The sequence below is a fragment of the Larimichthys crocea genome, chromosome XVIII, assembly GCF_000972845.2.
Source record: "Larimichthys crocea isolate SSNF chromosome XVIII, L_crocea_2.0, whole genome shotgun sequence".
NCBI lineage: Eukaryota > Metazoa > Chordata > Actinopteri > Sciaenidae > Larimichthys > Larimichthys crocea.
This window is the reverse complement of record NC_040028.1, coordinates 2,111,034-2,255,212: the sequence shown is the minus strand read 5'-3', so window position 1 is coordinate 2,255,212 and position 144,179 is coordinate 2,111,034. Positions and strand designations below refer to the sequence as shown.

At 40.7% G+C, this 144,179-nt stretch overlaps 1 protein-coding gene across 1 annotated transcript; it reads right to left on the bottom strand.

Annotated features, from left to right (window-relative positions):
- Nucleotides 1-75,665: 75,665 nt before the first annotated feature.
- Nucleotides 75,666-127,720, bottom strand: gfra3 (GDNF family receptor alpha 3). Its single transcript, XM_027291057.1, has 8 exons — nt 127,492-127,720; nt 108,704-109,000; nt 96,831-96,902; nt 95,287-95,641; nt 93,584-93,693; nt 90,118-90,252; nt 87,891-88,024; nt 75,666-77,025 (listed from the first exon to the last, which is right to left on the bottom strand). The coding sequence occupies exons 1-8, from the start codon at nt 127,529-127,531 to the stop codon at nt 76,810-76,812; spliced, it is 1,359 nt and encodes a 452-aa protein (XP_027146858.1). The 5' UTR covers nt 127,532-127,720; the 3' UTR covers nt 75,666-76,809.
- Between the last annotated feature and the right edge of the window lie 16,459 nt (nt 127,721-144,179).

The window sequence follows — 144,179 nt, the reverse complement described above, 5'->3', positions numbered from 1 at the left end:
TGGATGGAATACGGCGCGAGTGCGGCTGATGTGTGGGACCTGTCAGGGACGGACTGGCAATCTGGCATACCGTGCGTTTGCCCAGTGGGCCGACGTGCTATTTGGGCCGACAAGTCCCGATATATATATATTTAACGAGTAGATCACACACCCCGAACACACTCTGGGGCTTAGCGATGGGCAATGTGGGGGGCTGGTTAGGCAAAGGCGCACGGCGGGGGGGGGGTTGTTGTGGGCTGCTCTGGTCCAAAATGCCAGGGCCGATTTTTGGTCCCAGACCGCCCATGGGACCTGTTATGTCGGTCTGTCCGACGCCCCCGTCTGCCTTGTCAACACCCCGCTCCCGGGGCGCCCGCTCCCCTAACTTAATGAGCGGTATCGCCCCCCACGGACAATGCGCCCTGGGCGGCCGCCCACATTGCCCATAGCTAGGACCGGCCCTGCTGACCTACTCGGCCATCAGGTGGAGATGCAGTGTTTTCTGGGGTGGAGTGAGAGTCGGTAAGTGGGACTGGCTAGGTTACGCTGAGCTCATATGAGTTACCACAGACACTACCTATGACAGAGTATTTTTTTTCCTTGAACACGTTACATAATTAGCCTCAGTAAACAGCAGGATCTACTCAGCTCCTCCTGCCAGAACTAGATGCTGTTTTCCCGGGGAAGTGCACTGAAAAGTCAGCAGGGAGCACTGACCAGGTCATTGTGACTTTTCCACATCATCTGTAAATTAGCCAATTTTTTTTCAGAAGTTGCCAAAAGTGCTGTGTTGTCAGAATATTGACTCAGACAGAAATATTGTGGATGACATATTTATTATTTAAAAAATGACCTAAAGTTATTTTCTCTTCTTGTTTGCAGACTGAAATATTTTTCAGCAGAAATATTTACAACAGTTTTAGTGCTTTTTTTTTGGCGCGGCGCAACACCCAGCTGTTGTCCGTGCCGCGTTACCAAGCTCAGCAGAGCTTCGGGACATGGACAACCAGGACAACCGGGCCAACAGCTGGGTGTTGCGCCGCGCCATTGCGGCCGCGAGACGGGAAAAGCGCCGTAAGCCGGCTCTCCACGGTGTCGGCACTCAAGGGGGCGTGGCACTGTTGCCTGCTCGCTGTTGCATTAGATAATGTTCGAATTGTCTCCGCTGATGACAAAATGTTGTTGAGTAGCACGGCAGCTTCTGTAAGTCCACTGGAAAGCTCCTCCTGGCGCGACATCTGCAACCCAACGATGCTGCGCTCCCTCTTACAATCCGCCTTCCGGTTTAAGTGAAATGCCTTCCGGTTTAAGTGAAATGCCTTCCGGTTATACTGAAATCTCAGTAGTGTGTGTGAGAGCATTTCAGTAGTGTGTGTGAGAGCGTTTCAGTAGTGTGTGTGAGAGCGTTTCAGTAGTGTGTGTGAGAGCATTTCAGTAGTGTGTGTGAGAGCATTTCACTAGTGTGTGTAAGAGCGTAATATTTCAGTAGTGTGTGTGAGAGCATTTCACTAGTGTGTGTAAGAGCGTTTCACTAGTGTGTGTAAGAGCGTAATATTTCAGTAGTGTGTGTGAGAGCATTTCACTAGTGTGTGTAAGAGCGTTTCACTAGTGTGTGTAAGAGCGTAATATTTCAGTAGTGTGTGTGAGAGCATTTCACTAGTGTGTGTAAGAGCGTTTCACTAGTGTGTGTAAGAGCGTAATATTTCAGTAGTGTGTGTGAGAGGTATTTCTGAATAATGTCCCTGACGGCCCCTCATACTGTTCTGTCCATACCAGATACACAGTGTTGAAAGCAACAAATAATTTACAGATGATGTTGCTTTTCTCAAAGCCAAAAAAAGCAAAAGCAAAAAAAGTCAAGTTTGTTCCATTCAAGTTCACTTTTATTTATACTGCACCAAATCATAACAGAAGTTATCTCATGACACTTTTCATAAGCAGTCTTGACTGTATTCTTTATTATATTATTTACAGAGACTCAACAAGTTCATCAGGAGTAAGCACTTGCTGACAATAGAAGGAAAAAACTTGTGCATGGTTGTTTGTCTCTTTGTGCCCTGTGATGAACTGGTGACTTGACCAGGGTGTACCCCGCCTCTCACCCAAAGTCAGCTGGGATAGACTCCAGCCCTACCATGGCCCTGATGAGGATAAGCGGTTACAGATGATGGATGGATGGATGGATGGATGGACCACAGCTGCAGGTGCAAACACCATCGCTGAATCTAGGTGTAGCCATGCTCCATGAGAACCTGCAAGAGGAAGAGGGAGAGAAGAAGAGAATAGTGCATCATGGGACTCCCCCGGCAGTCTAATCCTATGGCAGCATAACTAAGGGATGACCTGAGCCAGCCCTAACTATAAGCTTTATCAAAAAGGAAAGTCTTAAGTCTACTCTTAAAGGTGTTGACCGTGTCTGCCTCCCGAACCCAGAATGGTAGTTTGTTCCACACAGGAGGAGCCTGATAGCTGAATGTTCCCTTTTTGCTTTTGCAGACTTTCTGCCACTGGGAGGTAGAGCTAGAGGTCTTCATGAGTTCACTCCATTATGAGGTGCTGTGACGGACCTGAGAAGCAGAGTGTACCCAGTATCAGATCTGATCACTTCTTCCGTCATCATCACCATGGTAGAAAATAATATAAATAAAAGAGTCAATGATTTGATAAGAAATGACAATTATTTTTCTGAATTTGATTCACAGACATTAAATTGGTTTGGGAATGATTATTTTCTGTCTGTCAGCCAGTCAGTTACAGAATGTTTTATAGGAAGTGAAAATAAGAATTTATTTATTTTTTCTATAATTGATTCTGACATTTAGAACATCTAGTGGAAGATACTTTCTGTGTCTCCAAAACACACCGTGTGCTCTGTGCTGCAGGGCAAAGAGAGTTTCAAGGTCAGGAAAACACCAAGAGCTGCTAGTTGCTGTCCATCATCATATGTCTGATTCAACTGAATAGAATCATAAAAGTCCAAAGATTTTGGATTGGTTTATTTGGGTCTTTATTATATATATTAATGAATGCATTCAAAACCAAATCAAGACAGATCAGACCTTGGACTGACTGTCTGTTTGCACTGTATTGGGACTAATTATCACAGAATGACATGAGTTCTACGCAGGTTCATTAACATCTTTAGTCACTTTTAACAAATAAAATTCTGCTTTATCTAAATATTTGATCCTTTCATACCTTTTATCATTCATCAGACAAATGTGCTGTTGAAAGTTAAAGTCCTTGTAAAGTAAGAATAAATATGTGTTCTGAGTTTGTCAGACCAAAGAAGAAAGTGTTATTAACCACCCAGCCAAATTTGAATGATTAAGAATATCAACACATTTATGAAATTAGGTGTTAAAAATCAGGTAAAAATGAATTCTCAGCTCCAGGACTGTGGGGGCGTGTCCTCTGAATGCGTTGAAGGGGTTAAAGTGGTATGCTCAGGGTGGCCTCAGCGTGTCATCGAGCCACCCTTTAAGGACCGCCCACAAAATCCTGGACTGAAAACTGGTGAAAAACTGTTTGAACCTCTAACTCCACATTTCAGTAATATATCGTTCAAAGTCTTTTCACGTGTTTTCAGCAACTATTTTCAACATACTTAATGTGTTTTCAAGGAAATCTCAGTATTGCATACATGGATCTGTTCCTGCTTTAAACATGTCAACGATTAGACGAATAGTCTTTAATATATTTTTGACTTGTAGTTGAGTAATATCTCAGTACTGTAACGACTTTTCCACCACAGCTAACATGTACAGTAACAGAGAATGCTCATCTCTCTTGTGTCTGTCTCTCTTTCAGGTCTTTATCCTCCTTCACCCTCAGCCCTTCACTTTGATGTGGCCCTCCGCTGCAGCCTGCACAGCATCTCTCCCCTCACCTTTACCTGTCTCTTCTCCTTTCAAACATTCCTCCTCTCCTCTCCACTCCTCAGCTCTGAGCCCTATTTTCCCTCGCCTCTCTGCTTCTCATTCCTCTTTTGACTGCCAACTTGCCTCACTCTCTGCTGCTTCTTTCTTCGACCCTCCACTCCTCTCCCAGTCACTCAATACTTTCAATTTACTCTCCTCCTCTCTAATCTGCCACTCCATTCATCCCATGCTCCCCTTCATTATCTCCCCCTATCGTCCTCCGCCTTCTGTTCTCCTCTTGCTGTCGGCTTGTCTGAAGGATGGATTCAAGGATCCTCTTTCTCCTCTTTCTCCATCCACTCAATAGCTCATATACTCATATACCCTGTGCTCCCACTGTTGAATGTGTGTGTGTGTGTGTGGGTTGTTTGTGCTCATCTTGACCCATGGGTGTTTTTCTGTATTTCAGTGCCTTTGCATGATTCAAACACACTGGTATAAATGCACATGGAAAGGTTAAGACATTTGAGATAATAGCGTCTAAAATGATTTTTTTTTTGTAAAAAACAGCCTTTATGTTACAGAGAACAGACAAACTTCACTTTACTGAACTTGTGTTGTAATGTGAAGGTGAACTTACAATTCCACCTTTGGAAATGTTTTGATAAGCATCCGCTCACATTTGCAGAAACAAGTGACAAGGCAAGTGGTTCTTTTTTTTTATATGAGATAGATAATCAGCTTCAAAGTTCAGCTTCTTGTAAATTAGCAGGAAAACATGATAATTTCTCTTATATTGCATAAAACATAATTTCCACAAATCTGTGAGCATAGCTGATGTAAAGTGTGTACCATAATGTCACCTGTTGGTTAACCACTGTGAATATTTGAGTTTGGCTTTATGGACGTCGCCTTCTTAGTTTTGTCGTTGGAGCCAGAATTGACCATATTTGGACCTCCTGTGAGGTGGGCACCCTTTGTTTTTGACTTTTAAGCAGGAAAAAATGGCGGCCTGTCTGGTTGCAAATGTTCTTGTATTCCAGCAGTAACTGAAAATGTTTGAGAGCTTGTCAAGGAAGCGACTGGAAGAATCTGGATTCATATTTGATCAGCACTGTCTAGTTTAACAGATCTGAGTTTCGTGTGTCGAGCTGGACAGACTGAGAACGACTTGTCAATCACAAGGTAGCCACATCATGAATCATGAACCACATCATGCTTTATCATCTATTTTACTCTAAACTGAGTCTATAATTATCTATGTGGAAGAAGATCGAGACCATGAAGTCATGAGGTCATAAATTATGTGAGAATTTGGCTCATTTTTCCATCACAGTCAATACAAAGGCTTTTTTTTTTTGCAGCCAGTGGAGTTGCCCCCTCTGGACCTGAGAAAGAATGCAGGTTTTTACATACTAAATTGCACTGCCACGAAAATCCCTAAATTGTAATGTTCCTGATTTGATTCCATCTGGGCACTTTTTCACCCTGAAAGGAAAGATATTTTTTAACATGGAACTTCAAAGTGGCTAATGGGTACTGCAACTTTTGAATTTGATCAAGTATTAAACGAGAGTGCTGCAGCCTGTAGCCACAAAATGTAAGACTTTTGGGTAATTGCTCAGATTACGTCCATTAAAAGTACTTATTTTTGCCCCTGACTGATTATAGAAAGACCCTACAGAGAATTAAACTATCATGTACCCTTTACAGTGTGTGCAGTTCTGGTCTTTCTGGCCTGAGAAATCAGAAAAGAGACCTTTCCCATCAGGACTGAAACACAAGACTCTCATCATCAACCTTTACTGAATGCCAGCTGTCTTTGGGTTTTTGTGCAGGCACAGTTGGCATCATCCACTGTCAGCCAATCACATCCTTCTGTTACTCAACCGACCCTGCGACATCTTGTTGATCTACTTAATTATTTGTCTTCAGCGAATTAAACACCTTCCCGTGGCAAGTGTCCATTGTAAAGCTGTGATAACAGCCCTGCGGTGTCCTGATACAGAAGAATAATGGACTTGGTTGCGGCAAGATCTGATCTTCAAATTGGCTTTTTAATTTCTTGGTGTTTAACAAGTGCAATTGTTATAATTACTAAAGCCATTCAGTATTTAAATCCCTTCCAATCAAGATTTCCAGTGTTAGTGATTTTCACTGCTGGAGTCTGAGATGAACTGTGTGATTTCTACATCATCTTCACAGTCACAGGATACAGGAACAAATACCATACAAAATGAGCTGTATTTTGATTTCTGTTGGTTCGAGGTGGATATCTTCACACACTTTGAAATCTGACACATCCGCTCCTACACATTGGCAGGTTACACATAAAATAACAGAGGGAGACATGATGAAATATTTTAGAAGGAAGCAGCCCTCGTACAGCTGTTGAATGTAGCAGATACAGTGATCAGAATTTGCTTTGATTTTTACAGCCCTAAACTAAACTGAACCTGGTATGTCTAGTACAGTTACTGTGTTTTGACTGGTTCTCCATTCATTGACATGTAAACATCCAGTCCAGGCTGAGCGACATGGTAGGACATAAGACAGTGTTGTAACAGATGCACAAATGGAAATGTAGTCTCATAACATTTAACAATTTAAGCACTTTGAATTCAACCAAATCAGAGAGATGCCAGAGTGGAGGAAGTTTTTTGGGTACATTTAAAATTGAGTTTGTTTTGTGAAAATCTGAATTGATCCACAGAGATCCAGCAGATGAAAGTCCAGCATGCTACCACTAATTTGTAAGAAACCAGTGAGGGATTCCATGTGGTAAAATTGAGGGAATTTTGGGAAGAAAAGCATTTTATTTCATGATAAAAACCAGGATTTTACACATGAAGTTCAATTTAGTGATCAGGAGGAATAGTTTATAAAGTCCCCTATGAATCGGGAGGAGCTGCCTCAAATTGAAACACCCTGTGCACACTTCTGATTGTAGTCTACTTACTCATGGTAGAGGCCCAAATATGACATAATCTCAGCAAGTTAACAAAATCTCCACTTCAGACAGCTTCTTGTGGGGTCTGAAGCTGTATGGCCAATAGCACTGCTGCCCTGTCGTCAGAGAGCTGTACCTGGTGGAGTTTAGCAAGTTACCAAGTTACAAACTGGAACTGGGGAGTTGGGAAAGACGTGTGAAATCTATCACGGAGGGGCAGTGTAATTATTGCCTTATTGGAAATATAGAATCCATTATTTTTGGAACTTAAGTCATACTATGGACAAATACTGGTGTATCTCCTGACCCAAAAAGACAGGAAATCAGGGAACATGCACCCTAATTTAGCTCATGTAAAAGACCCATGACACCTTTACATGACATCTTGCCTGGTCAGCATGGTGTGCTGATTAAAGTCGAGTGTTGCAATTAAAAATCATTACAGAGGCTTAACATTTGGCAGAACTCTTGGGGACTCACTTCACACTTCCTTTAAGGTTGTCTAGTCTTTTGGGGCTGGCAATGAAACATACTGGCCCTGCACTCGGCCTGTCACAGTGTCTAATGTCTCCAGCAGTCTCTGCCAGTTACACATTGCTGTATTCTGTAAGTCATAATTATGTATTGATTGACAACATGTAGAAAATCAAATTCATAATCTCATGTCATATACTGTTATTCCCTGTACTGTTTTGTGCAAATTAGGTGACAGTCCTATTTTACAAATTACAAATAGATCATATTGATAAATGCCAACTTCCATATCATATAATGTAATAAGGCTCTAAATAAAAAATCCCCCAAGACTATTTGACACTGCCACCTCAGGTAAGCTCAGCAGCTTATATTCTCAAAGCACTTTCATTTTTTAATAACCAGTTTCTGTGTGGAGAGCAGAACATGTATTGTTTTTGTGTGTACGCATCATTCATACCTCTGGGCCTCCGGTGCTCTCAGCTGAAGCTTTTTTCATAAACACTCTTGTAAATGCTGCTTTTGTTTATATGAAGATGAAAATTTTAAATGAATAAAGACCAGCTCACATGCACGGGAGGATCAAATATAAAACAAAATGCTAATGGTAACCCAGTATGTATGACACTATTAAAAGTCACGATTCATACACACAAACATCTGTCACACTGTCTCAGCATCGTCTCAGTCTCATGATCGTACCTGCAGACGAGCCTTTCATAATTAACACAGCAGAACCACATCATGTATTACTACATATGAAATAGATAGTACATTATATAACCTACTAAACAAATCCATTGCCATGGATACACATCATATGTATACACACAGTATTTATAGTCAGTTTCATTTTTATAACATCACAAATCACAAATTTGCCTCGAGGGACTTCACAGTGTGTACAGCATCAACTCCTTCTGTCATCAGAGCCTGTGTTCACGCACACACACACACACACACACACACACACACAACTCACAAACAAACATTTTAACATGGAGAAAATAGAAGAAACATCATGAAGAGCAGCAGAGGAGTGATCCAAAATGTGAGAAAAAATGACAAAGACATGGCTCATCAGTGGCCTGAGGCGGGCCAAATGATGTCTGTAACAACACTTACCTGTCAATCAAAGTGGCCACGCTGTTAATCCTGCATAACTTTAAGCCTTAATATAATGTGAACAGGTGAGTTGTATATAAATTCACCCTCAGTACAGTTGTCATGAACGGGGAAATTAGCTACAGAGACCAAAACTGTTTTTTGTACCAGGCTGTAAACATGTTTATTTCTGCTGTGAAGTTGGATATTTGAACATGGAGACTTATAGAGACTGACTCGTTTAGGAGCCTGCATAGTCACAGAGAGTCAGTCACAGCTCACTTCATCATGGAGCATCATTTTTTTATTTTTTTATTTTTTCATTTATTAATTAATTTATTTATTTTTGCAGAGATTGAGGTGAGATGATCAATGTCACACTCATAATTTCTGACCATCTCCTTCCTAGTGTGACAGAGAAACTATGGCTGTGAAAAACATGACAAATGTGAAATAACCTGTCTAGAGTTAGTGTTTAGTTGTTCTGAAACATGTTGGTTCAACATGGCGGACCACATGGAAGAGGACCCACAGCGTCTGTAGATATAAGTTCCAAGGTCACAAAAACATGACGTAAACATAGCGTATTTAAAAAAAACAGTTAAGAATATTATGTTCCATTTCTGCCTTATTTTGTCAATAAATATGATCAGTATGAAAATTTGGAGCTTTACACACATATTGGTTCAAAATGTTCAATAAATCAATAAAAAAATATTAAGACTACAAGTATTTCAAATCTGTGTTTGCTGTTACGAGTATATAAGATAATTACAGCATATAAAGGGACATTTTAGGAGAAAGTGTTGCATGTTGCATGTTTAATTATAACTGAAAAATCTCAACTATCATAATTTCTATACATTCTAGAACACAGCACTGACTGATATATGAAAAGTGTCTCAGTATTGGCCAGCTTGATATCGGTGGAACCCTGCAATGGGGGCTCAGAGAGCGGGCTGGGAGTGTACTTGTGTGTCCATGCATGCGTGAGTGGACTGTCAGTAGTCACAGCAGTGCCAGTACTTCATATTCATGTCTCTCTCTCCCTCTGTCTCTTCGTCTCTCTTTCTTTCTTTCTCCCTGCGTCTCTCTCACCTGTTCATTTGTCGCTGCTTGACAGTTCTCATTATTGCCTTGGCACTAGCTCAGCATGTCCTGCCAAAGCAAGACACTGAAATGGAATTTGAGAAAGAGGGAGTGTGTGGGAGATTGTAAATGAAGAAAGGGAGGAAGATGCTGACAGAGAGAGAGAGAGGAAAGGGGGGGGGGGGCAGAGAGAGAGAGAGAGAGAGAGAGACAGAGAGGGAGGGAGGGAGGGAGAAATGGGAATCAGGAAAAAAAGGGGAATCAAATGAGAGAAAAGGGGGAAAAAACAAGGAGCTGTGTTAGAAAGCGAAGGTTGCTGCAGCATAATTAAAAGTACTTAACTCTCACCAGAATGACAATGAAGAAGCACAAACAACACTGACAAAGGTATTAACATGGACATGTATACCTCTACACAGACAAACACCCACCCTGACAGCACAGACACCAAACCAACACGTCCAAGTATCAAGAGGGCCGCAATGTACACACCTCAGTCCCATCCGAACATGAACACAACAGCAGGCTTCATGCTAACTGAAGGTGACAACTCTGAAGAGGCACGACACCCATTTACTTATTTATCATGACGTACTTTTCCTGAGTTTTTTTTGTTCTTTTGGTGGCACTCACTTCTCTGTCTGCTCTGCCACGGTGGAGACTTTTTCTTTGTCTCTTTCATTTAGAGATGAAACTAAAAGTCAGAGAATTGTTCTAATTTGGATTTTCACCCCAAAATACCCCCAAAAGTTCTTTCTGTGAGGAGCTTCATGATAAGATCAGGTAAGATCACTACAATTATTACTGTTATTATTATTTTTATTAGCATTATTACTACTATTCAAATCTCAACTGTTCAATATCACAACAGTTTACCTATAAAATCCTTATGGGAATTAATTTTTAGGTGACTAACCCACAAATTCCACCACCATTATGCATGGCCATTCTAGTCAATATTTCAAACTCCACCGGCTCTGCCGTGATCCGGTTCAGAAGAGGGCCTCTGCTCGGCCCCGCACTGAACACACGGCTGTTCTATTTTTGACACTTGACACAAACAGCCCGTGTCAATTTACACAGAGCACCTCGAGCTGCCAGGAAGCCAGACACAGAAACAGCATGGAGAAGCCAGTGGATTTTCAAAATAAAATACCCAGCGCAAACTGCCGGTCCTAGAAACAGACAAAAGTGAAACTAATTAACTACATAGCATATTTATACATGTAGAAGCATATTTAGAAGCACAGCCAGGAAAATGACCAAATCTGAGCACCCGTGACGTGACAGAGACGTGCCCGGTGGGGTTTTGAGGTAAAGGCTTGTTCAGATTGAATGTTGTAACCTTTTGTACAGTCCATGTTTATTGGTCACACATGCCCAATCTAACAACATCTACAGACATTAAACGTATCTAGCAAACAACATACAAAACAACCATGTTAATGAAGAGTACCTTCAGGTTACCATCTGACTTAAAACTCAACTCCTTAATAAAAACAATTATCATTTTATTTGTGTAGCACCTTTCAATCTTAAAGCGACATTGCTTGGAAATTGGTACTTTTGTCATTTAGCTCCCCCAGAGTGTAATCCCAAATATGTTCGGCTGTACTCGAGTATTTATTCTGATTACTAGTCCAACAGCAAGAAGTCTTTTGATTTTCAAGTTACACAGTTTAAAGATGTACCATGTAAACCCGCTCCCTCTTGTATGACGTACAGAGATGTCTTTATTCAAACATATGAAACACTCTGTATTCCAACATGAACAGCAGCACTAACAGCAGGGCCGGCTCAGATGCAGTGACAGCACAATGAGTTATGAAACCAAAGAAACTGACTCAAACAAAAGATTTCTATAGTAGCATCAAGCCCATACAGCTGGGACCAGAACCAGTATTCACTTTGACGGCGCTGTGTGTGTGTGTGTGTGTGTGTGTGTGTGTGTGTGTGTGTGTATTTGCTGAGTAAAGCAGAGGCTAGCTGTCAAAGTCTGAAAGCTGTCAGTTATTTCCTGTGTGAGAACACACCGTACACTCACTGTGCACACACACACACACACACACATACATGCATACACATACACATATGCATGAGGAGTATGCATTTACAGGGAGCTTAACTGTATTCTCAGCTCCCGCTCTACACACACACAAACACACACACTTGAAGGGGCTGTATTGATTATGATGAGTCCTTCATCCTTTCAGGTTATTAAATTATTGATCAGAGACAAAGACTTTTAATGGAATCCAAATGTCATGGTGTGTGTATGTGTGTGTTAATGTGAAGCTCTGTCAGTGCGCATGTGTGCACGTATGGAGTGTTTTTGGTGTAGGTACGTGTCTGTGTATGTGTGTGTGTATGTGTGTGTGTGTGTGTGTTTGTAAGTCAATAGAGCTGAGAACACAGTTAAGCTCCCTCCTCCATCTCTGTGTTTACACTGTCTTTACTCCATCATCTCTGTCTTGACTGATGATGTACACACACACAATAACACGAGTACACACAGGTGTGTGGAAATATAACAGGATTGTGCAGCAGAGGAGCTGATCATTAACCCTTTTCTCTTGGTTCTTTCATTCTTTGGCAGTGTTCCTCTTGTTCTTGTGCTCTCTCTCTCTCTCTCTCTCCCACGCACGCACACACACACGCCTATTGTCCCGTCGTCTTATCTCTCGCTGAGCTTCTCTCTTGTCTTGTCTGTTGTCCTGCTGGTTTCCCTATTGGCCAGGCCTTTTCACTATCACATCAAAACAACCCTGAGACGGCGATGCCAGTTCACAGTCCAGGTAAAAAATGTAAAAAACAGCAAAGATCAGGCCGGCTGAACAGAATGTAAGAATATAAAAGAACTTTCATTTCACAGGAGACAAAGGAATAACTGGAGGCTGTAGGATTTCCCAATTTTTATTTGCTCATTTTTTTTAAAGAAAGAAAGCCTACATGGAAAGAGGATGATCATTTATTCACAGCAGACTTTCATAATATTTACCATAATTTTCTTCCATCCAAGTTTGTTCAGGTGTGGAGGAGGAAGGGCCCTCAGGCTATTCTTAGATCAGGCAAGAGGCAAAGATGGCTGCACGCTGCTTAATTTGCTAGCTGGGTGGACTCACTTTTCTCTGAGGGGCTGAAAACTAAATGAAATGTGCAATGAAAAAGTCCAAACAGTGCATTTCACTGCATTGATAATTCTTAAAGCTGCAATATGTTTAATTACGTTCTATTTTTGGACTCTGACGTATTTGTCAAGCCGGGACTCAAATGAGGACTCAGATGCAGAGTTAGGCAGTAGGCTGTTTTATTCAGGACGGGGAAAATCCTCGACCGAGTGAGGCTATGAAAAGGCCCTAAAATAAAGGAAACAAAAATCACTCCAAGGAGGAAAAACTCTGAACTACTCTAAATAACAAAATCAAAATCACTCTCAAGGAGGAACAATAAAGCTAGGACTAAATGTATTAAAGATTAACGAAATCAAAATCACTCATAAAGAGGAAAAACGAAAAGGCTATGAAACATCAACTTAAGGCACTCAAAAACGAGGCTGAAATCACACTAGACTAGATACAAAGTAACAAAAGGCTAGACTAGGAATTACAACAGAAAATCACTCATTCGAGGAAGAAAACAAAAAGATACTTGAGCTAAGGAGCTGTGGCTATGGACTGTGGAAAAAAGGCTTTGGTGCACGCTACGAAGGACGAAACACTTTGGCACAAGACAAAGGGAGACGCAGACAATATATACACAAGGTAATGGGGAACAGGTGGAGACAATCAGGGCGGGGAAGACAATCAGACCGGTGACACATGAGGAAGGGCAAGTGACCTGAAACGAGAGGAGAGTTAACTTTCAAAATAAAACAGGAAATGACAAGACATAACAAAAACCCAGCTTGACCTCACCGCGGTGTGACAGTATTTCAGTTTGAGCCTGCAGGTCAGTTAGAAAAAGTTGCGCAGGCTCAACCATGTTGTGATTTACTGTTTTCTTTTCAAATATTGTAGAGTTATATCAATAAATTGACTTGTTTTAGTTAGACAACTGTTACTTCTGAATAAACTGCTAGCCTAGCTCCATCGAAACAGAAACAAATATTCCTGCAGATAAACTAAAGCTGGCGTATTTTTGAGGGATGTGCTGAAGGTTTTTTTGGGAATCCTTTATTTTGATTGTAAAGCACTGTATAATGTGTGTGTGTGTGTGTGTGTGTGTGTGTGTGTGTGTGTGTTGTGAGTACTTCTTCTTACATAAAAGTTGATTATGTATGTGACACAGTGAAATAACAGCTGTAGCTTCTCAGTCTGACGCAGCTTGTTTTTCATGAGCTGCTTGATGCAATTACTGAAAGTCCTGATTACAAAATTATATTACATTCAATTTTTGACATGATATGAATGATATTGACGTGATGCCGTCCTCTTGAGAGCAGACATGACACTCTGTCGGAGTTGTTGAGACTACAGAACAGTCTGCTCTGCTTGTGCAGCAGTGTTACAGAGTGGAGCAGACAGAGAAAGCAGACCTTGGCCTGTTTTGAAGCTGTGGTAGCAAGCAGAGAGTGATGTCCAATGAATGGATCATATTTTCATCTGCTTTATTTATTTGATATTATTCATAAAAATATGCCTGGACTAACCCAGCCACTAATATATCACTAATATTTACCTGTTGCTCTGTATCTTGCTAACAAAACATAGCAATAAATCAGTGATAGGCCTGTGGATGTTGTGACAGTGTTACCTCTCAGAATGAAATAGTTTCATGATGATCAATGATGATGATTAATCATCCAAAACTTCTTCTGCATTTTCATGTTTTGCTTTTTTCTATTTCTTAAGGTGTGTTTCTCACTGTGTTACGGCTGCCACTGTCTCACCGGTGGTGTAACCTTCTTTGTGGTGTTTAGGGTTATGTAAATCCAGGCGTGCGGCCACCGCCCCCTGATTGGCCCCCCAGCTGAGGAGGCGTGGCCATACATCACCGTTTCCTGGAGGCCACTTGTCCCGACCGGGACTGATCTGGACCTTTAAACTTGAGCTGCCCAACTTCCAGGGCGGCGTGTGTGTTGTGTTTAGAGCTCGCCTCATTGTGTGACTGGTCGTAAGGGTTAAGTATTGTTAACTGGTGCCGTTTGTGGAGGCTTGTTTCGTTTGCTACAGGAACTGAGCAGGTTTAGTTTATGGATTTTGATGTGTTTTTTGTTATTAGAAATGAGATTATATAGTGAGGTTTTTCATTCTCGTTTCGTATGGATAGAATGTGCTCTGGTTAGTAGAGAGTTCTCTTTGCATTATATTTATTTGCTTATTTGCTATTTACAGCATCCACTCTTTCTTCCCTCATAGTTAACCTCACCTCCTTTTGTTAAATCAATGTGAAATTTCATTGAATAAATATCTTTGTTTACACCTTGAACATCTGGGGCCTCATATACGAATACTTGCGCGGATTTCCTACTAAAACTTGCCGTACGCCAGAACCCGGAAACTGTCGTACGCACAAAAAAATTCAGATGTATCAAAGTGTGCGTACGCATGGATCCAAGCACGTTTCTTTTGTACATCCCAATCAACGTGGAATTGAGCGCATGTGCAACTCCTCCCTGTCCACGCCCCTATTTACATATGCAAATCTATTTAAATAGGCCCTGGACCTGAGATTCACCTCTTTGTACGATCAGATAACGCGATGAACAAAGGAAAGAAAATGAATTTTACAGAGTGTAAGCTAAAGATTCTAGTGAATGAAGTGGAGATTCTGTTTGGTACCTTGTCAACAGGGATAAATATGACCAAAAAAAGATGTGAGTGGGAGCGTGTGTGTGAGGCTGTAAATGCTGTGGGATCTGAGCAGCGCACACACAGGTGTGGACAGGTGTGGCGCCGCGGCTGACATTTTACGCCCGCTTTAACTGACAAGAATACTGAACACAGGGAGACAATCAGGGGCTTGTTAGAAAGCTCTGCAGCTCTAATTTCACCAGCAGAAAATGAAGAAAACCAAAAACATGATATTTGAATGCCACATGCCCAAATATGCATTGGCACACTGGCACACTGGCACGGCTTCTGGGTAAGTAAAGAGTTTTTTCGTTTAATTGTCCCGTATGTAAAGCAGCGTTACATACGGGACAATTAAACGAATAGAAGCCACCCATCGCGCACCGTGCCAGCCTCCAGCCTGTTTCCAACCATGCTGTTAGTCATAATGAATGAGTCGTGCGTTGAACCAGGCCACCTTGCCGCGATGTTAGTGAGCTGCATTTGCGCATCACGATGATTTGAACTTTGATGGAATTAAAATGTTTCCTACTTAGATAAACAGCTCCCGCTGGAATTCCCCTGTTGCCAGGAACCCCAGCGTAGTCAGCACAACCCCGAGCTACTCGCCGGCTCCCGTTGCGCTCTGCGTACGACAGCTATGAAGTTGGCGTGGGACACGCACATTTCTACGATCATTTCACGTTTGATACATTTGAACGTGAGCGTGGGAAAGGACGTACGCCACTTTTTTTGTGCGTACGCAAGCTTTGTACATGAGGCCCCTGGTTTTATGTTACTGCCTTTTACCCCTCAAGTCGGGTCACACGCCGTCTTTTATTTGTAGTGTTTGTCGGCTACTAACCAAAGTTTAAGTACTCGACCTGTCTGTATCTGTCTGTATGTATTTATCCATTTAACAGAGAGGTAAATAGCAAATGGGCAAAGTTGATGAATAAAAAAATAATACTTAGTCATTAGTCAAGTCAATAGTTTATAGATGCTTATTTTAGTTCCATTTCACCTCTTTTCATCCTCTGGAGATCATGACTATTCATCACAGATATGTCAGAGATACTTTTTGGGACATGTTCCATCTGGTAAAAGCAAGTTGAATTTTGAGCAGACACTGTGACGCTGTGACAACATCACTGATGACCAAGCCTTGCCCATCACCCTGTAGTGTGTGTGTGTGTGGGCAACAGACCAAGTGGCAGATAGCAGAGCAGAGGAAAGTTTAGCACTAACTTTTGTGTCTGGCAGTAAATGTACAGTGTCAGTTAATAAATGCTGCAGCTTCTCAGGACCGAGAAAGTTTTGTAAAATGACGGGGTCGAAGGGTTCATTGTCAGCTCCGTGCAATCGTGTCCCCTTCAGAAGTTTCATAATCCAGCCTTTGAACTGCAGCGTCTTTGTAAAATAAATCCACAGTGATGAACCCAACACTGTCTTCTCTGATCATTTCTCCATTTTCCTCCAGTTATTGTTGTTCTTAGCATGTTGTTAGCCATTCACTGTCAATCCCATAAGGCCTTGGGTTGAGTCTACTGACCAGTCAGAAACAGAGTAGGGTGGGTTTTCACAGGATGTTGACTGGGACAGAAATCTCACATAAACACATTGCGGTGGGATAACATGAGACTCACCCACATTAAAAAAAAAAAAAGAAATTGCAGTGATGTTACAGATCTCCATCATACCAGTCACTGGTGTTAAAGCTGCACCAATCAACATGTTTTCATGAACAACAGATTAAGATATGATGAGATAAGCTCGGGGCGTCATTTAGCTCAGTTGGTAGAGCAGCCGTCCCATGTACAAAGGCTCAGTCCTTGCTGTGGAAGCCCAGGGTTTGAATCTGACCTGTGGCTCTTTCCTGCATGTCATTCCCCATCTCTCTCCCCACATTCCTGTCACTCTTCAGCTGTCTGTATCAAAAATAAAGCTTGAAAAGGCCAAAACAATATCTTTAAAAAAATAAATAAATAGGATGAGATGTGTGTCAAAAACACTTTTACCAACCACTTGGACTTGAGGCGCCGTTTTAATGTCTTTCAGCTCGTTGTTTTGGTGTCATGGCTCACAGCTTTAATGTTGTGCTTCATTCTCACTGGAATGACTGGAGCTGCAGATGTTGCTAGGAGGGTTTCTGTAATTCTTCAGATTCATCACGACTATGTCAAACTGTAATCAATGTGCTGGGGGAGAAACAGTCCAAAGTTACATAAATCATTTTTAAAGACAAAGAAGTCTAAGCTCTCAAAAGCTCTACATTATTTTTTATTAAATTGATGAAATATGAAATTCTAATGTGGCTGCTTTACAACAGGACATGGTTTCACTCTGTCCTGAACAAAGTCTGTGTTTTCCTGTGAATACAGCCTTGTGGAACTGCAGGGTAAGCTGTGCTGTAGAGGTTTCGGTGTGGATATAAGCCCAGCGAGATAAACTAAACTATTGTCATCGTCTGTTGTTGGAGCTACCTCCATGGACACTGCTGTCTGTCTTTCTGTCATCCTTTAGCCAATCATCTTCTCTGCTGCTCTTTTTTCATCTCTGCCCCTTCTGTTTGTTTGGTGCTTCCTCTGTGATGTCAGAGCTCGCCATGCCTCCTAGTGTGCAGTTTGATTCTCAGACGGAAAATGATGCAAGTGAAAGCAAGTAAATAAAACGGTTATATACACATTATTTGCTCTCTATTTCACTTCCCTCTCCGTCCTCCTCTGTTCTGATTGCATACACACTGGGACAGAGCACGCTGAGACATAAACCGTGCACCTCAGCTTTCCACGTAGCAAAGTAAAATGGAACACAAAAAGGGGGGGCAGGTAGGAGAGGGTGAAAGATAGAGAGGCTCTTAGGTGAATTGTTTTGTTGGATTAATGTTGAGGATAAATAAAGAGAAATCCGAGGTGTCGGTGAGCTGTGATGAGCTCCATCACTCCACCGGCTTAATGAAATCACCCAGCTCTTCATATTTCACTCAGCTACACAATCTGATTAAGACCTCTTCCAAATATGGACATACACACACTCATATGTGTGAGCGAGCACAACTGTGTTTATGCATACACGCACATTCACACATCAAATATAGAGACATATGGCTGGAAAGAGGAATGAAGGGGAGGGAGGAGGAGGAGGAGGAGGAGGAGGAGGGAGGACGCTCGGAGGGAGAGGAGCTGAGTGATGGGTTTAGTCTCCCAGGAAAACACATATGGCACTATCATGCAAACACAACCTTTATACCAGCCCCCTTGTGATCTGTGTGTACCGTGACTGCGTGATGTTACGACCGTGCTGAGAGCGATCACATTACAGCGTTTTGATTTTTTCTGAGCCAAAAGTGCTGATGAGCAGTACAAATTTCAGTTTGAGTGCCGTTATTAGCTGCCAGTCAAGCAGAAAATCAGTCATTACTTTTGTTTTTACTATGGCACATCCGTCTGTCAGATTTATTTGCATCACTCTATCTCAAAGTAGTAAATGTGATTTTGAGACAGGTGGCCCCTGGACACAGACATGTAACCTGAACCACCATGAAAACAAGAGAGTGTGCAGCCAGGGTAACAGCTCTTTGAGGCTGTCCTCATCCAAGTGTGTGTGTTTTGAGCTAAATATTAACGTCAGCATGCTAGCATCCTTACAATTAAATAATAACATGCTAATGTTTAAGTGGCAATGCAAATGTTGCATTTGTCGAATAGCAGTATAGGGCTGATGGAAAGTTTTGCAGGTATTTGGCATGTGACAACATCTCATGTGAAATGAGGCTAACAAGGAAGTGCCAAAAACTGCACTTCCTCAAACGTCCACTTGAGGCTGGCTACAGAATGAGTCAGTGTCCATAAGTCCCCATGTTAAAATGTCCAACTTCACAGCAGACTTAAAGTGTGGCTGCTCTGATTGACAGTTGGGTGCCGTCACAGCTGGCTTGTTTAAACAACCAGGCATCCTTCAGCCACACCCATTCTCCACCTCTATTCTGGTTCTTGGATTAGTAGGGAAGAAGCAGAGGCAGGACTGCCAAGATGGCACCAACCAGAACCACCACACTGAGCTTCACAATAACTCTTTAGAAACCTGTGAGTGATGTCAGGAGACTACATCCATGTTTTATACAGTCTGTGGTATTTGGTCATAAATACTACAGACACTAGATAAAATGTCAGAGGATCATGTATATGGGTATATGGGTATATGGGTACCAAAATGTAATGACAATCCATCCACATTTCACGCTGAACCAAAAATCAGAATCAGAATCAGAAATACTTTTATTAATCCCAGCAGGGAAATTGTTTTCGTTACAGCAGCTCCCAAACGGTAGGTTAGATAGTGAGTGATAGCAAGAAAACAAAACTTTAACACTATACACCTATACGATATCCTATTTTAACACTATATACACACGTATAAATAACAGTTAAATAAAACCAGTAACAGTTAAATAAAAACCAAGTAACAATGAACTACGCAATATGTAAATCTAAAACCTTATAAAGAATTTAGTCTTTGAGAGACTGTACAGAGAATAGACACTGATTGTGTAAAGTGCAGTATGCATGCATGAGAAAATTGCACTTAGAGGCTGATGCTCACAGGTAGGAAAGACTTCTTGTGTCTCTCTGTGGAGCATCTTGGTGCCAGCAGTCTCTCTCTCTCCTGAGTCTGTCCAGCACCTCATGGAGTGGGTGGGAGTCATAGTCCAAGATAGCCCACACCTTAGACAGCATCCTCCTTTCCAACACCACAGTCAGCGAGTCCAAAAATGCCAATTGACTGCCACTGGTGCTACAGGAAAGGTTGATGATACAGGAACATAAATGTCTGTACCTGTAAATTTTGTGATAATCAATTTTATATAAAGATATTTCAGTCAATAAGTGAAAAATTTGACCTGCTGGTGGTGCTAGAGTAAATGTCAGGGGATCACCAAAGTGAATGAAACACATCCTTTGTGAATTATGTCTGTCTGTACAGAATTTAATGACAGCATATTCAGTATTTGTCAAGATATTTCAGTTTGGAATGCTTTGCCATAAGACTGACATTGCCGTCTCTAAATATTAGATTGGACTTGGCCTGAAGGTGAGGCTGTCGATTTACCAATGTATGATCTCACCGTCACCTGTTGTCATGAGCTTTGAGTGAGGATCAAAAGAATGTGATCAAGCAGTCAAAATGAGTTCCCTTTTCAGGGTAGCTAGGCTCGCCCCGTAGAGACAGGGTGAGAAGTTCAAACATCTAGAAAGAGCTTGGAGTAGAGCTGCTGTTCCTCTGTGTTGGAACCAGTTAGTTGAGGTGGTTCATCATCTGATCAGGATGCCTCCTGAAAACCTTTCTTTGTTGATATTCCGTGCATGTCCAATGGTGGATGTGGCTGGAAAAAAGAATGTCTGGCCACGGGTCTTCTTCCATGTTTCTACAGCAGCCTAGAACAAACTAAACACTTGCTCTTGATGGAGCATTTTGAGTTTTTCATGCATTTCATGGCCACCAATGTGAGTGGAGGGGGTTGCACTCACAGCTACAATGCTAAATCTGACTAAATCCTACACACTGATCCTTTAAACCTAATTATATATGATGACAATAGGATATGGTCTTCTTCTGGTTATTCGGACCTGGCTGAAAATGTGATGTATGATAGCTGAAGCTGTTTTGAGTGATCATGTGATCAAGATCAGAAGGAAAAACATGAATGGGTCATACCTACTGTACGTTTGACTGAGCCTTTCCTCCAACAAGAAATGTTGACAGTGACAGGGGGGTCCTGACCCATTGGGCCTCAGGGCAGGCAGGTTACAACTGCTGTGTCACGACTGTAGTGACACCCAGTCTTTAACAGTATGATTCAACCGTCACACTTTTTCCTGAGATCGTCATTCATGAAACAAACTAACACCTGTAAAATCTGTACTTTAGGGAATGACTTCCCCATACATGGAAACTAACTGGTCAAGTTAGATTGATTAAATGGCCATTTAGCCAATCACAGCCATGGCTAACACACCAGGCCAGGGCAGAGTAAACAGTTGAAGTAAGGTGTGTTCATTCAGAAACTGTTCGTCTGTCACTCGATGTGATGACAGATGAGGTAATGAAACAGCTATTATTTTAACAGCTTTTATTGCAAAATACTCCAAATAATTTCTTACTGCATGGAAATGACTATGAATGTCATTTTGTGTGTCTGTATGTGTGTTTGTGTATGTGTGTGTAGGTGTTATTCATCCCTGCTCTTTGTCTAGTATTATCAATATTTAGATGAGAAATGGCAGAAACGCATGAGGTCAAATCTGAGGTTGTCCTCAACCAAGGATAATGCCTCTCCAACCAATCGATGGGTCAGTGAGAAGGAAAATAAAATGTTCTTATTTAACCCTGCAGCAAGTCTGTCTTATTCTGTTGTATATGATTCCACTTCAGTTAAGACAGCCTGTGACAACACTATCATTCACTGTTTTACAGCAGACAGAACAACAATTACCATGACCAGTAGCAGTCCATATTATAGTGTGTACTCTCATGCTAAACGTGCTTTTGCTTTTATCAAATGTCTGTGGGATTTTTTGCTTCTTATAAATCTCATCTGAATAAACAATTAGTTAATTCAGATTAATGAATTTTTATTCAATTTAAATTGTTCAGGAAAGGAAAGTTCCTGGTTCAAATCTCAGCTGTGTGGAGTTCGGTGCATGTTCTTTCCGTGTCTGCGTGGGTTCTTTTCAGGTACTCCGGCTTCCTCCCACAGTCCAAAGACATGATCTTCACAGGTTAATTGGTGACATTAACTGTGACTGTGAATGTGAGTGTGAATGGTTGCTTGTCTGTATGTGCTCTGCGATAGACTGTCCAGGGCGTATCCTGCCTCTTGCCCAATGTCAGCTGCTGGATGGAGGTAAAATCAGGACAGTGTGGTTTGATTGACAGCGACTCACATTATGGTTCAAACTGTGGTTGATGCTCAAAGTATGTGAGACCACTTTTTTTGATAACTGAGCCCTGCCCACTTCACAAGAGAAGCACAGAGGAAAGAAATATCTTTCAAAGTCCTTCACTTCCTAGCAGCTGACTGACAAAATAAGTTTGCAGGGCTTTCAAACAGAATACGGTTCTCACTTCTCAAAGGTCCAGTGTGTAGGATTTAGTTGCATATCTAATCACTGCATTGCAATCTCCTCACATCACCCTCACCTTCTTAGTGTAAAGGAGAAACAACACTTTAAGGGTCTGTTTAGAGTCACTATTTAGTTTGTCTGTTCTGGGCTACTGTAGAAACACTGTGTTTCAATATGGCCGCCTTCATGAAAGAGGACCCGCTCCCACTGTAGATATAAGATGAGAATTTTCAAGTAACAAAAATAAAAAGATTATTATTTTAAGGTGATTATCCATGCATGAAAACATGTCAGCCTGATTCTGAAATTAAAGTTCCTAATTCCCACACACTGCACCTTCAAATGTGAAGATTTGCAACTTTTCTCTGTTTCATAATTGCTTCATTGTAATTGAATTAATTTAAGGATTAACTGCTATTCAGACAAAATAATGTAAACACAATGTAGTAAAACATTACAGAATTGTGAAGAGCTTATTAATCAATTACCGTAAAAAGTCATCAAGAGCTTCAGTGATAATGAAAAAACTCATTATTTACTGCCCTCATAAATCTTCAACAGGATTATTACAATTTTGTGACATTAAGCGCTTTCTTCACTCGTAATTGATGCATACACATGAGCTCAGGCTGATATTGCATTGAGGTTGCAGCTTGACAAAAAATAGAACAACAGAAGTCAACATCTGTGATGCATCTCCAGCACTGGATTCTCCTCTTATATCTCTCCACATCCTAGAGCTATTCAACCAACAGAGTGGGAAGAGTGTGTGTTTGGAATTCATCCATAGGAATGGTGGAAAATGTTAGTGAACTCTGGACGGCATACTCATGACCTGTCTGATGATTTATGCTTCATACAAAGGGATTGAAGAGGCGATGGGTGTTTTCCAAACAGATTTTTCACTTCCTGTTTCAGATATAGATTTTGTCAACGGCATCTCAATTAGAGTGTGACTCTCTTTTCTGTTGCAGCTTCACTTGGTGATTTAGACTGAAAGGACAAGAACATTTTCAAATTAATACCTGCATAACGTAGCTCTAAGATGAAGACAAGTGCTTTCCCGGTGATATTGTTAATTTGTGAGTGTTGGCTCGGCCAGCCAGAAACTCATTACCTGTTTTCAAGTTTAATCCATCCAGTCCAGTCTAGCTGCACTGCAGATTCCACAATGCCATTAAAACAACAATAAAACTCATCAAAGAGCGAGCTGGGAGGGAGAGAGAGGTGAAAGCGGGAGGGAGGGGGTGTTTAGGAGACAGTGGATAGAGGAGAATGAGGACATTGAGATTTTGAAGATTTGAGATTGTCTTCAATAAATTAGACTTAAAATATAAAAACATATTTTGAAGTTACCTAAACATCACTCCCAGCAGCTCTTTTTTTAAAAAGACTGAGGAAAAAAATCTGGGTAGATATTGACATCCTGCAGCTATACCGACTTCAGAATTAGTCCTGCAGACTTAAGATGAAGAGGCTGAAGTCTGGCTGTCCTATCGCAGTCTACTGTCAGCTACCCTTAATGAGATGCTGTGAGACAGAAAAAGATGGCTCATAATCCATTTCTGACAGGATGCCGTCCTCTATGAATGCATGAAAAGACGTCATTCTTTAAAAAATATATATCAGGTCCCCTCTTTAAGTAGTCGGGTGCCTTCACAATTTAATTTAATATAATAGCTGATAGGAGAATGAATGTTGGATTAAAACACAACTCCAGATGAATGCTCATATTGCTTTGTGTTCGCTGGATGTGCACTGAAATTACAAACATTCATCGGTTGGACTCATCGCGTCTGTCATGGTTTAAAGGAAATTACTGTTAATAGGAGCCCATCTTTTGTTCCAAGTGTTGGGTTATGTTTAAGGAGACACGCAAATCCATAGAAATGAACTGGAGTTAGATACTTACATAATCACCATAGAAAATGTAATATTGTGACATTGTTAATATAGTATTACCCTATAGCTCTAGGGTATTAAGGTGTGTGTTACCTGTCAGAAACAACCCGTTCTCATTCCCAACGCGTAAAATACCGAAAAAATACTGGGTTGTCCATTGACTCCAGTATAATCCGTTTGCGCTGGTAAGAGACGCTCAGAGCAGAGCTCCTGCCGTCCATTCACTCCAATAATAACCCGACCACAGCGATACATGACGCTGCAAGCTACAATCTGATTGGACAACCGAGGACCCTCTGCCCGGAACAGTTTTTCTCACTATGTTAAGGATTTCTTTTATTGATATCATCAACGTTTCTCAGCACAAACACGCCAAGTGTCACGATAATTCAACAATAAGATAGCTTCATGTTGTGGCCCCCGGATGTTTTTTTTCTCCTTCTAGCCTGAGAAATAAACTTTTATTCCTATGTTTTGGATAGCGGAAAGGCCTACATTACCCAGAATGCTCGACCACTGACGATTTGCGAGCTACAATCTGATTGGACAACCGAGGACCCTCTGCCCGGAAGTGTTTTTTTCTCGTGTTGTTAAAGATTTCTTTTAATAATATCATCAACGTTTTTCAGCAAAAACACTGTGTGTGTCACCATTGATATATGACTGATAAAATAAAAAGTTAACACTTCTCTGTTTAATGTGGCTTTTTATAATGTCTGTTTTTAGACAGAGCTTGTTATAACAGACCTTTTGAGAAGGACAAATGAAATTTCCTGTGTGCAGTTGCGCTGGAGCTGTACTGTGTATATATTCATATACAGTAACAATTTTATTCATGGAAAGCTTTCTGGGCTGCTCAAAGGATCACAAAAGCACCATGCAGCACACTCACATGTGAGTTTTGTTCAGTCTTTTGTCGAAGAAATCACACAAAGTCGAATTGACATATTTGATAGGGTGTGTTTTATTAAAAAGCATGCCGTCACACTGGTAAATTGACAGTCACAGAACATATCTGAGCCACCTCAAGCTGACCCCAAGGTCAAGGCCATATCCCCTGATAACTCATCAACGTTCTGAGATAGGGGCCTGAAATCTGCACCTGCGCATTGGGACAGCATGGTCGACCACGGTGTCGAGTTTCGTACCCGTGGCCCCTTGGGAGGGTCAGAGGTCAGCCGTTCTGTACTTAACGAGGCCTAGTAGTAGTTTTGATTTGATTTGACTAATTTGGATTAAAATTAAATTGTATAAAGCATGACATGAATATAGAGATATTTCAACCTAGACATCTTATAAGTCACAACCTAACTCATCCTTTTAACCTATATTGTTGTGTGTGTGTGTTGTTGTTGTGTTGTTTGTTGTCTTTTCCTGACAGTGGCAAAGTGTGGGATGACACATGGGAACCTGCGCAAGCTTATCTGTAAAACAGCCCACCACAGGTTGCAGAGTTGGCACCACAAGTTCCCAGTTCAAAGTTCAACATGTTGAAATTCACAATAGAAATAAAGTTAAAGTTCATCATAAAAGTTCAGAATAAAATATTGAATACACATTTCAGTCAGTGTCAGTCTCTGTTTCACTCTATAACTGGCTTAAGTACATAAAACATCTATGAATCCAATAGATCAATAATATCTCACGTAATGTGTTCACAGCTCTCGATATCTCACTATTGTGGTCTACTTCTCATTACACACATACACACACACACGGAAAAAAAATAATAGAATCAAAATAGGACAATTAAATATTTGGCTGTGTAAGTACACAGTATAAGTAGGGTAGTAAAATATCAGTTTAGGAAGTCTATTGATATATATTGATCTATACTCAAATTTCAGACCCCTGCCTTAAAACATTGATAAGTTAATCCCAAAAAGGTAGGTAGTAGGCCTCATTGAGTACAGAACGGCTGACCTCTGACCCTTTACCAAGGGGCCACGGGTATGAAACTCGGCACAGTGATTGTTGCCCACGTCCTGATACGCATACTCAAATTTCAGCCCCCTGCCTCAAAGGTTTGATGAGTTATCAGGAGATAGTGACCGGAAAAGAAGAGGGTCAGATTTGGGGGACTCACTAAAAAAACATGTCTTTTTGGCCGCTGCGCGGCAGCCTTTCACCCCAGGGGCCCCAGATTTGGAACAGAGGATCCCCCAGGGGCCCTGAATAATGAACCGGTGAAAAAAAAAACACAAGTCCAGTAGAATTTTTTTTGCCCCGTCTGGATTCCTGAGCATTGGGGTCCTGTCAGAATCATGCAGTCTTATACCCTCTGACCTGCGTTTAGGTTTTGGAGGACATGTGTTTCTACAAGTCGCACAGGTCTGAATTTTTAGTATGTTGTTCAGGGGCATGAGACGAGCGGATAGATGTTGGTCTGGTCCACGTCGGCCCAGTACTTTTCGATTGGCGGGGCCGAGAAAGGACGCCGTTACACAAATCTGCGCCCTCGCTGCTGCCACAAAAATGCACCAAACTGCATGAAACTCACTGTGCTATTCTAAATGGAGGTCTGGGTCAGGCTTCCAAAGTCCCAACTTTGTACACCTTCTAGAAAGCTAACTAGCTCTACAGTGATGGGATTGTGACAGGACCAAAAAATCCCAGCAGAAGGCTCCACGGCGTACGACATAGTCAAATTTCAGCCTCCTACCTCAAAGCATTGTCAATTTATTCCCAAAAAGGTGTCCAGAACGGGTGAACTCTGACCTTTCCAAAGGGGGTACGGGGGTGAAAATAGGGGCCCTGGTCAGACCCTGCGTCCTGATACACATACTCAGATTTCTCTGAGTATGTTCCTCCTGTCTCAAAGCGCTGATGAGTTATTCACAAACCAAACAGGTGTTTTTAAGCCTGAACTACTAGGCCTCGTTAAGTACAGAATGGCTGACCTCTGACCCTCCCGAAGGGCGCACGGGTCTGAAACTCGACACTGTGGTCGACCATGCTGTCCCAATGCGCAGGTGCAGATTTCAGGCCCCTTTCTCAAAGCGTTGATGAGTTATCAGGGGATATGGCCTTGACCTTGGGGTCAGCTTGAGGTGGCTCAGATATGTTCTGTGACTGTCAATTTACCAGTGCGACGGCATGCTTTTTAATAAAACACACCCTATCAAATATGTCAATTCGACTTTGATGATTTCTTCGACAAAAGACTGAACAAAACTCACATGGTGAGTGTGCTGCATGGTGCTTTTGTGATCCTTTGAGCAGCCCAGAAAGCTTTCCATGAATAAAATTGTTACTGTATATGAATATATACACAGTACAGCTCCAGCGCAAACCGCACACAGGAAATTTCATTTGTCCTTCTCAAAAGGTCTGTTGATAACAAGCTCTGTCTAAAAACAGACATTATAAAAAGCACATTAAACAGAGAAGTGATTAACTTTTTATTTTATCAGTCATAATATCAATGGTGACACACACAGTGTTTGTGCTGAGAAACGTTGATGATATTATTAAAAGAAATCTTTAACAACACGAGAAAAACACTTCCGGGCAGAGGGTCCTCGGTTGTCCAATCAGATTGTAGCTCGCAAATCGTCAGTGGTCGAGCATTCTGGGTAGTGTAGGCCTTTCCGCTATCCAAAACATAGGAATAAAAGTTTATTTCTCAGGCTAGAAGGAGAAAAAAAACATACTGAGGGCCACAACATGAAGCTATCTTATTGTTGAATTATCAGTGACACTTTGGCGTGTTTGTGCTGAGAAACGTTGATGATATCAATAAAAGAAATCCTTGACATAGTGAGAAAAACAGTTCCGGGCAGAGGGTCCTCGGTTGTCCAATCAGATTGTAGCTTGCAGCGTCATGTATCGCTGTGGTCGGGTTATTATTGGAGTGAATGGACGGCTGGAGCTCTGCTCTGAGCGTCTCTTACCAGCGCAAACGGATTATACTGGAGTCAATGGACAACCCAGAGTGTTTCATACAGACGCGAAAGGGTACCTTTTATGTCGGTATCACACGCCAAGGGGCGCGACAAAGCGTCGGTATTTTACGCGTTGGGAATGAGAACGGGTTGTTTCTGACAGGTAACACACACCTTAATACCCTAGAGCTATAGGGTAATACTATATTAACAATGTCACAATATTACATTTTCTATGGTGATTATGTAAGTATCTAACTCCAGTTCATTTCTATGGATTTGCGTGTCTCCTTAAACATAACCCAACACTTGGAACAAAAGATGGGCTCCTATTAACAGTAATTTCCTTTAAACCATGACAGACGCGATGAGTCCAACCGATGAATGTTTGTAATTTCAGTGCACATCCAGCGAACACAAAGCAATATGAGCATTCATCTGGAGTTGTGTTTTAATCCAACATTCATTCTCCTATCAGCTATTATATTAAATTAAATTGTGAAGGCACCCGACTACTTAAAGAGGGGACCTGATATATATTTTTTAAAGAATGACGTCTTTTCATGCATTCATAGAGGACGGCATCCATCATTATTGGACTGAATGGACGGCAGGAGCTCTGCTCTGAGCGTCTCTTACCAGCGCAAACGGATTATACTGGAGTCAATGGACAACCCAGAGTGTTTCATACAGACGCGGAAGGGTACCTTTTACGTCGGTATCAGACGTCAAGGGGCGTGACAAAGCGTCTGTATTTTACGCGTTGGGAATGAGAATGGGTTGGTCAGAAAAGGTATTTGTAGAGGCCCCCTGGTGGCGTGTTTGAGCTATGTCTGTGCTGCCGAGAATGTTTATGTAAAACCACAAAGAACTCTACTACTACGGTCTGTGTCATACTTCACCAAATGCTGATTCATGGTGTTGTAGAAAAGGACTTTACATTTGTAATTTTATTTGTAAAATTTGTCTATTTGAAAATAGTCAATGTCCCCAGAGGATAAAAACAAACATCACAAAATGTGTTTGACTATAGCTACATAATGTCTGCTGTGGAGCTCCTTTGTTTCCTTTATATCTGGAAGATCAGCCATGGTACCCAGAGATGCCAGAGGGGAAAGAAGAGCAGATACAAGCGATGTCTCATGGGAAATGTGAGATCTCTGGCTAATAAGATGGACGAGCTAACAGTCAGAGGGAATATATGCAGGGTAATGTGTTTCACAGAGACATGGCTATACAGGGGTATCCCAGACTTTAACGCCACCCTCACAGGCTGTGTGACTGTACAGCCAGACAGGAACTGAGGAATGGAGGAGGAGGGCTTCGCATGAACAACAGATGGTGTAACCCTGAATTTATTGCAGTCAAGGAACGTGTTTGTAGCTTGGACATTGAACTTTTGGCTGTGGGTCTTCGTCCCTTTTATCCGTTCACAAGCTTTGGTGTTGCTGTTCACATTCCACCCTCGGCCGATGCAGCACAGGCTTGTGACGTCACCCGCTCTGTGACAGCCAAGCTCCAGACACCAGAGTGCCTTCATGGTGATCTCGGGAGACTTAAACCAATTAACCACCAACACTCTTCACACAGTTTGTGGAGGGCCCCAACAGTCACAATAAATCACTGTATTTACTGGGTACTGTATGCTAGCACTGAGCTCCACAGCCCTCCATCCACTTGGCAAGTTTGATCACGACGTAGTTCATGTCTCACTGCCAAATAAGCCTAGCACCAACCTGCAACTGCCAGGACAGTCAGAAGATGTCACCGGAGCATGTTGAAGGGCTACTTAAAGGCCTCAAATTTGGAAGTGCTGATTGAACTATATGGTGAGATCATCAAATGGCTCACACGCTGCATCACCGGATACATCGCTTTGTGTGGACAATGTTGTTTCTGCTTAGACTGGATTACCAAGACTGTCCTGACTGTAAAAACAAAGAAAGACAGGAACTCAGACTTATTCAGAGAAAGCTTAGAGCACTATCTTTGGTCCGAGACAAGTTATCTTAAAAACAAATGAAATATCTCAGAAACAAATATTCAGATTTCTATTTTATTGATTAATTAATTGATTATCATTAATCCAAAGTGTCATCAACACACTGTTCATAGTTATAAGATAATCCAAAGTGTTGATGACACTTTGGATTATCTTATAACTATGAACACTCATGCTCCCAAGGAGATGAACCATTCGAAACCTTACATTTGTTTGTTGCAGCACTACAGGCAAGTCTCAACAAAATGATAAATAATTATCTTGTTCTTCTATCCAACACTTTTATATTGCAAGGTGTAATTAAGTTTCTATCCTCTAGGGGTCGCTATCCAGGCTTGAAACTTTTAGTCTTGTTTATTTATTATTATTGATATCCTATTATGAACTGTAATGCATTTTGTGGGTATCAGTCAATTCCATTTCATTGCTTTTTGCAGAGTGGGGCTGAATTAGAATTGGGGAGCGATAGACGGGAGAGGTAGGGGGGTGGATGAGTGAAGCTGATGGGGTTGTACAGCTCCATTAAGACAACAGTTAAAGTAGTGGTGACTACAGAGCAGAGAGGAGACAGCTCTGACCAAGAATTATTAGTCAGCAGCACACTACTCAGCACCGAGGACAGAGCCAGGGTCTCTTTGTACTACGCTCCAGTACACGTGACAGTGTGTTCGTCCCTCTGCCAAAAACACCACTGTAGTTGTTATTGGCAATCACCCCTCTACCTGTGGCGGTGGCGTTTTTCCAGCCCTGATGATGATGATGACTTGTTTCAGCTGCGGTGAGGAAGATTCTACCCGCAGTGATGACACCCCTGCCCAGGATGTAGAGGAGACACACTGTGAGAATTGCATTTCCACCTGACTGACTCTGGCAGATTCCATCACAGTACGTGCTGTGTGCATTTAAAGCTCGCATTAATGTGCTTTTTATTATCTTGGTGATATATTCCCTTACATAGATTACATATTAATAGCAGGTTAAAAACATAACCTAGCAACTTTTCTCCACTTTCCTCCTCATATCACTTTTCTCTCTTCTTTCTCTCAGGGCTCAAACACAGTAGGCCATCAGCTCTTAATGATGAAAGACAAAACCTACTGCTGTGCACTTCAGCTACTGCTATATTGTTCTGATACTGTAATGAGACTGAACGAGCTGTGTGTGTGTGTGTGTGTTGTGTTATCGTTGTCTAATGGTTAGACTTGAGGGCTCAGATGAAGATTCAATTACTGTGGCCTGTTGTTGTTCACAGCCCATGGCTACGCACACACACACACACAACAGTGCGCACAAACACTCACACAAAAGCGCGGATCTATACACTGTCACAAGATTGCCCACACACACTTCATATAATGCCCATAGTTCATTGACTCAATGAAATTTGAATGCCCTCAACACGCAGATAAACAAGCGTGCACGCACACACTCACAACACACTCGACAACAAAGTCATTTGAGAACCCTGAAGGAGCAATATCCAAATCTGCCAAAGAGAAAAGAATGATAATTCTATTGAGAGTCAATCTCGGGGCGTTTTGTGATTATGGTTATTTATTTGGAGCCGCGCGGTACAGTCAGCGTCAGAATGAACGCAAATATCGATCTCTTTTAGGATATGAAAACACCTGCAGGCCTCAAATCATTTCTCGCAGACTCCGCCATACTCATTCATTGCCTCCATCTCGACTTCTCTCGCCCTCCTCCTCCTCCTCCTCCTCCTCCACCAACACTTTAGTTTCACTTGCTTTTTAATTCCTTCTCATCTTCTTTCGAGGTGAGATGGTCATCTGGGGGGAAAAATAGATTTGCCATCTTGTGTATGACTACGTGGATGACTTTTGGAGCATGTTCTCCCAAACTACCTCTACAGGAAACAGCAGCCGAGTACAAATGACAATAAAGAATAAAAAAAAATTAACGGTGATGTTTTTCCTTTTGAACACAGCAGCAAGGAGGCCTAAAATGGAGTCTTTCAATACATTGTTCCACTAACACAATCCATATTCATGGTCTCCAGGGGATGATTCCATATCTCACTCTTCAATATTTTCATTTTCATCACCATCACTGTGCAGTATGTATGGAAACCGATGACAAATGTTTGTTACATTTTTAGTGGCTATTTATGATTCCTTGTCTTAGAAGAAGAACACTACAATAAGACATTTTTATGTTGTAGTATTATTAGTATTATTATTGTAGTTTACAGCTACACTTATGAGTTTAACAGAAAATTTTTTATCAAATGAGGACCTGCGATTAAACCAACCAATCACTCAACACCGAGGATCTATAGAACTGTCTCTACAATGTCTCCAGTAAACCCACTGTACACAACCTGCCCTGCAGTAAACAGCTGACAGACACAGGTATTGACTTGCCGGTGAACATAGTACAGCATTTAGCAGCTAACAAGCCAGATGAAGAGAGACCAAAACAGAGCATTAAGAAAAGTGAATAATGTTTTGAAATCTCCGAAAATCTTACTCTACACTCCATCAGCACAATATGTGTTCATGGTCTCCAGAGGATGATTCATAATATTTTTGGTCACTCTGAAAGGTTTTCACTATCATCAGGCCATAATCTTCCTCTTTGTAAGTAGAAAACTAATGGACAAATGTTGAAATGCTGGATATTCATAGTTCAGTGTCCCAGAAGATGAACACTACTGATTGTAGTCCCTCTTAAGGCTTTTTCATATTATATGTCTTATTACTTATATTTAATAATAATATTAATCTTATCAATTTAATAGAAAAAATTAATCAAATGAGGACCTGCAATGAAACCAACCCAACGACTGTCAATACTAAAGATCTGTTGAACATTGAAGATTGTCTCTGATAAACCCACTGACCTGCTCTGCAGCAAACAGCAGACAGGCACTGTAATTGACTTGCTGGTGAATGTAGTGTAGCATTTAGCAGCTGGCTCGTTAGCTGCTAAACGCTACACTACATTGACACTACGTTCACAATAACACTCACTTTTTGCAGCAATTGGCCAAGTGTACAAAAATAAGTGTATACAAGTACCACACTATGAAAAACACACAATCCACAGCATCCAGGTCCTCTATGACAGCAGGTTTTTGTTCTACGCTTGTACCGTCGTAAGGTATAACACCATTAGACACGCTTCAATTACGCCATTTGTTTTAGTCTCTCCTTAAATCTGTTATGGATATTCATGCTCTCCAGAGGATGAGACTGATTTGTTTTGATGGTTCCACATCCTTTCCTTTGGCACCCACTTTGCATAAAAATATTACAATGTAATCCTGATTACTGTGGAGTTTGTTGAGCCCTGTTTGACTGAGGAACAGTCTGATTAAACGTGGCGTTGCCAGGACCACACTGAGGTCACACTTTAAAGTGTTGAGCCCTCTAGCAGTAACTTTCCAATAATTGTAAACACCAATATGCTCTTTTCTCTTTTCTCCTAACACTTTTCTATTCAACGTTGATGGCTCCATTGGCACGTAATGCTGCTTTAGGCTTTAAGCCATGTTCCTGTATAAATCAGCTAACAGTTTAAATTTGTTTCGTTAAACCAACACACTTCAGTCCAACATTTTCCCAGTCTGGTGCAGCCACATCTAGCCTCTTTGAGTCCAAAGCAAAGGAAAAGAAAACCAGTAGATATATAGATCAATAAAGCAATAGAAATGAAGTGAGAGCAATAAAGAGAGACAGAATTGACAGAGAGGACAGGATGGTGGTGTAGGGAGGAGGAGGATGAAGACAAACAAAAGTGTATTTGTGCTACACTAAGTTCAGGAGTCAAGTAGACGATTTGTAGTGGACGTGAGTGATAAAATAAAAGCGATCATCAGCATGGAAAGTGTTTATGAATTATTTACAGGTTCGAGGGATTTACAGTATATGCCAGCTGACTTAGCTAAGGACCCGCTTCCTCTCCTCACCATCTCATTATTTACTCATCTCATCTTCCACTCTGTTTGACCCACACCCCTTTACACACACACACACACACACACACACACACACACACACACAGTAGATGGACATATATAACAATGCCTTCATCTTTTTATGGTCTTTTTATGCCTTCCCCAATATTTTTTGTCCATCTCCGCATCTTTTCTTACTCATCTTTCTTTAATTTGTTTGCTCCAGATTTTTCCACTAATCTCTTCCTTTCCTTCTGTCTTTTTTTAATTCCCTCTGTCACCTTCCTTATTTTCTCTTCTTCTTATTTCTTTTCCTCCATTCCTTAATATCTTTTAACTTGATACGCAGAGGTCTGTTGGTGACATTAATGGACCCCAGTGGATAAATCTGACAAGTTGGTGATCTCCTGACTTTTCCTCTAGCAACATGCGGAGGATGTTTTTGGTTTTAAGGTAATATCTTGCAAATAAATCCGGCAAATCAGATATTCATGGTCTCCAGAGAATGTATACAAATGACTTTGCTGATCTCCGGACTTTCCCTTCTTGAGCCATCAGCAGGTTGACAATGTGAAATGTGAATGTCAGTACAACCATTGGACAGATTGCCATGAAGTTTCGTGATTAAACTTTGATGATCCCCAGACTTCACATGGTTCCATCATCAGGTCAAAATTCGACTTTGTCCAAACATTATGTAATAAACTTCAGCATGTTAGCATTGTCATTGTGAGTATATTGCTAATATGCTCACAGTGACAATGCTAACATCCTGACTTCCAGCCAAAGTTCCTCTCAGGAAAATATAATTTTGACTACAAATAGAATGGCCTACCCCAACACACATTGTTTGAAAAGTTGTATATACTTAGCATTTTGGCATATTGGTCTTCTATTTGGTGTAGAGCAGGGGTGTCCAAACTTTTTTTGAAGAGGGCCAGATTTGACAATGTGGAAATGCCCGGGGGCCAATACTAACATTTTAAAAATGAAGAAATTACCAATTAAAGTTACATACAAATGCACTGTTCTGTAACAATTTTATTTTCTTTGTCACAATTATCATTTTTAAAATGTAAATCACTCGTACTCTTCTCTTTGGACATCCCTGGTGTAGAGCAATTGGCTGGTTCTGAAAACTGCAGTTACCTTGATCATGAATGGTTGGGATTTTGTGAGGTCATAGGTGAAGATTCACTGTTGAGCCCTCCGAGTGACTTTGGGCTATACAAATAAAATTTGATTTGTTGCACTTGCAGTGATTTATTTATTTATTTATTTATGTTACCACCTTATACATTTGATGTAGCTAACATGATAGCAATTTCCTATTTATTATTTTTCCCTTTAGCTCTGCTTTGGTCTCCACCAACTCCTGAGATAACATCTGTCTTTTTAGCTGCTAAATGCTCGTCAATGTCAGTCACTAGGTGCTTGTCTGCCGTATGGTGCTGAGCAGGTTGTATGGCCACTACAGATAGAAATTATGAATAATTTCATAGCTTACTGATTCAAATCACTTCATACAGTTTGCATTAAATATTTACCGACTGTTGTTTTTTTTTCTAAGCTAAGCCATCATACACTTCAAGTGTATGATGGCTGTGTCAACACAGCAAGTGAACGCATCTAAATATAGCTGCAGAATTCAGCATTGATGTCATGTTAAGTTTCAGAGTTATGACATTATGATTGTTTCTGTGGAATCCATGGTCTCTTAATATGCTTTTAACAAGGAAGTAATGTACTGAGGAAAACTGCGCTGACAACAGCACTCTGAGACACCAGTGAAGAGCTCCACTGCTAAAAGCCACTGATTTGTGACGACGGTGATTCAATGTAGTCAGTTCACTTTGCAGATTTGTAGATAGAGATTTGTTTGTACATGACTGAATACGTCTAGTGCCCACAGATCCCCCACATTTCCACCATGGCTCACAGCTGTTCTGTTGAGAAGTCACTGTAATGCAGTTTACAGCAATTATGGGAAATGTGAAATTCTGCAATTTGGGGGCACAATTTGCGCTATCACTAAACCAGGGAGTACGTGCACCTCTGAAATGGACGACTTGCATCCCAGCAAGCAAACAAAGATAATAGAGTGCCAGAGTAAGTCTGCTCTAAGCCCCCTGCCACAATGATCCCTTCACACTGCCTCATGATTTAAGACTGGGAGATAACACACCAGATGCTCTCCTGTGGGGGAAAAACTCTGCCATGAGAAAGGAATGGCATCAAAGGAATCAGTGAAGTTTGGATTAAATAATGCATTCTGCATGTAACTTTAAATATCCTCAATATGGTAGTTATTCAGATTCTGAATTTAGATGAAAGGAAAGTTAAATGTCCATCACAAAGTTTGTGTTTGATGTGACACATCTTATCAAAATAACAGATATAAACTAGAAGCACAATGCGGCAGTGTTTCTGTGCATTCCACTGCTGTTTATAACACTAATGGAAGTTGGAATGATGGTCTCTTTTTTTACACTGACTGTCTTGGCCTTGGCTTTTGATATGCTTAATTAGTCCTGTTAATGATTTTTGTTTCCAAGCAACAAATTCAACTTTGGCCATTGTGTTGGTATTTGAGTGCACAGCCTTCAGATAATTCTTGTATGCTAACTTTGTAAAATAGTTTGAACAGTCTGAGGTGCCAGACTCACAGATCTGTCCAGTTAAAGACTTCATCCATGCACTTCAACCAAACTTCATCCATCCTCTGCCTCTGACACCAACAAGCCCAACTGCTGCTCCTCAGCAATAACCAGAAGATCACAGGGAGTGGTCAAGATTAGCATTTTTTTTTTCTTTAAGCTGTGACATGTTGTTCAGGGTAAAAATTATTTTCACAGATCAGTGGCGTAGGTGAAGTGTATCTTGCGGAACACATTATTAATGTCAGGTTTGTGTGGAGAAGGTCTGTAAGAGGCAGCATTTATTTACAACACACAGTACAGTGAAATAATGGGACTGTAACTAGATCAACCTGACAACACTGAAGCTAGAAGCAACTCCTCGACTGTGCCTGATGTTGTGTTAGCCGGAATGATGGGCAGGAAACCTGCGTCTATTTCTGTGCTGCCATTTATTGAATGGATAAGTATGGAATATATGTACTCATCAGTCACACAACAGGTGCAGTACACTATAAAAAAAATCAACATTATTTCATCTCCACAGCTACCTTATTTGATGAATGCACTATTTCATTGTTACATGACCAATTTAGTTCTGTAAAGTGCATGATATGCTATCCATGTTCGCACTGATATATATTGATATGAATTTGCTACATTGAGCTCTGATCTCTGGCCACCTTATACGACTATCCACAGAATTTAGAAGGCATGTATGTGTCAACACGCCTTTGCTACTGGCTTCATGGCAAATGAAGTAGAATGAGTGGAGGTAGGTCATGAATTCATTTGAACTATATTGAGTGCCTAAAGGTTTCCTGAATCTGCATAAGGTTTCACTTAGTGTGTGTGTTGTGACTGGGCCTATGCAACAACAAGAATACATCTGAGCATGTGTGGAACTACAATCAACTGCAATACACTGTTCTTAGATACTAAGTACATAATGTGAAGCCATTTTTCTGAGGGTGAGTGTGGGACTGAAAGAAATAAGAGAATCAATGTTTAGACTTGGTAGAAATTCAAAATCATCTGCATGTAATCTTTACTCCTCTTATAATATAATGCAGCAATATCGATAATACATTCATGTGTTGTCTCTATCTCACTAAAAATCATGATATTAGCCATTGTGTAATTGTTGTTATGTGTTTCATTGAGTCAAGTTCATTTTATGCATATATTTACAATCCGTACATTCAACACCCTCTGTGCTCTGACTCTGGATTGAGGTAAGGAAAAGCTGTCCCAAAAAAAAAACTTGCAACAAAATGGGAGAGCAGCAGAGGACGGATTCCTCTCCCAGGACAGACAGACAAACAGAAACATGCAGACTGCAAAGCATCGACAAGACGTAGAATCTGAGCCACATGACCACCTCTGAACCATGGAGACCTGGAAGAGGACAGACTACACAGACACAGAAGAGACAGCACAGCATTCACACAGACAGACAGACAGACAGACAGACAGACAGACAGACAGACAGACAGACAGACAGACAGACAGACAGACAGACAGACAGAGACAGATATATATAGAGAGAGAGTGACAGAGAGACAGAGATAGAGAGAGAGAGACAGAGAGAGAAAGAGAGAGAGAGAGAGAGAGAGAGAGAGAGAGAGAGAGAGAGAGAGAGTGACAGAGAGATAGATAGAGAGAGAGAGAGAGAGAGAGAGAGAGAGAGAGAGACAGAGACAGAGATAGAGAGAGACAGAGACAGAGAGAGAGAGAGAGCACAAACCAGGGAGAGAGAGAGAGCACAAACCAGGGAGAGAGGCTGAATCTCCTGTGGGACGATGATCCAGATCCAAACATCTGGACAAGACCCTGACAGCCAGGAAACAGAGAGGGCAGGGTGGCTGGTGGTCCAGCAGAGAGGAGGTTGAATGAGGATAGGAGAAAACTATGGAGAGAAGAGAGAGGAAGAAAAACAAAAAGAACACATGGAGAGAAATCTGGTGGTTATTAGAAAGTTTACAGGGTTTGTTTCTCAGTATAAAATATCTCTGGCCATTTCTACACACACAATCAAGTACAAGGTGCACTGTAACTGATCCATGGTCAGTTCAATCACTGATAACTATTACTAGTTTAGGAAGAACCTTTGCACCTTCACAATAAGAGTTATTTTTTCAGTTTTAAAGAACAAAATAGAGCACACTCAGATGTTTGTTGTAAAAGTAATGTAACACTTTAGTTTTGTAATTTGAACACTCATCTCTTTAGTTTCATTCTTGTTTGTTGCCCAAAAAGAATAAAAGAAAATCCTTGGCACACTTCTGTGTAATCGTGGAATGTGCTCAGCTAGTGAAATGGCAGAGGAGGAAGAGAAGTCACAGCAGCACTGACCTATTTAACTGGTTGCATGTTGAAACATGATGTACTGTAAGCTACATGAGTCTGTTTTGTTGTTTTCTTAGAGGCAGCTGTCTGTCTAATTATGGCTCTGCCCGGTCCACTGTCAGATCATCAGGAGCCAAAAGGCAGAACAGGTGCCCCCGTCAGATATCCTCGACTTCTATTTACCATCACGTACTTCAATTAATTCTACTTTTTTTCAGCTGAATTAAAAAAAAAATTTTTTTATAAATATTGTATGAACTTATCAGGATGTGTGTATTGAGCCAGGGCATCATAAGTACAGTGTGTGTCCCTGATAAAGATTCTAATCACAAAACATAATGGGACTCCACTATAGTTAATAATGTGATACCAAATTAAATGTCATTTTCTGATCTTTGCCTGATAATTATGGTGTAACAAAAGCCTGTTTCTAATGGCTCCTAATCTGCTGTTATTACATCACAGTGAGTAAAAGCACTATTTCTTTCTTCTTTGAGAAAGCAGCAAATCTGAGACGGCCGTGCAGCGAGGGCGCATACAGCTGCAGGATGTGGGGCTCCCAGTTCTGAGATGAAAAGACAACCCAGCATGAAGATTACAGTAGCCATATCTTTTGTGTTACTCCAGGCTAATAGAGCTCAGCACTCCTAACATTTGGCAGAGTTTGTAAAAGCGCAGCTTGTTGTAAAGGCTTTTTTTTCTCGACAGCTCTGGAGATGTTGCGAGGCATATTATTTCACTTTTATCCTTGCTAGCAGCTATAGAGCAATTTCCCACTGTGTTCAGTGTCTGTGCTAAACTAGGCTAATCAGGTCCTCTGTTCTATCTGTGGACTGGACACACTGAGATGAAAATTGATATTGATCTTCTCATCTAACTCTGGGTTAGTGAGTCCATGTTGTTACAGTTCCAAGGTACACAGTCATTCCAAAGCAAAGTTTTTGTTGCTTGAACCTCACCAGACACCAAAGTCTGGACATGAGCCTGGAGCTCTGGTGTCACAGCACCCAAAACCACATCCCTGTGACTTCAACCTTAAATGTATTGTCTTATTCACTCAATGAAACGTCAAAAACATAATTATAAAAACAATTGGTAATATATAAATGAAATATGTAGCATACAGGGTTGCATTAGGCAATATAAGGCATCAACGCCAATCAACAAGGGTGAAATGTAAGCAGTAAAGTGAGGTACTTTTATATGACTTAGCATTTCTTAGCTACATTTCTCTGACAGCTGTAAAAGTGCTTTGACTTTATAAAAGACAAAGCATTATTAACCCATTACCCAACAGCATGTGAAGCAGTTAAGGGGCAGGAATAGCTCAGGGACTTGGCACAGGAAGAAGGGAAGTCCAGTGTGAGTGTGGACTGGTCAGGGTCACATCACTCTGACATCACTCCATTAATGCAGGCAGGTCTACTGCTCCTGTGTGTGTGAACAAAGGAACAAAGGAGTGATCAAATGTCCCCACAAGGTGACCTCCACCTTCAGTCAGGTGACATTCAATGCTAGTGAAATGTATCTCCACGGGCTTCTACTTTATGTTTCTAATAAAACTAAATAAATAATAACAATGATAGAATAATAAAAGACTTTTCCACCTCCACCAATGAAATACTTGCATGCAGGCATTCCTTGTGTAACATTTTGTGGTGTGATCATCTTGCAGTCGTTGAGACGGTCACTTCGATAGGACAAGAGTTACAACGTCTAATGGGTTAATATCGCACTGTGCAGGTTTTTGGCGTCCGTTAAACTCAGGCATGTGTCACTCAAACTGGCTTTCCTGGTTTGTAGTAATTCCCCGCTGCCTGTAGCAAAATACCCAGACCAACACAGCACGCCGGATGCCAGTGGCGGTTAGTCCAGAGTGAAATATCTCAGCAGCTGTGGCTCAGGAGGTGGAGTGGGTTAACCATTAATCACATGGTTGGTGGTTCATTCTCCTGTCTTCATGTCAAAGTGTCCTTGAACAAAACACTGAACTGAAGAGCCGCCCTCACGGCCTAATGAGCATGGCAGCCCCACCACCACATCAGTGTGTGTGAATGGATCAATCAGAGGTGAAGGGCTTTATCTGCTAAGTTAGAAAAGCATTATTTAAATGTTGTCCGTTTACAATGATTATTGGGTGGATTACCATGGAATCATAATTACCAGAGGATGAACCCTAATGCTCCGCAGAGGCGATGATGGTCTACAGCCAGCAGCAGGTTAACACTTCTGGTTCAGAATAAAATGTGTCAATAATTACTGGATTATTTAAAACTACAAATATTCATGTTCCATGTTCATGTTATTATACACTTATTATTATTCACATTATTATTTAAATACAATTTTTATGGTCCAATCATCGAGCATGTCTAGAAAGTACTCTTTTGCAGAGACTCAAAAACTCCAACTATGAGCAAGCACTTGGCGACAGCGGTGAGGAAAAACTTCCTTCAAGACGCAGAAAATGATTCATGGGGGTTGGACGGGGTCTAAATGTGAAGAATAACAGAAATAATAATAATAAAGATTGATTTTAGCAGTAGTATTTGCAGTGGGCATCAGACAAGATCACAGCAGCAGGCTCAACCACAAACCCAGATTTAGGTGTTTATCCACGATCCATGAGAACCTGCGAGATGAGACAGCAGAAAGACTATACCTCATGAATATCTGTCGTAGTATCATTGTTATCATGTCAACATGGTGACGTTAAAGGCTCTCATTCATTTGAATAGAGCCAGTCCTGCAGCGCAGCAGGAGAGAGGGGGAGAAGAAAAATGCTTGGCCATTGAGCAAAAAAGATTGAATCTGGATCAACTTGATTGATTTGGCAAGTGTCCAATCACAAACATGCAAGTGCACATTAATGGTACTTTACTTTGTAATGTAAACACTATTTCTATGTTCTATCTTGAAGTCAATAAAATAGGGTCTGCTGTAATGAAATCCTAGCTGTCATCATTGCCATCTGATAAGCCTTTATATGTGTTAACATGTTACTCCAATCAAACTTCTTGAAACAACACGACTCACCAACACAGCTCCGGCTGTTTTCAGTCTGAACGTCCGCTAAAATGTCTTCCAATAATGTTGGACTGTTCCTTTAAGGCACATTCAGCAAGCAGGCATGAATGTGGAGACAAAGCAGATGAGAGAATGGAACTAATTAAAAGTCCCTGAACCTGATTGAATGGAAGTCATGCATTTTAAAGAGAAGCTAAAAATATTCTGGAGGCAAAAATAATATGAAACAAATCCAGCTGCGACACCGACCAATAGCTATCGACAGCCTTCTAACTGCCCATAGTGTGGTCTGTTCGCCAACATTTGATCCATGATGAGCAATCACATTATTATTTCTCAGAAAAAGATGAAAGGCTTCGACTGTTTTAAGCCTTCATCCATCGGCATCACAGAAATTAAACTTGTGTCACAGCTGCATTTTCACTCTGAATTTGCTTCACTTGTTTTAGAGGGGGGGGAATGAAAAAAGATTTTGAGATTGAATACAAGTAGTTCAATCAGAATTTTTTTTTCTCTTTGCAGCGCAGCTAAGATGTCAGGCACGTAGCCAGTCAGTCAGCCAAACAGTGTTATTAAGTTTTCTGCAATGCTTCAGTTCTTCATAAAACCATAATAAAGGATCTGCTTTATGGATTCTCGTCAGGATGCGAAGCCATATCCATATTACAGTTACAATTCAGCTCATTAATTTTTGGGCATTATAATAGTTGCTGCTGGTGTGTGTGTGTATGTGTGTGTGTGTGTGTGTGTGTGTGTGTGTGTGTGTGTGTGTCAGGCTGACTGTCCCGTTTTCTTTCAGTGTACAGCTTTAGTTCTGTTCATTTATGATACTAGCTTTGTGTTGTTTGCTGTATCAATATGTAATTAGAAGCTAGGAGCCACTGCAGTCTGGACTGCCTGTGTGTGAGCGTGTGTGTGTGTGTGTAATGCTATGAAGTTCCTTTATGTGCCATCATTATACTTATGAGGTACAGACAACAGCCCTGCAGTCACTGGAGTGCACAAACACACACACACATATCAGATGCACATACACATGTGCACGCACACTCACATACACACACACACACACACACACACACACACGGACGGTTTGCTGTTTAATGGAGCTCTTCTCTTCTTTAATGAGCGTTGTAGTCGTTCTTCTCTCTGCTGTCCCCCTCATTACCTCTCTGTCTTCTCTCTCTCCTTCTTCCTCCTCTTCTCTGCTCTTCTGTACCTGCGCCTCCCTCCTTCTTCTTTTCTTCCCTCACTTCTTTATTCCGTGTCATCTTCTTTCCTTCTGTTCGCGCTTTTTCTTCATCCATGTATGTCTTGCAGCCTTCCTCGTGCCCTCTTTCCTTGCCTTTTCTGCATTGCCTGGCCTCCTCTTCTCATTCCTTCCTTCCTTCTCTTATCTGCTCTCCTCTCCTTCCCTTCTTTCTTCCTTCTCACTCCAATCCACAGAACAAATGGCACAATGTCACGATGACATCGTGTCTGCAACATTAGTGCTAACTCAGTCATGGGAAACTCTTTGAGCAACTTTTTTTTTCTTCGTTGACAAATCTCAGACTCGTGCTCTCATTAAGCTGCCACTGTCACTCTGTTCTTCAACATAAACACCCACAGATGACAACTTCAGTGTGATGAGCTGTAGACAACATTTAGCTTGAGGTACTTTACCTTGTGTATCTCTGAAAACACTAATTGACTGAGGAACACTGATTACAAGCCTTTATTATGACAACACATTAACATTTCAGTAGCTACTATGTTTCATTATCAGCTATAATACACAGAGCTACGACACTGACAGTGTCATTATGATTTGATTGGATAATAAATATAACAGGTAGGTGATCTTACTGGGCAGTTGTGGGAAAAGTGTCAGCCAGTGTCGAATAATCCACAATGAAGGAGAAACAGCAGGATGTATTTTTATTGGATCACTGGTTTGCAGAGTAAAGAGTATAAGTATGCTACAAGACGTGAATTTCCACATTAAAGTAGAAGAAGAAAGGACACTTATCTATTTTGATGTGGACAATTAAATTAGAGGTCTACACACATGCTCATAGAACTGGAGTTACATCCAGTAAACACTATGTCCATCCAGTAATGAAAGCTTAAAAATGAACATCGAGGCATTGGGGAAAGTCAATTTTTTTCCCTGTCCTGCCTTCCCCTCATTACAATTGTCAGGCCGGGACTCAAATGAGGACTCAGGTGCAGAGTTAGGCGGAAAGAAGCTTTAATTCGGGTCTTCAATAACACTCGAAAGAATGAGGCTATAAAAGTAGGCCTGAATAAAGAGAAACCAAAAATCACTCCGAAGAGGAAAAAACACTGAACTAGGTAAATCAGAAATAAACAAAATCAAAATCACTCTCAACGAGGAAAACAACAAAGGGGCATAAACTAAGGACGCTCTGACAAAACACTAAGCTAATCTCTCAGAAACAAAAGGGGCTAGGCTAAGATAATACAACAAAAAATCACTCTAACGAGGAAAGAAACAAAAGATCTCCGGAACTATGAGGCTAATACTAAGGCTACGAAATTACAACAAAAAAAATCACTCTTACGAGGAAAAACAAGAAGATCACAAAAGCAAGGCTATGGCTATGGTTCAGGAACGAGGCTTTGGTGTACACTGAGACAGACGAAACACTTCGGCACAGGACAAAGGGAGACGCAGACAATATATACACAGGGTAATGGGGAACAGGTGGAAACGATCAGGGCGGGGAAGACAATCAGACCGGTGACACATGAGGAAGGGCAAGTGACCTGAAACGAGAGGAGAGTTAACTTTCAAAATAAAACAGGAAATGACAAGACATAACAAAAACCCAGCTTGACCTCACCGCGGTGTGACAACAATGACCAGAGGCAGCGAGTTAGCTTGCAGTGGTGTGAAAGCCTTATAAGTTTGGGTCCTGAGGAGACACCAAATTTGTCTTTTGGGTCTTGATCGATCTGAAATGTTTTGGAAACAGCTGGTTTAAAGGAATTCAGTTATGAAACATTGTATTACATAATTACAACAAGGGTAAGAAACACGAGCAGCCAGGCAATTAGACAACTTGCAAAAAAAACAACAGTTCAACGAGATCATCAAAATGTCTTTATTTAGAGGTCGAAGCAAATGTGTGCACACATGAGATAACATTGATAATCCCTCACTGCTCAGAAAAGATACGTGTGCCCACATCTGACTTCTTTTTAAGGACGTTGTCGTGTTTTCAGAGCTCAGTAATTAACTAGGTGAAAACAATGTTATCATAACTAAATTAGTCCTCTTTATCTGTTTTGGGATGATTTATTTCCAGTTTGCGCCCTATTGATTCCTACTGTATGAAGGATGCCTCCTGGGCACATTAGGCAAAACAGTCTCAGCAGGCTTCTTCATGCTTTCATATTTTTGGTCTCATAGAGCATGCGCTCTGCAGCTCTGCAGCTCTGCGGCCATGCTGGTTGAGAGCATGCACATTTGAGACTTGCCCTGTTTGAGCTGTCTGGCTTCCTGTTGACTTTCCACATATACAAATGAGATAAAACGATGATAGGTGTTCTAATAAATGTTATTGGACCAAATCGATCAGCTGACACTGATTAAATTTAGGGGGGTTGCGACAAACCTTTTGATGTGATTGTGTTTTGGATTTTTTTTTTAAGCTGTGTGTCCAACATTGATCAAGACTAACTTAGTGAAGGGAAAAGGAATGTTCTGGAGACCCAGGGGATGAATCTTACTTTCATTTATGAAGTGAAATATCATAATATAGATGGATTGGCACACATTTCTTGGCATTCTTTAACACTGTATCCTACTGACTTTGACCAGTACTTTGGTTTATGACTTTTGGTTTATCAACTTGAGCTCTGTGTGTAGTACTCGTTAGCTCATTTTAGCATGCCAACTATGGAATGTTATATCATTCAAAAAAGTGTGCTTAAATGCAGGGTTTTGTATCTGTGCCCATAGTTTTGTAAACTTGTAGATTTATGTCTGTATCTGTACATTGTGCACTGCAAGCTTGCAGACTGAACAATCCTATGTATGTCAGTGTTAGACCAATCCAACAAACCATATGTCCATCCCACCAGCCATGCCACGAGCACAGCTAGAGACCCAGATGTATATTGCCTAGAACTCATGGATGTTTTGTAGATCTTTAATGTGCTCATTAACAGCTTTAAGTAAAGTATTCATGAAATCTGACTGTACACTCTTCCCAGTGTGTCTGTCATCCTTTAACGTTAGATATAAAAGAAAATACAATGTGTTCAGTCAGTGTATGTTATCACGCTGATATTCTGCTGTGTTTACTCTCTGACAGTCGATTCTGTTTGATTTTCAAGGATAACCTTGCAAAGACCTTTTAACAAAGCCAAGCTGACATGATCTAATCATCTCCAGGTCTGCACCTTCATTAAGAAATGCTCAGATGAATTTGGAGTACTATTAACAAGTGAAAAGACCTTTTGTTATGCTCACAGCAGTGAAAGCACTTACCAGACAGAAAAGAAAAAGACCCAGAAAACAACATATAGTGATTTCTACCCAGGTTGTTCTCATGTTATATCCGTGCTACACGTGAGGATAAAAGTATCATTGTGAGCAGCAGCTGGAACGTGTATGTGTTGTTTAGTGGTTGCAATGGAAACCATGGCAGTACACCTGCATCTGTCCATATTTACCTGACAAATATAGCTGCAAGGTGCCAAGCAAAAGCGCGTCAAGCCGTGTACACTTCACACAGGTACAATTAGGACTTGTCTACCCACTGAGCCATTTTAAGCTATAGCACACTTCCTGTTTGTGTCTTTACTGCCAACTTTATCAAAGACAAAAAGCTCCACAATAACCTGAGTTTGACAGAACTGCAGGAATGTTCTATGCATGTATTCAATCACAAACTCACACCTTTTGTATTAATGCATGCAGACTGAATTAGCACACGCTGTTCATTGAATATTCACTGTTCATAGATCTTTGAACCTTGAATCCAGACGATCAGAAAACTTGTTTTGTCTTCACTTCAAAACATTCATGGTTTTAAATGTTGTAATGAGCTTGTCAAAGGGATCACAAAAGTTCAATTTATTTTATAATTAATTATCTAGTACATCACAGGACTGACACAAACAACCATTCACACTCACATTCACACCTACGGGCAATTTAGAGTCACCAATTAACCTTTATGTCTTTGGTCTGGGGGAGGAAGCTGGAGCAGAATCCAGAGAGAACCCAGGCAGACACAGAGAGAGAATGCAAACTCCACACTTTCTTGCAACAAGTGGCTGTGGCAAAAGCGTATAGCATCAAACAGTAATATGAGACCCATGCAGAAAAAAGTACAAAAAACAAAACATCTCTGGAATGAAAAAGTGAAAAAGCTAGCATCATCTCTAAAAATACAACAATCTGTATTTTCAAAATGTCGAGAGACACACATGACATTGTAGTTAAGATCAGCTATCATTGCCAGTAAAATTGCTGCAGCATCAAGACAAGATGTTCCAAGAGGGGGAATTTGTAAAGACCTCCATGCTAAAGGCAGCTGGTGTGCCTTGTTGAGAGAATTGGGGAACTTGCTGAAGATTTGATCACTCAACTAAAAGGTTAGGTGAAGTCCTCTATTGCTATTGGGGAAGACACCAATTGACTGGTAGCCCAATTAGGAATATTTATCCATGGTGTGGATGCATTTTTGACTGTTGACGAGGAGTTTGTTGTGGTGGTACCAATTACAGACACTATCACAGGTAATGACATCTCCAAAAGCCTTGTTAGGTCCCTGGACAGACTGGAGGTGGACTGGAGTCACCCAATTAGTACATCGACCGATGGCACACCCTCAATTGTAAGAAAAAAAACAGACGTGGTTACAAAACCAAGTTCAGAAGTGTTCTGGAACTTTCACTGGATATTAAATTACAATTTATGGAACACCTAAATGTGTTGAATTTTTACATGCAGGGCCACAACAAATTTGAGCAGTATGCAGGATTCATGCTTTCCAATTTTGGCTCTTTGGAAGGCACAGCTATCCCAGCTCAACCCAGTCCACTTCCTCTGTCTAAAATTTCAACCAGTTGGTGACAAGAGTATTGACACATACGGAGAACACACTGTCAAGGCTTGTACACAGGTTTGACGGTCACTGTGTGCACTTAGCTGCAGAAGGACTTTGGACTCTTTCACTTTCCGTTCACCATCAACACATCAGATGTGCAAAGGGACTTGGAGGAACTGATTGAACTGTTGTGTAGTGCAGCATTGACCATCAAGAAGTTCAAACTGCTCAATTCGTTGATAGACATAAAAACCACAGCTGCACAGCTGGATCTTGTTGTTGAAAGGGGGGTAAAAGACAAGTATCAGGTGTCAACCAGCAAGTGAAGTAGTGAAGTGAGTAGTAGTCTTTTAGGATGAGAAAGTGTTTAAACTTTGAAACACTATCTCATCCTGTTCTTAATATTTCACAATTAAACAATTAGTTATATAACTAGGGTCATGGGAACTCGAGAACTTCACCTTTCTCAGCCAATCTGTTGGCAGACTTCTCTACCATATATTAAATGTATCCACCATAGATAAAGGTATTAAAACGCATAAAATATATGCTTGTCAGTTTCATGGACAGGAAAAGGTTTTGTCTGATTTATAGTGTTGCAGTTCTCTCTTCTGCTTTGTAACTTTACATTTTGTGTTGCCAACATGTGATTTCTCATTGACTGGTACAAGTAGCTGTACCAATTTGAAATAATAAATCATCAAGAAGTCTAAATATGTGCTGAGTCATATTGAAAACCATCCGGCCCCCCTGATGTCACAGCAACATTGCAATTGCAAATTGCAATAACTACATCATGACTACATCTAAAACATCTGAATTCTAAACTCCTTGTTTTATAAATTGAGTTCAGATCAATCAGGGCAATGGTAATGTAGTCAATAGTAACATATAATGAATAGCTGAAATCAAGAAACATACTGCATATTTTAACATATGTTTTAAGAACTTACCAGGTAGTTTAACTTGCTTACTTTTCACCAAGCAATCTCCTTTTTGTTCCGGTCTCTCTATGATAGTGCTCTGGATGCCCATAGATGACTACAAGTGGTGGTGGTACCTTCATGGCTCACTGGTGGAGTCAGGTTGAGAAGTGAGAATGAGATAATTCCACTTCTTGAAACCAAAACTTAAAAAAAATCTGAAAACTCTGAGCTCTCCTTCCCATTAGCAGCCAACATAATCACTCTAGAATGGTACCCCACTATATGGGTGCCACCAACCTGTGCTTCAAGTTCCTGCATTTCTTCCAGGCCAATGTGGATTCTGTTCACCAGCACCTTCTGCTGCCTGCTGCATGCCAGTCTCAGTGCTGCCTCTCCAAAGCCCTGGGAAGGCTTTGGTATGTGCAGCTGATAGTTTAAACCTCACTCCTTCACTAGTTTAAGTCCTGTATCTTCTATAAAATCCTCCTGCTCCACTACATGTCCTTGCCTCTCTTCCCCTATTACTGTATGTCTGGTCACCAACCTGTACACAGACCTGCAGACTTTTGGGGACAGAGCCCTCAGTGTTGCAGTCCCCACCCTTTGGAGCTCTGGAAATCTGCAACACTGCATCCATCGACATTTTCAAAAAACTCACCATGGCATATAGCCATGGTTAATTCAGTTAAAATATTAAACATCGCAAATGTAAAGTTCTTTCTTCTTGTATTATTTTTTTTATCTGCCTCCATATGTGTAAAGAATCCTTGTCTTTCAACTTTCAACCTATTAGTATACTCAAATTTGCTAATAGCACTTAAAATACACCTGCTGCTGATGGGAACATCCACACTGTTACATGCTTTACAATCTTTTCATTCAGCCTAAATGAAATGACTGGCTGGCCTACCTGTTTGTGCATGCAGGCAGACAGGCAGGCAGCCTGTCTGCCTGCATGCACTCCGCCTGTGCACTCATTGGGCATAAAAATGTGTTTTGGGGAAAATGGAAATGGATGTTGGAGAGAGGCCCGCAGAGACAGTTCAGAATTTATTCAGTTGAATAGATTCAAAATCTAGCTGTCTCTTGGTAGCTTAGCCCAAATTACCTGAACTAGCTTTATTCACACTATTTACCTGACTCGTCTTTTCTTTTGATACAATCAGAAAAGAGTCACAATGAGAGCCAAAGTTGACCTCAACTTCAGTATGTCTTTCTAAAGTGACAGTTGAAATCTGTGTAGGCCTACAGGTACATTAAGGACTTCTGTTTCTGCTGACTAATTGTGATCTTGATCAGGCAGAACGATTCAGCAGTACGGCTCCCTACCTCTTGTTGCCAAATCCATTGGCATGCTATAGCTGAACGGTATAGGCATCCAAAAATGCTTTCTGTCACATATGGTGAAGATTGGATCAAATACGTAGAAGAAGACATAAACCATTTGTCTTTGGCAAAATTCAGAGTGACAGCTGAATGACTTGGCTGAAAGTGACAATATCTGTTGGACAACATCAGGAGAAAAAATAGTTTTTTGATACATGAAAAATCTCAAGAGTTTCAGGACAAATAAGGGTTGAACATTGTTGAGAGTTGAAAGCTTGGATCATCAAATTCATCCATTCAGCTTTTTTGTCGTCCTATTATTTCTCTGTATACAGACATAGCTACAGTCATGACAGCCATTAACTTGTAAAAAACTGGAATCCTATGATCCTATGACCTCTGAAATGATACCTCATGGTCATCTAGTTACCTTTTGCATTCTGTTTCATTAATATATATGTTTATGGCCAGTCTAACACAAACACTTATTTGTTCTCTTCCTCTTTCATGCCTCTTCTTATTATCTCTTAAATTATTCTTCCTCCCACTCTGTACACTAATGTGTCAAGTACTCCTGCCACTTTTTAACTGCTTTCTTCTTCCATCCATTAACAGACACAAATGTCTTTCCATTTAAATCACATTGTTGAAAATTACATGTAAAATCACCTAACATGGGTTCAAAGTCATACCGACAGGCTGTTTTTTATACAGTACATACATACATACAGTAAAACTGTCTCACTATCTGGATGATGTTGGCAAGACCAGATGTAACAAAGATTTTTGAATCTGCTCTTGCCAAGTTTTACTGATCGCCATGATTTCCTGTAAGGCTGAAAGCTGCCACAGACAAACGTTTATATGGGGTGCCGTTTGTAAAGCGTCTCGCTCTGAAAATAACAGCAACATTTTGTCACATTTAGCTAAAAACAATGTTTAAAAAACTGGTTTGAATTTATGAGAGTCACTTTTTTGCACATTTAGAACAATATTTGTGAACTTAGAGATATTTTAAATATTTAAATCCAAATGTTAAATGTAAAATCTAAATGCTAAATCTAAATCTAAATGTTAAATATAAATCTAAATGTTAAATATAAATATAAATGTTAAATATAAATATAAATCTAAATGTTGAAGCTAAATGTTAAATATATATCTAAATGTTAAATCTAAATCTAAATCTAAATGTTGAAGCTAAATGTTTCGGGTGAAACTAAATATTTAGCTAAAATGCAAATTCAAATGCCGGTAACCGGAAGTGCCAAAATAAAAGCTCGAGGAGGTCAGAGCGTGTTTATAGTGGCAAATAACGAATAAAACCCATCTTATCCGGGGAAATAGACTCTTGGACATGGATTATCGTGATAATAACTACCTAGATGAACAAACACGTTTGGATAAACTTTATTTGAAGAGTACTTTGAGTTTTTAGTGTCATTTTTATGAAGGGTGCGGGACTTATGACCTGTAGCCACTATAGCCAGACACAAGGGGGCTCACTTTGACTGATCTGTCATTTATTGACATGTTTGCAGAGGTATGTCCGACAGTAGAGTTTACCGGGGTGAAGGCGGGCGGGTGTAGACGATCCTACACCGCGAAAATGACAGATCAGTCAAAGTGTTAGTTAGTTATTATCACGATAATCCATGTCCAAGAGTCCATTTCCCCGGATAAGATGGGTTTTATTCGTTATTTGCCACTATAAACACGCTCTGACCTCCTCGAGCTTTTATTTTGGCACTTCCGGTTACCGGCATTTGAATTTGCATTTTAGCTAAATATTTAGTTTCACCCGAAACATTTAGCTTCAACATTTAGATTTATATTTATATTTAACATTTATATTTATATTTAACATTTATATTTATATTTAACATTTATATTTATATTTAACATTTATATTTATATTTAACATTTATATTTATATTTAACATTTATATTTAACATTTAGATTTAGATTTATATTTAACATTTAGATTTATATTTAACATTTAGATTTATATTTAACATTTAGATTTAGATTTAGCATTTAGATTTTACATTTAACATTTGGATTTAAATATTTAAAATATCTCTAAGTTCACAAATATTGTTCTAAATGTGCAAAAAAGTGACTCTCAAAAATTCAAACCAGTTTTTTAGACATTGTTTTTAGCTAAATGTGACAAAATGTTGCTGTTATTTTCAGAGCGAGACGCTTTACAAACGGCACCCCATACGTTTAGTCCATGACAGGATACTGCATCTCAGGTACTACTGGTTTGACCGTCATGAAAGTTACTTATAATTATGATTATGACCATCAGAGGGTAAACCCTGACCTCTAAACTGCATCGGGCGTGGACTCGAGATGATATGGGGCCAGGAGCAGGCCTCTGCTTGGCTCAGAAACAGCATAGAGAATCCAGTGGTTTTTCAAAATAAATTTCCCATGCAAACTGTTGGTCATAAAAACAGACAAAAGGGAAACAAATTACCTACATAGCATATTTACACATGTAGAAGCATATTTAGAAGCACATAAACCATGGAATGACCAAATTTGAGCAAGTAAACAAAGTCTGGTGGGCTAAACGCTTCTGAAACGCGTTTGAAGTCGCATGCAGGACGGACCAAAACAGCGTCACACCTGCAACGTGACAGAGACGTGTCCGGTGGGTTTTCAGGAAGATGATTTTGTTAGTAACTTGAGCGTCACCTCTAGTGAAAACAGGCAAAACTTGGAAACTTGTTGGAAAGTTCATAAGCAGTACCACTACACCCAAACAAAAAATCTGAAAATATTAAAATATTATTTTCAGAACCTTAAAGGACATTTTTTGAGGGCATGAACTCAAATCTACCAGTGGAGCCATTATCAAGCCAAGCCTTGTGTTGAAGAAAAACAAACCTTCCATGCAGTACAAGTAATAACTAATTTCAAGAGCTAGACAGAAAACACAGTAAGGACAGCATTTTAACTATCATTCGAGAAATTCTAAGAAAGACCACAAAATAAGTGTATAGTTCTTGTGTGCTGCTGGCATCTTCCTGATCCATGATGGGTTTTTTTTGTAGTTTTAACCAATTACCTACATCATACGCTGTTGTTCATCAGCCTGTTGCAGGTTTGCAGGCAGACCATTACATTACATTACATTGCATTTAGCAGACGCTTTTATCCAAAGCGACTTACAGAGGAGGACATAAGCTGAGAAAGGTGTAAAGGAGCACAGAGTAGTTGTTATTTTTGTTAGTTTTGTTAGGCAGGGAAGCATTCTCGAAATAGAAAGGTTTTTACAAGTTTTTTAAAGGTCGAAAGTCATTATATTATTATTATACATTGTATTTTAAAGTTCATAACCTTGGTTTATCCACTTTTTTTATTTACAAGTGCAGCTTTGGATCTAAGAATAGCTAAACTTTGTTGGACATCAATACATCTCTAAGAATGACGTGCGCACAAAAGCAAACTGAGTTCAGTTACAAATCACACATGGATTTTTACGCGTGACTTCATTTATGTGATGAGTCATGGATACTTTAATCTAGCATATTATTCCAGGGTACATGGCGTGCATGCTGAAAATATTTTTTTCTTCTGCATTATTTTGGTAAGGTGTATGTTTACCTGACCACAGCAATATACAAGATTAATACATTTTGTTGAGATGGAGTGTATTTGCTGTGCAGCAGGCAGTCATCCGGGAGATGTTATTAAGCTTCCTGCACTGCCTCAGTTTATCGTAAAACAAAAATACAGAATTGACTTTATAGATTACACTCCAGATGCAGACCTCATATTCATATTATATTTGCAGTTCAGTTCCTTGGTTGGCTGGTTGGTTGAATGATTGGCTAGTTGGCTGGTTGGCTGTAATAAGCTGCAGATCAGCACTATTGAGTTAGTTGAATCTGGTAGAATCTATTAGTTCTGGAGAATTTCAAGTGAATGTGCAAATAGAGCCGACACTATCAGCTGGCTGCACACCTGGAGAGAGAGAAAGAGAGGGGGAGAGAGAGAAAGAGGAGAAAGGAGGAGAGAGAGCGGTGAGATGATGCCTAATGTGGTGTGTAATGCTGTTTTTCTGTCTGTGATTGGCTCCATTTAACCCTGAGTAACCCCCCATCACCACCACCCCCATCCCCTCCACGTCTTCGCAAGCCAGCTGGATGACTGGCTGAGCTTCTGCCAACCTATAGGCCGTATAGATCGTATATGAGGAAGTGTACTTTGGTTGCTATCTCTACCTCCTTTTAGAAGGATATTCATCTTTATCTGTGCTGACCCTCTCGCTGTTACCTGGCCGTGCTGTCTCAGCCACATCTACTGTGAATCAGCGCAAACCAGAACTCATCACTGGTCAGACGGAGGGAGATTTGGATAAGAGGACAGAAGTGGAGAAAGTGGAGCAAGAGGAGAGGAAGGACCAGCAGGGAGAGATAGAACTTATGAAATTACTCCAAATGATCATCACATGTGGAAAAAGTGAAATCCATTCTGATACATTTGTGCCACATGTCTCCCCACACCCACATCTGATATTATAAACATGTAATACTCATTTAAAAAGCACAGTGAAATACTGTAGAGAGGTTGTTGTGGCTGCAGATCCATTCACTATTGTCATTTTTTCCCTAAATGTAAAATAACACTGACACTGTCAGCTGTCGTATTCATAGGGGATTAATATTTTGGGGAATGTGGGTGATTAAACATTAGTCATGCTGAACTGATCATTCATAACGTAATTTTAACTGGTCCCAAAAAGAAAGGGATTCCTTTTCACTATCTATCGAGGAAGTGTGCACAGCCAGAGGGCAGAGAACAAACTGGTACTATGTCAGATACAATTCTGCTGGAAAAAACAATGAAATGGTGTGTTTGTAAGTACATTCTCTTAGCACAACCTTTTAAAGCCATGCCACTCATTGAGAGACAAGTGACAGCCGGCGTCTACTATGACATACTCCAGCATCAGCTGGGAAGCTCCTGGATGGCTAAACAATAATGTATGTTATCTTGATTCCGCCGGCATTGTGAGCGAATCTCAATATGCAAATTAGCTAGGCATCACCTCCAGATGTGGTCTGGCTGATCGGATCACATTTCAATTACAGTGTACTCTTTTTACATTCATTATACATTTTTGGGGTTAGAGATAAGTGACTTAGCCTGTCTGCTAATGTTTTGTGTCTTATGTGGACCCTAGGAAGAAGAGTTGCTATCTAGATAGCAGCTAATGGGATTCCAAAATAACCAAATAAGCAAGTTTGACCTTTGGAAATGGTATTGTCACAGTGGGTGGGGAAACAGGGATAGGACCTAATTGCACACCATAGAGGCAGCCAGGGACAGTTCAATGATTTATTGACACAAAAAGATACAAAAGCTCCTGGGCATGAGAAGCAAGAACTTCTATTAAGTCCACAGAATAGCAGGAATTGGGCAGGGAAAAGTACAGGCAGGCAAGTAGACAAGCAGGTTGGTGTACAGGTGCTGGTATGGGTCAGGTTGATGATGGACAGTGGAAACAGATGAGAGAGTGGGTTGGGAAGGTCAAGTAACTGCAAAGCAGAAAGGAGTCGCTGGATGTAGCAGTTAGATTAGAGAAAAAGGACCAATTGTATCTGATAGATATGTAGACAAGCGAAGTAAAAAGGTTGGGAAAAGTAGATTGTGACAGGTAGATCATGATGAAGTTCAAAGTGCAACAAGTCTACTTGTTGAAAATGTCCCAATAGGTCTTAGCCTGTGAATGGAGTTTGTTCAGTAGTCATGGAGATGGTTTAGTTGTCATCATGTGACCTAAGTATTGGACTTTGGTTTTAAAAGTGGAGGTGAGAGATAACCTCTGCCACATTTGTCTGTTCAAGGATGTTATCTGAGATTGGATCAGTGGTGCTTTGGTTTCTGTTCATAGTCCCAGTAGCATTGAACATCATGTCTTTGGGCTCTGAGAACAGAAACAGAAACAGAAATCTATCCAGTTATTAAGAAGAGTCACCCTCAGCCACAAGATCTCTACTGATAAACCCTAAAGACCATCATCATGGATGACGTGCATGTGATAGATGTGGACCTCCATGTTGGTTAAACAGCAAAGATCCTGGACAAGAATGCTGCTTTGTCCTCTGCATGCCATGACATTCAGTATTCATACACAGAAAAGGTCTCATAGACATAGATTTGTCTCATAGATCTGTAACAAGCCAGCATGGTTTGCAAACACTCAGCAGCTAGCAGGCTCATGGCAGTTTTGTGCTGACTGTTATCATCTTACAATGCAAGTGTTGGATTTTTGTTTGGATCTGCAAGCTCCCTTCATCTTTTTGTGACATTTTCTCATAATTTTTAACATCTCCAGTCTATTCTAAAAAGACTGTTCCTGTTAACTAACCTTTGTCCTGTGAAACTGTGATACTTCTCACATACATGCTTACGGCTGAGGAGAGATCTGACTCACTGTTTAGTTATCACTGCAACCAAGACAGTCCATTATCCAAAGGTTTTCATCACCTCTCCTACACTTACCGATTAGTATTAGTTCTTTGACAAAGTGCTTGGTTAGCCCATGATTTGCTAGAACCATAACAGCTTTTATCTCATGCTTGCAAATGCCTGCTAGCATTACCTGCTTCCCAACTTCACCATGCATGTCCAAAAGTGTAGGAATAGTCTGAAAAAGGCCTTCCACTTTTGGGAGCTTGTCCACTTGGTTTTCTCCTTGCTCTTTTGTCCTTACCTGAAATGTATTAAAGAGAACTGGATACCGCATTCAAGGGTGAGCCCCATTCATGTCTGTGAAAGCTGCTCACTGGCTAGGAAAGTCTTTCACTTCTTTGGGCCCATTGAGTATGCACACTAGTGTCTTTCAATGGGCAAGTCAGTTAAAAACATGTACATCTGAGACTATGACATCGAGACTCACCAAATGTCTTTTTTCCATGGCTTTTGACCATATTTCACAGTCTTCTTCACAGATTTAAACTTGCTTGGATATCATGTGGGATCTCCCTATAATTCACCCGTTAAAACAGGTGAAACCTTGAGCTACAGTTGCATTCACTGAAGAAGGCAATTAGATTCAATTATTAGGCAGCAGAAAAAATGTGAGTAAGTGGACCAATTTAGAATATTATATCACTGATATGTCCAAGGTTAGAAATAAATCTTCCTGCTTAAATACATGCTTTTAAATTATGACTGAATCTCCACTAAATTGCTGTCTCTATAAATCACATTAACCAAGCTGGCCACCATTTCAATTACTACAATTACAAATAATATGAACTTCTATAAAGAGGTTTGTGGAGAGTTTAGAATGTGTATAATACATGTATAAAAGAAAAAGGCCATAATTTACAGATCTAAGATTGAAGGTTTCAGTAAGCAAAGTCGATGGCTGTGTTCAGGTAAAAATGGAAACCTTCACACTTTTTGTCTTTCATGAAACATGATTGAACACCTCTGCACTGACAGTGTCATATTAAAAAAACATACCATGAGGCCTAACAGTATAAAACTTGCCACAGGGTATTATCTAACTTAATATCCATCTCAAAACCTTAGCTTGTAAAATCCTACTATTTTCAGCCGTGAATGTCACGAGTCATGAATTTCAGTGAACACACTCTGTAAAATGAATATATGGTGTTTTGGGGGGAGGGCCCATGAGAGAGACAGAGAGATGTGTTTAGGGAAAGTATAATATACATTGTGGTATATTCTTCTTGACAGCAACACGCTGCAGTTTATTTGCACATTGCAAGATGACTATTTTAAGAGCTAATATATTTTTCTTTGTCTTCTCTCCTTTCTGTCTCTATTTCTCACACTGTCACTCTGTGTTCTCCCCTTAATTCCCAGCCTCTCCCCCTTCTCTCGCTCTTTTTCTCCCCTCCCTCACTCTTCCGAGTAAAGCCCTATAACCAGCAGTGATTTGATTACTCTGCGTAGCTACGGTCTTTCTTTGTTATCAGCCTTCATAAATGTTTAAGGAGCATTAAGGAGACACAAACAGAGCAGACGGACAGAGGGGATATCTTAATGCTTAAATGACCATTACCCTTCTCCATTTACAGATTAAAAGCTTTACTTTGTTTCCTCCGCCTACTACTCATCCTCCCCTCGCTCACCATCATGCCTCTCTCTGCATTTGTCTGTCAGGGCTCTGGAGAATCATTTTTGTTTAGGTAGATGATGGCCATGAAGAAAGGATTAGACAGAGGAGGAGTGGAAGAAGAAGGACAAAAGAGAGAAACAAGGGTGGTGAAAGAAAAAAAACAAAAATTGGTTTATATACGAGACTGAAGAAGTCCTTTTAGTGAAGGTCAGATCTGGATCCATTTATTCACGCCTGATATGATTGGTATGATGAGGTATGATTGTAAGATTTGAACTGCAAATACCACACAGGAGTATGAATACACTTTTTTACCATTATTAGTAATGGCATTAAATAAAGAGCTAAAGGATCCTGGTTTGCAGTGATGACGTTGGTTCTTTCCCAAATGAAATCCCAAAGCCACTCGTGTTGGAGATGTTGGAGGTCTGGAAGGCAGCGTGACACAACTACACAGACGGACCTTCCCTGCTTTCCAGTGTGGCTATTTAGAACAGGTAGAAACACTGTCGCCTTTGCAGACATGTTGAATGACCGAGTTTGTTTCAAACATTGAACCCTGAAGAACTTGTTTCCAAACTAAAGCCTCAGAATTTGACCTGGCTGATGCTTATTGAAAACCACCCTCATGTGCACTGGAAGTTACAGTTTGAATCCAGCAGGACTGGATTGGAGAAAACGTGAGGAAAATTGGTGACAAGCCAGAGCCTTTGCAGAGCTCAACAGTCAGAGAGAATGTTATCGATTGACTGCAGACAAAATAAACCTCTTTTGCCTAACCCTAAATGTACCTCAACTCTAGTTAATTTGCTAAAATCACAATCTTCCCTTATTTTAACCATGCAGAAGTTCATGTGCAGATACACACACACACGGGAGGGCCACAGCTGAGGTTTGAACCAGTGAGGCGACAGTGCTAACCACTGCTCCACTGTGCCGCCCCAGATATTACCCAAAATGCATCTAATAAAAGCATCTAATAGCAATGTTCTTGTCTATCAATGCAATTACATTTAATAACTCGAAACACTCCACAGAATGGTTGGGCTTATTCCCATGACCCCTGCAGTAACTTCGCAGAGGTGAGAAGACCATCCACTGTTCTGAACACAGGATGATATTCACATTGCCCTGTGAAGCAAATGTACTTTGTGACTTTGGGCTATACAAATAAAATTGAATTGAATTGAACATTGCTCCTTCTGATCCTCCAGTTTTTACATGCATGAATAGAAGCTGTTTGCAGCTTCAGTTGTTGAGGTATCAATGTCAACCTTCACGCTAAATATTATCAGTCAAACGGGACGCGTATGTAACGGGAGAAGAGGAATAAGAGCGAATAGAAAGCGGAGTGAGCTTGTCTGCATGAGGGATGGCGGTGGGGGAGGGGTCGGTGGAGTGAGATCAAAGGAGTGGAGGTGGATTTGGAGGTAAAGAGAAGCTGAGGCCTGAATTCAAACAGGGTCATTGGTGAGAGATGAACCATGGAGGATGAAAATACTCAGCGCTAATTCTGGAGCTGCTCCTCAGAGACTGAATGGCAGGACTCACTGGAGGGACACACACACACACACACATACACACACACATAGCCAAACAACATCGATGTCTGTATTTGTACGTACACACCTACACACCGACATATAAAGAATCTTGCCTGCGTTTCTCCTTCTGTCTCTCTCTTTCGCACACACACACACACACAGACACACACACACACACACACACACACACAGCAGTTTGCTGAGGAGCAGCCGATTGGTTCTGATTTTTGCCAGTGGGGAAGAAACCCGTCTGATTATTTAATAGGCCTCAGAATGGACCTCACAGGGAGATCTGTGTGTGTGTGTAAGTGTGCGAAAGTGTGCATGTGTGTTTGTTCAGGTACTTCTATCTTTGAGAGGACTACTCATGTTTTATTTATGTATTTGGGTCCCCATTAACCACTACCAAGGTAGTGGGCTCCAGGCTTAGACCCATGAAATGACAATTTATTAGTCTGAGTTTAATAGCTTGTTTGGCATTTGGAATTCAGGCTTTAAAGTTAGGTTAATAACCCATTACATATAAATAAATGCTCACATTTCTACTTTTCCTCACAGATTGCTACAACACAATAGTGATTCAACCCAAAGCCACTTTATGAAAGCTTTTATATTTGCTTGTCCAAACACCTGGGGCTCTATCATTGTGAATCAATGGCGCACAGCACAAGAGCACAGGGTGTGGCGAGTGATTTGTGGTAATTTTTGTGGCCTGAGGTGCACAGCGTTAACTGCAGCAGAGTCGCAAACAGCATGAGATTGGTCAGAATACATTAACAGCTGGTGCGGTAATGACCAATCATATCAATGCGTTTTTCCTTCCCCTGTAAAAGCACAACTCCATCAGAGCACAGTGGAGCCACCTGACCAAGTTGGACGGCAGTGTCCTTGTGTAGAAGAATGTGAAGAATTGCCACAGCACTTTAAATTAATTATCTTTTGATGAGACAGAACATTTAGTCATTGTGTTGCTCTAGTCGCAAGAGAGTCGCTGCTAAATGTAGCAAACGGGGATTAATAGAGGATGAGGTCACTATCTCTGGGCTCCATGCATTGCAGTCTTCTGTAGGATGAAGCACACACACCACAGACACATGATGGACTTAAGGGTGATTTCAATGTCATTTCTTATTTAAAGTCTAACTGAAATTAAATTGTTGTTCTGGTCCCGCATACAATCTGTGTTGTCGGTTACACAGTCCTGTCTTTCTCGGTACAATGACAGGACGCCCCGTGTCTTTGCATTAGCCAGTCAGATGCCGTCAGTTCTCCATCTGTGTGAAACAGAACATTTTTTTTGCATGAAGCCAATCAAATAGTTTCATTTCAAACTGTATTTCCATAAAGCAGTGATGCCAATGTGACATGTCTGTCTGGCAGTGAGGCTGAGACACATTCAACTTTATATTCAGCTTTATAGCTAATGTTTCCTTCGTATCTATCATGAGTAAACATCCTGCATTGCACCTTAGTCGCTAAACACGCTATCAGACGCAGGTTACATAACTAATGCGCCAGGCAGCAGTGGCATTTAAAACAGCTTCGATCCAGCAGGTGTCAAGACTGGTTCCTTAGGATGCTGAATGGTGTGTTCATTATTCTGTAACATCGCTGCTATAACAACATTTTATCTGCCTTTTGCTTAAAAGCTACAGCTAAGTTCAGCTGTCAATCAAACGTGTACACTGACACGCCCACTCAGACACCTGAAGACTGATAGTAAGAAGATGACAGTAACCACGGTGAGCCGGCTGTCTAGTGTATAGGATTTAGTTGCAGCTAGTGGTGTAATCGCTGCATTGTAATCTCCTCACATCACCCTCACCTTCCTAGTGTAAAGAGAAACAACAAAAAAGTATTTAGTTTGTCTGTTCTGGGTTTCTGTAGAAACACAGTGTTTCAAAATGACGGCCTCCATGAAAGAGGACCCACTCTCACTGTAGATATAAAATGACTATTTTTCAGTAAGCAAATTAAAATGTTCTTATTTTCAGGTGATTATACATGCATGAAAACATCATTCTGAATCGTATATTACATGTCTGCCTTGTTCTGAAAATGCAGTCCCCAAATCTTACACACTGGGCCTTTAAGGGAAGTTTTTCCTTGCCACTGTCACCAAGTGCTTGCTCATGGTGGGAATTGATTATAACATAAAAAGTACAGTCTAGACCTGCTCTGTATGGAAAGCATCATGAGATAACATCTGTTGTTATTTGACCAATTAAAATAAATAAATCAAAATTATTATAAATTTAAAAAAATGTATTCAATAAAAAACAATGAAATGTTAATTGATTAAATGTATGTTCATGTATGTGCATATTATACTGTAAATAAATGTACTAAATAGATTCACATAACACATTTGAATATATGTTGCACAGACGAACTGTGCAGGGATGACTAATTGTGCACTTGTACAAACAAAGTTGAACTACAGCAAATCTGCTTGAGGGATGCAGTACATTTAGTTTGGTTAACTGAAGCTACTTATTATTGAATATATTTATCAAAGATCAAATCAAAAACAACCCCATTCTTCATAAGAAGGTATGGGGAATGTCAGCATTGTTTTTTGTTTTTTTATGCATGTCCGTCAGTAAGTATCCAGGTGAGGGGACTGCACCGAGCAGCATGACTCATTGTTCCCAACACTGCAAATTACCTTTGTCCTAAGTTTAGTGTCTGAATTATCCAGCCTGCAGTCAGATGCAATCACAGCTGTGTCTTTGCTGAACAGCAGCCACTGTAGTGACAATTACTGGATAATGGTCAAAACACAAGTAGAAAGTGGTAATACCACATCAAGTGTGGAGTGTCCTGAATTGAGCGATGCTGTTTTGTTGCTTGTGGATTGAACTTTTTGTGAGAAGAAGAAGAAAAAGAAGAAGACTGTGTTTTTCTTCTTTCAAAAGATGACTGAGGGTAGTTCAGGGAAGTGAATGTGATCAATGGAAGGTCCTTGCAAGTATAGCAATACAGCCATTTTTCTACCACTGTTTGCATATGTGTGTTTGTGTGTGTTTGTGTGTGTGCTGTGTGTGTGTGTGTGTGTCTGTGTGTGTGTGTGTGTGTGTGTGTGTGTGTGTGTGTGTGCGCGCGCGCGTGCTTGTTTTCCTTTGTGCCAGCATCAAATGAGTTTTTAGATATCAGTGTGTTTTCATCAGTCCCACACTGACAGGCTCTATTAAAAACACCCTTGGACTCATTCTCATCATAGTTTGACAGGAGTAATTCCCATGGCAAGCAGGATGACGAGATTGAGAGCAGACAGGAGTTAACACATATCCAATTTTAATGTATTTTTATTGAACTTGATTTATTTACTACATCGGGCCAACATTAACATGCAGCTCCTCAGCCAGTAAAATAAAAGCTACAGGACAACTAATTCGCACCGCCGGATTGAAGCTGTAAGAAGAGCTCAGTAGTGGTTTTCTTAGTTTCTCAGACAGACTTTTTAGTGGGTTTAATGCGGGAATCAAGGTATTGTTACTGAGGCTTGGATCCTGCTGTATCAGGCCATTTGTGTGGGCTGCAATCTGTTCTGTACTTAAAACTACTGCCTGAAGGAAAATCAATCTGCCTGTAAAGTCGATTCAAATTATAGCGATCCCTGCATGTAGTACGTGTGCATCATTATGTATGTGCATGCTTATTACTGTGGCCATATGTTCAAGCAAATGTCCTCCCCAGTGAGTGTGAATATCACTCTGTCGTTTGCAGACTTGATTAATGCAGACTTTTGCAGATGCATAGAAATGTTTACTTGTCGTCATCCATCTGTATGCACCACGTGTACCAGCGCATGTTCAAAGCAACAGTTAGTGTGACTGTCAATCTCATGATTGCTCGGCCATTGTACATCACTGTTGCTCACTGAAATCTTTGAATCTCCAAATTGTTATAAAGAAAAACTACTTTGTTATTTGACACTGTCTGATTGGCTGTTAGCTAATGTTAGCTCAGTTTATTAGCCGGGTTGCCGGGACTGTGAGCTCAGAGCACCGGAGGAGTGTCAGTGTTTGTACCACAGGCGTTTAGGACCACCTGGAAAGCCTGGAACCCAGGGGAATGCTGACGGGCAGTGGTGCACCAGAACCGGAACTGGGCAAGAGGCCTGCCCTCGGCAGACTCTACGGATATAACAGAGTAGAAGAGACCAAAGAGGACGTTGATGGAGGAAGCTAAGAAGAGAAAATGAGAGTGAGCTAGCAAAAAGCTGCTGGATAAGAGTAACTCCCAAATTCCACCGGGCACGTCTGCAATGCATTCCGTGTACCCGGCTGCTGGAGCTATAGCGGCTATTTTAGTCACTCTTTCAAACCCCATTGGTCCCTCTGCAGTTCGGCTCAGAATTGTCCCAGAAGTGGTCTCCACTCAGTTCTGCGGAGAATACGCAGCTATTCTGGTCTGGTGGGCTAAACGCTTCACAATCCTGTTGAGGTTTGAACTCTTGTGGAGGACGGACCAAAACAGTTTCCCAGCCGCAACAAGACAGATACATGCTCGGTGGAATTTGGGGGTAAATCTGGGACTGACTCATAGTGATTGGTGAGAGCTTGGTGAAATAAAAGGCTGAAAGACAGACACCGAGCTGGGCGGACTGCTGTTGGACTAGTCAGTAATATTAGCTGCTGCTGTGTCTGCTGTTGTTGACCATGCTTGATGTTTTTGATCATAAGTAATGTAATCAGAACAAATACACATGTGTGTTAGGTCCCAGTCTATCTCAACACTGTGGTGGCCAGGGTCAAAGAGACCTGTTGCTGCCTTCCTAGTCATAATAGATAGCTGGCCATTGATGTTCCAATCTGCGTGAACAGACATCTGTCCCTCCAGACTAGAATATGTTGACAATAACACCTCCAAGAGTAAAGACATTCTCTTTGACTAATTCTGGGCGTGTAGTATTTGTGGTGTTATCTTGGGGTTTAAAGTCGATCCACCAGGATGAGTTAGGCAGAATGTGAGACCGACTCAGGCACTTCTGATGTACTTTGACAGTGTCTCTAATTCTCCTTGGCCAAGCGTCAATAAATAATACAGCATAAGACATCAGAGGCTCCTGAACACTTTCTGAACTCCTGACCTCACCATTGACCTTTGACTTCAGCAATTTCTCCACAACAGTGTGCAGCTGAACATATTTACCACAGTGGGATTACACACTGGGGGTGCTAAATTGCAAAATGACCATTTTCTACGTAATGTTCCTTTAATAAAATTTTTTGCCCATTGTTCACGCTCCTTTTACAGTAGCCCTGCTTTGGTCTTCAGTAGCTCTTGAGAAAAATATCTGTCTCTTTAGCTGCTGAATGGTCCTCTATGTCCAACATTTAGGTTTAAACTGCGTGTGCCTTTTGTATGGCGCTGAGGAGGTCATCTGCAGTGGCTTCTTCACAGAAAACAGCTGCCTGCAGCTGCTGGAAACAAGATCTACGAGAGTGGTGAGACTGAACTAAACAAAGTTTAACCAAAACAAAAAGTTTTGTAGCACAGCTTTATACACACTACTTGTGCAAGGCATGTCTACTCTATTTAACAGTATTTGGAGTGTCACTTCCTGTATGCTAACAGTTCAAACAGTCCAGTCCATAAAGTTGTTTCTGTTTTGTGTACAGACTGTTATAGCCAGAACTGAAGGTACTGGGTAACAACAATGAGTAGAAATCTATGCGCACATTGATATAGATTTAGAACTAAAACTAGACTTAAAGATCCAGTGTGTAAGATTTGGGGCCTTTATTTTCTAAATAAGGCAAACATAGAATATAATATTCATAACTATGTTTTCATGCATGAATAATAAGAACCTTTTTGTTTTTTCCTTTTATTTTCTACAGTGGGAGTGGGTCCTCTTTCATGGAGGTTGCCATATTGAAACACAGATGATCAGTAAATGTCTGGACAGTTGTTGTTGTGTTGGATTTTATGAAGTTAATGTGCTGACTCTCATCTTTAATTTAAGGATGTTAATCACATTAGATGAACAGTATATTTTTATACATATCTGTATATTTTCAAACAGATATAACATGACTGGATCAACTAACATAAAGTTAATAAAATAAAGGTCATCTTACTTTATATTACTTGAGTCCAATGAATGAAGACATCAACAGGTTTTCCAGAGTGGTACTGCAGCCGTCATAACTTGTTTCAGAAGATCTGTGCTCTCAGTGTATATTTCAGGATGCAGTACAACTTCACATGTTGTATAAAGCCTTTAGTGTCTCCAGAGGGAGCTGTGTTGAAGTCCTCAAAAGATGCCACTTGAGTCAATGTTGGTTGGGGTTGAAGAAGTTTGAAACTGAAACAAATCTGTTGCCACTGAATTAGAACACAGTGCGACGAGCAAACCTCTGTAATGCCGCTTCTAGCATGACACACCTCAATCTCCAGCTAAACTGTTGGAGATCTAGCTGCATTTTGGGTAATGTAGGCGCCAGACAGAGGGTAAGGAATGTGCTGAATAAAAGTAATGATATCTCTGCTTCTGCTGCATCAATTTAAATATTTAAACTGTCCATAACAAGTCTTGGCCAAGTCGTAAAATCTGTCGATGTTTTCACCAAATGACTGGACTGCGCTGGAACCTTAAAAGTGCAATGGATGAAACCATAACAGCTAACTGTACTGAACTTACATAAAAACATACGTACTCATTATAGTTCAACAAACTGCATCTATGTTTGGAAAAATGTAGTTAAGTGGACCTTGAGTCAGAGCTGAATGATGGGGTGAATATATAAATACTTTTCATACTAGTACATTCATTTGTACAGATTTGCTTTTTAATCCAGAATTAAGCCAGTGTAATATGACAGTAATAAAAATAATACATCAAAAGTCTGAGACGGACTTTACAAAGAGAGCTCTATATTCCTGATGTTCATCTAATAAAGGTGTGAAGAACCAAAAATAAAGCTGAAAGTGACACTTTGACCTCTCAGTGCCTGTTCCAGTTCCAAAACAACAACACAAAGAAATCTACAGGAGTCATTAGAGAAGAACACACACTGGAAGTCGAGGTAAGGAAATGTCCGCTTGTACATTTATTTTATTATTCACAGGTAAACACAGCAGAGGCATGGAGTGTTTCAGATCCCCTCGGGGGCACATTCAGCAGGGCAAAATGTCAACGAATTAATCAGAAATAGAAATATTTCATGCGGGGCCGCATATATGCCCCCCGGAGAAACATAGTTTTTCACCAACACAGTTTAAAACCAATCAACCACCAATCTCTATCGACTGAAGTCAATGATTACTTACTTAATATATATATATATATAGATATATATATATATTAGATATAATTAATAATATATATAGATATATAGTATATATATATATATTTTTTATGCAGAAGATCCTGGGTTGGAGTTCACGTGTCTAAGAAACAGTTTCACCAACAGTCCAACAGGCAGAAAGCACAGGACCCATGGAGCGTTGGGATGGATCACACACTAAAATGGGAGAGAGTGGGGAAAGCCCTGTGATGTTAGACCTTCCTCACTCTGGCACTGTACACTGACATGCTTTAGACAGGAAGCGGGGGTGTGGGCGGGTGTGGGTGTTTTCAGCCTCGGTCAATGTTCTTTAAATGGAGTACATTTATCTCCACCTGCTTGTCTCCCGAGCTCGCGCTTTACTTTGGAGTTACCCAAAGGAAAGGTTTACATTTGACAGAATGAAAGAGAGGGGGAGATCCGTCTATTTCCACACAGAGGGATGAAAGAGCAGAGCAGAGTTCCCTTCAAGTGACAGCTCAATCCACGCGGCTGTCTTCCCTTTAGAGAGACAACTTTTCATCGAGTCAGACTGTGCAGCCGCTCGCTCATGAAAGCCAGTCTCATTTCTGAGTCCGTGACTGTGTGCGCGCGCGTGTGTGCGTGCATGTGCAAGTGTCATCGCCTCAATCTCCATGGCGATGATGTCCCATTCAGCCAGGCACCTGCCAGGATAAGAGGTGGGGGAGGAAGGAGGAGAGAGTACGCGGGTGGGGGGGATTCAGTCAGTCAGTCAAGCAGGGGAAAAAAAAGTATCAAAATGGCTGCCGTGCCTCGCCAGGTGTTGGTGTATTGAAAAGAATCACACTTCCAAAGATCATTCAGCTCCATTTACCTTTTGGGATCACCCGGGGTGCAGCAGCCTAGGTGAGACTGGGGTAACCATGGCAATGCACGCCGACGGTAACGAGCTTGTGCATCTGCGTCGGCACGAAAAAAAACATTCAGCTAAAGAAAAAAACACTTTGCAGGAACATATCTGAAGCATCAATTTGGTGTGTGGTGCAGTGAAGTGGTTCTTAAAGAGTCCAGGGAGTCCCAGAAGGAGGGGGTCCAAGGAAGTCCCAAACAATTCATTCACAGGATATTTAATTGTACAGAAATTTTCCCAGTCAGAGCGTACAAGAACGAGACAATTACACAAGTGAATGCTAAATGAGCAGCATAAATATTTTCACATGGGAGTTCAGTGAAATTATACAAAACAATGCTGATGAACTGTCAAATAAGAAGACATTGCACACAATTCTCTTATTACACACATTATGACAGAGTTTAACAAATAAAAAGAGCGAGCAGCTGAAGCTGCCGCTTCGAACTGAACGCTGGAGAGAGAGGAGAGTGTGCTCGATGAGGAGGGCTGCAGAGTTTCAGACTGAACTGACTGATCAGATAGATATTGTTCTGGACGTGTGGTCCACCTCCAAAATGACCTCAACTGCTAAATGTCTTTTCATGTTTTTTGGTTTCCACGTGGTCTCCTTAAAGAGCTGATGACTCACTTAAAGAGAGACATGCTTTCAGAAAGACAATTTAAGACATCTCCCTCATGAGAATGAAGTGTTTCATTCATAAGAAATATAATGCATTAGTTCATTTCTAGGACTCTTCCTGCATTTACAATTGTCCCATAAATGTTAAACCGGCCACCCATCAAGACGACTTTGACTAGCCCTGTTTTCAGTGGACCATGATGCTTCAGGGCAGTTCATAATGTTCTGGTACATATTAAAGGAATACAAACATTTAGCAAACCCCTCTTATTTTATAATCTTACCTACATCACAGTCAGATGAGAAAATGAACGATCTGTGTGTTCAGCACAGCGAGGAGTCGGTCCAGGAGTGTTTAGTCTCTAGCATAGCACAAAGACTGGAAGCTTCATCAAAAGTGTGAAAACACCTTTCAACAATTCCAAAGACGTCTCTTAACATTGTGTATTTTGCTCATGTGACTGTTTATTAAGCAGACTTGTATCTCTGATAAAGAGATTGCAATTACCATTATGTTTCATTCAACTATCTGGATCTGGGTCCCACTATGAGGACTTTGCTTGGGTTAGGGTTAAAGTTAGTCCAGAGATATTCCCCTCGTGCTTCCAGTCTGTTGTTACTAAGCTGGACCTAAATATGTCAATCGACACAAACATCTGAATGACAGCCAAAAAGTGCACACAGGTTATTGTAATAAGAAACAACAAGTTCTAATCTGAAACATCAATATTAATCTTTTCAAAGGTCACTTCACTCTAATTACCAAATAAATAAATTAATGAAGTCTTGCTTTACGGTGTGGTGAGCTGTGGCCCACTGTTAGCAAAACATATCTAACATTTCAAGAACAATGTCATAAAAATCCTATTATATTAAAAAAATATATATAATAGGATTTTCTTTTTTTTCCTTCTGTTTTCAGACATTTGTCACTCAGTCAGCAAGTGTTTAACTGTAGTTTGACCGTGTGAGGATTATCCAGAGTAAAAGGCTTTGTTTCTGGTCAGATGCACTGCGGTTGCATTTTTAAATGCAACTATGGGCAAATAAAAGCAAAACCTTCTCCACGGACAGACACCGCAAGAGTTTTGTTTAGCAAATTGGGCTTGAAGGGAAAAGTTAACCCCCACCGTCTCCTCTGGCTACATTCTTTGTGATGTCTTGTAATTAACTTTTTAGTCGTATCAGCTCTTCTCTGACCCGACTCGCCTCCCTGCGTCTCTGACACATTCCTATCAAAGCTGGTCGTTGGTGCAAAATAGCAGCTCTGGGAAGAAGCATCAAAGTAAATGCAACATCACCAAAGAAAAAAAAAACAAAACAGTGAGATGTTTTACAGGAGACTTCCTTTAATATTTCTTGAACCCGCTGTAATAGATTAAAAGCAGGGCTCAGAGCAGCAGAGAGAGTCAAGGGCAAGAGCTGCATGATTTTCAGTTTAGCGTCTGTGACCGCGTGTTGCTGCATCTTTGTTTATCTGCGTGCATGACTGAGAAATGGCAGCGGACGAGTGTGTATGCGTGTGTGTGTGTTTATGAATTACAAATAGAAAAAAGAAGGACGCAGCCTGTGTGTGTCTGTGTGTGTGTGTGTATGTGTGACTGCCAGTGTGTATGTGTGTCTTTGAGCGCCGATGAGTCAGGACCTACAGAGTGTGAAATGGAGCAGGGAGGTTCAGGCTTCAGCCGCGACACACTGCAAAACACACACACACACACACACACACACACACACACACACACGTCGCTCTCTCTCTCTCTCTCCGTTTCTATCTCTTGCTCTCTCGCCCATCCCACTAACCCTTCATCCTCCTCCTCTTCTCTCCGCCTTCATTTCCCTCTCCTTCCCTGCTTTTCCCACTTCCATTTCCATCCCTTCCCTCCTCTTTTTCCCCCCCTCCTGCTCCTTCCTCCCCTTTTCCCCCTCTCTTTCCATCTCTTCAACTTCCTCTGTATCTCTCCGTCGCTGCTTTATTCCGCCTCTTTATCTCTCTGGATAAAGCTCTCCCTGCTGTGGAGTTTGTTTTCCCCCTGCTCTGCCTTTATCTTCCCGTTTGGATGCTGTGTATGTGCAGTAGCATGGAGAGAGAGACATAAACGGAGAGAGAAAGGAGAGAGACAGCATCCCCATGTCAGGCCAATGATGGATTAGAATACTAAAATACTGGAGAGAGAAAGCAGACACACTAGACTCTCAAATCTGACATGGTGTGCATGAGTGTGTGCGTGCATGCGCCTCTGTGCACGTAAATCTACTGCACGGTAATAGAACAATAAAAAGCACACACACAAACACAAACACACACATCCTCCTTCTCTATTCCTCTCTCACCCTGGAGGCTTTCTCTCTCTCTCTCTCTCTCTCTCTCTGAGTTGATTTAACGCATGGCTTCTCTGCTTGTTTATTTCAGTACATATTAATGTAAATCACCGGTGTCCACTCCCTCCTCTCTTTCTCCCTCTCTCTCCCTCTCCCTCCCTCTGCTGTCTTTCTTTCTCCCTCTGTCCATCCCTCTTGTCGTCCTGCCACAGAGTGTCGGCCCTGATGACAAACAGCCGAGACAACAATTAAAAGGAACAACGGGGCCTGGTAAAAGGCCGTCACTCCGGCCCCCGCGGCCACGTCACTCAGACGTACGCCCTCCCCTGCTGACCTCAATTAACCCCCACTATTGGGCGGTAGGAGGTGGGGGTGTTGGGGGGGTTCTGACCTGGCTATCTAATTCTTTGTAATGCATGGGGTGGATGGAGGGTGGGAGCGATTGTGAGGTCAGAGGAAGCTGCTCATCGCCTTTTGAGGTAATTTACTGGACACTATGTGCACACTCTGGTCAGATTTAGAAGAGAATTGGTTCATTGTTACAGACAGTGGACACACACAGTGTGAAGACTGTTACTGCTCTTAAGCAAGGCACTGAAATCCACCTCTGTGTAGAACATGCACAGCGTTGCTATTTGGGACTCTAGACACATGCTCCAAAGGGAATGTAGGCTGCGAGCCTACAGGTGGATGTATAGCTTTTGAAATGTATGAACAGCAGCAGCTGTAGCGTGTGTGTGTGTGTGTGTGTGTGTGTGTGTGTGTGTGTGTGTGGGCATAGCTGTGAGGTGAGCAGGCATGGAGCACGGATTTATGCTGCAGCCAGAAGAGTAGCAAAAGTGAGCGCAGCAGTGAGCTAACGTCAGCTACCTGAACTCGTTTCCAGGCTCTGCTGTGTTAATCGTTCTCCTTATTGTCTAAACCACAATCTGAAGAGAAACCAGCCGTTGGGGCTTCCAGTCCAAGCATTCTGATACATCTTAAATCCTGTGAAAATCTGTGAAAATCATCTATCCAATGTGACGTTTCCTTCTTAGAATCTCGGTGACGTGGGGACAACTCACGGGGCAAGTTAGCCGATGAGCAGAGAGACAAATCCACTGAAATGGAGCAGCGATGTTCTGTAGTCCCAAACTGTGACACGAGCCGTTACTCTGACTTTACTCCCCCCATAGAAATGTATTATCTTCTCAATAGAAGGAATTCATTATGACTCAGGCAATTACTACATTAGAGGACCTTTGCCACTTTCTCCAGTTAATTCAATATGCTCACCATAAAACGGTTAAATCAGGAGGATTTTCAGATTGTGCCACTCAGTTTAGACTGACTGTGTGAGCCAACATCAAATACTGTACAGTCCTCACACAGAGTCATCTCTACCCAAACACCTCCACATCATGGAGACAGACCGCTGACCCTTCCTCCACTCAAACATCTCATCGTGTTAACTGGTGAACTGTGTAATGATGGAACAACAGTGCGGCTCGCTGATGACTTCTAATCACTTCTGGACAACAGAGGAAGAAGATAGACCAGGCTGAGGACACACACACACACACACACACACACACACACACACACACAGCACTTGTTAGATGCATTCCCTGTAGCCTCAGCTGTTTCCATGGGATTCAGTGATGGGAAGAAAAACATCACCTCATCATTTTAATATCTGGATTAGAAAACAAATGGCTGAGTTTTAACCTTTAAAGTCGTCCTGACCTGCCTCCCTCTCCTAATGAAAGCACTCGCAGGAAACATTAGCAGTCATTACAATGAATGAATGTTTCATTGTATCACTGATTACTGATGTGCCTGATTGTTGTTTATGATTCTTAGCTGGGAAAAAAAAACACTCCTCACGGAACATCAGTATTTACAGCTCAGTCTGCGAGGTGAGCCAACACAGCTCCACTCTGTCTCTGATCGCTGTGCACTGATTGACAGACACTTTGTCTGAGGGGTGTGTTCAGACAGAGAGGCCTTTGAGATTGTGTGTGTGTGTGTGTGTGTGTGTGTGTGTGTGTGTGTGTGTCTGTTTCTCAGCAGTTGAATGCAACAGCAGTGCCCAAGGAAAAAGAAAGAGAGGTTAAAGCACACTGCAGACCTGTCACCCCTCTCTCTCTCTTTCTCTCTCCTCATCCTTTCATTCTAGTTTGTTTCCTCTGTGGCTTCACAAAGCAAACCTCCTCTTTCTCTGTCAACCTTCCTCTCCACCTTTCTGCCCACCCTCTTCTCCTTTCTTTTCTCCTTCCTGCCCTTTTTCTGCTCTTCTACTCCCACTTCTTTCCTTCATTCATTCCTTTGTTCCTTGTGATTATTCTCCCTCTCTTTCCATGTCTTTCAGCTTTGTCTCCTTAGTCCTTATTTCCTTCTCTTCTCCTGGTCTCCTCTCTATTTCATCGCTCTAGCATCAATCGTTCTTTCCTCCTCTCCCTCCTTTGCCCCTTTTCCTCCTTTGTTTCCGCCCCCTTCCCTTTTCTTCTTCTTGGTTGTTCTCCTTTCATCATGCTCATCTTCCTACCCACTTCCTACGTCTCCTAACACTCTTTCCTTTTTTCTTGGCTTTGCTCCTTCCCCTCACCTTCGATCTTTTTTATCTTAAGCCTTCTCCTTTTGTTGATTTTGTCCCCCCATCTTCTCTCTTTTCATTCTCTCAGTTGTTTTCAGTCCCCTCACTTCCTTGTTGTGCCCTTCCATTTTTTCTGATTTCTCCATATTTCCTCTTTCCTCTTTTTTGTTTCTTTTCTGCTTCCTCTCTTTTCCTCCGCTGCTTCCTTCCTTTTTTGCTTCCCGTTTCCTCTCTTTTCTTCTGCTCCTCTCTCTTTCCCTCCTACTGCCTCCCAGCCTTTCCTTGATTTCCATCCTGCCACGTCTCTTCCACTTCCTCCATTCTCTTGTTTTCCTTTTCCTCATATTTTCCCTTCCTTCCCTCCCTTTCTTTCCCTCTCTCTCTCCCTCCTCTGTCTCCTTGCCCTCCACCATCACTGGCGCCCCTGCAGATGGAAGTTAATTTTACACGCTCCCAAGAAATAGGAAAAGAACGAGAAAAAAAAAAATTTGTGTCAGCAAAAGATTTATAAGACATAGAAAATCAAGAGCCGGCGATTCTCTCTGCTATGTTTGTGCTGCAGGGTCCTTTCTGTTCTCGCTATAGCACACTATTTCTATCACTATACCCCCGCCCAACACACACACACACACACACACACACACACACACACACACACACACACACACACACACACTCCTCCCCCCGGGAGCCTGTCAGATGATAAAGAGATGTTGTCAGGATGATTATCAGCCTCCCAACTAAAAACAAGTAAAACATCAAACGCACAAAGACCACACAGGGACTTGGACTTATTTTCTTAATTTCCCCACCATACATCTCTCTCTCCCACTCGTGCTCCAACTCTTTTCATTTTGTCTCTGTGTTGGTGTCAAAAGTAGCGTGTGCTTTTCGCCTGCTGGGGAGCTATTTGATTTGTTCTGCTGTTTTAGAGCTTATTGTTTCTGGAGTGTTGTTTTTATTATGACGGCTTTATTCATATCGGTGCCTGTGGCAGCTCGGGTCCCGGTCCTGAGTCACCAGGAAGGGAGATGGGGACGGGGATAGGGCAATAAAGCAAGAAAGAGCTGCATCGGCTCAAAACATGGCAGGCGGTATGTGTGCAAATGTATGTGTGTGTGAGTCTATACAGTATGTGTGTGGCTATGCTGACGTGGGTGGGACTCAAATTATAACAAAAAGCTTTACCCAATTTTCTTTGCAATCTCTCTGCCTGATCCTTGCACGGGCGTGCGCAAACACACACACACACACACACATCACACACTTGGCACTTGATGTTCATTAAACAATGAGAGACAAGTGGGTAATTTGTCATTCACCATGGCTGTAGAATAGGGACAGCAGCGGGGAGAAGAGGATCGCTCCATTCATCACCGTGATAAAGTTGGACTCATGCGTCGTACATCAACGCCCCGTCCCAGCCTTCAGTCATTGTTAGGATGACCCATAGACAGGTAAGTCACAACTAGAGGGACAGATCGTCATCCATCAGGAGGTTAAAAAAGAAACAGAAACAACAAGACGACAAGGTCCGACTGCAGCCGCGGGCCTCCCTCTGTGTGTGGGCTGTTTTACCTTTATCTGTTGGCTCAGGTCCTTCATCTGTTGTGTTTGCTGGCCCGTCATCAGCTTTCACTCCAACATGCTATAAAATGCAGTTCTGCTTTTTTTTTCTACTTTATAAAATTAAAGTGCTCAAATAAAGGAGTTTGAAGCATGTGGACTGAAAAAAGACTGTAAACTATGCCAAGTGTTTTCCTGTATACAGTAACACTGCCATTGTTCAAAACCTTTCATTGTAGGCCATTTTAAGGGAATTTATACAGAACAAAAGTAGTATGTCATATTAGATACTGTTAATAATAATATTTACACTATAATATTTACACATTTTACTGTAATATTAGAGTTTTTCATCAATTCTACCAACCACAGCTGCCAGTCATTTACCATAAAAACAACTGTTTATTTATTTTTACTTTTACAGTGTTGTACAAGCCAAATTAAACAGTTTGCTGCAGGTCACCAGCAAAGCTGATAGTTAGTTACCTTTTAGTCAACGTGGGATTGTCCATTTGTTTAACTGAGCACCTTCTACACAGAAAGTATGGCTCAGTTTATGAATAAACTCAATTCAAACTGAAATTCCCACAGTATGCAACGTCATTATTGTTGTGTTTGTGTGCTATCGGCCTAAAATGCTAACATTACCACTTTTAATAACATGTTAGCAGCCTAACATGCTATGTTCATTAGCACATCAATTCATTAGCATGGTAAAGTACGCTTCGATAATGTGATTAGTGGACCGTGTGCTACACAGAGTGGTAAGAATAGGAATGTGTCTCATTGGTATGATTTAGAGAGTTCACACTGTATTACCTCATCTGTTAGCCGAGCATTACACCACATAAATAATCAAATATAGCCTAGAAGGTTGGCTACTTTTATTTTGGTACATATTTGTAGCATTTGCTGACAAATTGAACCAGACATTAACTGTGTAAACACTGTAGCTCACTTTTACATTGTTGTATTGAGTTGAATTATTATTTTTGTTGAATGTGGACACTTGGTTGTTTCTTTCTGCCAAATGAGAGCTGTCAGAAATTAATATGTGCTGCTGAGGGTTCAAAATTTGGACATTTTAGCACGCTAGCACATCTTGGTCTTGTAATATCTGTGCACTTACAATCGAGCAAGCTAACAGAATCTTTCTGGGCTTTGTGACAGGAATAGCTACATAATGCTCACTGGTTGATGACAGCATATGAACATCTTGCCATTATAGGGCTACTGTGCTCTCAGGACATGAATACACCACCGCAGCTGCAGTCAGACCATGTTCAACAAAGTGCCATTTTCAGTGGAGAAAAGGAAGGAAGCAAGGACAGAAGTGAGGAATCAAGGGGATGCTACAGACAAATGTGAAGTCCATTTCTTCACTATGCTTCCTAGAACTGTATAGCCATCAGTCCAGTATTGTAGGTCCATTATATGTGAGTGTGTGCATGTGCATGTATGTGCGTCTGTGTGTGTGTGTGTGCGCGCGTGCTTCTTTATATCCTCTGTTCTACCCCCAGCTAAGGGAGGCAGACAGGAGCAGAAGGAGCAGTAGTATGGGTTTAGGAGGACCGGTGGTGAAGGATGCAGCCCCCCCTGTGCCGGTGGAGCCCAGGTTGGAGATGGTGGCCCTCTCTGAGTATAGTTGGATGACATCAAACTGGCCACCTTCATCACCCTCCTCCTCTGTCTGTGTCAGCTCCTCCTCTTCCTCGCTCTCCACCACCTGACAGGGAGGAGGCAGTGTAAGTAAGAACCATCGGAGCATGTCTCAGCTGAGACATGTTCACATTTTACAAAGCTAAAAAAAAAAACCCAGTAGCATCACACCACTGGAAATATTCAGCTAAACTCTCAGACTGAAGATCGAATTTCATTTCTCTGAATTCTCTGGACAGATATTTGTACGGAAACTTAAATTAACTTTGGTCGGTTAATTCACAATCGGATTTACATAATTATAAATAAGTTTAAAAAATTAACTTAAACATTAAAATCAAATGCAGACTGACACATTGTTATGCTCGTGAAGTCCAAAGAAGAAACCGGTGAGTCTTATTTTGTATTTTTTAATTTGAAATAGTACTTTGGGTTTTGAGATTGAATTTAATCAAACAGAATTCATTTGTATTCCACCATCTGAATTTCAAATTGACTTTGATCTGAACACATAATTAAAACATTAATTAATTAAAATTCAGGTGGTGCAGAAGTGATTCGCTCCCCCCAACATATCCTCACCCCAATAATGAAATCACTGCAGAAAGAGAATAAATTATCATGGTGAAACAAGCGATTGCTACACTTTTTAATGCGTCATTTGTCATTTTTTTGCATGTCATTTGTAATTTGCATGTGAAGTGCATCATGAAAGCAAAGCTTCAATTAAAACGGAGGACTTAACGTTTTGAATTTGTTTGAGTTCAAAAATGTATCTCAAAGCAGGGCTGACATAGAAAGCTGACACAGCTCAGTCCAGCATCATTATTGAAATCATGTTAATACTGGATGATTCCACATGATTTACATGCATTGGTGCTGAGCAGTGGAGCAAAAACATCCTCATTATTCAATTAGGGGGAATGATGTTATGTTGTTGCTGCGCCATCTTTTTGTCTTTTTAAAAATAAACTCATCATCCTACAGTCAGGTGATTAGATGTAAGCAGCTCATATCAGTCATCATTCCACTATTTTCAGCGACTGACAAAAACAAAAAATAAAAACATCACACATTTTTGGATGGCTTTTTGAGTTTCCTGCAGCATGCTTTGGCTGTCAATCACAGTCTGTCAGTCCACACACACACACACACACACACACTGGAACACTCCTGGCTGCATTTGAGAGAGCAGAGCATTCAGAGCACACAACATTGTCTGAGGTAAGAAACGTTAGCTAACATATATCATATCATATGATATCATCTTTTCAAGCAAATAAACGACATGCTGACGACATCCCCCATCATGTTCTTCACTTTTATTTGTATAAAAGTGTTTTTGGTTAAATTCAGTCTATTTTTGGCTGAAATTTTGGCTACTAAAAAGCCGAAGATGAAAACATAGAATATAATATTTATGTATGTTTTCATGCATAGATAATCTTAAGAATCTTTTTGTTTTTGTTACTTATAAATTCTCCTTTTATATCTACAGTGGGAGCGGGTCCTCTTTCATGGAGGCCGCTATATTGAAACACTGTGTTTCTACAGTAGCCCAGAACAGACAAACTAAACACTGACTCCAAACAGACCCTTAAAGTGTTGTTTCTCCTTTACACTAAGAAGGTGAGGGTGATGTGAGGAGATTGCAATGTGGTGATTAGACCACTAGATGCAACTAAATTCTCACAATGGTCCTTTAAACTCTGTCTCACCATGTGGGTGTGACTTTCAGTGTCATCACCATGTGTTTATGATTTAGTTGTTAGAATAAATGATTTACAAGATTTCTGTTCTCTTGTAAATTATCACTTCCAGGTCAGAGGTCCACCAATCACAGGCTCACAAGATCTTGTAGTGAACACTGACCAAAGAGTCAACTCTTTTAAGTCTAAAGTGGTTATTAATATTTTGCACTAACCAGTTTGAGTTCATTATTTGAGATGTAGTGGACATTAAACGCTCTACAGGCAGCTGTCTGATCCAAAAGGTTATGTGGTGTAGAAATGACAGCCGATTATGTATCCTTCCAAGTTTTAAAACATAGCAGCTCGATCATGACAGGCCCTCTCTGGTCTGGATAGAATGCATGGATACATCTGGCTGGTACTGTACATGCCAACGTTCAGTGCCAATGCATGACATTCAGTCATAGACACTTGCACCAAGAAGTCTGAGCAGCTACGATGATCCTGCTAGGGATCTTAGTTAAGTCAACAAACACAATCACATTTTGGAGCTGCAGCAGTGAACAGCTGGCAGAGTACCAGTAGAGTTAGTGTACAAAATAGTGTGTGATCACCCTGTGTACTTTCCTCACACTAAAGATCTGAAGGTTATATTGGGAGATCATTTGCAGAGCAGTGGACAACTGGCAGATCTCCAAACCTGCTTCATTTAGTTTAGGTTTAGAACTTTTTCTGTGGGATACATAAGGACTGATTATTTGCATATGGACTCGTTGATGTGTACTCGACTTTAAAGAACATCAGTGAGGCTTTTTTTCACCTACATTTGTGGCACTGATGTGAACCAACTCAATCACATCTTCTCACACATCATAGTCACAGTTTGCTCCACAGACAAGACGGGATTCCACACCAACATGAAACTAAACAATATAAATCAATAGAAAATAATCAACTCAATTTTGAGACTGTAATACTTCTTTGACACTGACCTCCTAAGAACAGATCAGTTGTATGATATATGTTTACAGTCAACACACAAACCCCTCTGCAGACGGAGTATGTATGACAGGAGCAAATGAGGAAGTCAGGAGATGTTAGTGTCAAAGTCCACACAGGGAGCAGGGCGGATGGATGCTCAACAAAGCTACTGTTCATTTCCTGCTTCAGACTGACAGTCAATTATGTTTGTTTGTTTTTTACCATGACCACAATCATTTAGTTTAGTCACATGTTTACCATTGTAACCATGGGAACAAATGTTACCTTTTTTTAAATTCTACCATGCTACATATGGAGTTTTAACAGGGTCAAGCATGTGTGTTGGATAGAGTTAAATCTTAGATTGTTATGGGGACACTGACTTCTTCTTCAGATAGAGAGCAGCTTAATGTTTGGATGGGAGGATAGGGCTGTCTCAGCTACATAACATAGAAGCCTCTACAGAGTCCACTAAGGGTAGACATGTTTCTCTGTCTGTAGACAAATCATCATTTATGGACACAGAGCAGCGATGTTACTGCTATATGTCACGTCATAAAGACGAGCCAAAGAAGACAGCTTCTTCAGAACTGAGACGGCATCATGTCATGACTAGTGTTGAGATAAATCCTCCACTCTCCATGGCTTTTCAGCATTTTGGACTCATCTTGGACTCCTGTGCACTGACTGAACTGACCACTGATGAACAGAACAGTACAAAGGTGTTTTAAGTCAAACCATGATCTTTCTTGAACTTAACCAGAGAGTAGTCGCTATGGAAAATGTGATGATGATGTGGTTGTCAAAGGCACGACACAACAACACAGAGATTTTAAACACACGTTTGAATCTTAAATTCATAATCGAACGGAATATTGAGTTTTGCTCAATTGTCCGGTATCAGTGGCGATAGGGTTGAGGTCAAGAAAACATGATCTGAAATTGAAAAACTGTCTTGACAGCACACACGATACAGACTGTTGTACAGTGCTTGTACTAAGTCCTGCCAATAGAAACGTAATCTCATTTTATCACGAGGAACCGTGTGACTGATGGTACATTTTTGAAAAATGCCACTTGAATCCATTTTTTCCCTTTTGAAACAGTGTGTGTGTTACACTTGGATCAAAAGAAGTCTTTATTTAAAACTTTAAAGCTGTTGATGAATATGATTCACCGCAGTGTTATGGGTGTAGAGTGTTGACGACACACAGATGTTCATCCTCAATGATATGCACCAACATCTGGGGGAGCCCAAGGCTGATGCTAGCTTATTGTTCTTCTACTGACAATAATATTCTTGTGTATGATTTTATTGAAGTTCTGCCTCTGATGCGTGCTCGTGTCATTGTATTTACATTTTCTGGACTCATGTTTAACTTTCATCACATCTTCTGACAGTTACAGAAGCTGTAAATGAGGCACACATGCAGCTCTCCTTCAGGGAACTGAATCATTTAGTTTAGGTTCTTCTCACTTTTCTAAAGTGACATGACAACAGTTTTGCTCATTAGTAGTGAAACAGATTCTAGTATGGAGTGCAGTGTGTGGCAATCATCAGATGGGATGTTGGAAATATTGAGCCTGACCAGCTGAGAGAGCACCTTCTCTCTAAGCTTTAACTTTTCACAGTTATTCTTAGGCACTATCTTTTATTGAGAGTCTTGTGACCTTTCCTTTGATCTGCTACTTTTATAATGCATTTGTAGGGGACAGAAAGAGCCTGAAGAACATTGTTAATATTTCTTTGAAGATAATTGAAGTGAAGAAGACTCAGGCTCAGGTTCTTTTTAGGACCAGCAGGAAGCTTCTACAGTGTGTTACAATATTTCTGTTTCTATTTCTGAGTTGTAAATATCATTGTTATAGTGTTATTGCATTATGTGCTTAATATGCGATCTGTATCTGGATTACGGTTGCAAAATTCTGGGAATTTTCAAAGTTGGAAACTTTCCATGTGAAATAACAGAAATTTATGGAGATTAATGGGAATTCATTAACAGTGAACTTTACTATAGTTGTGGAAAATATATTTTAGCATGATCTTGACTAAAACAACCAGATTTCATGCAGGTCCACTTCTTCGTATCTGCTATTCCTCAATCACATGCACATTGCACTGCTTACTGCAGGGCTATTGAGGCCACGCCCCCTACCTGCACAGGTGATTTCTGTACCTGGACCACACTGTAGAGCCCAGAGCACACAGAGACTATTGAAGACACACATTTGAGCTTGTGGACTACATAACATTGTTCAATAAAATAATTCAAACTTGATAAAGTTCTACTTACAAATAAATCTGTTGAAATGTTTTTAATTGTTTTATTTTGTATGTCTGTTTATGACAAAACTAAATGTTTAGATTTACAGTTCATTCATTCAGTTTACAGTTCATTCACATACATTTCCATAAATCCCATGGAGTTTCCAATTTGGAATATTTTCAAAATTTCTTAACTTAAGTTTCTGAAAATTTTTCAGAAATGTTCCTAAAACTTTCCACTCCTTCGCAACCCTAATCTGTATATCTTGCTGTATATAGGAGACTGCATGTTAATTCAGGTTTAAATTTCATGTGTGTGAACTGAACCTCTTGGTGCTATCATAAACTTTCTATCAAAGAGTTTTAAACAAACCCTTCATATGCAAAGCAAATAAATAAATAAATAATAAAATAATTCAGTCACATGACCAACAAGGGGCTGGACTGATACTAATGCTAGCAAGCTGTCCCAAAAGAACATTTACCTATATATGCAATACCTCACATATAAAAAACGTGAACACGAGGTCAGACTTACAAACTGAATAGAATTTTTGACATTGATGAAGAAACTGTATTTTATGGAATATGAATGAATTGATGTCCTCCATTCACACCATAATGTATCCAGATGCAGGTCACATTTTAATTTCAGACTACAACATGTATGTTTCCGTAAAAACAAAACTTACGTAGTGCCAATTTTAATTTAATTTTACTTAATTAAATTTAATAGTACAGTATATTAGGTTATAGTTATATTCAGTCTGTGTCTACTGATTATGACTTATCCACTATGAGTGGAATGTCCTTTAACTTGTCTTAATTAAAATACATAAACAAAAAAAAGTCTAACTGTTTATTTCTTTACTCAAAATTCTATTATTATCTGACTGATAGCATACTGTTAGTAAAGCCTCTATGAATATCAAATACATACAAATAAATATGAAATGATATGAATATGTTAGTATTCTAAATCCCACCTGACGACATATTTGATTGCTTTCCTTGTGGAGCTGTAACATTTAAAACAAAGAGCAGTCATCTTTTTTTCTAAGTGTGACTGTTTCTCTCCCCCGCTGGAGTGGATAGTCAGTGATTTGAAGTGAAACCTTTCGAATTCTGGAAAAATCACTTTAGAGAAACAAGCCAAAGCTCCTCAGAAAGACAAGACAAGCAGCTGAGTGACGGAAGGATGAAGAGATTTGGAGCAGGTATGGTTGAATGGCTCAGGAGGAGTACAGTGAAGGCTTGAAGGATGCAGGACGGAACCAAATGAGAGCAGAAAGAAACAGGGTGGAGTAAAAGACAAAATGAAGGATGGAAGAAGTTAGGAAAGGACAGAAGGAAGGAAAAGACGGAAGGAAGAGCGTAATTTGGGGAAGGAAGAGAGAGCAGGGGGAGACATATGGGCATGAATAAATTCATACTAATGAAGCCTGACTGATGCACTGCTTCCAACCAACACCTCATCTAATCCGCTCACTGGGAGAGAGACACAGAGAGGAGGAGAGAGAGAGGAGGAGGGCAACCGAGGGAGAGAGAGAGTTGGAATCCCCTCTTGTCTGGCGGCCCAGATTATCTCTGGCAGTGAGGCATGCTGGGAGCCAGGGAGCCACAGCCACGGCAGATTGTGCTCTGGCCAAGGTTACAGTAGCCAGGGCCACGATTGAGTTGGACCACATTTGATAGTCACTATTGGAGAAGGGCAGCCAGGAGTTGTGAGAGGAGGAGCTCTCAGAACATACTGTATGTGTCCACAGCACATTTCGGCATGTCTGTGTGTGTCTGTTACTGTCTGCACATTATGAGCTGGCAGACTTCGACACGATCCACCAGGACTGAAATCTAAACACTTCAGGCCAAGACTTGTGCCTGTGCCACAGACTGTGTGAGGCCTGATGGGCTGGAAGAGACAAATTAAACGGACCCAGTCAGGACACTTTAAACATTTGTTTGGTTTGTAGTCTAGGTCTGACCCTGATCTCGTCACCGGCACCTGCTGAGCTCCAAATAGTATGTAGACTCTGAAATGAAGGATCACACTGAAAATGACATTAATGTGCGAGAACATAGCAGAGGTTTTCAAACTGTGAGGGGCGCCTCCCCATGGGGGGCAGAGGAGAGATGAAGGGTGGACGGAAGGGATCAATTTGCATCTAGACTCGTTCTCCTTCTCTGAGTCATAACTCAGCCAACCTGAACTCACAGGAATGAAGCACGTATTTTGAGATTCAGTGGGATTTACGTGTCCTGGCGAGATAATCTCTGGGGATATTATCTCTGATTCATCACTAATAATTATCCATAAATCCACTTAGAAATCACTGAATAAAGATTCTCTTTATAAATGCCTGAGAATCATTATATTTTTATATGTAGGCTTTCTTCACTATCATAGTAAAACAGCTGTCTGTACCTCCATGTGTGCAGTGCAAACAGGAGCTGCTAATTCAGCATATTTTAATGGTGCCAATTTGTCAAAATGTAAACAAATAAAGGCTAAAAATGAGGCTGAACTGTAGGCCTCCCACAGTTAACTGACTGCCTGCATGGCATTATACTTCCTGTTCTCATCTTCCAAAACCCCCAAAACGATTAAGTGTGACTTGGAGCACTTAGAGCATGAAAATCAAATACAAGTAAGACAAAGAATAATAATAGGAATGACAAAATCCACTTCTCCGACATCAGTACGTTATGAAAGATAAACTTTGTCCTTACATTCCTGGAACACTGACACTCCCCTCCATCTAAGAAAGATGATTGAGTCTCATTCAGGTCATCAAATACAGATGCTTTGGGAAACAAACAGTGGCACAGAGCGAGCGAGGTGGCCAGCCTTTTGGGTTGGTGCTCTAAGATGGTTGATTGCTGAGTTTTTATTCCCAGCACGAATGCCACCTGTTGTGAGGTTGCTCCAAGCATGCCAAGTTTACCATAACCGAAACCTGGGAATAAGACTTGATACTGATCTTTCCACCTCTAAACAACAAAACATTTCCCCCTAGACCGACACACAGGCAACATTCAGATGGACAGATGACATTACAAGGGCTGAAATCTTAAAGGTGCTTCTAAAATCATTGGTCTGGACGCCATTTTCACTGTAGTGGACTTTCATGATGGGATCGAGGGGCAAAGTTACTGCCTGAGATGAATTTCAGACAAAAGAGTCAAAAGTCATGACTCATACATATTTCTCGTGGATGCTCACAAAATAAATGAAAACTCTTGAGTATATTTGCAAAGAAACTGATCAAACATGTCTTATTCTGTCTGGAGCATTACTCGACTTTAAAACAATATCTCATCCTGTTTGTAACACAATCTCACAATGACTATACAATTACTATATAACAAAGGTCATGGAAGCTCAAGGAGTGTTCGTAGCCAACATGTTGGAGACGTATCCACCATAGAAACAGATTGAATTCAGTGATTCTTACACTTCCTGAGGATATCATTATGTTCAAGGACCATCCTTAAAAAAGGGTCCATGAATCAACTTAGAAAAAAGACCTCAGACCAAAGCTCTGTTACCGTACCTGAGGCGGGACAAGCATTATGATTGTAGAGCCTATTATCAAAAGGTTTTGACAAGTTATTAGATCAAGTTGGGTCATTTTGATCCAGTCTGGGTCAGATCTTTAAAATTATTATTTTTATTTTCAGGCTTTTATTGGACAGAGGGGGCCCACAGATTACAATCTAACCCGGGCTGCTGCTGTAAAGACTGAATGTACAACACTGTGCGTGCTACAGTACATGAGCTACCAGATGCCCTGAGGTCAGCTATTGTCGAGTCAAGAGATCATACAGGGTGAGGTGTTGAACGATTTACCTTTTGATTCAGTCACTGACCAGAGCAAATAGAAAACTAGCGCAGAGCTCAGCTCAGGTTGGCCTCACTCTGATGACTGCCCTGTCTCTTTAGCCACCGACTCATCTCATCATGTTGAGTTTTTCTTCAGTTTCTTTGCATTTACCACCAGACTCAGTATAAAGAAGAATCAGGGATCTCTGTCTTGCCTGGTCTGACAACCCTGTTGCCTCGAATGTAATTATAGTTTACTCATTCATCTATCCGTTTCAGTGTGTTCTCCTTGTACTCAGTAAACAGTATATTCTCCTTTCTTACTGTCAGGACTAAACAATTCTGTACATTGATGGAAACAGTTGTGGAATGTTATTACCAGCATTTAGCTGCTTTAAAACAGGGGCTGGAGTCTTTGACCAGGTCTGCACAGGGGACCAAACATTAAGTATTTGGGCTCCTGGTTGTAAGTAAATGTGTCTAAATAAAAGATCAGTACCGCTCCAGTGTCTCTTTGGATGATGGCTTGTTGCCTCTCTCAGCTGTTGCTGAAAAATTCTGAAGAATTCCAAGGTGGAGAAACATTTTTGTTTTTCACTTTTTGAATCATCAGGTTTACTGGTCAATATCTAACATCTGGTTGCTGTTTTTTTTTTGCTGTCAGTGATAGCCTGTGATCTGATCCAACAGCAGTATTACCGACGGTGTCATTCAAAGTAAACACAGTTCACTCCTTCAAACTCACATCTCCCCTCACAGCATGTATCTTTGTCTGGTATACAGAAAAATGAATAATTACTACTTGTAGAGTAGAGATGGGAAGTTCAGCTCTTTTCAAAGATTCATCTCTTTTGGCTCGTGTTGCCTCTGCATGCTAGTAAGCAATTTTTCATTCAGTGTTTTCATAAAATGCTTATTTTTATGCTTTTTTTTTTTTTTGTCTGTGCAGGTTTGTTGTTGACCTTGCTCTGACTGATAATTTCTGCATTCTTTTTTAGTTTTCACTAATTTCTTTACTCTTTTCTTCTTTCTTCTACTACACTCGCAGTCTTTTTGTCAGCCTTGTGTCTGCCCTCCCTTCCTTCTTTCACATAACGGTATGATTCTAGTCTGTTCTCACGATGCAGTTGGCCATTGAAATAACCTGCCTGCATGGATTCTGAGCAGGACTCAGTTCTTGTCGTTTGCGATGAAGAATCGTCTCTTCGAGCCGGCTCGTTTGCGAGCGACACATCACCATTGTAGAGGAGTGGTTACCATCTATGAAAGTAAACCAACCATTTTATTGAACTGTGCGTATGTTCACTGTTTGTCTTTTAAACGTGCTGCACTTGTAAGACACTCCATGTTTTCTTGCAAACAAACAAAGGTTCAATCACATGGTCCACGTTTGGGGTTTAGAGTGAAATGTCTCAACAGCTATTGGATGGATTGTCCCCATCAAGATAATTTGTATTAACATTTAAATTTTTCTAAAAATATGTGCAGAAGGTTAGAATAATGTGGTGAACTTTACGTGCTTTACGTCACCAAAGCAGCGCTGTGCCAAAGTGCAGCCTCACAGCACTGCCAGCATATCTGCAGGCTCTTGCTTTGCTAACTTTTGACATTTTTTTTAATTAAAAGAGCGAGATCTAGCGTTGCTGATTGCAGCTGCCTTGCTTTACCCTCTGCTTCCTAGCATAAAAGAGAAACTGTAATCAAATCATAGTTGTGAATATTATATCCTGTAAACAGGGGCCCCTAAATCTGAGAATTAAGGAAATGATTAGTAATCTATCATATAGGAAGGGGCAACTTTCACTAAATTCTGTGCCATGAAGAACAAAAACATCAAAACTTTTTTTCTAATTTGACGTTAGAAGTAGACAATCTGTAGCTTGCTTTTCAAATTCTGTCTTCATATCTGAGCTAAACTGGTGAGACAGAGACTGTGCAGTGAGGGAATATGAGGTTTTAAGCTCACAAAAATCAACCGGGGGAAACAGTAAAAATAATAAAAACTGATAAAAGCCCCAGCAATGGAGATAAAACAAATACCATAAATAAACAAGGTAGTATGTGACAGTGACAAGATGAGCTCAAACAAGATAATAGAAAAAGCCTTGGGGTAAACGTCTGAAAGGTAATTTAAAATGTGAAGGCGTGTGTGTGATGAGCTGAAGTGTACTCACGTTGTTGTTGTGTTCAGGCAGGTGATTGTTACTCAGCAGCTCGCCCTCCTGAACTAGCGGGGAGGGTCTTGGAGCAGAAGGGGTGATGTCTGCAGGCAGGGAGCCGGGGCTCCCCATCCAACTGATAGAGTTACCTGCACGGAAACACAGGCCGATCACTGCCTCTGTGTGTGTGTGTGTGTGTGTGTGTGTGTGTGTGTGTGTGTGTGTGTGTGTGTGTGTGTGTGTGTGTGTGTGTGCTCACTTGCCTGGCCTGTGTGCTGCAACGCTGCATCTGAGTGGGCGTGAACCTACATATCTATTTGGCAGCTTTATTGTTTGAGCTGTCAGCAGCTTGATAAATCACAGAGCTTTATGGGAAGTGCATTGACGCATTGATCCAGGTTTTAGTGTTTGGACATTCAGGCTCAGTGTGTATCGACAGCCTTATTGACAGCCGCTGTGATTGAGTGACACCTGGAGGGCTCTACCCTCCAGCTCCTCTCCTCACACCTCTTGAACCCCCTGCTGAAGCCTAATGCTGCGCAGACACACTGTAAGACTCTTACGAGTGTTACAGCTGTAGCATGTAGCTGACACATGAAGAGCTGGAGTTCAGTTCACGCTGTGAACGTCGCTGTAGGAGTCAGCCACCCAGACAGATTCAGCAGACGAGCACCGCGTCGAGATGTTTGTGTCATGTATTCCCTTTGAGATGTTCCTCAGAGTATCTTTGATAGTGACACATTAATTCTGTTTTTCATAATTCCACTTCTCAGATACATGACTTAAACCAGCACCTATTAAAACAATATGGACAGGAGTATCTTGGGATGGTAACACATGCTATGAAACCATAAGAAAATTCTTTACAGTTTATTTTTACAGAATTTAGGAAAATGATTGCACAAAATGAGCTTAAGCTATGCACTCACAGTACTTAAAAAAATAAAATCCTTACATACAGTGAGGTTTTAAGGTATGTCTGTCTACCCACAACTCTAAAGATTATATGTCATATCTCTTTTATTTAGTCTGTTCATAGGAATGTAAACAACAATTCTTTTCAGACACCTTTATCCCTTTATCGGGCGAGGAACCATATATGGTCACTTCCACGGGCTTTTAAAATGATGCCCCACGTCATGAAGGAGCAGAATCATGTCTCCAGCCAATCTGTGAATGTCAGGCTATGCCACAGGTAGTGTTGCTGTGGCCTCTAATGGATCCTACTCTAACCTTAACCCTAACATTTTTACACTGTATTACACTTGTGATATTTTAAAATAAGTATCATAAGTTCCGTAAGACATATGTCTGATTGTTGATTTAGAAATAAGTGTTCCACATATTATTTGAAATTTTCTCTACCCTAGGTGGGTGAGTGACTGTATATGGTAACTTCTTTGACTTTGATTTGCAGCCTAAAACTGAAACTTTTTTTAAAGTAAAAAAATAAAAAGAAATATCCACCAATAACACTCCAGGGTCAAAATTTTAAATTTCCAAATATTTCAATGAGTGCCCTATAAAAGGTTAAGATCAATCTCATAAAACAATTTCTTTTCCACACAACAAAGATGCGTCTTGTTAATTATTATATTCATCAATTTGTTGCTTAGGACTGAAAAACTTACATATCTGCTCTGCGGTACTACTCTTAGTTTCAATTCTTCAGTCCAGTGTGGCTCCTTTTTGTCTGTTTTTCACATTTTAATAACCTTCCTATGATAACAGGTATAAGCAGGGCTGGTTACACTGCTATAAATGAAAGAGCTGACCCCATCAGTCCTTCTCTCTGTGAATTAGTGTCTGCAGTGCACATAGTGAACACACATGTAATTTATATAGTGTCAGATACCAACCATCCTCTCCTGAATGTTACCTGGCCTCAGGTTTTCCATGTTGAAAATATTTTGTGGTAATTTGATTAGATGAGGATTTATATGGAATGTTGATGAGATGTGAAAATAGCTGTACTTTGGCTAATCCAGCGGCACTGATAATCCAGGATCTACCCTAAGGGACTGTCAGGTGACATGGTTGTGCATAGTGCCAAACAAATTAGCAGTTAATCAGATTATCAAAATCAAACGGATGCACTATGAACTGAGGATCCTTGACAATTTGAAGTTTGAATTGGAATCAGTGTGTTTAGTCTGTGCAAAGTTCTCCACGAAAATGTTGCATATTACGTTTACGGGCCAACAGACAACAAACAGATAAGTCAAACTCAGTGTGGACTCACGCAGGCAGGTGTTGTGGGTGAACATGCGCTGCAGTCTCAGACACTCTTGCCACTGGTTGCCACTGCCTTCACAGTTACACCACAGCGACACGTCTGCAGAGCTGTTACTGATGTAGTTGGGTGTCATGATGGTACCTGCAGGTCAGAAGGGTTAGAATCAGTAAATGTGAGCTTTGGACAAGGCAAAGGATGATTTATATATTATATATTATTTCATATGAATAAAAATAAATCTTTACCACAGTAACTTATAAATGGAAACACAATCACCAGACACAAATTAGGCCAACGCCTGGCAGCCTCTGCTGGCTCCTGCACTGTGTTTTACTCTGAGCAGTTTGGGAGGAAATCAGCTAAATTATGGTGAAAAAAAAAAGAAACAGGATATTGTTCCTTCACTTCAAACAAAGCTAAACGTAGCCTGTAGAAAAACAAGATGTAGACTCTGTGACTTTTCCTCTGGGAGCTGAAGGGACATTTTGAAGCCTAGACGTGGTGCTTTTTTTCTGCTCAGTGCCATCTTGGCAATTTCTAGAGCCAGGAAGTCCAAATTTTGACAATAAGCTGAGGAAGCAAACACCATCACTGAGTGCGACACACTCACTCCTGAAACACAAAATCACTTTTAAGAAGAAACATTCATACACTGATTGGCTTTCTTCACAGGGGAGGAGGGGAGTTGATTAGCCTAGCTTAGCATGAGGGAAGGAAGCAGAACTGTAAAATTTAACTATTTGTGGATTCATGGGGTGCATGCATGCATGAAAATTATGTGTGCAAAGATTTCTGATTGATGCTGTTGCTCAACATGAAATAAACAGTAGATCTTAATGTTATGATCAAGTTTTAGAGACGTTGGTTGGCAATTTTTTTCCTGAATCCAGCTCTGTACCTCCTTGATACTGATGTTGTCATGATGTTCCCTTACACTTAAATTCTGTTTTACTACTACACTATATCAGGAAATGTAATGGCCTGGCCTGGATTATGTTCATAGACTTGTAGGAAGTGTTAGATTTATGGGAGGTGGTCAGGGTGGTTGATGAATTTACAAACCAGAAGACTTTGACACCAGAGATCTGGGTTTGCATCCCATGACTGGTTAAGTTTCATCAATAAAAGCACTTTAGGGTGGGTTTGGTTAAATGCTTCACTATGGACTAAACCTCAAACACAGCCTGCCCTTATCCACCTATTGAGTGCTTAAACATACAATAAAAAGTGAAATAATACTTTATTAGTACTGATATTAGTAAAAGTGGATACCGGGCTCAACACAATATTTTTTTTAAGTAGCATCAGCTTTGGTTGACAAAGCTGAAAATAAGGGTATGATAAATATGTTAATTTTTAGTCAGGTTATAGTTTGATTAATGAACTCCTATCTGATGTTTTACAATATTTGAACGTGTGATCAGTCAACGTGCCACCTTCGGTTCCTGCTATACAAAATAACAGCACTGCACCCTCAAATATGAATAAATACACCCCAGTGTGAGCAGTGTACAATATGTAAATATCACTAATGCAACTAATATTAAACATTTACCTGTTTTACCATGTATGTTTGCTATTTGTAATCTTTTATATGTTCAAGAAAAACAAACAGCAACAACAAAAACAAAAAATGGTTGCCAATTTCTTAAAATTGTTGCCAGTGGCAACCTGGCAGCCATTACTGTCAGGCCCTGGGATATTGTAAAAAAATGTTTTCAGTGAATATTTTACTGATCCATTTAGTACAAATATTTTTGGCATGTTTTAATTAAAAGAAAATTTAATCCCAGCGGCATTACATTTGCTCAAAATACAGCAGTATAAGCATAATTTGTAGGAGACAGGGCTGTCCAGGTTGACACTAGTAACATTCATCAATTCATCAATTATGAAGTATGAATATAAAACTAAAGACAACTGGAGACTTTTTTGGAATAGGAAATGGCTGGGGGCTACAGAATTGGCTCTCTCTGTGGCAGTCTAAGATTATTAGTTTTCAAGCATACATCCTGTACGGACACACGAACAAACAAACATTGAGCTAATGATCAATGATAGAAGTGAGGTCACATTGCTCTGTGTTATTTGGCAACCTACAGGAGTCATAACTCTCTGGCCGGCTATCCTCTAATAATGAGGATTATGTTGGTTGTGGCTTTTAACAAAGCCATATTATGGAAACGTCATCCATCAGTGTCAGAACAGGGAGGAACACATCTCTTGTCAGTTGTCATGTGTCCTCGCGCTTTATCTCGCTGTTTCTTCTCCTCCACTTCTGCTCTCCATCTGATCACTTCGTACACACTGTCTGCCTCTCCAGCCATAACTCTCCCGCTTCAGTCATCTCCACTCATTCATTTTTGCTGTCGGGTCAACCACAATTTTACCTTTAACCAAACTTCTCTTTATTTCCTGTATGGAAGTTATTCAGACTAGTCAGCCCTGCAGACTAAACACGCTAAATATTAACTTAAAGTCTTCATGTGGTGCAATTTTTCAAAGTTTCAATTTTCCATCCAAAAATATATTGTAATTCATTCTCGAGGTAAAGGAGGTTCAGAAATCTGTTTCAGAACCATAATTTGCTTTTATGTTTTTAAAAAGTATTACTATTACTAATTACTACATTACTACATTTTTCTATAAATTGGTGAAAATGCTTTTTCATATTTAAAATTAAAAACTTAATGCAGTAATTCGTGAACCACACCTCACCTTTTATTCCTGGTTACAGGAGCAATGTCTCTATTTTTTATCTCAGAAAGAAAACTATATGTCAGTCTGTGTCATTTTCACATTGATTATTTTATATGAAAAAAATATATGTTCTTGGAATCAGATTAGTCTGTGGTATATTAAGCTAATAAAGATAAATTAGTGCAATTGTTGTGGATCTATTGTTTAAATACCCATGTAGCTTAGTTAAGCTAACATTAAGGTCTAGACTTAAAGATTGATGATGCATGATACCTTTCACACACCCATTTAGTGATTAGAAGATGACAGCATGAAGAAAAATGATTGACACAAACAGAAAGGACTTGAACTCTCTGGTTGCCATCATACAGGTGAATGAAAATCCTGCTCTGACTTGGTATGGGGTCCAAAAGGTTCTTGCTTTGCTTCCGGGTCAGATGCAGCAGTGGCTGGTCTGCTCGAAGGTTGAATTTTAGAAGTTGAGATGATTTGACGGGTTGTAAAGGAAGCCCTAACATCAGCTGTGTTCATAAATCTGTCCTCTCTTACTCTTCTTCTGAACTTCAGATCTGTCCTTGGATGCTCTCAAATGTTAACTTTAACTTTTAGGTACCAGTGTTCTCTTGTTTTTTCTCTCTGTTTGCTTTGTTGTTGTTTTTTTCTGCTGGATTAACTGTTTAATATCTTATATTTTACTGCTGCCTTCTGTTTTATGTAATTTAACCAGTCACCCCTCCTCTCTCTCTCCCTCCCACCCCCCTGCCTCCCGTACCGATGAGTCCAGCGTAGGCTCGGAGGCACAGGCCTGCTGAGTCTTTCATACATCCGGTGGCCGTCAGAGGAGATGGCTGGCAGTTATTAAGGAAATCAGCCAGTCTGGACCTGGCAACAACACAAACAACAACTCAACATCAAACACAAGAAGTGGGCAGGAAATCTGGATGTGTATGTTGGGGTTTTAAGCCCAATACGAAGTCCTTTTAAAAAAAATAAGTTCTGACACATTTTAGTACTTTTACATTTAATCTTTTTACCTTCATATAATTTATTTCTTCTCAGTACTTTAGATGCTTTGCATACACTGATCTGTCTGAGGCTTTGCGTGCATTTGGAATGCATGGTGGAAAGCCTTTAAGATAGTAATTAAACAATCATGACATACACTATTATCATCATCATCATTATCATCATCATCAACATCACCATCATCATCATCATCACCATCACCGTCATCATCACCATTAAGGCCTGCACACCAGCATTTAAATTAGCCAAATTTCAGTGGAATCTATTCATGCAATATCCAGAAATCTAAAAAAATAATAATAATAATTTGCAGAATCCAACTTTGATGAACTGACACAAACTGGCACTGTGGACCAACAGCAAACCATCCTCACAGTGCAGAGCTCTGAGGAAACTATATATTAGCTACAGTATGTCACACATCCAATTTCATATAACTCTACTCTGTGGAGGTAAAATCTGCTCCACAAACGCGGCTGCAGTCAGAGCTCAGACAGAAGCTGAAGGTACACATGATGAAATGCAAGCTAGCTTGACAAGCTACTGTTGCTGGTTCGTGCTAGAAAGTTCCCGGCTAGCTATAGTGTGTTTCTAGTTACACCAAAAGCTCAAGTTAGACAAAGCAGAGAAATATTATGAAGATAGTGGCTGAGCTTTCTCTCTTTATGCTGATTTTTATGCCAGGTTTGGTGGTCAAACTTAAAATGTAAATGATAATTTACATTGCAGTGTAAACTTTAACATGCTCATTAGCTGCTTTGCAGGATTACCACCTAAAGTAGCTCACCACCTATCCCTGCAAGTAAGCACAATGTCATCAAGTTTCCAGCTCCACCTGTTGCATTTCACAGGACATGCTAATTCATTTTACTGTCCTGTGTGACTATTGATTTACTGTAATATCAGTTTAGTCATGCACATCTGTGCTAATCCAAACCATGCAACTGTGATTATTATAACTCATTCAGTCACTGCATGATCAAATATAATCCATATAACATAGCCTACCAATTAAAAGATATCAACAATGTGATCTTATTTTGCTGCCAAGTGTTAATTACAATTAGTGTTCGTCACAGATGGATGATCAATCAGCCACTGGCAGTATCATTTTTAGCCAGAACCACTATTTTAGAGACAATGGCCTAAATTCCCTCATTTTTTATCACTCAGTAACACACAGATCATCCAAATTTCCTGATGTTTCCTGAAGTCAGCACAATTTATGCTCATCAGCAGAGAGCTGCAAGGAAACTCACGAGTCTGGGGACAAAATGGGTATCCACACACATAACCATACTGCACCGAATGCAATCAATGTAACATAACATTGCTATTAATTCTACAATAAATATGCAACCAACCTGACATATAATAGTGCCATGTTATGGCTTAATTTTAAAGTTAACCAACAGTATCAGCCCCACACGTCTGGGCTTCATGTCTAACCTGCAGAGGTCATCTCGGCGGCAGAAGCTCTGTTGGTGGAGGCAGTTAGGTTGTAGACCCTCCATCTCTTGGTAGGAGCAGGAGGGTACAATGGTTTTCCTCCGCCTCTCACCACACAGGGCGTTGGTGCAGGGGCAGAACAGGACGCCCAGGCTGTACTCTTCAGGCACCCTCTCTAGGAAGCGCCGCAGGGCCCGGTGGCACTTGTGCTGGTTGCACCGGTTGGTCCCGGTCACCCGTTTGGTGCAGGCCAAGACATACTCTGATCGCAGAGAACCACATTTCTCATACAGGCCACAGTCCTGTGCTGCCTTCAGGCATTGGTTCTCACCATCCAGCTGCATGTATGATGAGGCTGAGGGGGGAGAGGACAAGTCCAATTAGCTGAATACAATAGACCCATGTGTGGGAAGAAATAGTGCCAAGCACCATACAACAATTACTTAAAAAGTACATCTTGTTATTAACCTTGTTTTTCTAGTCAAGCGTCTCACTCCTTTGATGGCCATCATCCTTTATTCTTAGCCTTCTCATAAATTACACTGAACCCAAAAAATTTATATTAAAAGTAAGTAACCGGATGGTGAGAATGGGTAACAGCAGGAAGAGGCTGTGAAGAAAACTGAAGTAGTAATTGAGGTGAACAAATGAAGTAAGTCCTAGTTCTAGCCCTTTGTGTCTAGTAGAGGCCTCCAGCAGCGTCTTAGCACTGCCCAATCACTGAGTTATTTTGAGAAGAGTTGGCAAGAAAACAAGAAAAGGAATTGCAAAGTTTGACCGAATGACCACCATTAAGATCAAGAAACTTTATGAAGGAGGAGAAAAACAGCATGAATTATTTTCTTGAGATTATGTGATGATCGCTGCAGCAAATTTAAGGTAACTCAAAAAAAAAAAAAAAAGGAGAGAGACACCTGCCAAGGTAAGAAGCACTCATCAAAGGTAGCTGCTGGAGTGATGGTTGAAGAAAGATCAGGTAGTCATAAAAATCAATAACAATCATCCTCTGGAGTCCTTGAATGTCCATAAAATTGTGTGGTAATCTGGCCAGCAGCAGTCTATATTTGCTGAACCCAAGTGCCTTGATACTTGGGCCACTTCAAATGGAGCACAAATAATGTGATGACTGACTGCAACCTGGTGGCTCTGTGGTTTTCAGTGATTACACTTTGTAGCAGCATTGTAGCAGCATGGGTTTAAATCAGGCCCACAGTTTATCACTGTCCTTAAAGAACTTACCAGATTTCTGTGCCTCTCTGGCCCGAAAACCCAAAAACAAACTCACAAATCAACAATTTGAGAACAAAATGAAATAACAATGTTTGTGCTGAGACAGGAAGAAGAGGAGGCAAATGAAAAGACTAGGTCACTCGTAGTATCTTTATTGACTGATACATATTGATTAACATGTCTGAGGCCCAGTGATTCATTGAGCTGTTTCACTGTAACACACAGCTGTCTGTCATTTAATACTGCTGTGATAGACACTGACTCAAACTACCTAATCATAACAGAGGCGACATGAGTGACTGTGTGTCTTTTACCTGCCACTAAGGAGGCCATGCGAGTATCCATTATTGTGTCATCATAAGGAGATATTTCCAGCTCATCCTCCCCTGGTAAAAAAGGAACACACAGACATCGGCAAACGATTGTTACCATTGACATTGTGATTCACAGTAGTTCACAAGAATAAAACATATAGACAAGCACAGAAGTGACCTTTCTTAAATGCACTAGAAGGAGGGCACCACTGTAGTCTGGAGTGATCTGTGAAGATGAATGACTTAAAACATTTATGCCTCTAAGGCTGGCAACAACCACTTACAGTACAGGTGAATCTTGCCCAAATCATAGGAAAACAGCTATATCTCTTATTCTAACAGAGGAGAAGGGGGCCTAGAATTTAATCTTGAAGTGTGCTAGAACACCATGGACACAGTTCAAATTTTGAAATAAATTAAGTAATTGTGACTGACTTGAGTAAGAGTTGTCTTTACTATTTATTGCACAGAAGAGAGATCTCTTTGAAACAGGTGTTTTTCATTTAAAACAGGAAAGGCTACCAGTTGTTTTGGCGGTTATCTGACCTGATGTACTACTTATCTCTGAAATCAAAAGGTTAGGCAAGGCATTTAGCAAGCATTCACCTCTTAAAAAAAATATTTAATTACTCTTTTAATGGAAAGCTTTATCCAGATTTTTAAAGTGCATCATTTTCCTATCATACGTCGTTGCACAAAGAGTCAACATTTCACTTTATAGAGGTGTCAGTAAACACACAGAAGAGTAAAAATAACCATAGATGGTGACACAGGAAAGAGATAAGACCATGGTGGAAAATCCTGGAATGATAAGAAGTTCATGGGTGTAAACATGAGTCATCGGCGCAGGTACATATACAGTATGTTCAAATCACCCAAACTTATAATGAAGTCATAAATCAATGACAAACAGATCAAACCCAGTTATACTGGCCTCACTGTCATGCTGCTCTCTGTGCAAAGTAAATGATTCTGTGATCTAGATTCTGTTCTGTCTCTAAATTAAGTTGTCTAGTGTATTTCCTGACAGTTCACTGTACTCAATTGACATTTACTTTACAAAAGCTAATTAGAAGAACAAAGGCCTCCCCCCGCTTCCCCTGCAGTGCAGCGAGGTCCCTGAAGTAAAACCACCCTTCTGCACATTTTAAAAAAGTGCTTCCGTACTTCCCTCTATGAGTCTCCCTTCTTACCTTAGTGGAGATTGCACACCCCCACTCACACCACCACTACTGTCTGACATCCTCTACTATCTATGCGGATACATAGATATCACCTGTGCAGGTTTTGATTTGTAGCTCAGCTGTGGATTTCAACTTTTTTTTTTTTTTTTTTTTGACAATCGTGGTCTCCACATAGTACTTCCATAGTCGCAGTACCCACAATGAGTAGATACATTTTTTGAGGAGGCATGCAATATCTGTGTGCACCTACACCACCTATGTGGGCTCTGTAGCTGCACGGTAACACCTAATGGCAGAACTTTAAATCCTAACCTAAATCCTAAATCTAATATTTGCTAGCAGATCTATGAAGCTACGCCCCTAACCACAGCAGGGCTTAGCTAATGCTAATGCAAATCAAAAAAAGGAACACACAAACATCGGCAAACAATTGTTACCATTGACACTGTAATTTACAGTAGTTCACAAGAATAAAACATGTAGACAAACACAGAGGTACGAAACAAAACAGTAACTGAAAAACACCAATAAATCTCAGGTGACCTTTCTTAAATGCAATGGAAGGAGGGCACCATTCTAGTCTGGAGTGATCTGTGAAGATGAATTACTTAAAACATTCATGCCTCTAAGGCTGGCAACAACCACTTACAGGTGAATATTGCCCAGATCATAGGAAAACAGCTATATCTCTTATTCTAACAGATAAGAAGGGGGCCTAGGATTGAACCTTGTGGTACACCACAAGAACTATTCTCTCTTCAAACAGTGGTGGAAACATAAGGCAGCAGTGAAAATCTAAATCTAGAGGTGTGCTAGAACACCATGGACACAGTTCAAATTTTGAAATAATTTAAGTGATTGTGACTGACTTGAGTAAGAGTGGTCTCTATTATTTATTGTCTAGAAGGCAGAGAGATGTCTTTGGAATAGGTATTTCTTTTCAGAATTGATTTGTTATTGTAATGTCTGTATGCTAACATATTCAGAAAGACGATTTCAACTGGCTGATGTTTAGCAGGCATAATATTTGTTAGGCTAACCATCATTGTTTAGCTTGTTAGCATGTTATTATTTGGTCACTAGCATTGAAGGCTGATGGGAATGTCATTAGTTCAAAGTCATTTCGACCTGCTGCTAGTATTAAATAATAAAGCAAGGATCATCAAAGTCATTAGGAGACACTGTCTGGGAACCATTAATGTCTGTACCATATTTTATGCCAATCATTAGACCTTTTGCACAGCAGACGTGAAATAGTAGATAAACACAAGTGTTACTAACAACATTAGCCTTAATTCATGTGATTAGTCACACCGTGTCCATCTACTATTTCATGTCAAAATGGCTGCTGAGAAAAAGGTCTATCTAGTAAATGTCAACATACTTCACTGGCTAAGTGAAAACTGCTGATGACCTGCTGATGTCTCAATAGGATTCTATGTTGAGACAATATCAATACCATGTTATCACAGTCTCAGCACCATGTTACTCTAAACCAAAAATGTCAACCTCATGGTGGAAATGAATTAAAAGTAAAGGGGCTGCCAAAGTCTTTAGGATTTATCCTCTGTGGTCCATAAATGTCTGAATATATACAGTCCAGCTGGCTCAGCCTACCACAGTTAAGGTGCTGACATGGGTTGGTGGATGTCTCTTTCATTTCATAGACAAAGCTATGTAAGTTTAGGTCAAATGAAGCAAAATGCTCAGAGCAGATGACGACTGTATTTTTGTCTTCATCAGCCGGTGTTCTGAGAGTACTGTAGGTCTCAGAGCAGGTCTCTAGCAGCTCTGAGATCAGTCACCTGCAGCGCCTCGCATCTGATAAGAGCCACTCGAGTTGTCCAGATGGGCTATGTAATTAATCTTTGGTAACATTTATGCTCATTATTTAAATGTTACTTACAAGACAGTGGACAGTTTTATCATAGCATAGCATGTGTTTCTGCTGTCAAACCTGTTTGAAGTGTGTGTGTGTGTGTGTGTGTGTGTGTGTGTGTGTGTGTGTGTGTGTGTGTGTGTGTGTGTGTGTGTGTGTGTGTGTGTGTGGATAGTAATTATTTAAGCTTTGCTCATTGCTAACATAAAAGTGTGTAATAACTACAGTCTCTCTCTGCCCCTCTCTATCTTTAACTCAACCGGTCGTGGTGGATGACTTGGGTCCAATGAGCTTGGGTCTGCTCGAGGTTTCTGCCTGTTAAAGGAGGTTTTTCCTCGCCACCGTTGCCAAGTTCTTGCTCATGGTGGAACTCTGTAAATAATATTATAAAGAGTACATAACTTTTGTTATGATATGGCACTATATAAATAAAATTGAATTGAAATTGAATTGAATTGAAATATTGTTCTTCAGTTTGTTTCATTTCTCATTAAAAAAGAAGCTCCATCATTTGTGAAATTCACTTTGCTTACCGAGATATGTGAAGATTGATATTAATCTCTTGCAGTAAGTATGGAGCTGAAGTCAAGATACAGTTAACCTTGTTTTGCATAAAGCCTGGAAGCAGTGAAAAACATCAAGCCTTGCTCTAACATTCCAAAATATGATCAACACTTCTAAAGCTCACTAATTAACACATTATTTATCAGTTTGTTTGATTAAAACAGACAGACGCAAGCAGAGATGTGAAACTACGATTTGTTATTCTAGAAGGAGTCATGAGGAGTAAGCATTTATTTTCTTGACACACAGATGTGAGACTGCACCAGTCATCTTTCTCTCCAGGAGGACATAAATAAACAAATATACATTTACCAAATTGCAAAACTATTTATTTCACCTACATTCAAAAGACATGGGCTATGGAGATAACTGAATCTGATGTTGTTGTTGATCTAATTTTTGTAATTCTTATTGGAGGCTGCTTTATTTCCAAGCACCACAACATTAGAAAAACAACCTGTGTAAGCCCGCGCTGCAATCCCTCCTGCCATTTAAATCTCATCAGTGTGGCCAAATGAGGATGAGAAAAGGAATATAGGAGGGCAAACCCAAAGTCACATCGCGTTATTAAAGACAGCTTTTGTCCAATTGTGAAACCTTTTAGCAGAGCCTTGATTGACTAGTGGACGAGTCGTTTGTTCCTACAAATGATTTAAACACACTCCAAAGTACAAACTCAATCAAGAATGTAATGGCATGTAAAGTGTTTATGTATGTAAATCCTATTCTAGGCTATATATTTATGGTAATGACACGCTAGAGCAGCCTAGCAGCGTTAGGAACTGAAGAGTGTGTAATTACACTAATGCTCCGCTGACTAATAGGCCACAGGGGAGGAGGAGTCCGCTGGCTAGTGTTAGCTCACTTACTGATGCACACATCACACCAGCACTGTGTGTGTGTGTGTGTGCGCGCGCGCGCGTGTGTGTGTCTGTGTCTGTGTGTGTGTGTGACTGGACCACACTTCCACATGACGATGGTTTGGGATTTGGGACTCCTCTGCGTGCTTTACGGTAACGTATTGTGTCACTTCCGGTATCTGTGTTGTTGCCACGGTGCTCTCTGCTCTGCTCACCTGAACAGATTTCCGTATATTTCTCACATCAGCGACTATCTACTTATCTCTGCACTACTCTTTGACTTGTTCTGTCTGTGCATAAACAGCTCTCTGAACTCTAGTAACTACAATCTGATAGTTTCTCCAGTTTCTGTTAGCCACACTAACTAGCCTAGCTATAGCAATGGCGTCTCTCTCCTCTCCTGCTCTCTCCTGTCCTGTGTGCCACATGTTCAGTTACTCCTCGTCCTCCTTTAGTGATAACGGTACTTGTAATAAATGTAGTTTATTTGTAGCTTTGGAGGTGTGGAAATGTATAATAATGTTTGAATTAAAATAGATGTGTGTTAAATGTATCTGGGTAAGTATAAGGTCACACAGAGTATATTGCTTTTGAGTGTTGTGTAACTAGTATAAGTGTTTTGCAGGAGTTGCAGGTTCAAGGCCTACACACAGAGAGAGAGACGAGCAGATAAGCAGAGAAATAGGAGACTCCCCTTTGTTAGAACTGAAAGCAGACACAGAACATCTTACTATTGTGGATTATATTATCTGAAGTGCCTAATAATCATTTAAGAATATTAAACTGTGTGATTATGTTGAACTATTGCTTTTAAGAATGTTGTATAACCAGCAGAGTGTTTTTGCAGATTACAGTTTGTGTCTGAGTGCAATCCCACGCCTGAGGTATGTGTGTGAGCACAACTAGAAACTGTTACAAGGCATCTGAATCTAGGCACAGAGTGTACCCAAGGACACGATGGTCCAAGAAAAGAGCACACACACACACCCGGGCATCGGCTGAACTCAGCAGACTACCCTGTATGAAGATAATAACAAATATGTAACCGTTTGTGTGATTTAATAAAACTAGCTGGAGCCAGAGAGAGCTCAGAACTCAGCAGGGCGTGAAGGTGTGCAGATCGCGGGGTCTGTAAGAACTGAGAGCTGTGTTCTCCCTCTTGCAACAGGTGAAACTGGAGTACTTGTCTTTGTCTTCTTTAAACTCAATATCTCTCTGCTCTACATCAGGTCTAGAGAATTCGGGGTGGTTTGAATCACCACAACAGAGGCGAGGGTCAGTGAGTTAGAGGCACGGTACCGCACCACCGAACAGTCAGTAGCTCAGATAGTTAGCCAGTCCCCTGTAGCCGGTGCGGTACAGCCACAGGTAGCTTCAGCTAGCCGTCCCCCGGTAGTTCCCGAGCAGCCGGGAGGCTGGGTGACTGTTCGAAGGAGGCATAGCCCCAAACTGAAGCCCACGGTACACCACCAACCGCTCCATGTTTCAAACAGATTTTCCCCACTCAGCGACACACCCGCTGAGAGGCCAACTCTGGTCATTGGCAGCTCCATAGTCAGAAACGTGGAGTTAGCGACACCGGGGGCCATAGTTAAATGCATCCCCGGGGCCAGAGCGGGCGACATCGAGTCTTTTTTGAAACTGCTGGCTAAGGATAAGCGTAAATACAGTAAGATTGTTATTCACGTCGGCGGTAATGACACCCGGTTACGCCAATCGGAGGTCACTAAAATTAATGTTTCATCGGTGTGTGAATACGCCAAAACGATGTCGGACTCCGTAGTTTTCTCTGGTCCCCTCCCCAATGTGACCAGTGATGACATGTTTAGCCGCATGTCGTCATTTCACCGCTGGCTGTCGAGGTGGTGTCCAGCAAACGATGTGGGCTTCATAGACAATTGGACACCTTTCTGGGGAAAACCTGGTCTGATTGGGAGAGACGGCATCCATCCCACTTTGGATGGAGCAGCTCTCATATCTAGAAATATGGCCAAGTTTATTAGCTGACCAAAATCATGTCGACAACCCAGAGTTGAGACCAGGAAGCAGAGCTGCAGTCTTACACGCTTCTCTGCGCCTCCATTAGAGCAGTTGCCCACCCAGTCCTTTAGTATAGAGACTGTGTCTGTCCCCCGTCCACCTACATTATTTAAAGATAAAACAAACAGAAGAGGAGTTCATCATAAAAACTTAATACAAATTAAATCAACATCTCCAACAGTCCAAAATAAGAGAATTAAATGTGGACTATTGAATATCAGGTCTTTGTCATCTAAAGCTGTCTTAGTCAATGAATTAATATCTGACTATGATATTGATTTGTTTTGCCTCACTGAAACCTGGCTGCAGGAGGATGAATATGTTAGCTTAAATGAATCCACTCCTCCGAGTCATTATAATACTCATGTTCCTAGAAGTACTGGTCGAGGTGGTGGAGTTGGAGCCATATTTGACTCAAGTCTATTAATAAATCCCAAACCTAAACTAAATTATAATTCATTTGAAAGTCTTGTCCTTAGCCTCACTCACCCAACCTGGAAAACTTTGCAGCCAATTTTATTTGTTACAGTATTTCGAGCTCCAGGTCCTTATTCTGAATTTTTATCTGAATTTGCAGAATTTGCATCAGGCTTGATCCTTAAAACAGATAAAGTAATTATTGTAGGTGATTTTAACATTCATGTGGACAACCACAATGATAGTCTTAGTACTGCGTTTATCTCTCTATTAGACTCAATTGGCTTTTGTCAAAGTGTAAATAAACCGACTCATTGTCTGAACCACACTCTTGATCTTGTTCTTTCATATGGCATTGAAATTGATAATATAATAGTCTTCCCACAGAATCCTCTTCTGTCTGACCATTTTTTAATAACCTTTGAGTTCATACTACCGGACTATAAGCCTTTGTGTAGAAGCTTCTACAGCAGATGTTTATCTGATAGTGCTGTAGCCAAATTTAAGGAAGTGATTCCTTCAGCATTGAATCAAATGCCATGTCTAACTGTAACAGAGGACTTGTCTACTTCCTTTAGCCACCCACAAATAGACCATCTTGTTGATAGTATTACAGGCTCATTACGGACAACTCTAGACTCTATTGCACCTCTGAAAAAGAAGATAATTAAACAAAGAAGGCTAGCACCATGGTATAGCCAGCAGACTCGTAAATTAAAGCAAGAGGCACGTAAATCTGAACGCAAATGGCGCGCCACTAAACTGGAAGAATTTCATCTAGCCTGGCAAGATAATCTCAAAACATACAGGAAGGCTCTCCGTAATGCCAGAGCAGCCTATTACTCTTCTTTAATTGAGGAGAATAAGAACAACCACAGGTTTCTCTTCAGCACTGTAGCCAGGCTAACAGAGAATCACAGCTCTACTGAACCATCTATTCCTTTAGGTCTAAGTAGCAATGACTTCATGAGCTTCTTTAATGATAAGATTATAACTATTAGAGACAAAATCCATCACCTCTTGCCCTCAACAGGCATTGATCTGCATTCTGATACAGCAAGTTTTGAAACAGCTGTAAAACCTGTTATGTATTTAGACTGTTTTTCCCCCATCGACCTTCATCAAATAACTTTAATCATTTCTGCAGCTAAGCCGTCATCCTGTCTCTTAGACTCCATCCCAACCAGGTTGCTCAAGGATGTTTTACCTGTAGTTAGCAATTCGTTATTGGATATGATTAATCTGTCTTTATTATCAGGATATGTACCACAGTCCTTTAAGGTAGCTGTAATTAAACCTCTTCTTAAAAAGCCCACTCTAGACCCAGAGGTCTTAGCCAACTACAGACCGATATCAAACCTTCCCTTTCTGTCTAAGATACTTGAGAAAGCTGTAGCTAATCAGCTGTGTGACTTTCTCCATAACAATAGTCTATTTGAGGATTTCCAGTCAGGATTTAGAGTGCATCATAGCACAGAGACCGCATTAGTCAAAGTTACAAATGACCTCCTAATGGCATCAGACAAAGGACTCATCTCTGTACTTGTCCTGTTAGATCTTAGTGCTGCATTTGACACCATTGACCATCAAATTCTTTTACAGAGACTGGAACATCGAATTGGCATCAAAGGAACCGCCCTAAGCTGGTTTAAATCGTACTTTTTAGATCGATCTCAGTTTGTTCACGTCAATGATGAATCCTCCATGCAGACCAAAGTTTGTCATGGAGTCCCACAAGGTTCTGTACTTGGACCACTTCTATTCAGTTTATATATGCTTCCTTTAGGGAACATTATTAGGAATCACTCTATCAATTTTCATTGTTATGCTGACGACACCCAATTATATTTATCGATCAAGCCTGATGCAACCAATCAGTTAACTAAACTCCAAGCATGCCTTAAGGATATAAAAAGTTGGATGACCTACAATTTTTTGATGTTAAATTCAGACAAAACTGAAGTTCTTGTAATTGGACCCAAACACCTCAGAAACTCTCTTTCTAGAGACTTAGTTACTTTAGATGGGATCACCCTGGCCTCCAGCTCCACTGTAAAGAATCTTGGAGTTGTTTTTGATCAGGATTTGTCCTTTAACGTCCACATAAAACAAATTTCGAGGACTGCATTCTTCCACCTACGTAACATCGCTAAAATCAGACGCATTGTCTCTCAGGCGGATGCAGAAAAACTAGTCCACGCATTTGTTACTTCAAGGCTGGACTATTGTAACTCTTTGTTATCAGGCTGCTCCAATAAGTCTCTTAGAACTTTGCAGTTAATTCAGAATGCTGCTGCACGTGTTCTGACAGGAACCAAGATCAGAGATCTCATCTCTCCCATTTTGCCTTCCTTGCATTGGCTACCTATTAAATCTAGAATAGAATTTAAAATTCTTCTCCTTACTTACAAAGCTCTTCATGGTCAGGCACCATCTTATCTAAAAGAGCTCATAATACCTTATTACCCCTCTAGAACACTGCGCTCTCAGGACGCTGGGTTCCTTGTGGTTCCTTGTTTCCAAAAGTAGATTGGGAGCCAGAGCTTTCAGCTATCAGGCTCCTCTTCTGTGGAACAAACACCTTTCGGGTTCGGGAGGCAGACACGGTCACACCTTTAAGAATAGACTTAAGACTTTCCTTTTTGATAAAGCCTATAGTTAGGGCTGGCTCAGGTCATCCCTTAGTTATGCTGCATAGAGTACACTGCCGGGGGACCCCACCGAGGGTTATGCCTAGCCAGGCACGGTATTGGTTGAAGATGCACACATCTCCCTTACCGAAAACTCTCTCTCTCTCTCTCTCTCCTCTCTCTCTCTCTCTCCTATCTCTCTCTCTCTCTCTTCATATCTATCTCTCTCTCTCTCTCTCTCTCCTCTCTCTCCTCTATATATATATATATATATATTATATAATATATAATATATATATTATATATACCTCTATATATATCTCTATATCTCACTCTCTCTATATATATATATATCTATATCTCTATATCTCTCCATATCTCTCCATATCTCTCCATCTGTGGACATGTCTCATTAATGCATGTTACTAACCAAACTTCCCCGGAGTTTCTGTGCTCTGTCGTCCAGCAGGTTCTCGTGGATCGTGGCTGCTGCTGTGATCCTGCATGACGCCCACTACATATATTATTACTGTCATTATTACTACCATATCTATTACTGTAATCATTTTTATCATTCATTATAATTCATTGTCATTTTATCAGTCATTGTACAATATGTTTGTGTTGATTTGTCCTGTACACGTGACATCCATTGCACGTCTGTCCGTCCTGGGAGAGGGATCCCTCCTCTGTGGCTCTTCCTGAGGTTTCTTCCACATTTTTTTCCCTGTTAAAAGGGTTTTTGTGGGCAAGTTTTTCCTCACTCGAACCGAGGGTCTAAGGACAGAGGGTGTCACTCCCTGTACAGATTGTAAAGCCCTCTGAGGCAAATGTACTTTGTGACTTTGGGCTATACAAATAAAATTGATTTGAAAAATTGATTTGATTATGACACGCTGATGAGGGTTATGGAATAAACAGTACAGACGTTCTTAGAAAGTCTCACATAAACATGAATTTATTTTTAAGCATCAAACTACACTGCCTGTTCAGTGCTGCTATAGCCATGACTGCAGTTTGTTTTTCTAAATCTAGATACATAGATCTGCAAATGTCTACATAGACGTATTTATAAGTCTATGTAGACCAATCTGTAAATGTGTAAATAATTCTATCAATGTGAACATAGGAAGATCAGGAAATGTGTATGGCAAAGGTTTCCATTTGACAGTTATGGTAGCTTCTAAAATAATGATATGGGGCACTAAGAAGAATGTGTATATTACTGTACAGAACTACTACTTTCTCACTTTACTGGCTGAGTTTGGTGACACTGGATGATATTCTATGGAGAAAATGTTTTCTAGTTGTCCTCGGATGTTCTCCAACTTCAATATGCTTTCAAATCCGAACACAGAAATCAAGATGTTTTTACACATTTGCAAATCTGACAACAAACGAGATACAATTATATAACTCTCCACTCACATTTAGGGTTATGGTTTTATCAATAGTTTATATGATTATGATATCATGACCTCACAGTCATCTGTCTTCATCTGAAAATGGTGACGCACACTTCTGACGCACCTCATGACATGTACACCTGTGCATATTGCTTTTCTATATAAGGCACTACAGTCATCTTGTAGAGCGTTACAGGCATTATAATCTGTTTTTCTGATTGTCAATAAAAAATGAAAATAACAAAAGCAGGAATAAATAAGTATTTTAAAACAGACAAAAGTCTATTCTCTGTCAGTGAACTTCACTGTTGACTGGCTGACATGTTCCATCATTACCATGAACACATGCGCTGTGGTTTATTTTGACTCAACCCCACATACACCGTCCACTGCCAGAATACTCACCAGAGCAGCAAATGTGGACGAATCACAAACAAACAAATGCACTATTTTCTAGTGTCTAGGCAAAGTTTTTAATTACCAGGCCTTTTTGTTTGGAGCTGACAGCCACAGACAGGGTCGAGAAATCAGAAAGTACTGACAGGAAGATTCTTGGTTTTGGTATTTTATATGTGATTTTTTTTTTTTTTTTTTTTTTTGACAATTAATAGAAAAGGAAATAAGCAAGTTTAAAGTAAAATTTAAACTTCTGGTAAACTGCAGGCACTGTGACCACATGGGCAATTTCAGAATCAATGTTTTGTCCTTAAAGTTTACATGTTAGCATTGTGTGTCCAACATTCACCTTCCTTTAGGTCTGTTTGGTGTCCACCAATCCTGAGGGTAATACTTGTCTCTTTAGGTGTTAACCAGCTAGTCTCTAACTGTGTCTACCTGCTGTTTACTTGCATGCATGTCCCCCATTACCCAGCCTCAACAGAGGCGTGACTCACCTGGCAGCAGGCGAACCCTCCAATATATGCGCAGACACTGCTCCTCCTTCCGGAAGCCGCGCTGGCATTTGCAGGACAACAGTGACGGGTGCTTGGCCAGCAGAGCGTCCTGTCTCTCCAGGCACTCGGCAGCCGCCTGCTCCCCGAGCGGGGACACCGCTGCGTCGGCCGCACACAGCTCCAAGCCCCGGTACAACGCCTCACATCGAAGATCGGTGGAGCACACACGATGAGCTTCAACGCAGTCGGTGGGGGAGGGAGGGAAAGGGAAGATGGGTGCTGAGGCTGGCAACACACCTAAGAGAGAGAAAGGAAGTGGAGGGAGATGTGTTTAAGATCGACAAGGAAAGATGGAGGTGTCAAAGGTCAGAGTTCTTTAAAGCTTCATGCTATAAGAACCCAACACTTCATATCAAGTGCACTTGGTGATGTAGTTCCCAGGGCTAGGGTGCAGCTGGTGAGGTAAATCCTAACTTAGTAACTCAGCTAGGCTAGTGCCAGAAGATGCTTGGATTCCCCTGCACTGTTTTGGCATTCTGTTCATCACCACCATCCATGCTAACTGCACCACCGTGCTGCCATTTGGATCAATAAAAATGTATTCAAGTGGAAACTTTTTAACTTAACCAAGTATGAAGTAATAAAAATCAATTGATGAAAAAAAAGGGTGAAAATGGATGTGAGCTGAAAAATGGAGTGATAAATTATTAAATTATTTGGCTAATTTAAACCAAAAAACTGAAAATAAAGCCATGTTTCATCCTTTTCTTTTTCTGATTCAGTATTCACAACACAGAATTCCCATTTATCGTTCGAGCTCGAGGGTGGAAGTAAAGAATTATTTGAAACAGATAACTGATTCGATGAAACTGAGTGACGTTTTATTTGGAACAGTGTTGCTCTGATAATCAGCTGGGCTGTGTTACTGTCTATCATTCCTCATTCACAAACATTGACACTGACATTTATTCACAGCAGCCGGCCAAAATATCAATCACAGACCGGAGCCCAGCCCAGACCGGAGGTGTGGCTCCATTATCCACAGATCTAAACACAGATGGTGTTATTATTGGATGGCCATAACACATTTACTTCATAGTAAGTTACAGCAAAAATATTGTCTATTTCCACTTTAATGAGGAAATAATGAAGCTGAAACGAGCTGCTAACAGAAGTAAGCAGAACTCATTTTCTTGTTAGCTTAGCTTGGTTACTAACAGCACAATATGTAATAAACTATATTAGCGTCCTCCATTTTGGATTTGTTCTCCCTCAAAGGTCAACACGTGTCAAGACGGCTGATCAATGCCCCTCACAGCAATTCCACTAATCAAAACCAATTTCACTGGTGATGATTGAATTTGTTGCCAGTGATCTTGATGTGACCGGGAATCTTATCAAATTCAAATATGACAGTTTGTATCAGTATCATACATTTTTTAAAAAGGCGAAATAACTAAAACTAAAAACTAAACTAAACTAAAACTGGAATTTCTCATGAGATCTGAGAGCAGAATAACACAAAATGATTACAAACTGTATACCCCTCGCCTCCCCCTCCCCCCTTTAAAGCACGTAGAAGAACCTGAATCTGTGAAACTCATGAAAAACTGTGTTTATGTAGTAATGTAAAATTAGTAAACCCCTGCAACAGCATAAAATAATATAAGGAGCAATTTTTAATTCTAAATTTATATTTCAAAGCAGTTGTTGCAGCAGAATGTTTTGACCAGGGGTGGCTGTTGTAACATATTCTTAACATGTTTCATATACTGTAGTTATTTAGAGTCAAATATTTACTGTCTATCTGGTTTATCTGTGCTGTTAGCAGTGTAAGCAGATATCGTCTGACTCAATCACACCTCGGTTCACTTGTGTTGCACACGTTAATATAATGTTTCTGCAACTCCTGAGATGATTAATGCACACTGAAATTACTTTAAAAACAATCTCTGACACACCCAAAGGTGACAAAGAAAACAGGGTCACTTCAGTACGTACAAAACAACACTGAACAGTTGGAGAAGTTCTTACTTTAGTTTCACTGGAGGATTTATGATTTCTGGTTGTTATTTTGCACTTGGTGAGGGAAGGATTTATCCCAACAACTCCAGCATTGTTTGTGTGACTACGCTGTAAATGGTTTCATAGTGTAATAGCCTCGCTGAGTACCTTAACAGTAGGCTAACACATGCTGCACATTGTGGCAGTGAGCTATTTGGTGATTAGATTGGATTAGAAATCATTTTTATGTTTTCTGCTGAGGGAAATGTTCTGATTGTTGTTTTAAGTGGTTTTGTAATTGTTCATCTCCATTAGAAGCAGTTACAGTAACCCGAGGAACAGTTCTGTTCATGTCGCCTCTGTCACTCACTCACTGTCGTCAGCACATGCACAGGAGGACTCCAGGTGGTGCAGCTGCCCGTTCAGCCAAATGACTACATATGTTGAAAGACATTTGTTTTATTTCTCTAGTTTCATATTTTTGTTTCATTGCATTTGAGCTTCATCTTAAAACATCTCTATATGAATGAGGCTGGCCTTTCTGGGAGATTAACTGTCATTCACAGCATTGATTTTGCTCATTTACCAATTGCAGCATAATGCCAACAATGGACAGGCTCAGAAAACAGAAAGAAAGGGAGTTAGAGCAGTCAGTCTGTGGCTGCAGCTCGCTTTAATCTAACAGCAAGACTTCTGTATGTAAGACGTCACTGCTCTATTATGGCATAATGTCATAATGTCAAAGCAGCGGTTGGTCCTTTTTGATGTCAATCAAAAGATCTCATGCAGTCAACACAAAGAGATTTTCAGAAGAAAATTATACATTGACTTTTAATTTTGATTCACTTCATGTGTGTGTTACTCCAAATGAACCGAGAAGTGTAAATCATTCAGTGACAGTTTTTCTTATCCTGTCACCCAGCAACATCAGTGCTACAGTACATCGATGGAGCCAAATTGTGGTAACTGTCAGTTGTCATATACATTTTCCTCTGCAGAAATTCTGCAGATTGTTTTTTCTTATTTTTTTCTGAGGTCTGTCTAAGCAGGTATCATAACTTGGTTTTGTCCATATCCATAAAATTCATCAACAGTCTCTTGTAAAGTCATTTTTCTAGCTGCTGTCAGAAAAATCCTGTCTCTGTCTCGCTGTTATTGCAGACGTATCTGAACGAACCTCGAGCCATTCAGCCTGCAAACATGTAGAAAATGCTGTTTGTTAAATAAACAGTAATATCACAGTTGAACCATCCTTGAGCCACACGACACAGTGCTGAGAAAGACTCAGAGTTCCAGGGCTGGATTTGAAGTTGTTTGCTTTATTAGAAATTTTAATGGCACTCTGAATGAGGGTTCCAGGACTTCACTGGAATAAACATGTTTCTTCCTGATGCCTCTTTTCCAGAATGTGAAAATGGGTTGTAGTAGGCTACTGTAATATAATCTTCAGAATAAATCAGGCTTAGGGGAAAGTTTAGAAACAGATTGTATTAATTTAATATCAATTTAGATACAAATCCATGGTGTGCTAGAGCTCCATGCTATCTCAGAATCCTGCATTTGCTCTGTCTCTCCGGCTTTCACACCACATAGTTTGACTGTAAGCAGAATTACCCTGACCCCTAACCCTGGTTCTTTGGTCCACATCAATTCAATTTAAAGCTTTAACAGCAGCCAACTGAACCAAACAGGCACAGCAAACTGCACCAGAGTTTGTTTATACTGCTCCATGGTGTTAAAGCCCACAAACAGGTCAGAGAACACCGTGGACCAAATATCTTGCCAACAGAAGCACATGTTACTTCAACTCTGCTCCATCTTCTCTGTTTCTTTTTCTTTTGTATCAGACTGGATGCTCTTCAGCCAAGACGCTGGCACTCGTTCTAAGCTTGTTTTTATTCATTATGTGCAGACAGGTTGTGCGGAACCCAAAGTTTTCTCCAAGAGGAACTGTTATTTTCTGAAGTGCGGCTGCTTCGATTTGCAATAGCAAAAAGGAGAGGCTCCCCTGGTAAAATCCAATAGCTGATACGCACAAGGGGGAAGTGCAGAGAAGTTGTCTGAGGACAGCAGAAATGTCATACGGGGAGGAGAAATAGGGGAACGGAAAGATAGATGGAAAAAGGGAGAGGTGGGCGCAAAGGAGAGAGTGAGAGAGATAGAGGCAGAGACAGAGAGCGAGCGTTCCAATGTGAACCTTGATGGGTTGGACACGCGCACAGTATGAGGCACAATCAGCATGCACCACCGAAAATGATGTTCTTAGAATCACACAAAGATGTGCACATATGCACACACCCATACACACACAATCACAAAAAGACAACACATAGACACACGGCATGGCTGCCCTGAGAAAGACCCTTTTATGTGTGTGTCCTGCTGGGAGGGAGACTGGGAGGCACAGAACCCATCATTACTACCAGAACACAATACTGCACAACCACAGGGGAGGGGGCGGAGGGGGCAAAGCAATCTGTCTAAGACACACACACATATACGCAAAGACTTCCACACACATCTTGGTGTCAGAATAAAGTGGCTGAGAGAGCATAAACAGCTTAACATTCAGTGCCGGATCAGTAGACAGTATGTAAATTGAATACTGAGTGTGCTGATGAAAGACTAACCACATACATAAAACATTGTTGGTTGAACAAACAGCCTTTGTGGAGCGCCGCATCCCGACACTCCGCCACAACTCACTTTGTCCACACATCAGACTAACCACTCAGCCCCGACTGGCTTGATCCTGACCAGAGGCTCGTGCCAGCGTCACAACATCAAACTTTTGCAAACAAATTCACGAACATCTCTGACGAAACACTATCCCCTTTAAAGCCAGCGTCCTCCGATGTTAGCAGCTTCCTATGGGTCACACACACACACAGTGTCTGCCAGTAACACACACACAGCAGTGCAGAGAGATTTCGTCTGGCGTATTTTCCTTTGCTTGTGGCTGAACCAAGCTCAAAGCAGCATGTGGTCCTATTTTTATGTGTAGGGTCATTCAGATAGTACGATGCCAGCTCAAAATACAACCATTTCACTGTGTTTGACTTCACAACAAATCCAGTCCAATGCATTTACTTTAGAGGTTTGAATGAAAAGAAAAAAAAGCTCCAACAGAGTCCAGGACACGTGGTGGGAAAAATGTTGGCATAGAAATCGGCTGCAATAAGACTTCCAACACATGCATGTGACATTCAGAGAGACAGTGTGGAATTATAATTCTGTTGCATGAATCATCATACCAGATAACTGTAGACTGTAGGATTTTGTTGCATCTAGCTGTTTAGTTGTTGTTTGCAGCCCCTCACCTCACCCACTCCATCCTAGTGTGAACAGCAAAACCAGTGAAAAACATGACAATCCCAATCTAGAGTCCGACAGACAGAAATTTGAACCATGGACCTCATTGCTGTGAAAAACAGTGCTAACCACTGCACCACCATGCCGCCCAACGTTATACCAAATCTCTGCCATATTCCATAAATAGAGCCCCTTAAATCTGACCCACCAGACCTTTAAAGGAATGGTTATTATTATTATTCTCAGTAGTAAATAATATTCAGTTTCTTGCTGACAGTCAGAGAAGTAGATTCTACCCTCATATCTGTCCAGAAAATATGAAGCTACAGCCAGCAGCAGGATAGCTTAGCATCAAAGCTGGATAAAGGTCAAACAGCTAGCCTGGCAAGAACAACAAACCCCCCCTACCAAGACCTCTAAAGCTCACTCAAAGTCCTGAAACAATGAAATAAAATGATATAAATATGAAATTTAACAATTTGACAAGATCAAACAAGGTCACAGAGAAATCTAAGAGAGTCCCAAAAAAGAGCAGCAAAGTCAGCGTCATTCATGGTGTTTTTCCTCAATAGATCATGTCACGCTTTGATATTTATTTTTCTATATTGTGACAGTAATCAAAACAGCTTTATTTCACGCCACCCAGACAAGTGAATCCAGCATAAGCAGGCCACTCTGGCTCGGTGTCAGTGCTCCAGACAGCCTAATACCACATCAAAAACACTGCGCTGTCTGCTGGCCTTCACCGAGCCTCCTGTTGGAATATACAGAAGAAAGTAATGTGAGAGGACACCGTCGCTCCACATCCACTGCAGAAAACTTGAGCACTGCTTACCACCAAAGCTGTTGCCCAAATATATATTTTTTAAAATGATTCATGATGATGTACTAATTGGATGTGATACTCAGCAGGTGGCAGATGTTCTCATCCAGAGGAAGTTCCAATATGGACAAACACTGGATACACCATAGAAACTGTCAGTGTCATGGGATCAGCTGCAGCTCATCTATCATTTGTCTTTACATCCTTCATCTGGTACAGATACCATTACTTGTACACTGAGAATAAGCTTGTATTAAACAAATAAAAACAGACATAAATATGCTTTCTTTAAATATAAAAATTCAGTTCAATTAATAAATAAATAGATTTTTATTTAAAAACACTTCTTTCCCGGCTCTTTTCATTTTCATGTCGTAATCAAATAAAGCGAGTGCGATCGTCTCACAGAGCTGCCAGATTGTTAAACTCTGTTAGCTATGCTGCTAAGCCCTATTCCGGCTGGCTCCTGTTCTGGTGCCGCTCGCCCCGCTAGCAGCAGTCAGCAGTTACTTCACCAACATGAAAAACTATCTGTAAGTTGGGAAACTTCATAAAGAGTTGAGGATGCCAGCAGTGTCAGGGGGAGCCAAACCACCGCGGTACTGTATTTCCATCAACAAACTGCAAACTAACCTCCATTACTTTCGGGGATGTGTGGTAATCCTCTTCATTTAAATATAACTACTCATTTAAAGTAGTCCTGTTTAAAAATGGCCTTTTTATATATATATATATATCAACTATTCTGACTCATTTACTTATATATGCACTAACATTTAATGTATTTATTGCTTTATTTATCTATTTCATAGCCACAGTTTAATTCACTCTGATTTATGTATTCATATATTTATTACTGACTAAAATGGCATTCCATAGATTTCAGGTGAAGAACATGGAGGATGAGATACTGCACAGCACTTTTCTGTTTAGATCTTCATCATGGTGATGTGTAATCCACAGAGGTCTTGGGCTCGTCACAAATGATGTTTGTTAAAGGCAGAGTGAGCCACACAACATCACTTTACAGTCAGTAATTTGCATCATTACAAATGTCATTTCGAAGTCAACATTTTACACTCTGTCTCGGTGCTGGTGAAAGAGTAAAAGCACATAACTCTACAGTGTCAAACACAGCGCACACTGCCAACCCTGTTCTGTGACAGGACCCCCCCACTCAAATGAATAAGGTAGTGCTGTAGCTCTGTTCTTGTGGTGGTAGCCCCCTTTAGGAGTTTCTCAAGAGGTGTTCCCACAGGAAGTCCAAGCTGCAGTGAACGTTGCCAAGCCAGAAGGGCCACAAAGAGGGCCAAGCATGGAAGTGAAATTGTTTAGCTAACCCTGACTTTGGCAGGTGGCCTTTTTCCTCTCAGACACCAAAATGTTCAGTTAGAGAAAGAAATCTCTTCACTAATTTATCTTCACTGGAGAAGAACAAGGAGTACATGCTGATAAATAAATGTATGTGCCACCATTTTGGTAGAATTTCCCAAAAACCTCTTTGTCATCAATAGACAGCAGAAGGGAAGATTAAACTTTTGTTGCCACACTGTGTCTGCAGGCAGCAAGCGGCACTCTCCATCAGTGCTGCTGGAGTTTATCATTGTTTTCCCATTGAAAACAATGAACATCCAGTATGCCATCTGCTGCACACCAGCACTGTGTGGATACACAGAAGAGTCTGGAGAGCAGCTTCGAGGAAGACGATAATTCAGACTGAGCATGTTTGTTTAACGTTCACTCAATCCAGCGAAGCACGGGTCACGTTTGCCACCAAGCGTTCAGCCATGTTTTCAACGGAATGCAAAGCTTCATTTTCTGAGTCACACCCAGGAGAAATACATGTAGGAGCACACTCTCCCATTTAAACAAGTTGACTTGCCTTAGGGACGGGCTCAGCGAGTATCCAGAATACAGATTTAAGAGGCAGGTCGCTTTGGAACAAGTGTTCTACTCATTCCTTATGCATCATCTAACAAATTACATCACACAGTCATTTTCATTTTCACCATTTAATTTTTCTACAAACAAAAAAATCACGTTCACGGAGGTTACAGTATGTGCCAAATTGATTCTTGGCTGGGTGCCTGACAGCCTCACAGGGAGAAAACTGCAAGAAGTCACTGCTCATTGCCAAGAAATTGTCTGACTCATAACCCCCCAGTCCAACCGCAAATTGTCTTTTTTAAACTTCAACAAATAAGATACATGACAAGTTTAATCCACATCAACAGCAAGGTGCGAGCGGGATGTTAAGTGCTACTGAAGCATCAACTTCGTTCAATCCACACTGATTCTGACCTCCATCCGGCTGGCTCTGACCAGCTGTTTGTAAGCAGCTGGTTTGAGGTGCTGGAGAGCAGCGGCCGATCAGTTGAAATTTACTGAAGAGAAAAACAACCAGGACTCCAAAAAAAATCCTGACAAGTTATCAATATCTGTCTTTCTCTTTGCATGGTAGAGTCTTAACTTGTAGATGGAGTTTTCTGACGTGTCCCTGAGTCCATCCTTTATACAAGTTTTGTTAGTTTCCTAATGCAGAGCTGCCTGAGGGGTCAAAGGTCAGTCATTTCTTTCATATCATTCTTTTGCTGCAGCTGTCAAAGAAATTTGAGACATTTTTAAGTCAAACAATGTTGATGGAAAAATGCAAGCTGACTAAAATTCTGAGGCTAAAAATGTTTCAGCTTTCTGAGATCTGTCAGTCTGTGCAGCTATCGCTTCAGCATCAGTTTTCAGTTTCAGCTTTCGCCCACCCTGCTCATCTACTGTATATTTATTAGAAGCAATACCACTGTCTTTTGTGATTTAAGTTGAACATACGTACTTAATCCACGCGCAGATCATCACAAGATGTTCTTTTGTTCACTGTCACAGAAGAAGTGATCAACTGCTTATCCATGAACACATAATTTATGAGGTTATTATAAAGATCAGCTGTACATGTGATCAAAAACATAGCTGATATTAACAATATGCCATCTTGTAGCACAACCTTCTTGGGTCAGTGTAATTCTGCAAATATAGATGATCATAATTCTCTCAACAATCTCTGATATACTGTACAGTGTGTGAAGGTCAGATAAACGTATAAACAAATCACTCACTGCCCTGTGGCAATGAAGTGTGATACAGAGGTCAATACAACAATCACCTGAGGGTGCTTCACCTGTCACAGGTAGCAGCTCCAACACCAGCTCAACACCTATTAATGATGCTCTCCAACATCAATAAATTATTACCACATCAATTCAGAGGTGCTGATATAAAAACCATAAACAAACAGCGCCGGCTCCTCCTGGCCTTCACAGTGTGGTATACATCGTGTGCCACAGGGCTGTGTTTAATCCCAAAGCTGCTGTATTAATTTACAGCACGATGTGATTCCACGTCTATGACTACAACTGCACCAGTCTCACTGACTTTACCTGGTCAGAATAAACTGGCTGTTATTATCAGCCCTCCAAATATCTTCCTCTTTTATTTGGCACAGAAAGACTGAGAGCGAGCTGTGGAGGAGCAGGGGAAAGAAGTGTTTCTCTGGGTGAAAGTATTCCCACCACTGTGATGTGAAGTGGAAGTGATGTGTTTCACATTTCGAGTTTGTTTGGAACAAAGGGAGGAATAACTGGTTGGTTAGAATGAGATGTGATGGCAACCACAGCCGAATGAACAGACAAAGAAAAGACAGCCGTCTCTACAAGCCCAAACTTAAACTGAACATCCAAGAAAACAACTCAGGGGAGAAAGAAGTCTCAGACCACAGTGTTTGCTGGAAAATAGAGCTCTATGGAGGGCAACAATGAGCTAGCATCAAAGAGACAAAATAAAGACATAATCCCTTAAATGCCATGTCAGCTTCAGACGAATTAAGACATTTTGGAGACTGAGGTAATCAGTAAATGAACAGGAAGCTAGTTCAATTATTCATTAGCACTTTGCCACAGTAAATCGCTAATGGATAATTAGCACTGTTAGTATCTAAACGAGCAAAGTCAAATGTGACTGGACCTGCTGTCTGTTTTGTAAAATCATTTCCATGAAGCTCTTTAAAGCAACTTTACGTAGAAATCCTCTACCATCCTCTGCCCGCTCACCCAGCTCCAATTCTGACCCAACACCAGTGCTGCTGTCCATCAACATTCGCCGGAGCACTGGGCCTGAAAACTGGTGGTTCAAAATGCATGTGGTACAAACACTAACACTTCCCCAGTGCTCTGAGCTCACAGTCCGGGCTGCCCGACTAACAAACTGAGGTAGCACTGGCTAACAGCAGCTACAGTTGGCAGCAATTTACTTCACTGTCCATTGGGAAGCTCCATAAAATATGATCCAGTTTCACCAAAATCAGTCAAATTGGTGGTGCTGTGTGATGTAGTGTGAAGTGTTATGTACTTCTCATGGTGTAAACCACAGTTACATATAAGTGTGGTATCCAACAACTTTAAATATTATTGCACAAACTGTACAGGTCTTTTCATTTTAAAACATAATATATTTCTATATTGTATATATATATATTTTAAAACTTGATTTTTTTTGATGCACCAATAAGACAAATTCCTTGTATGTGAAAACCTAATTCTGATTCTTTATGTTCTTTAGAAATGTCTTTTGAAGAATATGGTCGGTGGTCGTTCAAATTTGGAAGCACCTTGGAATTCAAAATCAACTTACTGGCTTTTCAACTATATTTGAATACACTGTGTTTTCTCAGTGGATGAAATGAATGTAGTTCATGTTGTTCATTGGCTGTGCTTTAAATGTGCTGGTCCAGAATATTCCATTGTTCAGATTCATTTGGTTGGATTTAGATTTAAATTTGGGGATTTGGACGCTCTTTCTGTTTGTTTTTTGTTTTGTTTGCTAAATGTTGGACAGTGAATGAATGTGTTAGGATTCCGGTGGATCGATCATACTGGCCTCTTAGATTGTTCATTTCCTGTCCTTCTGTTCAGATTGGAGTGGATATTTAAAGAAAATATGTTCTGTGCTTTGCCTCTTTTAATAATCTTCATGGTCTCAGAATGGGAACTTTTAACTGAAGAAATGAACACTTACCAGTGTGTCCATCATTCTTTAAAAGCTCTGGTTTTACTGTCTGCTTTGCTGTTTTTAGAGCACGCCATGTGCAATTATTTTCTCTGACTCACTTATTTCTCACACTGTCACTTTCCTCTGGTCGCTCCTGTGGGTATATCTTGGAAAACACAGATTTGATTGGCTGAACAGTATCACATGAGATCATTTATCACATGAGATCATTTACAGCGTATGCAATTGGTCTTTGATCTTCCTGGTCCTTAACCCTTTCGGATAAACTATTGAAAGATGAGTAAAGCTGCACTCATTAAAGGTCAAACTCTTAAAGGTCTCTGCAGGAGACAATGTTTGTCTCAGATTGGGTCATTCACACAAAGGTGACCCTGTCAAAAAGATGTGACCTAACCCTAACCCTGACATGGGTGTGCATGATGCTAGACCTGAAGCCCTAATACGGTACATTTGAACTAAAAACACAGCTAATGACAGGCCTGTCTTGTTATTTTTCATTATATAAATCATATTATTTATATTAATCCACCTTGTATAAGTGTAATGCATGTGTTTGACAGCAACCATTGAGAATTTAACACACTCTCAGTCACTAAAACCTTATTGCCACACCAAAGCCAAGCAGCAGCTTTCATGATATCGAGACAGACAGGACCAGAGTGAAGACAGACTGTGATTAGAGGACATCTAAGGGTCGCTACATGGACTTTGGCTCCATGTTCTGTGCTTCTTTAGTAAAAGCTTAAGTTGAGAGCCAGTAATTGGAGTCTGACTGACCTTTTAACAGAGCAAAAACTTCATCATATTGGTAAAATTAGTTCTGCAGCACCAGGGTAGGTCAACCAATCTAATAATAAAAAAAAAAAAATTGTGGGCATGCGGACCAGTTTGCAGGAAATCAACGATATGAGCTGAGCTTCGGTTCCCCTCTCTGCCACTTTATGCCAGCAACCCAGCACTCTTCGCTCTCCTACATTAACCAGAATAATTCACACAGAAGTCAGCGTGTCACCTGCAAATTTCTAATCACATTTCACAGACACTCAGAGACTCTGAATCACTAAGCCTCTATATTCTCATTTCTCTCTCTTCCTTGTTTATGAAAACCCGAGGTAATAGAGGAACCATAATTAGTGTAATTGTGATCAAAGAGCAAAATAATGGATAATGTCTGAATGGTTGCAAAGGTCTCAGACTGTGATGAATGCTTCCCTTTTTTTTTCACATTTCGCAAAGGAACTCTTGTCGTGTCATTGTGTATAAGAGGAGCTACTACCTCCAGCCCTTGTGTTCTGGCAATGTGGGACTGTTTCCACAATAAAAGGTCTGAAAGTCAGTTTAGGTGTACAGGGTACTGTTGGGGGTCGTATTTCCTGGCTCTAAGACAGACAGTGATGCTCTGTTTGCATATACAAACCACAGACTGTATAAAACATGACGTAGTCTCTGTGATGAAGAGCACAGAGTGAAGAGTGAAGCTCATTGTGGTGATCATCTTGGCAGTCCTGCCTCTGCCGCCTCCTGGCTAATCTAAAAATGGTCAAAGAGGTGGGTGGAGCTGAGGCAGGCTGAATGAAGCCTGGTTGCTCAAACAAGTCAGCTGTAGCAGCACCCACCTGTCAATCAAACCGTCCAGACTCTTAATTCTGCATAAATTTAAGCCTTAATATAATTTGAACAGGTGAGTTGTATATAAATTCACCCTCAGTACAGTTGTCATGAACGGGGAAATTAGCTACAGAGACCAAAACTGTTTTTTGTACCAGGCTGTAAACATGTTTATTTCTGCTGTGAAGTTGGACATTTGAACATGGGGACTTATGGAGACTGACTCACTTCTGGAGCCAGCCTCAAGTGGACGTTTGAGGAACTGCAGTTTTTGCCACTTCCGTGTTGGCTTCACTTCACAGACACAGAGGTTACCGTCTGATACAAGCCTGTACAGTAGAGACACTACAGGATGACTTGAACCTTGAAAAACGTGCTGGCCATGCCAGCGTGCTTCAAAACATATTTAGGACTAGAACTAAACTAAATGTCTGGCAGAGGTTCCTCCCTGAGTCTCTTAGACTCAGACTAACTTGGGATTTCAGTTCCAGCCACAGAAATGAATCCAGTCTCTGACACATCTGTCATCATGATAGCAGATGGGCTTGAGGTCAGGCCGCGGCTGACCTGGGATCAGCCCAGGCTCCGACAACAGAGAGCAGCAGTACCTTCAGGGACCACTGACTCAAGTCAGACGCTGAGTTTGAGTAAGGACACACCAACATACACACACACACACACACACACACACACACACACACACACCACTCAAGCGACTGTTCACACACTTGACACACACACACAGCTACGGAAGCAGAAGCCAACACACCATCTGCCGCCCCTCTGTTTGAGTTCCAAATCCCAGTTATCAACAAAACACACAGAAGACCTCCAAACTACCCCCTTGGATACACTATTCCCTTTGAGAAGAACGCTATCACACACACCCATACACACACTCACACACACAGTCACATATGCACACACCTCCGAACCCCGATCAGATGGAAGCAGGTGGATGGAGGCCAGGTAAGTTTCTCATTTTTCATTAAATGTGACAGAAGAAGGAAGATGGATTTCCTCACTTCTTTCACCAAGTTCATTCAACACACGCACTTCTAATCCTCTTCATCTCTCCCTCCCTCTCTCTCTCTCTCTCTCTCTCTCTTCTGACCCAGGATGATCGCCTCTCCTATTCCGAGCAGCTTTTTACACTTATCATCAAAGTAGGTTTATGATGCTCATTTCTCTGGCCTCATTGCTCTTCATAGACGTCATCGTCTGTCACCGGAGATCAATACAGATAAGACATTCTCTCTCTCCCTCTCTCCCTCTCTCACTCTGTGTGTGTGTGTGTGTGTGTAAGGGAAGGACTCCTGTCGTTCAAAGCACACACCCCTGCAGTGCTGTGGAATCATCTGTAAAAGGTGTGTTAGCACAGTGACATAGCCTACAACCTACACTCTGAAACACCTGACACATGTCTGTGTGTGCGTGTGTGTGTGTGTGTGTGTGTGTGTGTGTGTCTACCATAGGACTGATATATTACTGCTGTATGTGTCAATATAGTATACAGTGTGCCATTTAGTTACACAGCACAGGAAGTGTTCATTGAAAACGGTTTCACTTCCAGAAAAGTCAGTCAGGAGAGTGAAAACATGTTTACCATCGTGAAAAGTCTTCAGTATTTTCACTGAACTTGACTGCCGTTGTCCAATAGCTATCTTGACGAAGAGTCATTGCATCATTTACTTTTATTCAACCTGCTCTGTCGGGCTAGCACACTGTTTATAGACTGGAGACAAATCATCTGAATCTAACTGACTATTAACAAGCTCGCTCGCTCAGAGAGATTTATTGTCCCCGCTTTGACAACTTTTTATTGAATGAAACTTTACATTTCTAACAGAAAGTTCTCATGAAAGTTGCTGTTTGTTTACATTATGGGTAATGTAGGAACCAGAGCAGATCTGTGATATCTCTGCTGCTTTGATTTGAAACATTCTTTTTTATGTCCCCAATATTTTAACATGTGCAATACCAAATCACTAGATTATCCTAGATGACATTCTTATATTTTCATGATTTTCTCAGCTGATCTGCATCATCTGAACTGTGTAGGTGAATTTTGACCACAGATGATTCAAATGTTGCTGAATTCTGATTGGTGTATGAGAACAGAGCCTCACATGCTTCAGACCAGTAGGGAGAACACAAACATTCTTTCATTTTCCATAAACACTTATCCTTATCAGGGTCACGGGGGGCTGGAGCCAATCCCAGCTGACATTGCACAAGAGGAGAGCTACGCCCTGGACATGTCACAGAGCAGACAGACAATTTATGCAACTAAACCTTTTCTATCCATCGCTCCGAGTCAGAAGCTGAAGTTTTCAAGAGATAGAACCAAAAGGGTCAAACTGTACATTCAGGGTTCTGATCTAAAAAAAAAAGGTAAATATTCCCTGTGGGCAGCTTCACTGCCTAAGTATCGGTATCAGTATAGGTCTTCAAAAACCCACTAGTAGCGTCTTGGCAAAATGAGCCCTGTCACGCACCCCCCCACCCCTAAAAATACACACAAACACGCACACCTGCCTGCACACCGATAAGACGTCAACCACCACCGCTCCAAATGTGTTTGCACACCGGCGTCGGTTGACTGCACTTCCTCATTGAACGACTTGAACAATTTATTCTGACGCGCCGCTGAATCCAAGGGGGAATTTAGATTGAGATTGAAAAAAAAAGGAAAATCAGACACGACCTGAAAGCCTTGAGGGAGAGAGAGAGAGAGAGAGAGAGAGAGAGAGAGTGAGAGAAACAGGAGGGCGGGTAAACCTGAGGCCAAGAGACAGGGAGATATATGAGGCTGTCACTCAACATTACAGTGTCACTACAAGCTGGACAATCATTAACACGGCTAATGAACACAGCGGGGCCGTGCTGCAGTACAGACCACGCTCCCATAAAGCCACTATGGGGGAATTTCATTAGTCCTGCTACAGCACTGATATAATCCACTGATTCCAAACAAGGGGACTTGTACGCCGGGGGATACTTATGTTCTTACTGGGGGCGGGGGGGGTACCTGGCACAGCTGTGGAGACACTCCGCCAATTTCAAATACTGAGAAAGTAGAAATGATGATTTGATATAACATATCCACACATGTGTGTTTAGGAGGAAAAACAGACAAATCTGTTTTTCAAAATGGTGCCAGGCTGATTTAATGTCACAATAACACGCTGACTGCTACTGCTACTGAGAGTGCATAAATGTGGATAAATGGTTCAGACTTCCAGTCCCTGTCATTCCAAGTGGTGAAAAAAAAAACAGAAATTACTGAGAAAAAAAACAGATCAACAATTCAGGAAGTCGATAAAATCAATCAACCACAACCACAGTGGTGATTTACTGTCGGACGTCGATGATGAAGGGACACTTGAGCCATCTATTGGACAAAAAAGGTTGAGACCGCTAATATAATCTCCGTACAATTCAGTTCAATAGATTCAGCTAATGCAGTGTAAGAAAATAAAGCTTTAAAAGATTTGTCGATATCCTCTACTGTACAGAATCCACATTATGTATGAATAAAAAAAAAAACACTGAGTGGAAATGAAAGCCCACTTCAGAGAGTCTAACCGAAACTAAAACTCATTCGTCATCCTCCACCTTTTAAGGAACATCAGACCCCCACCCCCCCGAGTGCTCCGTCAGCGTGTTTGACGGACTTAAACAAACAAAACATCCAACAACAGCCAGATATGGGCGTGTCCTCTCACATTCTCCATCACTCAGAATCACAATCTGACCAGATGATCCAGAGAGAGACCAAACTTTAAATCTCTCCGTGTCACTCAAACGTCCATATTTATCTTTGATGTGGAGGACGCGTTGACAAATCCACCGCTGTTATCTAATCTGAAAAGCCTTTTCAAGGAGTTGCATCATCTCTTTATTGTACGTGACGAGAAACGTGTCGGGCCCTCTGACCTGAACCCTTCACATGTTTCCACGTTTACTGACCTGAATGATTTTTGACAAGTATTTATCAGTTTCTTTCTTCGCGATCACTCCTGATGTGAACATGTATGTATTATATATAATGCAATTAATTGTTTTCTTTGGTGCTAAAACTCCTTTACCTGTCCATGACCCTCAGCACACACACACACACACACACATATTTTAGGCTTGACTGCGCTCCAAACACCCCTTTAGAGAAGCTCTGTAAGAGTGTGTTTATGTAAAGAAGTAAAGAAGTCTTTCTCCTTTCAGTTTTCTTTTCATTTACAGGCTTTCAGTGCCTCCTGAACACATTAACCATATTAAAATACACAGAAGAAGGAATGCACTTAACAGAGTCATCATCAGACCAGCCAACAGAGAGTTCATCAGTTACAAGGAGATCATCAAAAAGCTGCATTAATGACAGACTCAGAGCCGCAAATATAAGAAAGGTCCGATTCTAGATTTAATTTCAGGTTCTGAACTATTTGAGAAAAGCGTGTGTGTGTGTGTGTGTGTGTGTGTGCATGTGTGTTTTTTAGCCTAAAATCTTGCCCATTATCAATGCTATTTATATACATGGACTGTTTTGACGACATCATGAAATAGTCACGACTCTATCACTCAGGATGGAGAGTCTTCATTAGAAAATGATCAGTGTGAAAATAGGAGAAATGTTAAACTGTGGGTCCAAAAACAAGTTGGAGTGGTTCTACACAGAACATGACATGCAGAAACTCATCTCTATTTATTTCATCTCTATTTAAAATAAGCAGGAAAAGTCTCTGCAGCTGTACAGAGGTGTCTGTGAGTGCGTATAAACTGGAACTATGAGGAAAAAATCCCTTTCAAATCTTTCAAATGTCTTAATTGTCACTCTTTGTGTAGTACGCCCATAGAGAGTACGCGCCCCTAAAATCAAAGAATTACACGGCTGAATGTGTTCCTCACTCTGCTGGGGGACAAGCTGCTTGAATACACCTGAAATAAAGTGGTTCAACACCTTAATCATTCAAAGTGTCTGAGTTTGTATGTTCAGGGCGTCACTGTGGGCTACGGACGATCCAACTCAGACATTTCACACTTAATAACTCTATTTTAATCTATATGACACGTTTAAAGATATTTCATGTTTAGAATACATGACATAACTTTGTACTTATTTTATATTCATCATGAAGATTTGTTTTTGTTTTTAACTTGAAATATTAATGTTAGATATAATTGTATTTGTTGTAGCTTTTATGCGGTTTTTCATCTGCATTATTTGTACAAATGATGGCATTAAAATTACAATATTTCAAATGATCTAATTTTCAGACATTGTACATGTAACATTTTATTTGTGTGTTCCATGCTAAGAACGCAGAGGAGTTTTTGAGCTTCTGTATATCCATAAAAAAAATGAAAAATGAAATATTGCTGTTCTGCTGTGACTCTGTCATCCTGACGTGTGGATTCCTGTCACTCATGTTCCTGTGCTCACTCTTCGTTTTAAAGTTTCAGTGGAGGGTTTGGAGCTGGAAGGGCGTAGCCTAGTGGCGTTTTAGGATGAAAAAAATATCGGAGATTTATTGTCTTGCTTGTATTAAGAGCACAGGACCACAACCAGAAAAACGATCTGAAAAACTACATCAATTATAAATGATAGCTGAGAATTGAAATAGTGACTCACGGCCATGTGAAACCCTTTTTACTCTGCTGAAAAGTTAGGCTGAAACAGAGAAAGAGGCTGCACTTATTTACAGCCCCGTGGCTCCAAGAGCGTGAAATTGACCAAATGAGCCAAAAAAACTGCACCTCAGAGTGATGGAGGCAGTGTGGATAACAAACAAGGAGGCACAAACACTGTCTGTCTTCACTTTGGAGCAAAATGTGCGGCTACAAATGAAGTGTGACTTTCCACTCTGCATCCTCATCTCCATCTAACTTGCGAGTCAAGGACCATGTAGACAAAGACTGATGTTGGTTCAAGAGGTTCACCAAGAACATTTCTCTGTTTTATCACAAACACACAGATTAGTGAACGTACCTGAGAAGAAAAGAACAAGCACAGTCCCGAGCAGAATCATCTTTGTCGTGGTCGGGACACCGGTGGGGATAAAACGGGGATGTGGGACGGGACTTGGTGCGTTCTCGGCAGGTCCAGCAGCACCGCTGTGCGCCCAGCAGACAGACACCCAGCCTGGCGCTACATTCACTGCACCGACACCGTCCGTCCGTGCGTCCGTCCGCCTTTTGTTCTCTGCCTGCGACAGTAAAGTCCCTCAAGTTTCAAATCCCCAGATGGAAAGAAGGAGAAGCCTCGGAGGAATGTGTCGGAGCAAAGTACGCACTGGAGAGGCAGCCTCTGAGTGTGTGTGTGCAGGAGAGAGAGAGAGAGAGAGAGAGAGAGAGAGAGAGAGAGAGAGAGAGAGAGTGTGTGTGTGTGTGTGTGTGTGTGTGTGTGTGTGTGTGTGTGTGTGTGTGAATGTTAGTGCCAAAGCTCCAGCTTCACACCGCGCTGCTGCTTGGAGAATCAACTACTGAATAAAGGAAATGTCAAGCGTCACCGGGCTGCAGCTCTGCCCGCGGACAGTCATCACGACGCGGATCTCTGGTGGAGGGGTCCCGGTACGTTGTGCGATCATGATGCTGACAGCAGGAGGCTGGGGTTATTACTGGAGTTATCCCTCCCCCTCCTCTTCCTCCTCTGATCATCATCATCACCTTTAGGGACAGCATGGGTCTGTACTGAGGTCATTATGTGAGACATTTTAAGTCTTAATTTGAATGAATTGACATTCCTGGTGTAATCCCAAAAGACTCTGATGTTTCATTAGATGCACCTCCAAGTGGGTTTTAAAATCTGCCACCAAGAGCAAAAAAAAGAGTCCAAATATTTTGCATTGCAACATTGTCACTTTGTTGAGTAAGTAGATACCATGAACCCAGAGGATTCTGGAGGATTTGACTGCCTCCCCAGCTCTCTACTGGAATAACATGCTTAATGCTTTGAACACTGCTCAAAGTACCATAGTTCCTGTCATGCAGCCTATGCTTTGATGCTATGGTATGTTTATGGAAGAATGCACATGAACTTGTTGCTCTGGCAGCAATCAAAATTGTATTGTTTCAACAGATGAGTGCTATTTAAATGAATTGTGATGTCATTTGTTAATCATTTAACTCCAACATAATTCAGTCTTGTTAGTTAAAGCTGAGCTATAATTCATATTTTTATATCAACAATAGATCAAATATCTATGTGTAACTCGCCCAACTCTTATTATCCTTATAGCGTCATTCGATCTCAGGGCGTGTGTATACTGTATTTATACCAAGCAACAACCTCTGTGTCTGTGAAGTGAAGCCAACATGGAACTGCCAAAAACTGCAGTTCCTCAACATCCACTTGAGGCTGGCTCCAGAAGTGAGTCAGTCTCCATAAGTCCCCATGTTCAAAAGTCCAACTTCACAGCAGAAATAAACATGTTTACAGCCTGGTACAAAAAACACTTTTGGTCTCTGTAGCTAATTTCCCCGTTCATGACAACTGTACTGAGGGTGAACTTTTATAGAACTCACCTGTTTGTGTTTCTTAGTAAACACAGAACATGATCATGATGAAAATGATCTGTTGATAGTCATATTGACATCAAACCAGCAACATTCTACGTTTCACTACAACAATACAACGTCTGTATTCCTTTCAAATGAAAAGCCCTCTAGCGTTTCTGTGGACAGAGTATCTTCATTTGTCAACAAGATGATTACTGATGGCTATTATCAAAGTCAGACTCGGTGTATGAAGATAGGGCTGGCAGCTGCAGCAGCGTCGCTCTCTGTGTGCACACCACATGCGGTTCAGCGAGGTAGCCATCACACACAGGTGGAGGTAGGCGGTGTAGAGTCTTTCTTCTGTCTTCTCTTTCTTCTGCAGCACATCCTTCATTTAAAGTTTAATTCAGTTGAAACTCTGAATTACAACACAATCGAGTCACTTTCTGACTGTTATGTTAAGCTTCACTCTGTCTCTGTGCAGCATAATCATGTTTGAATGTACAGTTTGGACCAGATGTAATTTAGTTTAGTATATATGACAAATCCATTTCCCCATTATTATAATTCCCCAAAGGAAATATACACTGAATACACATACATTAATATTAGGACCATTACAGTGGCCCTCTGGTGAAGAAAAAGAATGAGGTGGAAACTATAAAAGAAAGCAAATTTGGGAGGGTTATGCAATATTACAATATTTCCCCACATGTAGCCTTCAGTTATTTTGTCTTTTTAAAGCAGTGTATTGTAAGTGGGGTCATTTAAAGGGCTGCGGGGACTCCACCTGTTAAACCACTGTAGCATCACTTTCATTTCATTTGCACAAGACCACAACAGAATAACAAAAGAATGACTTCCCTTTTACTGCCTGCAGTATGAAAATGTTTCCACATTAATCATAGTAAAAACAATTCATGTGTCTGTCCCTTGTGAAGGTTTGCTGCAGACTGCAAGCAGGAAAAGTCATTTGAATAAAGCTAATTGTTTGTGCTCTGTATTTTTACCTGTACCTCTTCTGAATTTTTTGTTCGTTACAGTTTTTATATAATCAACAAGACAGTCACTTACATGTGTGAAATTATTAGCTATTTGCATTGAGATTATAGACTGTAGGAGCCAAAATGTATGTGTGTGTGTGTGTGTGTGTGTGTGTGTGTGTGTGTGTATAGTTTGCGTTGTTTATTTGTTTGGATCACACGTTTGTAGGTCACCATTATTTCTGGTAATTGGCACAGGGAGTGTGGTCATTGTTGCACCTTATTTTGACCTGTGTGCACTTGGTGGCAGGATTTTTGGACAAAGAGGGTGACAGGCTCCAGTATTTCACATGTTTTATGTTGGCTGTATATACAGCAAATTGGCAGTATTGATTTATATTGCAAAGTTCAGTTCGTTGTTATGCCAATTTAAGTTTGTTGTTGCTATTTTGTCCAGAAAACATAAAACTTATAACGTGGATTTACTTTTAGCGGCTGTTTTAATGGAAAGTTCTCACTACATAGGTATTTAGCACACATGTAACTGAATTTGTTGACATCTGTCCTAAATTAATTGTGGACCCCTGATCTTAAAGGCAGAACAAGTAAGAGCTTCTGAAAGCTTCCTTCTCAATCACTTATGATCCAGTAGAAATACTAAATACTAGAGTTAAAAGAAAAAATGGAGCCTATCAATACACTGTATCCTGGTTGTTTAAAGCAACATTGTGTACATTTTGTACCATAAAAATGCCATAAGTGTAATGTTAAATCCTGTTGATGCTACACTGACTTATAATCAGATGAATGGTGTCTCTGTCATTCTTCTGTCTCACAATGTGTAACTTTGTGCTCTGGGTACAATCACCCCCAAGAAGTACATAACGCTTTACAGCACTAAGTCACACACCACCAACTATTTGACTGATTCTGGTGAAACTGGATCATATTTTATGTACAAAATGTTTTCTGGTTTTCCCTCTGATGTCCTCCGGCTGCTCCACCTCAACTCTCTGTGATTTAGCTTAGCTTATGTTAGCTCAGTTTGTTAGCTGGGCTGCGAGCACTGTGAGTTCAGGGCACCAGCGGAGTGTTACTGAATGTACCGCAGGCGTTTACAGGAAGATGAAGATGGAGAGTGGTGCCAGTGTCATGCCAGAACTGGAGCTGGGCAAGCAGGCAATGTAACCAGGCACTGCAGCCTCCATGGCAGAGGCAAAAAGACTGAAGACTGAATCATAATACAGACACATGTATATGCATACATGCATATTTACCACAGTGAGATGACACTCTGAGGTGCTAAATCACTTTTGAAAACAAACAAAAAATGATGTAATGTTGCTTTAATCTGTAGCATATCAAACACAAAATTAACAATTTACTGCATCCACATGTGCAGGAACTATTCTTTGATGAACAACAGCTCACAGGCTACACCACAGGTTGTCAGATACAGTATGTGAGCACAGGTTTTGGTTGTGGTAACCTCACTGTGACGATAAGACACTAGGGAACTACTCACTGTCACTGCACCCAGCTGTTGTTCACAAAGAAATACTTCTACAAATTGTTGTTTTCACATCTCTTTTAAATCAAATCAAATCAAATCAAATTTTATTTGTATAGCCCAAAGTCACAAAGTACATTTGCCTCTGAGGGCTTTACAATCTGTACAGGGAGTGACACCCTCTGTCCTTAGACCCTCGGTTCCAGTGAGGAAAAACTTGCCCACAAAAAACCTTTAACAGAGAAAAAAGGTGGAAGAAACCTCAGGAAGAGCCACAGAGGAGGGATCCCTCTCCCAGGACGGACAGACGTGCAATAGATGTCACGTGTACAGAACAAATCAACACAAACATATTGTACAATTACAATGACTGACAAAATGACAATGAATGGTTGCAATCTACAACTACACCACTAGATTCCACTAAATCCTAAACACTTGTCCATTAATGAATGGGTAAACAAACAAGATACATTATGTTAATACACAAGAGGTGGCAAACAGTTTTGGACTGTGCTCTGGCATCAATGTTTGGCTGTATTTATTTCCATTTGTTTGTAGGTCGGGTAGACTAAATTCAGATCAAACAGACATAAAAGATTCACAGTTATCATTTAAACATTTACACATACCATTAAAAGCTTCAAGTGCACCATTTAAAGCAGTGATCGAGGTAAACTGATCCAGTTTTAGTGTTTTTTACTTCATTAACATCAGCAGAATGACAACAGAGCAAAGGATGTACTGGATTTACACTTATATGAGAAGAAGACTGCTTGCCTGCCGATATATTGGCTGCAATAACTGACTTTAATAGTGCAGTTAGTATCCATGAGGAGTTTTGTAAATAAGCTTAAACCAGTGCATGTTATGACAAGTGTACAGAGACGACCATTTGACCAGAGAATAGTGAAGACACTGGTTTGTTATGAAGGGGGGTGTTTGTAGCAAATCAAACAGCAGAATGATAAATTATGTCAAGCTTTTGAAGGGTTCCTTTTCAAGCTAGTGAGGTGTCTGCACATAGATGTATAGTCACATACTAATAAAGATACTTGCTTAGTCATGGGTTGTTATCTTGACCAATGCCAGGTCAGAGGTTATTAGGATGGGGGTGCCAAAGAGCCACCAGGTTGGCACCACTGCCAGATGTCTTTTGGCTATCTGTTCCTTTGACTTAAGTGACTTCATTGTATGTTTTAGCGCAAGGTATTTTAATTGTATGGTTTGGGGGCATAAACTACCTATATAAGGGCTTGTCCCGCATAGGTCGGGAGAGTCTCTCATCATTCGGCCAGGAGCTCTCCAAGTAACGTTTTACTTGCTACGATGCTGAATTTATTGTTATAAAACTAAGACAGTGTCGACGGAGTCTTCAACTGCATCACCACTGAATATACGACACTAGTCTATGAATTGTATCCCCATAATCCATCAAGGGAAGTATGGTAATTTTTAACAACACGTGACATGGTAAGAGAAGGACAATGCTCTAAATGGCCGGATTCCTCAGTATGGGATGGTTCTCTAGTAGTAATGTTCAAGGTGGAAGAGGACACAGTACCCTTCTGACCAAACCACATAACATGGCAGCATATAATATAAGATTATGATTAATAAAATGCTGGTTGTTTCATTGGCTCATGCGTTCAACCAATCACTGTACGCTTACGTCACTCAAGGTTCACCTCTGCCAGGAGAGTACCTACTCTGAAGTAGGAGCTCTGAAAACGTTCCATGAACTTCGATCATTCCCAGTGCTTGAAACGTGGACTCAATGAATGGAAGCTGCTTTTAGTGCTATGAAAAAGTTCCTCTGATCTGAAAACGCCTCTCATTGCTCTCCAGTGGTTTCAATGCTTGAAGTGTAGATGGGGTGTGGATTCTGTGCTCCTCCTGCAAAGTGCTACGGTGTGGTGTACTGCTGGACTGGATGACTGTGTAAATGGAGGAGACAGGAGCTGTGACAGACACTTTTGTGGTTGTCCAATCATAAATAGCAGTAAGTCAGAGGCACACATACATATATACAACACACACACACACACCCTTAATACTGTCATGTGTGCTGAAATTTCCTCACATGCAATCTCTATAATTGGCGATGGAAGCAGCTAAGATGGTTTTTTATGAGTGAGCATCTGCAAAATGCTTATGCCTGACTGTCACAGATTAGTCTCACTGACAACAACAGGAGAAACAAGATAACAGAATTAGAATTTCAACCAAACTATCTGGTTTTGTTTGCACAGAATCATGAGCATGAGATCAGCTCGCTGTATAGACGGTGGAGCGTCAGGGAGGGCACAGGCACAATGACTGGCAGAATGCTTTTGTTCATGCATCAACAGCTTTTTCAGCTTCACTTACAAATCACAACCCATAATCAGTGAGTCCATTTAAATGATGACATTCATACACACACAGACACACTTACACACAGGCACACACACACACACATTCATAAGTGTTACAACCTTGTCCCATCAAACAAATTACATGCCTCTCTGTTCACCCCCAGAGGTCATTCAACCTCATGGCCTGTTGGGCAACAAGCTGTTCAGCTAATCAGTAGAGAGCCTCTTCTCTCCAGGGAGAGACATATGGTGAGACGCACTGTGACATCATAACAAATAACAACCACTGTGACATCACAAAAGAGGCTTTGCAGTGGTGTCATAAATCTCTTTGTGACCACATCTGCCTCAACCATGGAGGTCTACTGCCAAACTGACTGTAGGGTCTAAATACGACCAACAGGAATGTGTGCTGATGATGCTCATGGTCATTTGAAGTAAAGATTGGTTATGGTTATGGTTATTTCTTATGAAATGATGTCATATCACATAAAAAGCCAGCTAGGAGCTGTGGCCTCCTCACTCCTGTCCTCTTTAACCATCTAGATCCTGCAGAAATCTTGAATGTTGCTGCAGTTCAGATTTTTTTGTCTTCTCTTCGGCAAATACCGTATGTAGGCATTGACACAAACATATACCAGTATCATATCCTGTCAACACATTCATTGTTTCAAGCTTTATGCTTAGATAGGCAGTATAGATTCATTTCAGAGGGTCAAGCTGTATTTTAGGGTCATGTGATACACATGTGACATGATAAGAGCCTCATAGGACAAGTCCTGTGTTATTACTGGATCCTTGGGGTCTGTCTTGAAGACGGTCCCAGTTATCTTTAAACCAAGCAGCAACAACTGTGATGAAGTAAAGACTATGGGAAGTGCCAAAACCTGCAGTTCCTACAGGCTACAGAAATGTATATTAAAATTATTGAATTTCTTACACAATAATGGTGCAAACAATGGGCTTATAATTTTAACCCATCCAATTCTTCATGTTCCCTATTTATCCTCTTTTTTGTATTTTTAGGCCTGCTTTGGGTGTAGAAAATCACTTTATCAGTAAAATGTATTAAATATGATTATTATTATTAAAAATAATTGTTATTGTAGGTAAAGAGGATGTGAAAAAGCTTGGTGAAATGTCCTCAAAATGCACAATCTGAGGGAATTTAGTCGTGTTTACACTCCTCTGCAATGAGTAAGTGAGTAAGTGACAAAGTATGTACTGTGTATGTTTAAATTTCTTTCATTTACGTTTCCTGACACACAGTAAACTGACTTAATTAGTGTAAATGTGCCAGTGTTACCTTTTTAAGATACATTTATGCATGCTGCTTGGCTAATACTGACAGTGTAACAAAGTAACCACCAACACAGAGGATACAATCATCTGCAACCTTTTTAATACAATTATTTTAATGGATTTGACTGTATTTCTAAATGCTGATGACGTTGCTGTCCTCAGCCAATGTTATAATTTAGCTGCATATCGAGTCCGTGAGCACTAGTGTTGTGGGTACTCTAATTACTTTGTTTGTGACGTGTAACGTAATGGGTTTCATGCGTTAAGCAATCAGTAACTTTGTTATTTTTTTAAAAGTAATCCGTTGTTTTAAAAATTTCTCCGGATAAGGAAAGAAAAATTCCGACTGCGGCCTGCTTTTTGTCAGACAGTACTGTGATACCTGCGGATGTGTCAGCGGAGGCACAGCGCTGTGATGTCTGTCTGTGTTTGAACCGCCGGCAAGATGGCACAGAGGACAGCTTTTGAATCATGGAAGTATGCACATTATTTTCAATTCACCACTGAAAAGGACAAGAACAGAACGATAAAATGCACACTCTGCGTTGGTGAAAAGCTTCTGTCGACTGCAAAAAATTCCACTTCCAATTTGAAAAAACATCTTGTATCCAATGCTGACTGTCTTTCCTGTTATTGCTGTCCTGCAGAGTTAGTCTGGTTGGATGACTGACGTTATTCATTGTCAGGACTTCTCGGTGCATTTAAAGGAGGCTGTGTGTCCGTGTCAGTTAAGTTGCAGCATGTGCGAGGCAAACGGCTTTTAATTTTTGGTAACGCATGAGTACTCTAACACATTATTTTTATTCATAAGTGATGCTGTAACATAACAGATTACTTTTAATTGATGGTAACCTTGTAACCTAATTAACTACTTTCCAAAGTAACTATACCCAACACTGGTGAGCATGACTTTGGCAGGTGAAAAAAGAACTTCACAGACTAAAGTGAACTTTTGTCAGGTTTGGAGGCGAGAATATAGACAGTGTGGGCAGTGGGGTTGCACTGGTGTCCGTGGGCTGGACTGGGGGGGGGGCACAGAGAGACTAGGCCCTCTGGGTGGGTGGTGGGTGGTGAACCTGCCCTTGTGAGTGATTCAGATGAAGATCAAGATGTCCTTATGATCAAACAAGAACTCATGTTAAATTAAAAACGGTGCCTTGTGTTATGATATGAATTAATCTTTTCTTATTCTCTTTGGTATTCTTGTCATATAGAGATATGCAATAACAATGGTTGGGTTATATGTACACTGTAGCCCATAATGTTGGATTTTGTTTTCAGACACACTTTTTATCAGGTTCATTGTGGTTTAATTTTCACTCTGATGTGTTTGGAAGACATGGATCAATAAAGTTCTGAGAGGATACACTTTATGTATCAAAAATAAATCACATTGTTACAATCATTTCATGAGAAGAGGTCAAAATATTTTATTCCAACTTTATGGCCAACACTGTCAAGTCTGTCACGTGACGACATGATACAATTTCAGTCAACAGTCAGCAACTCACGTTTGGAATGTTTTTTGCAGTAGATATATATACGTAGAGATAATGAGGAGCAGATGTCTTAAACCCATGGATCCTGCAGGTAGGTGCTGGGGTGGTGTTGGGACTGCTGATGCAGGGCCGCAATTTTTGAAGCTTAAATAAGGCGCCAAATTGTCATGTGTGTTTATCTGTAGTGCAGCTTGTGTCATCTGCCTGAACCGGCTTGCAGGCGTCATTCCATATACGGCAGCTTTGTCCTGTCATAATAGCTTGATAATAGCACTGACAATGGCATAATAGCACTGGGGCCCATTGTAAACACTGCTCAGGTCCTTCAGTAAACCTGCTGCAAATATTACTGCTGATGAATGAAAAGTATAAAAAGCACGTAACCCAATCCTTAAGCAACTTTTTACACTATATTTTATGTAGATATTGCACCTTTCAAATATGCAAAGATATGCAGAGATCAGACAATAAACAAATGGAAATAAATAAACACAAGCACAGACTTGCTGTAATATAAAACAATTTAAGAACAGGAAAGTCTAAGAAATGTGTTGTTAAAAGACATTTTTATTATGACAGAAGACAGGAGGCAGGCCTTCCAAACACTCTCTTCTTGCATTCATATTCACCACAGAACAATAACAGGGAGGCTCTTAGGGGCCAAATTCTTTCCCATTCCGAGCAAACCAAATAATGGCAATTATTGAGTTTGCCATTATGAAGTTTCATTGTTATTATTGTTATTATGGAAGTTTCATAGTGTTGCATTAAAAGTAATAGTTAGTTAGACAATCACTGGTGCTTTCTCACCTCGACACTGCTGACCAATCTCATGAATGTCAAATTGTTTATTTGAAGAAACAATGAGACCGAAGAGAGAACACAGTCATACAATTTGGACTTTTGTGCAGGCGGGCTGAGTTCTGAGCCAAGTAAATGTGAGTGATGTAGTGATAGCCTCCTTATCTGTACGAGCAGCTGGTCTCTCTGAGTGTAAAACACAAATACTACATGTAAGAAGTTGGTTTAGTCTCACTATTGTGACTGTGATTCAAAAGAGACATTAAGCAGAAACATTTCCTTGAACAAAAGTTTATAATATAAAAAAGAAATAAAGGTAATATGAAAGTTTAAAACATGCCTGACTGCACAGCTGTATCCTTGCTCAGTTATTCTTCACCTGTTTCACATGTTTATGCATATTAAGCATGACTTAATGTCCAATCCATTGCTGTTTGTCTCTCAGGCTGTTACTGACAATCCATCATGTCAGTTTACATTACATCAGTAGCTTGAACTGCCTGCTGAATGGAAACATTCCTTATATATAACTAAATGTATGCAGTGTTCACATGATGAGCAAAGAAAGACAACTCAGGCTGGGCTCGATCCAGGGTGTGGCAGCTTGTTTTGGTAGATAAATCTCTGGATCATTTTCTGGAGTGAACGCGACTCAATAAGCCTGAAAATATGACATCAAAATAAAAGTTGTCCACATCTATGAGGAACATCAGCTGGGTCACTGACAGACACGTTGCATAACTAGTGTGCTAATATTTAGTTATTTCATATGGTTCATCTATAAAACATGCCATCCTCTCAAAACTTCTAAACAAATGTAAATTCCCAACAGGAATCCTCTCATCTGCTTGCGACATTGCTTCATGGCTTCTTGTTTGCTGCTTCTTGTCAAGCCCCGTGTTTGATGATACTGATCAAATGGAGCATCTAGTGCAGAGAATGAGCCCGATAAAGTTATTAACATCAGATACACTCTGTTCTTTTGCTTTATTTCACATTCATTTTGTAGTGTTGTATATTTGTTTTTGTCAGAAATTGGGAAAAATAATGGTGTCACTGTGATGGAGTTCAGTCAAAGAAAAGTAGGCAGACTGTTTGGTTAGACAGCATCACCATCAGTCCAGACCTCTACCTTCATATCTGTGATCAAATATTCTGAACTCCAGGTTCACTTACCAACTTTTTACCTTATCCTGTAACCTTTTATAAGCAAGGTTGAATAGTCACTGAATGGGATATGTTTAAATGCTCTATGAAGGCTAGTAAAGGTGATTAGGAATATTTCATCTGACATAGTATATGTTTCCAGAGTAAAGATGATTTGCATAATTTCAACACTCCTAAACATTTGCATGGATCAGAAGGTTTCCTGGTTCTCAGGGTTCATGGGTCAAGACAAATGACCCAAGCAGTGGATTCTAATAAGGTTTGTCCTTCAGAGGACAACCTGGGACTGAGATTAGTTTTAGCATTCATCACAGCAGCATACCGAACAACCCCTGCAACTAACTAACTATTAAAACCAATAGTATGTTTGGGCAATCTTCATTAAATCGCTAAATTTTAATTTTATTTAGATTTACAATAAACTATTATGGACTATTGCTGAAAACATGTAGACTTCCAGGTGAATCATGAATTTATCCAGATAGGGAATGTCAGAAGTTAGTCAATTGCCAACATATCCAAGCAACTACCAAGAACAAGAACATCATGAATGGTACTAAATGGAGAGAGTAAGATGTGTTGAAAGTTCTGTCAAGCTTCCATTAAAGTCCATTTCATATGAAATATTGTAATTGACTGTGACAGTCATGTAGTAAATATAACATCATCATCATTAATGACGATCACCCAAGTGCACCACTCATCAAACGACCAGCATGCAATGGATTGTGAGTTACTGGAGACAACAAAGGACCAATGTCAAATCAAGACAGAGGAAGGCTTGTTCCTTAGCTCTGTTTGAAATATAGCAGACCTTATAAATACTTTATGATCAATTCAGTATTAAAATTATGAGGAATAAATGTGGTCTTCTCAGTTGCATGTCATTCATTCATCCTTTAAACATGCATTAATCAAGCTGTTTTGACTAGTTGGGTTCAGAACTCTCTCAACTAACATCAGCCTTACAAACATCTGTCTCTTTAGCTGCTAAACGTTCCACTATGTTCACCAGCTACTCTCTAACTGTGTCTGTCTGCTGCTTACTGCTGGGCAGGTAGTGTACAATGTGTTTATCACAGCTTTTCCACTGTAAACAGCTGCCTGCTGTTGGAAACCAGGTTGCTGAGAGCGATGAGACTGAACCAAAACAGTATAACAACTGTAAAATAGTGAGCTGAAAGCTGACACTTAAGCTGACACTAAAAGGCTCGTAGTGTCCAAAACAAAATATGACACAATATTTGACCAAATCATAATCATAATCACAGTTTCCTAGCAGATCAAGAATATATCTCTGTGCAAATGCCAATATTTTATTCACCATCATCAGCCACAGCTGCTTTTCAGCCTGAAACTGACACAACACAATAACATAAAGGTTTATGACTTTTTAAAACAAAAAAATCCAGACATCATTTCCACTGATCCAGTTTGTGAGTTTGAATGCTGCAGAGACCAAACATCTCTCTGCAGTGATGTGTAGACAAGTCCTTTTATCCATTTCACAGTAGATGAGCAGGAAATTGAATTAATTGCATTGATATCAATAACAGAGGCGCTCCTGACTCACAGTGTAAGGCAGGCTTTATATTTAAGTGAATAAATGCTTTGAACATTACTGCAGTTATGTCACCTCAGGTCAGTTATTATAAAGCGTTTTGTCTTTGACAAAGTTGGCAGCAAAGACAAACAGGAAGTGTGGTTTACCTCAAAATGGCTCAGTGAGTAGACAAGTCCTAATTGTACCTGTGTGAAGTGTACACGGCTTGACACGCTGCATAGCTGCTGGAGCTTCTGCTTGCAGTTATGTTTTCTCTCTTTATCTGAATCATTCACACTGTTTTACTTTTGCTCTTTTCTTTTCCTAATGTTAGTTCAGCTTGCTGAAGGGTTGAGATTGTAGATATTGTCACAACAGGAAAATTAAAAACTCATTCAAAACTTCAGCCGACCAACATTTTGACTTGATACTGTCTTGTTCTTGCCCACGGTGAACGTTGACTCACCTTTTTCCTCCTCTTGAAATAAAAACAGACTTCACTTACAGATGTCCAAGGAAGCTCTTTCCTTAAATGAAAACTTTGCAGGTGCAGCTAGCATGTTCAAATCTGTGTGTTACTGGCTGGAAGCTTGACAGACTATTTCATGTTGTCCTCTGTCAACTTTAACTGGAAAAGAATTCAACTTCGCTCACAGGGGGCTGGATTGGATCAAGTTTCCAACACCGGCATCCTTCATCTTCACACCACTTAAAGTGGAGCTGTGGCTCAGAGGTAGCACGGCTTGTCCACTAGTCAGAAGAATCAGAAGATCAGCTGTACGTTCCTGGCTCCTCTTTTTTTTTTATTCCGTAGCAAGATACTGAACCCCAAATGGCTCTTGAACAATGTGCTATCATTGTGTGAATGTGTGCGAATGAATTAGCTCCTGCCTGATGAGCAGTTATGTCTAATTACTATACTAAAGTGACTTTGATAAGAAAGCAGTGAAAATGTGAAACAGTGTGACTTCAGTGTATTTTTATAGTCAGCTTTAACAATGACAACAGAAACGGGATCACCTTGACTTCCATGGGAAGTTTCAGCCTCCTGGGGTGAAACTGTAGCCAACAGAGCGAGCTGCTACAGAGCTGCCGTCACAGCTGTAAGAAAGTCGCCCTTTAACAGAGCTTCATGTATTTCTCATGTCTGAAACATGACAGTCCATGTTAAGACTTCAGACACGTGAAAGAGCTTTAACGGCTCTTCTAATCAGGATGATTCAAATCAACCTTCAAAATAATCTATACACTATATGTAAGTTAACCTTATGCATATAACAAAAACTCATTATAGTGGATAGTTTTGCAACTGTTGGCTGTGGTGTGGTTCATGTTCCCGACTGAAGAGAGAGATAAAGAAGAAGAGACAGAAAAGGAAATGACAGGCGAGGAGAGAAGGAAGAGACAGAAGGAGAAAAGATGTAGTGAAGAAGTGAACAGGGAGGGAAAATGTCAAATTCTCATAACGGTGGCCTTTATAACTGATTTTGATTTTGATTTTAAAGATGCAACATTCATAAGATCAGGAGGAGGGAGAGCAGATGAGACAGGAATTCATCTGGATGAACAGGCGAAGTCATGGAGCCACATCACCGTTAAGGCCAGCTTCAGACTGGTTGAGGAGGATGTCCCCGACTTTCATCATCTATGAGGGGGGGGTCTCCATGCCCTCTATGGGAAGTCATTGGCAGGAGTTGACAGTAACAATGCTTTGTAATAAAGATGGTGATTCTTCACCAGAGCACACTCAAGCATATCTGAAATCCATGTTTGAGATTTTTGAAATAAAAAAAAAAAGATGCATGTCATTTTACATGTTTGTTCTGTTTACTGCACACAAATTCATCACCGCCTAACGTGATGTCCAACCTGAGGAAGCATGATGAGGGATGTGAACATTTGTTTCCAGATGAATATCTTGTTGTCATTGTCAGTCATTTATTATCACGCTGCAGCCTCTCTCTGCTCTTTGTCTCAGGGCTGAGCTTCACCACATCACGCCACACACACTGTCAGAGCGCTGCCAGGGTGGGCCGTGTCAAATGAGACAATGGAGTGTATTCTACAACTTTCAGGATCTGCAAATTCTATGAGCGTAAAATCTGACCAAGAGTATTTATACTTTGACTCAAGTAATGGAGTTGTGTGCCTCGTCCAGGTCTGGGTATCAGTAGTGCACATGTGAGTTTATCATGCAGGAGTGCTTCTGCTCACCTGTCCCACATGGATCCTGGAACCAGAGCTGGTCAGCCTGCCACCACACACATCTCCCATCCTGCAGCCTCTAATGTTCACTACTTTTACATTTTTACATTTTTTTAGATGACTTTTGTTGCCCTGGTGTTTTCATGTTTACAGTAATGTTTTATTTAGTTTTTGTCTCACTAATCTTAGCCATGTTGTCACTGAATAAATCATATTTCATTATTTGGGATGATCATTTGTAATTGATAAAATATGATCACTGATGTTTATAGTCAGAATACAGATATCGCTCTGCTCTGTGCATATTGTGCATTATAGACATTAGGGTGCTGACTCAGGACAAGCCTAAAGTGCTGCTGAATAACCGTGATATGACCCTTTGGCTGACTCCAGTGCAGTCTAAATAAAATGATTTAAATCATTCATTAAATCCATTAAAAATATAAGATCATTTATATTTAAGTACATTTTAAACGAATGTTATGAAAAAGTGTTCACTAGAGTAAACTCCACATGTTAAGTTAAGAGTAAAATGTCTCAATTTTGAACTATTTGATGGACTTCCATAACATTTGCAGTCAAAGTGTGTAATAGACTTGTGACACTCATTCATTCATTTCAGTTCTACATGTTATAGAAAAGGCTTCATGTCAAAGCAAATAATATTTTAATATAAATAGTTAATGTGTTAGATCCAATGACAAAGGGTTATTTTGAAGCTGAAAATATGCGACACTGGCCACCGCCATGTCGGGTGTACTGCCTCTTCCGCCTCTGGAGGTTGCCGCTTGGTTACATCTAATGAATCTATAACTCTTAGACTCTTCTCTCTGGCTGATCACATGCATCATGGTTATTTATGTTGTGATGGAGCTAATATTTTTAATACATGTCTAACATCTTTCTAATGCCCTGTGTTGTTCTTCCACATAACTAAACTATAAAAGTGTATTTTTGTCTTGTGAGGGTGCCTTGGCTCTGCACTGGAGGATTTTGTGTCAGTGTCGCACAACAGATCAATGTGGTTGATGCATATTTAGTATAGCTAAGCTGAAAAAACTAAATGATGAAATGTTTTGTCCGCAGTGATGATCATACCTCAGTTTTTGTTTTTCCACATCATTTTAAATTTGCAAAATGTCCACATTCATATTTTTCTTGTTACAACTACTCCACAGGTTCACCCCTGTGACTGATCTGTATTACCTGCTGTCGTGTGATAGCAGGTTCATCTGCACAGTCTGCATTGTTTTCCAGTTATCTGATAGAACAGGTATTTTAAAGCATTCAGCTGCTGTGTGACGGCTCACACATGACTTACTTCCGCTATACGCACATAAATGCAACAACAAGTTTATTTCTACCGTCTACATTCTGTTATGTGCACACAACTACAGTGATTGTATTTGATCTATACTCAAGGACTGAAGCTGCTGTTTTGCTAACTGAAACGGTGTTACAGAACTTGGTGGGGTTCTTCATCTTTAATGTAGTTCATAGCTGCTTTGCTCTGTGTCCACAGGGGAGCTTGTGGGTGCCATCACAGGTGGCTTGTTTTGGCAGCCAGCTGACGATTAACCAGGAGGAGGCAGATGCAGGACTGCCAAGATGGCAGTCGCAATCTTTCTACTTACGTAACATTGCTAAAATCAGACGCATTGTCTCTCAAGTGGATGCAGAAAAACTAGTCCACACATTTGTTACTTCTAGGCTGGACTACTGTAACTCTTTGTTATCAGGCTGCTCTAATAAGTCTCTTAGGACTTTGCAGTTAATTCAGAATGCTGCTGCACGTGTTCTGACAGGAACCAAG

Excerpts from the sequence above, each read along its gene's own strand:
- gfra3 (XM_027291057.1), bottom strand. The coding sequence starts at position 127,531 with ATGATTCTGCTCGGGACTGTGCTTGTTCTTTTCTTCTCAG. Across the intron at positions 96,903-108,703 it reads GAGGGTTCGCCTGCTGCCAG|GGGAGGATGAGCTGGAAATA; the intron begins GTGAGTCACGCC and ends CTTTTTTACCAG. Across the intron at positions 90,253-93,583 it reads AGCCTACGCTGGACTCATCG|GTACCATCATGACACCCAAC; the intron begins GTACGGGAGGCA and ends TCTGACCTGCAG.